At 44.7% G+C, this 138,473-nt stretch overlaps 1 protein-coding gene and 1 long non-coding RNA gene across 5 annotated transcripts; one reads left to right on the forward strand and one right to left on the reverse strand.

The window, feature by feature from the left end:
- Positions 1–27,682: 27,682 nt before the first annotated feature.
- On the reverse strand, positions 27,683–40,831 carry LOC104685610. Of its 2 annotated transcripts, none has more exons than XR_751147.4 (5): positions 40,609–40,831; positions 39,657–39,736; positions 30,423–34,667; positions 29,791–30,135; positions 27,683–28,723 (listed from the first exon to the last, which is right to left on the reverse strand). It is a non-coding gene; the product is annotated as an uncharacterized LOC104685610 (long non-coding RNA). The 2 variants fall into 2 exon arrangements; XR_005604233.1 differs by lacking the exon at positions 40,609–40,831 and adding an exon at positions 40,028–40,251.
- On the forward strand, positions 40,259–89,323 carry SYNDIG1 (synapse differentiation inducing 1). 3 transcript variants are annotated; one of them, XM_039569492.1, is made up of 4 exons: positions 40,259–40,385; positions 49,818–50,383; positions 58,130–58,267; positions 87,546–89,323. In XM_039569492.1, the coding sequence occupies exons 2-4, from the start codon at positions 49,904–49,906 to the stop codon at positions 87,702–87,704; spliced, it is 777 nt and encodes a 258-aa protein (XP_039425426.1). In that variant the 5' UTR covers positions 40,259–40,385; positions 49,818–49,903; the 3' UTR covers positions 87,705–89,323. The 3 variants fall into 3 exon arrangements, with proteins under 3 accessions (XP_039425426.1, XP_010391860.1, XP_019138025.1); XM_010393558.4 differs by lacking the exon at positions 40,259–40,385 and adding an exon at positions 40,975–41,061; XM_019282480.3 differs by lacking the exon at positions 40,259–40,385 and adding an exon at positions 46,431–46,511.
- The last annotated feature ends 49,150 nt before the right edge of the window (positions 89,324–138,473 follow it).

The following is a 138,473-nucleotide window of genomic DNA, read 5'->3' on the forward strand; positions in this document are numbered from 1 at the left end:
GTGCAGCAGCTCTCGTGACTAATTTGTGCAGAATCACACATGGAAGGGGCTGCTTTCCCTGACTTGTGGCTACAGGGCAGCTAACCACCTGTCCGTGTGGGAGTCCAGCCCAACCTTGTAATCATCAAAGTTATTAATAATTAGAGAATATCCCAGAGGATGGAAAACTGCACAACCTGTTGCCAGAAAATTTACCTTCTGTGGAAAAAGCTGGAATGTTTTGAGGAAGGAGCCACTTACCTGTCTTTAATCATGGATTTCTTTGTCTGCAGCGGCATCTTGGATCTCTCCTGCCCTGTGAAAACTCCCAAACCAGAAAATTTAAGGAAAAAAAAACAAACCCCAAGCTGAAAACCAACAAGGCTCATAATTGAATGGAAAGAATTAGCAATAAGACCACTGTTGCTGCCAGTGGCAGCAGAGTAGGGAAGGTTCAGCAGCTCAGGGCTTGCTCTAGCGCCCTTCCCTGGTATTTCCTGCTGGCTCATTAGGTAGAACTCTCACAAAACAGCCAAAAACGGTTTTCCCTTAGAAAATCCGGTCAGCAAAATTATCCATCCACGAACAAATGTCAAGACAAATCTTTTCACCTTGCCCAGGTCATTCTGATAATGTCAAGCCAGTGCATTTCAGTCTTCCTGATGATTTGTTCCACTGACAAAATATCCTGCTTCACAGCTTTCTCTGTTAAATTCCATTTTGGCTTTACACAAACATATTAACATTCATTTTCATTTAAATGGACCTTGCAATTTGCAGCATTAGTGCTTTGGCTTCAACATTTTTAAAGCCAAATGTGTGCTGCCTACTTTGCTGTGGGTTGCTTTGGCATTACTGGATGGAAACAACTATCAGTATTATCACCAAGTTTATGAAACGTGTTTGTCCAGCACTGGGCTGTACTGGGAGTTTTTAAAAGAGGGATTTTGCAATAAAATCTCAACCTTCTTTACTGTTTGTTCCATTTACAAATTAAAGAGAGCTTGGAAACAACAGAACCTGCTGTGTGATGGAAGATCCTTCTTCATGTCCCTTCAGTTGCAAACACAGACACGTGGTTTGGCATTCAAAAGCCTTCAATCAATTAGGATATTGGTGCTAATTTAGCAAAGATTTTTGGCATGTCCCGGTTCTGCTGTCCAAGCCTTCCTTTGCCTCCCTCAGCCTGATCCCCTCCTGAGCTCACTGCTAAGGTGAGTACTGCTCCCAGAGCCACCTTACATCCCTCAGCTCCTTCAGTCTGGTGGGGTCACCTCCCTTCTTCCCAGCTCCCCAGATCCTGCCTTTCTCTGTATCTGTCTGCTGCCCAGCTGGAAAGTGGCACGTGGGAGATACATGGCTCATCTTGCTCCATGTCCTGGGTGGCAGGCAGTATCAGGGAATCCAGCTCACTGAGTCATTGAGGGGAGAGCATTTTCCCTTTCTTCTTTTTCTTCCCTTTCCCAAGCCCTGCACTGAGTCACCAGCTTGACATTGTAAGAAAAGACCCTCACAACCAAAGCATCAGAAGAGCTTTGCAGCTCTTCTGAAACAGCAGCTAAGGAGGTGTCACACAGCAGGTACAGAAGGAAATTTGCAATCCCACCCTTGGCCTTTTTCAGTCTCTGCACTACAAAGCATCTCATGTCCTTGTGGATGAGAGAATTTCATCCCATGTAGGCATTCCAATGTCTTGGAAAAAGACCTCCATCTTCTCTTTCCTGCACTCTCATGAAATCCCCACTCTCAGATGGGGAGGGGGCACAAGTCTGAATGCCTACAAATAACACCAGTGGAGGGGTATTCCTCCAAAAAGGAGGTCTACAGAGGCACAGCCCTCCACACGAATGAAGGGCCCTTTCCTCAAAACCAGTGCTCTGGGGAAGCAGAGGAAGTTAATGCCTGTGCTTCAGACAGGCTGAAACATTCATTTCTGGTAAGTACATGTGGGAAATATTAGATATCCATGCAAATTCTTTCTAGCAAGCAGCAATGTGGTCTTAATTAGCAAGATTTAACGCTGTAAAAATGAAGAAATTTATCTTCCCTGCTCATTACTTACTGCACAGCTGGCTGTGATAAGTTGCCTGCATTTTAAGACCAGCAAATTAACTTCTTTATGCAAGCCCCTCTTGTAAAGCACCTGTGCTGATGGCAGTGAGACCCTTATTTCTCATGAAAGCACCTGCTCCACTCCTTCTAAGGGATGGGTGTAGCGTTCCAAACAATTAAGTTATCTTTGCACTTTTCTGTGCACAAAAAAAAGTGTATCTCTGAACTTGAAGAGGTTCTCAGAAGGCAAAACTGTCTTTTGCCAACCCAAAACCCAGAGGCACGAGCTGGAAATGCAACCTTGAACTGCCTGTACTCTTGGTCAGCCCATCGGACTGGATTTGCCTCTTTCTGGCCAGAGGGGGACCATTTCTTTTGCTTCTTGGCCGGCTGGGACAGCAATAGAGTTGGAAATCCTATGGCAGTCACCCAGGTGCAAGGTGTGGCGTGAGGAGGGGAGCCATGTGAATCACATCCTTCCAGGAGTTGCAGATTTCCCCTTAAAAAGCAAGGGAAAGTAGGGATTTAGTTTATATCAAGACTTATCTCTGAGACTTGCAGCTTGGTGGGGACAGCCTTGGAGGTGAGTCAATCCCTGATTTGCTCCAGGCTATGATGAAAATTGCTATGCAAGCTCCAGGGCTTCCAGCTATTGCATGTTCCTCCCTGGAGAGCGCTGCCGGGTTTCTCGCTGGAACACGTCAGGGTTTGTCTTACACAAACCTTTCCTGCAGAGCTTAATGCAGAGTGGGGCTGGCTTGGTAATGCTGCTTCTGCTTTGGTAAGGCTTTCCTGAAGGTAAAAGGTTAGGTTAGTGAATATTTGAATATGTAAATGGTGAGATCTTAATTGAAAAACAATTTTCTCCTGCATTCACATAAATAAATATGTTTTCCTACATGGGTTCCTATTCATGTAGCAATACATTTCCCCCTGGAAAAAGTCAGTGCTGTCTTTATGAGACGTCCTTTTGTTAAGGACAAGCTGATTTTCCTCAATATTTGACTTGGTGGGCCTTTTAATGCAGATGCCCACTTAGAGTTTTCAGCCTTCTCTGTATGTTTGTTTTAAGAAATCTCAAATGAACAAATTTGTTGTGACATTCCCTATGCTCACAACAAACAGCACACCCACTGATGTAGAACTAAGTGAGCTGGCAGAGGAGCTTTTGTTTTGTTCTCAACAAAACCCAAAAGTTTGAACAAAAAAATGGAGCTTTGAGGGGAGAAAAAAATCTATTTATGAATTTACTTCAGCAGAAAATGTGGGAAAATATTTTAAGTCACGAAAACATTTTCATTTCACAGTATCATTTCAGCTGCATCAAATGCTGATCATTTCTGAATTGCATTTGTAGTTTAGAATTGTCTTTGAGGGAGAAAGAAAAAAGAAGAGAGAAGAAATGAGCTAGGCTGAAAAGCTGTTAAGTAAGCCCTCCCATCTGAGATCAAGCAAAATAAATTCAAGATAAGCTTAATTATTTCGTGCATCTTTTGTTTCAGACACTAAGCTGAATGTCTCTTATTCAGACAGGACAGCTTCTTTCCTCAATTAATCACAAGAAATAGGTCTGTACACAAGGTAGGGAATTTTTCCTTGCCTTTCATCTGATGTTCCCTGCAGGTGTATGTTGGAGTTAGACAGCAGGAGTGAGACACAGAGGTACAGCAGTCCTAAAAATCAGCTCTGGACAGGGGGACAAGTGTCTCCTGTCATCCTCAGGCAGGATGAGCTCTGCCTTACGTCCAGCTGAGTGCACAGGGGCTTCAGGCCATCTGCTGATGCTGCCCTGCTCTAGCTCTGCAGGGCTGGTGGAACTGCATGTGGAAGCACTCAGCCTCACATCCCAAAGCCTCCCCAAACATATCTACATGTGCCATCCCACGTGAGGCCAGCAATGCCAGAAGGGGGAGGGCTGTAATGCAAGGATGTGTTGGATGCACATTTAGTGATGTGACATGAAGGTCCCTGGCTCCGTCGTGCCATCTCTGGAGCCATATCCCAGAAATGCCTGAGAGACTCGGGCAGGGGGAAAAAGCAGCAGGAAGAGGCTGTACAATGTGCCGAGACTGCCCTGTGGAACATGATTCTGGGTGCTTCTGCTGCTCCAGCTGTGGTAGCTCTTGGTGAACTCAATGACAATGGGAAGACTGGTGAGGGCAGATCCAAGGGATGCAGCATGGCACCCCTCAGAAGGTTCTGGGAACGCAGGAAGAGCTTAGTGCTGGACCCAGGAGGTGAAGAAAGGGCTGCCAGCTCTTATTGCATGGGCATGGAGGTGAGGGAAGATTCACACTGAAAGTTATCCAGAGGGATGCAAGGTACAGAGCTCTGTCAAGAGCTGTCCACCTCCTTGTCTCCACATTCACACCTTCCAGAAGAAAGCTTTTCCTGATGGACACAACCACATTTGGGAATAAACCCCTGGGTCTTCCAGTAAAGTTTCCCCAAGAGAGGCCCCCATCTGGGCAGGGATTTCCCTGTGCAGGAGTATCCCTCAGATACAACGCCTTTGATCCCACACCTTCTGGGCTCTGCTTTGTCTCTCTCTGATTCTTGCTTCCCTCATGTACATATTCCATGTAAGAACATGAGGGACAATGGCAGCAGGATATGCAGGGATTTGAAGAATCCATTAACACTGATAACATTAATTACACTGCAAAACAAAGCATCCATGAAAACATATCCCACGGGATCTAAAGCAAAGATTCATTAGTTCAAGCCAAATAACTCTTCTACAATCTGCCTGCCAGAGAGAGCACTCTGTGAGTTGCAGCTGAAGAAAAATGAATTTATCCTGGCCATGAGGAGCCACGGCTCCTCTCAGAGTTTGTCACCAAAGAGGGGCAGAGAGATTGGAACTGCTCAAGTCATTAGCACTGCTGAAAGCATTAGGAAAGGTCCTGGAAATAGAAATCATCTTTGGTTTTGTATGAGGTACCTGTTTGATCAAATAGGGGCTTTAGCATAATGCCAGGTGATTAAGCAGCACGAGTCCCCAGGACATAGGTGATTGCAGCTGGAAATCAGTGCAGAGCATGAAACACTAATGAAAGCAGAATTGCTGGACAGGATTGAATAACTGCTTTCCTACTGGGAAGGCATAAACCCCCCTAGGAAACAGCAATCTGTCCAAAACAAAATTATTTCCTGACTTTCACCGGCTAGTAGATGCTGTGAGGCCGGGAGATGTGGATTCCTAATCTTTCCAAAGAGTTGTTATCTAAATTTTCTTTGCTGCAAATCAGCACTTTCTCCTTAGCCATAAAAGCAGCTAATGTGGGCTTGTCTCCTATTAAATTTTTGGCATTAATAGTATCTCCTAATGGCCAGTTTCAAAGGCTTCTTTGATGGGGGAGGGAGAGGGAAAAGGATGAAATTTCCAGTTTTTGTAAAACTGGGGCTGTTCTTTGTCTCGGACTGTCCAGTGACCAAAAAGATGAAAGTCTGGGTTGAGCTTCTATCAAAAGGTCTCCTAGAGCTCCGGAAAAGAACCTGCTCTGAACTCTTATGGCATTGAGGAGGTGTCTGCAGAAATCAGTCCCACAGGCAGGAGAAGCATCTCTGGGCCATACACCAGGAACACCTGGGTCAGGATGCAGCAGTGGGGAGAGTATACAGGGAAGAAGAAATCCAGGCTGCAGGTGTTTTCTCTGAGAGAAAAGCAAAAATCTCTGTCACAAAGTCCAAAGACAGGGCTCAGCCTGGGGCTGAAGTGAACCATTCTGGACTCAGGACTAGGTAGTTGGTTGGAGAAGTTAGTTCTTTCCATGGCTCTGTGGGCAACACAAGAAATGCAGGAACTTTATTTTTCCAAAGAAAGGAAGAACTTTCTTCTTCCAAAAGAAGCTTGGCATTAGATAATGCAGGATTTCTTTGGCCCAGGCAGAGAAGGCAGGAAAGCTGAAGGTGAAAAATGAACTAAAGCATGGAGTGGGCAGGAAGAGCTCTTCCATAGCTATTTTTACCCTTTTGGCACCCACCTTTTCTTGCTGTGAGTGTGGTTCTCTGTTCATCTTCCCTAGAGAAGGAAGCAGCACGAGGATCCTGGATGTTCACAAAAGGCTTGGAACAGCACCTCACGCCAAAAATACCCAAGAAGGGCCAGCTGAACAGCAGCCAGAGATACAAATTCCTTGGAAAGGGAGGCAATGGGGAGGAAAATGCTTGGTAATGTAATTTCTTTTTAAATAATTCAGTCTATTTTCCAGTCACCTGCTGGGATGGCTGTGGCTGAAGATCTTTAGATACGTGACAAACACATTATAACACAAACAGCTCAACAGCATAAGAGGATAAGTGAGGAGATGGATGAATAGGTGGATGGCAAAGACCGCTAATCTCAAATTAGTGCCGGTGTTTTATCCACTGAAACTTGTCCTCAGAGTGCCCCAAAAGCACTGGTTGGGAGTGTTAATGCGGAGTGCATAACTAGATATGAACCACAGAACAGGGCATGGACAGATTGAAGACATTTATTCATCACAGCTGAGTGGGTTTAGTGGCCAAGAAGTGACTTTAATCCACAACCCTGAACAGCAGCAAACCCACGGTGTGCTGCACCTCTGGCTGGGCAAAGCAGGAGGTCAGAATTTCCCTGTAGCAGGGAGGGGGCTGCCAGGCAGAGGATGCAGAGCATTGGTCTGTCAGCCCCTGGGTTTCATCTTGCCATTGAAATGGACAGCAGCTGGTCATCTTCCATCTTCCATCTTCCATCTTCCATCTGGATATCAGTCCAATTCCTTGCTCTGCCACTTGTGCAAAGCATGCTGCGAGGTCACCTGGCAGCCTGGACACAAAGGGTATAAACCCTGCGGTTGAGATGGGCCCCAATTCAGGACTGAAGAGACCACAAAACCTAAAATCCAAGCAAGCCCTTGTGCTTCTTATTACCTTGTGGTGTCCTGGAAACAGCCAGGAGGAAACAAAATGCCTGTCACACCAATGGAAATTGATGGCCTGAGTCTGGGCCATCCATAAGTCAAGGCTGTTTATGCTACTCCTTGAAAGAATTTCTGAAAGGAGATTTGTAGGAAGTTGGGAGCTTCTCTGGCACTTGGGGAAGATGTATAAATGCATGAGATTGCCAAAAATAGCCCAGAGTCTTTCCAAAACAAGCAGACGTCACTCAAGTGCACCGTGTCACCAGGAAAGCGGAATGGATTTTTCTGCAGATGGGTGTGCAGTTTATGAACTCGTTGGAAAGACAATGACTGCTGGCCTGTCCATCCAGGTCAGAGCCCCTCAATACAGCTGAGTGCACACTTAAACTGGCTTATTTCCAGGGGCATACACAGGGAAAAGAGGGCCTGCCTTCTCTCAGCTAAGAGTCAATTGCCTTGCAGTTTGGGTCTTAAGGCTTGGGGAAATTTGCCATGACACTGGGAATGATCCTGTAGGATAAATGCTGATGGGATCCTTAGATGGTCTGGGGAAATTCTCAGCAAATTGAGCCTCAGTTTCCCTAGTGTGAAGAGTTTCAAGCCTTGCTGGAGGCACTGTGGGAAGCAAAGTTGCATCTGTCCTTTGTGTCAGCAATTTACCGTGTCTGAATAAAGGTGCAGAGAAACCTGTTTGTCCAGCAAGCCTGAGCTGCTGTGGCAACAACTTACACAAATCAAGTTCTCTGACACAATTCTGAACAAGCACTTGGGATACATTATTCCTGCTTCCCTTACTCTGCAACAATGACTAATGTAAGGTTTAGGTGATCTTTAAAACAAGGCTTTCATACTGCTGTCCATGGCACTGAAACCACGGAGATTGATTGCAGATGCAGCAAGCAGCTTTGACAAATGAATGTTCCAAGTATAAACATTTGGAAAGTCAACAAAGGTAATAAATCTGTGCAGCGTATGGGAAAAAAATAGCTGAATAAAGGTTTTTGGGGATGTTTGGTCTGGACACTGCAGAGCTCTGACAGTTCTGGAAACAGCTATCATTATTACACATTGCTTTTGATTGCTTTATTTCATCACACAGACCCACAGGCAAAGCACGATGTGCTGCAGTGTGCATTTAACTGGGAGGTGGAAAAAAGTGTGCGGGGTTTTTTCCTCTTCTCCTGCTTGGTTTATCTAGGAGAGCCTGTAAGATTTTTGAAATGGGATATTAGATGACCAAATTCAATTTTTGAACTGATCTATGAACAAAGCTGAAAAGGTTTTGTAAATGTCTAAAGGTGCAGGTAGATCTGCATTCTTAGGCTTTTGGGGTGCCCAAAAGGATCAGAGGTACCAACTGGTATCTAATCTATGGGTGCCTTTTGGATATCTCAAAAGCTTTCCTGCGTCTTACAGCATTCTTAATGATCTGAACTCCAGCTGACCAGAGCCGTAGCTAATTCCTGAAATACAGGTTTGTCCATCTTCAGACCTGAAGATAAAGCTGCTCTGCAAACCAGGATTTCTGTGCAAGATGCAGAGGTTCAAAAATGCATATTTACAGTTCCAGATCCTTGCATAATTTCTCAGAAGTGCTCAGCTACACAGATCTCCCCAGCAGAGCCAAGGAAAAGTGAAGTTGCACTTGGTAGCAGACTCCATCCCAGAAATTTAATAACATTTATTCTTATGGGCATGTCAGAAATTATAGGCTCCAATCTGGTGCTCCTGAAGTCACTGGAGGGAGGACAATTAGCACTAAGCTGTCTCTGTGAGTCCAGTATTGCATTATTAAAGCCTTCTTTGCCTCTGGATTTAGGGACACTGCCTTGCAGTCATCTCAGTGATACAAAAATCTTCAATGACAAATGTCAACAAACGGCACAGAATTAGAGTACTTTGTTAGGGACTTGTTCCAGTTTTTATTTTGCTTCTCCTTGTTCCTCCCTTGTCATCCCCCAGCCCCAACCCCCTGCATGAGTTTCCATAGAAACAGGATGAACAGGTTCCTCTGCATCCTCCAGTGGGATTCAGGCAGCAGCAGAGATTCTCTGCGTGTTTGTTGTAAACAAAAAAAACACCTTTGTCAAAATCAGTGTGTTTCACCTGAGAAAAACACCAGCAAGATGCCACCCTGTTCATGAAAGAGTTTGTGTTTTCTTCCCCAGCTCAAGAGGCGCTTTCTCCTGTGAAAACAGGGAATGTGGGTGCACAGAGTTACCTACCCACACCCTCCTGTCCGTGTGTGCCAGGATGCACAGACCGGTGTGAAACAGCTGTGGCCTGGCACAGAGCACAGACATTCCCTGCAGGAGCCAGGAGCCAGCTCAGACAAGACAAACACTGGCAGGGTTCTACTGTAGAAACTCACCAGAGCTGCAGATGAAACAGTCCCGTTTCCCTACAAATCCACGCAGGGACACAACTGGTGTTGCAGTGCCTTCAAGATTTCACCTCCCATCTCTTCATACAGCTCTTCACTGGCACATTTCTGGGTACTTTGAGAAAAAGCACCAACTTTTATTTTTATTTAAATTATGATAATTGCATTTGAGCTGGCATCTTAACCGAGGAACACCTGTATTGTTTTAAGTTTTTGTGGAGCACTTTAAAAAATAACTTAATAATAAGATTGTTCTTATTCTCTTGTCAAGAAACAAGCTTTATGTTTAATATACACATGGCCAAAGATTTGAGGTCAGTAGGTACTCTCACAAATTCTTTGCTGCCACTTTTCAAAGCCAATGGGGCCTATACAGTGATTTTTAAAAGGAGTCTTGATCAAGTTCAGTTAATTCTGCTGCTTTCTGATAGCTATTCTAAGTAACTCACACTTCCACTTCTTCCACTCCTTCCACCCCCATTTTCCTTAAACAGAAATTTCTTTCTTTTAAGAACACCAGTTAATTGCAGTGCACTACCACATCAACCTCTGCAGACTTGAAGGCACCAGCAATACCTGCAAAGCACAAAGGATTCCACTAAACAAAATTAATCATGACATCCTGCCAATTATAGTCCCTTCAAAGCTGAAAACTCCAGTTTTCTGGGCAATGCCAGGAATCCTTACAGGGATTGGACTCCTCACGACTTATCAGATACTACAGTTTTCCTATTTTTCACTTGGTGCTGAAATAAGCCTTGTGTCTTAACTGAAGATTTACATACATGATAAATGGAAAGGGAAGGAGGAAATGAATTAATTCTGATTTGTGACTCTACCTGGAGGTCATGAGCTTGCCAAAGCCATCTAACAGCATCACATAAAAAAATATAAACAACTCTTAAAATGCACTCTGCCCAGAGTCCTGACCCCACCTTTTGATTTTATTTTCTGAAATCCAATATATCCATTTGCTATTGACAGTCATTCTCTCAGAGAATGACCCTGTTATTTCAGGGAAGCCCTGGACATAAGAAATTCCAGGAGACAGAGCCAGGTTACCCACTAGAGCTCTATGGTTTCTTTGCAGAAGGATGAATAGTTCTCTCACAGAGCCACATTTCCCACTCTGTCTCTCTGCCGCTATCTCCAGCTGCCTCCAGCTACCTCCAGGTTTCTCCACAGCACCCTCCCAGGCCTGATAAAGTAATCCAGCTGTAAAAATCTCATGACTCACTGATGGAGTGCTGCAACTGCCTTCAGCCATGGCTCCATGATGGGAGCTGCTCCCTCTCCTCTAAGGGTAGAAACCCAAATGCTCTGGATTGCTCAGAATCCAGGCAAGGCTGCTGCTCAGAATTTTTTTTCCATTTTCCCCCAGTGCTGTGTCTAGATGTAGACTGCTGCTCCTTCCCTAGACAATCTGCTATGTGGAGATCTCAATTTTGTAAACTATTTGTGCTGTGTTTGTAAAGTGCAGGTAATTTTTGTTACTCTCTCCATGAAGATTTTAATATTAAGATGCCAACATTTCAGTCTGGATTGACTGCTAAAAACTATTTTGATCTGTTTTGCTGAAAAACCATCTGCAGATGAGAGATCTGTTCTGCATTTCCATCTTCTGTGTGCCTGCCTGGTGACCTCCTTTGTATGACAAATGGTTCATTGCAGCTCCAAGATGTGCATAACATCCCTTTTGCTCACAGATCCCATTCTGCCTGTGACCCTTCAGCCATTGTGCCTTGCTTTCCACAATTCTTTCACTTGTTAAGGTTTTATCTCTTGATTATCCAGTCTAATTTCAAATTTAATCTGCTGCAAATTTTCCAGGACAGCTCATCCCCTTATAACATAATGATCTGGTAAAGCTGTGACAGGCATATTTATCCAGAAGAAGCATCTGATTCCCAGGAAAGTTAATGAGCACTTCCACTTTTACCACAGCAGCATAATGAAAAGCACACATCCCACTGTTAAATGAGCTGAAATATCGCCATCCTGGTAAGAGCACATTACATTGGTGTTCAGTTTTCCTCAGTAAAATCATAGCTAATGATTCAGTTCTTTATATGGCTGCATTGATATGGGAGCATCCAAGACATCACCATTTTTATTTACTGGAAACTGGACTCTCCTCCATCCTTTGCCAGGGGATTTGCATTTCAGTGACAGCTCTGAGATCAAGCACATCCTTTATTCCCTATAACTGCTGCTGTTGGCTGGTGAATATCATGATTAAAGACCAGGAATACCTTGTTACAGTGCTTTGTGGATGGAAAGCCATAAGCTTTTATGTTACTGAGAACACAGAATGCCAAACTTCCCAACTAAGTTACCTACTCTCATTTCCTGTTCAAATGACAGAAACCAGCTCAGCATTTGCAGAGCTCTCAGCTTTGCCTCTGCCTTCTCCATGCTGAAGGGACTGCTGTGGTCTTCCCTGCTCATATCCCAGGCCATAATCCCAAATGCCACCATCACCAGACCTCAAGCACATGTCACACTCTGTTCTCCGGGGTTGCCCCATTCCAGGTGCCTCACATCATTATCACTGCCTCGGATACCTGTGTGGTCTTAGCACGCTTTTGACGTGCCAAGTCATGATTTTGCACCCCCAACTGCACCACAGTTGGATTGTCTTTTGTTCCCATGCCATCTCTTTCACTGGATTTCCTTTAAGGATGACTGCTCTGCTTTGCAAGGAAGTTCAGCAGCATCATCCATCCAGCATTTCCTCCCCACGCCGAGATTGTTCCTCTCTCTCATCAATAATAGATAAAAATTTCTTTCTTTCTTTCTTTCTTTTTTTGGAAAAATCTGTTTATATTGTGGGCAGATTCAGGGTTTTTTTGTTTTTTTTTTTTTTTTTTTAAAATCAGTACTACTTTCTGGCCCAAATCGAGAACTTCGGGCTGGTGCTTGCACTTTCTGGAGAACAGACACCAGCATTTGGCTGTGTGTTTAATGAAACAAAGACCTCAAGATGCATCTTGGCATCAACAAATCCATGTCCGTTTTCCCTCTTTAAGTAATGCCCAAGCTTCAGTCTAAGATACACTGCTGGGTTACAGCTTGCAGAAAGCCTGCCTTTGGTTTGAACCAACCTGTCACACTCATCACTTTTAAAACACTCTCAAAACTATTCTGCTTCCCAGGCTAGCACAACAGCTTGTTCACAGCACCTTGGGGTTTAGTTTCAACCAGGATTCCTTAAAATTAATTCAAGCAAATTTCATTATTCATGTTCCTCTTTGGATTGTCACTACTGATAGTTTATACTCTGTTCATGAGCAATAAAAGATAGCTCTCTAGCTCCAGCAGTTTAGGCAGTCCTCACTCCTATCTATTTACTCTCTACCATGATTACCATTTCTTGTAACTTCATTAAAGCACAGGAGGTTTGTGGGGGTGCTTTATTTTCTGCTATGATGGTGTTAAAATCTCTTCCAGAAACATTGTGTCAGAAAAGTGGGGTTTTTTTCTGGTGATTTAGTTGATGGATTTTTTTGCTTGCTTGCTTGCTTGCTTTTTTTTACCCCTTTATCTTTAATCTGCTATAGAAGTTCTCCCAGCTCCAGGTGAAATTTCTTAACTCTCTCCCAGCAGTGCTGCTGGCACACAATTAAATCTTCCTTAGCCAATGTGCTTCAGGGCTTCTAGAGGTCAAATATAAAAAAAGATGTTCTGTCATTCTCTTCTAAACTGATTGCATTTCCTCTCTCAGATAACAGAGAACTTTTTATTTTTTTAAATAGTCCCTATTTGCTTTCACTGCTTGCTGACAGCTTTCCTGGAACTGTAGTGTCTATGCTAAGTTAATTTCTTGGATAGCTCAAATCACAGCAGTTCACTCCTCTCCCCTGCTACCCTATTACATTGTTCAATTTTTGCTACGGTCTAACAGCCCCAAAAGGCTTGTCTGGAGCCATTGCTGGAATATCTTCCAGGAACCACCCATTTTCTTGCACACTTTTTCCCTCTCCTGGGAGGTGAGCCCTATTCCAGCAGACAACACCCAACGATGTCATTATATTCCAAACTGCTGTAGTTTTACTGAGGCTCTATCTCAGGCCCCCTTGAGCCTGGCTCCTGGCCCACAAATGGTTTCTGCATATTTACTCACCCTGAAAGGATTTCTCTTTCATTCACTTCCTATTTCCCTTGAAACCAGGCAAGCACGTGGCTTTCACAACATTCTGCAGCTTGAGCTTCACCAACCCAGAACATGTTGGATGGGGCTTATGTCCTGATAGTTTTTGCATCTACCTTCTTTTGGCTTCATGTGTTGCTTCTTTAGCAATTTGAAAATTAAGGGAAATTCAGGCAATCCCTACCCTCATTTCCATGACCTGCCAGTCATCTTTCCCTCTCTCTTCCCTCTTCCCCAGCCACCAAATCTCACACTCTGCTCCAAAACCTCCAGAGCCTGTAGTCTTACTGCTATTTCAGGAGAAAAAGCAAAGGAGCAAGCCCCTGATGTACAGGTGAACACCCCTTCAAAGGATGAGCCAGTGGAAAATCATGAGTGTGTGTCCTGTTTAATACAGATGGGAGGTGCCAAGTGCTGTGGACAGTCCAAAGAGTGAGGACAGTTGTGAATCACAGTGGGTATGCCCAGTTATGCCCATTTATATGTAGAAAGTTATGCCTAGGGGTCAGGGAGAAGGACGAGGGAACACTGAGGAGCAGAAAAAGGTCTGTGAAGTGTGGGACAGGGAAAGAGAAGGAACATCAGACAAAACAGCAAATGTAATGGAAAGCTAGAAAACTGGAGGAAATTCCTGGTGCCAGCACCACCTTCTCTGTTACAAAAGGACCTGAACAAAAGGGAAAAGAACTTTTACCTTGGACTGACTTGCAGCATTTGTGGTACTTCATGGACTGCAGAGGGACTTAATTGTACCAAATACCTTGAAGTCACGGACTGCCAATTCTCAAAGCTATCAAGCCATCCCCTTTAGGATGAATCTAAGAACAGAGATTTCCACTCCTCTGGGAAAAAGCTATTAGATACTCTTTATTGAGGAGAATTTGACAGCTGGAGTAAAACAATTTCAGTGATGACCTTTCCCACCCGACTCCTCCTGGGATTTTCTTTCGGAACTCTCCACCCCCCTGCCCCCTCACATCAGTAATACACCAGTCCCACACTGCCAGGCAGGGTGTCATCCTGCTAAACTTGCCAGAATCCTCAGCCAAGGACACAGCAGCTTTTTGACTTTCCATTCATGGTCCCTCCTGCAGGTATTCTCAGGACACAAATATAACCTCTCCATCAAAGCCATGCAAACCCAACAGCACTCTGCCAGGGAAGGTGTGTTTGTGGAGCATCCTCCCATCTTGTCTGCAGCATCACAGAACCCAGGGGTGTGCAAGGAAGGACAGTGTGACTTGGAAACATCATCAGATTGCATTTATCTGCTGACAGGGAACCAGAGTGGTGGCATCATTCACATTTATGCCATGTCTACTTCTCATTCTGGGAAGCAGAGCAAACAAATTAATTGAATTTCACTGCATCACCAGTATGTAATAAACTCATCTGATAGTCTCTCTCACAAAGACCCAGTCCCTACAGTCAAGATATGACAGAGCTAAGCCTTGGGAATCAGGCACGAAAAGGAGGTTTCTTGGATGCCACAAATCCAGAAGACACAGAAAAGACCTCACCTTTTCTAGGTATTTCTTTTTCAATCCAAATCTGGTTAAATTAACCTCTTGAATCAAGACCTTTGGAGTCAGGATCTCAGGAAATATCCCAGAAAGTACTGTGTACTACAACTCTGTCTTGCTCTTTATTCTCTCTCCCAAAAGAGAGACTGATAAATGTATGCAGGGAATCCCTCACAGACAAAAAAAGGAATGAGCGTGAGGTCAAATTGCAGCATGCACTGGTCACCACAGATCCCACAGTCCTAGGCCAAAATAATCTGGATTTTTTTCACTTAGTGAAATGTTTTTCATTAGCTTTTTAAAAAAAGAACAGATATTCTTTAAGAAAACATAAAAGAAAAAAGAATGGGGCAGTAGGAGCAGATCACACCTTTTGGGAGGCTGTTGGGGCTCCCCAGTCATAAACTGTGCTGAGCCAAGCTCTGAAGGACAAGGAGGTAGATTCAAATCAGCCAGGGTTGTAAAGATGGGCTGGGGCTGGGGCAAGAGTCATGGATTTCCTCCACAGCACCAAAGAGAAGAGGGTAGTAAAAAAACCCAGAAAAAACCCCAAAACAGCAAACTGAATCTGATGTCTCATATTAATAGCATCACTATATTTGGGTGTTAAATAGAAGGGGAAATTCCTGCAAGTACACCATCTTATTGTTTCAAAGAGTTCTTAAACGAGAGCCAGAAGTAATGGAGGAGATGTTGTTCCATTTTCAACCAGACCTTTCTAAAAATTAGCAGTTCTTAAAATAAAGGCAGTAATTCTCAGCATGGCTGATTTACATTAGTACAAGATGGGACAAAGTTTGGCTTTTTTAATCAAACTTGCTAGCTAAAGCTGCAACCCCACTTCAGCAAAGGGAGGGGGGTGAAGAGCAGGATCTGCTCACATCCAAAAGCTACATTTGAAAGGATGTGAGAGTTCACAGCAGGACCTGAATTGTCCGTGTGTTTGCTTATCCACTGGCCTGCTAGAGGGACTGGGCCAGAAAGTGAATCTATCTGTTTACTCAGGGGTATCAGCAGAGAACCTGGAATTATTTATCTAGCAAGCTGGCTTATGGAGGTCTGCAGAGATCAGTACTGAACCTGAAATTGCCTGTCAGCCCATCTGCGCATCACCAGCACAAAGACCCAGAGGGATCAGTACCAAATTCAGAATTATTTGTCTATTCACTCTTCAGCCTGTTTACTTTCCCAGCTCTGAGGCAGGAAGCAGACCAGCAGAAACACAAAGCACATCTCAGGTCGGGTCAGCCTGCTCCTGAGCGGTGTAAAAATTGTCAGAGTTGTAGTTGTCGGAGCCTTCAAAATTTACAGTGGAATTGCCAAAATACACTGGTTTAATGATGTGCAGGACCACAGTGCCTTAAAAGAAGGTACCACATGGGCCCATTTCCTCAACTATTTAAAGTACTTGTCCATTTATACCCAGCCAGTCACTCCATCTGATCCCATCACCATTTCGTCGTGTGCCTCCCTGCGCTGAGGGAGTGGTGAGGAAAGGGTGTGGGGTCTAGTGGTGAGTTTTTTATTGTGAATAAGAGATCCTCTTTCCCTATGGGATATTAGTGGCCTGTTTCTTGGGCTTCTCAAATAAAACCACAGCACCTCCCTTGTTTGTTTTTTTGGAAAGGAAGACTGGAGCGTGAGGCCACATCCCTGCAAGGGATGCAACGAACCGCTGTCAGTCTGTGGTTTTCTTGTCACCTCCTTTGTGTGAGGGGCACTTATGGGTGCTCAGTGTCACAAAATGTCACATTTGCCTGGTGCCTGACGATTGCAATTTGTCTGGCAGGTGAGGAGGATGGATCAGGAGGATTTGTGAGCTGCTCACACAGGACGTCCACCTCTGTCTCTCATTTTGTTGCCTTGGTTTCACTGCATGTCTGACATGGAGGGACATCTCTCTTTGAGGAGAACTGAGGCTTATTGTAGTCACCCTCTATCAATCACATCCAGAAAATAAAGTGGCATTTTTCTTGCCAAGTACTTATCAATGCCTACTTTCAACAATCTCAAGGAAAATGATGCTATTCCTGCTCCTGTAAGTGTTAAAGCAGCAGAACTGCTTGGCAGTAAGCAGGGAATTTGCTCTCCTGACAAGGCTCCACAGGCACTGAGGTGTGTAAGCAGCTCTTTCATGCCATCCAAAAAAGTTTTGGCTAGTCAATGTTGAAAACAAAAGCCATAATAATGTGGTTTCTTTCCTGACAACTCTCTGCTCTCTTTTGGATCTCTGTGACAACATCCTGCTCCTCTGGATCCAGCCACTAAAAATGTGGAATTATGCACATGCAGGAATATCACTGAGATTGGAGCCAGAAAGGAGTGCAGGGCTTTGAGACACTTTTCTGTGTGGAAAAAACTCTAATTCTGAGAAATGGTCAAGCATCAAGCAGCTGCTTCAGGGGAAATTCAAATGCAATTTAAGGAGAATAGAAATGACTTCAGAACGGTTCCGCTTTTGTAAGAGTCCCAGTGAATCACATCTTCGACAGCAGACAGATGCAACATCTATTGATCAATGTTTTGAGCAAAAAAAATGGAAAGCCATACCTGTATCAATTGACCATTTGTCATTTGAGATGTGTTTTAAAGACAGTGGAGGAGGCAAGCAGAGCCTTTGCATTCCTGCATGAGAGACGGACTCTTGTTTCCCTGATGAACCCCGGTGCCTGCAGGCAGAACGATGGGCGAGCACAGCCAGCTGTGCCAACAGCTGGGCAGAGCTCTTCATCTACATCTTTTGAATGTAACATTTTGATTCCTCCTGCCACCCCCAAAAAGCTTCCAAAAACTTCCCTGACCCAGGCATCCCCCTGCTCCCTTCTCCCCATCCCATGTGTGCTGCACATCTCTGAGAGATTCCCTCCTGCCCCTTCTGCAGAGGGGACAAGAGGGTGCAGCAGGGGACCTGCGGCCACGGCAGGAAAGAGAAGCATAGGGCACGTTTCCAAGTAGAATCACTTTTGTTACTAACCAAAACATTGCAATTTTCAGCTGAACTGTTATCAGTATTCAAATCTGCACCCTTTATTTCCCTCCTTCTTGCTCCAGACTCCCATGCAGGACAACACCAATGAAACATTTAGAAATGAGAGCAAGAGGTGTGGAAAACAACAGGGTGAGTGTGGAAAAGCAATGCTATTATTTTTGTTTAATATTAATATACCACTGAAACCTGGGACAGACGAAACGTAAATGACTTTTATGTCACGAAGCAGCTCCCAGCAGCATGCAGAAGCCTTACCCTAGTGGAAGGGAATACATGCATATTCAAAGCCTTTTACCAAAGTGGTGAAGAAAAGAGAAGCAATACTTTCCTTTGACTTAGAATTCCCACTTCTGTTCAGCTGGGAATAGAATAATTAATCAAAGTACTTATTTAAGTTTCTTTCTGCCTTAATCAGAGCTGTGCAAATAAATCACTTTTCCAGTTCAGTAGCTAAACCAAAATAATAATTGTAGAAATATTTTTAAGATTTCTGAAATGAAATATCGGGCTCCTTCAAATACTTTCAGTGAGCAGAGATATTTGATTTAACTGAAATGAGGTGTTGACTCCTCACTTTAAGTGCTCTTCATTTATTTTAAACACACAGAGATATATTTGTCCCTAAAAGTTTGTTTTGAAAGGAAAAAAAATCAAAACAAATCTCTTGAAGGAAGTATTCAAATCAACAGCTCTGGCCTAATGAAGAGAAACAGATCCTTCCAGACAGGCTGGCTTAAACCTGAGCCTCCTTCTGCCATTGATCTGTGGGAAGAGCCAAGGGATGCTCTGCACTTCATTCACCTGTGCCCAGTGGCTAAATCCCTGAAGTGACAGTGGGATGGATCCAGCGGTGGGTATTAAAATCTGTGGTTCAAAAGGACCACGTTTGGAAATGAGACCCTCTGCACATGCTGTTGGCAGTGCAGGGCTAACCCGCAGCCCCCCAGGGGCTACTCACCCTCACCAAAACCTCACAAACCCAAAAATCACAGAGCAGCTCTGTGCGCCAGGAAAAGTTCCCGGTATGGCTGCCAATTCTCTATCACCATGGGAATTCTGCCTGCTTTATTTGGGTGGCACAAAGTCAATTTAAGCATAGTACATTTTATTAAAGCAGTGTGAAACAAGCTGATTTTCAGGCACACACACCTCTATCTTTGGGTCTAGGTTATACATGCAAGCTGCAGCCCTAAATACAAACTGAGAATCACTGCTCAATTTAATTTTAGGCTTTAATTTGATTCATTAACTTGGCGACACCTTGGGTGAGGAAAAGCATTTGGTACCAGTAAGTGGAGGAGGAACATTTTTAGCATGAGGAGAAGTAAAAAAGTCATTCAGTCCTCTGGGAAAGACAGGGAGAGAGAAAATGAGAGCGGCAGGTAATTTATTGCTGGTTTAACAAGAAGCTGTAAGCTGAGAGGAGGGGATAAGAATTATAAAGTGCTGTAAAAACAGTATCTCTATCGAGGCCCTGATGTTCAGTGTCCAGAGTTTTAAATTTCAGTTCCCTGGCTTGTTTCTTGCTGCTCCTATTTCACACATGAAGAAGGACCTGGGAGCTCTAAAACCCTTGTCCCTTTTATTCACCTCTGTGAATTGCTCCCATAAAAAAAAAAATTACCTTTCCTGACAAGTCTTGCCTCCAGAATGTCCTCAGAGCCTGGCTACTCCCAGCACAGCAGAGCAGATCTCAGGGCTTGGTTCTGCAGTCACTGCAGCCTGCCACAGGTGGGATCAGGGAGGTGGTGGCCTGTGGGCTTTGCACACACATTTAGAAAGGATCTGGCAAATCACATGGAGATGTTGCTCTACATTTCAAAAAAATTCATTTTTTCCCGGAAGCTGCAACTTCCCACGGACCTTGTGTTAAGGATCCACTAAAGACTGTTGGGCATGGGGCAGGGATCCTGGAGAAAAGTCACTGCCTCCTATTCCCTGAAAGAGCTTTAGGACTCCAGACATCTTGACTGATCTTCCCAGTCACTGATTTGGAGTTGAAATGTTTTGGGGCTCTTCTGCCCAGCCTCAGATTTGACAATACCCCCACGCATCCTTAAGAAAATGAAGATGTTAGGGAATTAAATTCTTAGCTCTCACAAGTGTCCTCTGACACCTCTGGGGACACAACGGGTCTGATTCTCATTCACATGAGGGGCTTTTTATGCTGCTGCACTAAAAAAAATTGCTATCTAGGCTTTGCTGTAAATCCAAATTAGGCCCCTAATGCTGCTGCTGGGGAGAGGATTAAATTTATCACAAGCAGTTGGTATGTAATATTTTGTATTCCTCAAGCAAATCCTTCCAGAGCACAATGAAAGACCATACATTGTGTATGTAATCCAAATGGAAGGACTTTTTTTCTTCAGGTTAGACAAACTACAAAAAACCCAAAACCTGACTCCTTTACAATTTTCCTGTATTGACAGATGTTTTATAATTTATTTTCCTGCTGAAAAGATGCCAAAAGAAAACAAACAAAAACTAGTAAAAATAATTCCCAAGGCTTCCCATGGATCCAGAGCCTGATTTATTCATTACAGCGACAAATGACCCTGAGATTGGCTCAGTTGGTCAGAGCAGGGTACTAATAATGCCAAGGTCATGGCTTCAGTCCCATATGGGCCATTCACTTAAGAGGTGGGCTTGAAGATCCTTCTCTGTCCCTTCCAAGGTGCTCTTCACCGAGCCCTCAGCCCCTCTGTACCCGTGCAGAGCTCACAGCCCAGCCTGGCTCCCTCCCTCCCTCCCTCCTCTTGCATGTAAGCAAGTAAAAATAACTTGTCAGCAGTCCAATTGCTTTCCGCTGCTTAATATTTATTCATGCTGATTTGTGAACCAGACACAATAAATACGCCCACCTTCAGCTCTGAATGCCCCCTCCTAGGATGTAGAGCACACTGTAATCAGTAAATATGCAGAACCTGCTGCTTCCCCTGGCAGAGGCTTGGAAAATCCACATTCACTTCCTCCAATTCCTACTTCAGTCCTACTTTGGTTCATTTCTTTTTTAAAACAGCCAGGCTATTTGGAGGGAGGTATGCTCGAAGGCACTACTACCCAAAAGATAGTCTCAACCTTCTCCATTTTGCTTCTGGGTTTGATCCTGAACATACTGAAGTCACAGCAAAAACACTGCCAGAGGTGAAGAGCAGCTCTGAGGGTCAAGGGTGAAAACCACACTCCAGAACCTAGTCCATGCTCCAGTTTTGGGAAGCCATATTGAGGGCAGTAGTCCAAAGAGTTCTTAGCTATCTTAATAGAAAAAAAATCAGAAAGCAAAGCAAAACCCAAACAAATAGCAAACAAAACACACAAGCAGAAAAGGGAAAGCCCACCAGAAGAGTTTCTTCTTTTCAAAAACTGACACTGCAATTGCAGAGTTGTTCCCAACCACGTTGCTGGATTTATGCTCTGGAAATACTGAGCAGTTTAGCTGGTTTCACCCCCAAGCTGAGGAAAAACCAGACTCAAGCCCAGGACTAGGAGTTACACAGCTAAAGGCACTGAGAGAAGCACTGTTCCTTGCCTCTGCAAAGTCAGGAGCTGAGAAATTCTCCATCTGTTTCAGGTAGACTGTACTCAGCTTCTGTTGGCTATCGAGAGCCCCGTGGGTGCTAGAAATTAATTTATATCATCACTGTAAGAGGCACCAGTGCTTGGACAAACACTTCCTCTTCTGTTCTTGCAGAAGCCGATTCTGGGATAAGGCAAAAGCATTTATACGTAGTCCAAGGGGCTTCTAGGTTTAAAGCTCTGGTCACTGGAGAGATCTAAAGATCTGCAGGGTTTCATTCATTTGTAGCATAGTTGTGGTTGCCTCTAAAAGCCAAGGATCAGAACGAGCTCTGGGTGTGGGAGCTTTCAGAAATGTCAAAGGAGGTTTCATCGTCAGAAAGAATTATCTTTACAAACGTCTAGCAGAGAACAAAGCGAGCAAAATGAGAACCCTGCCTCAAACATGTGAATCACAGATTCCTTGATCATTTCTATCTGCCCATTCATCCATTCCCTCCCCAGGGAGTTTTGTACTGCAATATGAGCCCTCAGATGTGCCAGGAATACCAGGTGACAGCTTTAATATGCTCCCTTATCACCAAACTAATTGCAGGAGCTTGGAGGGAGCAAAGTTTTCAGCCTTTCTGTGTGCAGAACAATGCTCAGCCACACTTATTCACACCATGAGTAATTCACATGCAGACAATACTGCTTCGCACAGCTTCTTCAGCACAGAGCATTCCAGGCTGGAAACTTCCATCTGCCTGCACATAATTGTTAATGGTATTCTTAAAACTCCATGGTGTTGTTTGTCAGATGAAGACAGGTCATTCATCCCACTGCTGACAGCTTCCAGCGCCAACACTGTCCCGGGGCAACACTGAGAAGAAAATGAAGGGAAGGCGTATCATACCCCCAAAACCTCCTTTAGCTCAGCTCTTTCCCAAAGCTGTTGGGGACTTCCAAGTCAAGAGGTGCCCACTGCAATGAACTTGGGAGAGATTGTCTCAAATGCTGAAACAAAGGCTGTCTTCCGAGTCTCACAGTCTTCATGCTCCTGGCAGCCCCTAGCACTAGGTAAATAAGCAGGGGCCATGTCCAAAAGGTAAATGACAGTGCCCTGATCCCACTAAATTCTCTTTTCATCCCTCATGCTGCTGCTTGGAAATATGAGCCATGGTAGGGGGAAGTGTTAATGCTGATAAGCAGTGTACAGAGCTTGAGCCTTCCTCCCAGCCTTACTTATTTACATTTAACACGTAACTCCACCCATCAGGCTGGACTTCCCTTCCCAGCCAGAGCAGAGGAGCCAAGCTGCACGTTCAGTCTCCTAAATTCAAGCCTGTTACTTTACTTTTGAATCTGCTATTGATAAAAACAGTGTTAGCAAGGTACCAGGTGTACCCCACACCTACAGCCTATCTGGTGAGAAGGAACATGGAAAACAGGCTGGCAGGAGGATAGGGTAGCCCTTCTGCTCTTCCTGCTTCTGCTTTGGTTCCTCCTCTTCCTCCTGTTCATTATTTTGGTGTTTCCTCCTCCAGCCCTGTTCCCCAAATACCTCCTCTGCCACTGCAACCTTCACAGACCTTCAGAAATGTTTTCTGTAAAATTCATATAACATTATAAAAATATGATAAAATTTATTTATACAAATGTGATATAAAGTACATAAAATTATTTAGATATAGTTTTATATTAAATTAATATACTTTAAAAAAAAAGTGGGAGGCAGGATGGAGAGCTTGGTGTTTTCTGTTTACCCTCTACCGTTGGTCATTGTCGTGCCCCGTGGAGGAGCACCCGGAGGTTGAATTTCCTCAGTCAGCTTCTTCCCTGCCTCCGTACAGCCTCTCTGCTAGGCACACTAATATGGGAACCTATAGAAATGGGCATCCAGCAGCTTGGGGGCACAGATGTAAGGACACTTATTCTGCCCCAGGATTGCTTCAATAGAAAAACAAAGCAGTTTAAGAGCTTTGGTCCAAATTGATAGCGTTAAAAAGCAGGGAAAGCTACCTCAGAAAACCTTTGCCTTTCTTTATGGTTGGGATCCTAGAGCTCTGCCTTGTAGTGAAAAGTTTTCTAATTCCCTGCCTCCATCCAGAGCAGGGTCTGTTCCATCCATACCTGCAGTGCTCCTTGCTCCAAGAAGCCTTCATCTCATGTGGGGACTGAACAATTAGTGGCTGCCTACAGAGCACCAAAACCTGGCCCCGGTAATGAAATGAAAGTGAAAATGGTAATTAAGCTTTCCTAACGAGAAAAAAGACAGACTCAAAGGAACTGAACATAAAAAGAAAATAACAAAGGTGTTATCAAAATGTACTACGCTATTTTTAGCATGTCTTTATTTTCTGGGGACAATAACTTTGCATTAACATAGTGTCTTCCATATATTGATCAATTAAGGGTTCCACTACCAGCCAGGAATATTATCATCATCCTAAAGATGTGAAGAGTGCTGTCTTGGCCAGAGAATACCTCCTGAACTAGGGACAGAGCCCAGTTTTTGAAAATTCCACATCCTTAAATTCCCTCACCATGGTGTCCCTCCCTTTCTTCCATCCCTATTCAAAGAAATATTATAATGCATGACAATAAACTCAAACAGCTTTAATGCAATAACCTCCCAGAACTATTACCAGGGCAAAGGAGAGACTGGGGACCTTCCTGAATGTCCATTATCATAGAATCACAGACTCACAGAATTGTTTAGGGTGGAAAAGAGTCTTAAGACTTCCTTGGCCTGCTCATAGGTGGGTGATATGTTGCAGAAGGAGGATGAAGCTGGGATGTGAGGAGGCATGGAGGGACCAAATTCCTGCTATCCAGGACCAGGAGATCCTGCTCTGGTGAGCGCATCTCTGAGAACCATGGAGCTCTCACCTGCACTTCTGTCCTCCAGCTCCCACACTGAGAAATCACAGAATCATGGTATAAAATGGTCTGGGCTGGAAGGGACTTTAAGGAGCATCTGGTTCCACCCCCCTCCTATGCTCCCTCCTATTTCACAATTTATTATTGGTCCTGTAGGTCTGCCCTGGGTGCCAGCCCAATGTTACACTACCATCCAAAGCTCCAAACCTTGCTCCTCTATGCCACAGTGGCCAACCCAAACTTCTATGAAATGGCTCAGTATAGAGCCAATCCCCTACATGAATAAAGGAGAAAGGAAACAATGCAAGGGAAGTGTCATGGGGATTCACCTGCTGTGGCTCCAATGCCATTACTAAAAGTAGCTGGAAAGTGAGGTGTTGAGGAAGAAATAATGCACAATAGTCAGCTCTGTGGGCTGGTTTAAAATCCAGCTGAGAAATTAGACCCACTCAAGCTGCTCCCCTTTCCCCCCTGCTTCTTCCCATAATAGAGGAACACTGCGAGAAATTATAGGTTGGAACCCAAATTCACTGAAAAACCACAATAACCACAACATTATTAATAAAAGAGTGTGCAAAAGAGAGAGTTTTACCCACAAAAGGTGGGTATTCACCACCAAACAAATAAAAACGCTTCTGAAGAGAGTGCATGGTATAGAATAGACAGGGCTAAAAGCTCTACCCCCTTGCCTCTATACCCAGGACACTCTGTCAAAAAAATAGAGGGAAAACATATTGCATTTAATAGTAGCTTTCCAATGGCTAAAAATGAATATTTTAAAGGAAGAGCAGGGATACTCACAGGAGTGATTTCATTATTATTTTGAACAACACTAGAGCTTTCTCTTTTTGTCAGGGATTGTCTGTTATTTGTACAGTGCCTAAAGCTGCTTCTCTCCTCTGGCCTGAGCCATTATGGTAATAATGAGAGGAACAACAGCAGCAGCCGTGCTCTGTATGTTAATGGCTGTGTGCTGAGGTGAGAGTGGGTTACAGAGAGCTGGGAAAGATGAAACAAAAAACCAACAAGGTTAAGATATGACAGGAACATTTAATGATAACTGTATAAACAGTGGGGAACAGACAGGACAAAACTTTGGCGAAGAAGCATCATCCTGCTGCAGGGATACATTAGAAAGACAACAAATGCAGCACACAGTGATGGAACTGTTGGAAAAGGAGAATGCCATAAGGAGAATTTGTAGGTTTTCTCCCTTTCTTTTTTCTTTGGTTCTTAAGAAGAAGGTGGAAAACAAAGCATCCTTTCTCAAAGAAAGGATGAAGAGGGTTTTCTATCGGTACTGCAAGAAACAGGCTGTGATCATGAAATTCTTTAGGACAAAGATGATGAGCAGACTGTGAGATTATGTGAGCAGGCCATACTAATAAAACTGATGTATTCAGGACACACTGCACTGGAAATAAAAGAGAAGCTGTAGGACCACGTGTAAATTAAATGAAAATGAAAGGCAACCTGTAAGATGGGATGTTTAATTCCACACTGGTCAGGAGGTGTATACAAGAATCCCACATAAAAGAAAGGTTTTGATAAAAGGCAGGATGCTGCTTACCCCTGGTCTTTTCTTTGCCTTTTGAATAACCTGTTCAATGGGGCACACAGGATTGTAAGAAAAAATGGCCAAATCTTAAAAATTTTAGCAGATGCAAAGATGTTCATACAGGCAAGAGGACAGTGTCAGGAATTTTGTGCTAGGGATTCAGAACACATGCAGATTGGAATTTGGCTTTATTGTCAGACCACAGGTGTTTCAAAATACAAGACTGACTGGCAGGGAGGATGCCTGATGTTGAGGAAGGTGGTAGCACTGTCAGTGCTGCTCTCCAGACTAACTCTAAATCTGCATTGTGAGTGTTAACAGTAATGCACAATTTGTGTATTGTAAGGTTTATTTTCCATGATACAGTTTCTTTCCATTTGACACGGGATTTCCTTTGCCACTTTGCAGACAACTTACTCTGGAAACCTTTTTCCCCAATCTTCACTGAATCCCCATCACCATCCTAGGTAATTCTGTATCATCTGCAGTCTTGGCAATTCCACTGCTCAAGTTTTTCCTCATGTCCATGTGAATATGATGGGTAGCACAGGTCAATGAGAAGGGAAGGCATCTTCAATGATCTTGCTCTTTGAAAACAGACCCTTACTCCCCACTGATTGTGAATATGTGAAGTGCTTGCCCCAGTTTAGCCTTGATGGATATTATGAGGGATCTTTGTAGAGGGACTTTGTTTACTACATTTCCAAAAAAATATAGATCGAGTAAAGCTGCCAATTACCCAGAGGCCTCCCAAGAACATTAATTTATGATGTTTTGTTGATTTTTCTCTGACATATCCCACTTGCCCTTGTGTTTACTACTTCTGCTCCACAATACAGTAAACCTCTTTTGCCCCTTCCATTCCTCTGGGATGAGTCTGGTTCATGCAATCAGGCTACTTTTCCTGGCATATCTATTGCCTAAAATATGAAAAAAAAAATTAAAAAGTAAATTGCCCCTTCATGCCCAATGGAAATAGCTCCCATCAGCCTCACCCAGCAGCTCTGCAGTCACAGCACCCTCTCGAGCTCTCCTGGCCGCTCCTGTCAGTCAGAAGCTCTTGCTCCAGGCGTCTACCTGGGGCAGATGCTGCTGGAGGCAATGCCAGCCAGGTCCTGCAGCTAAGTACAAATCCTGCTGTCTTAGTGGGAAGCATGCAAAAGGCATTCTTTGGAGATGTTTTTATTCCAGATGCTTGCTTTCGTGTGAATAGCTTTTCAAACCCCCTCAACACAAAAATCCAATGGTGTATGTCTAAAAACAATGAATGTGAAGGGAACAGTTATTATGAAGCTAATAGCTTGTCCTCATTTCTCCTCCAAGTCACTCCAGGGGGTAGGAGGACCAGGAGCTGGAGAAGAGCTGGTACTGAGGGACCCCAGCCACACCCACCTTGGTGCACCTGGAAGATAATCCACAGCAGGTTTTGGGCTGTGCAGCGGTTGCTATCCCCATGCCTGCAGGGCCTGAAAAGATATCCTGGTTCCTGTTCAGTGGACTACGACACAGAGATGGACATAGCCAGAGCTCTAACGTGGTCCCTGGAGAGCAGAAGGCATCACCTCATCCAGTCAGTACAACTCAGATGTTTTAAGTATTAATTCTTTTTACGCTGGGGTTCCTGTTGCTTTTAAGCAATGCTTTTTTTGCATGGGATTAATCACCTTCAGGAGAAGTGCTGAAGACTCTGCTATCCCTTGACCCTCATCCACGAGCTGGGGATCAAGAGAGCTGAAAGAATGAGCCCCCCCGAGAGCAAATGTTAGAAAGAACTAATTTGGAAATAAATTGACTGAAAATCTTTATTGCCCAATACAGCATATGAAGTAAAAATAAAAGAGTAACACAAATGGGGTGGGAAAATTTTCATCTTGTCAAAAAATGACTTTTCTGCCTACTAAAATGTTTCAACAGATACATTTAGCCTCATACTGAGACAACTCAGAAAATACTTCCTGACATGGATAAGACTCCCCCCAATGCTCCTTATTTAGTTTCTTCTTTATAACCAGATTTATAACACCAGTCCCATGAAGATAGCCCTTAACATGATGATTAGGGCAGATTTATTATTCCAGCCTAGCCCATCTTCTCCCCTTTTTCCAGAGATTTGGTGGCATACAGAGCTGAGATTGATGGTCTGCTTAAGTATGCAGCTAGCACCAGTCTCAATTACTGAAATGAGCTACTGAGAAAAGTTTAAGAAGCCTCCCCATCCTTCTCATCATCTCCTAAACAGTCAAAACTGTCTCACCAAGAGGCAGAGTTGGCCCTTCCTTGTCTCCCTGATGGTAGTGCCATCAGATTGCAGCTGCCCAGTCAGGTTCCCCTTAGAGATAACAGCCAATTAGAAATTTAAAGTGTGCCAGGGAGCTTCAAACTCCAGCACAGCACACATTAATGGAATCTCACACCACCAGCTGGAAACAGTTGTTCTTTGAAGTTTTTCTTCCCAGGGTACAAACAGACCAGTAATGACAAAATGTGGATGGGCGGGTCAAGAGCAAAACTTCCACTGCCCGCAGCAGCTCCAGGTTTCTCCATAGCTCTGATGGGATCTGTGACTAGAAACCTAAAAGAAATGCACAGAGGGTGATGTAGGCTGCTGCAGGGGCTGGGAAAGCTCTGTTGTTTCCTCCTTGCAGCTGTGCAAAGGGCTGAGGGCTGCCAAAGTCTCTGTCTGGCCAGGGCACTTCTGGCAGTGTGCTGGGAAGAGCAAGCAGCTGTACCCCAAGGGCTGACTGACAGACTCTGTCATCCATTGCAGCTGAGATGCTGGCCCATGCTGCTGGCTGTAATGGCTGGTCCTTCACCTTTTGATTGGACTGTGAAAAAGTGCAATGAAAAGTACATTATTTTACGGAAAAAATAAGCTTTTCCCATCTCACACATCAAAGCTGCTGTTTTGCAACTCAGCCATGTTTGCTATTGCCATCCTTTCTCCTCTCTGAGACTCCTCAGAAGCTCTTTCTGAAAATCTGGCAAGACAACAGCTCATCTCACCAGGGTTGCATAGTTTTGTCTCTCTCCTTCCCTGTTATTGTAGATAATTAGGCAAATCTTAAACCAACAAAGCTCTGTGGTATTGACAAGGGATCTTTGGAGGTTTTCTCTCCACCTGGCCTTTTTTTCCCTACTGAACATCATTTTGAGTACACACAGGCTTGAAACACTCTTCATCACATGTGAAGGTGATTTTAGCGAATCCTGCAGCAGCAGGTCTCTGCAGTCCCAAGAGGAGTCCTGCACTGCTTTTTCTCACCCAGTCCTAGTGCAGTGGAGTACCTGCCACTTGAAAAGCAAACCAGCAGCAGCTCCCTGAAGTGGGGAAACACCCAAGAAGATATTAAGAGGTCACAAACACAAGTATGGACACACAGATGTCCCTTGTTCGAGCCGGCCTTGCAGGGGAAGGACGGCAGCTGAGCAGCTGAGGCTTGGCCACTGTGCACCTCACTGCTGGGGACAGTGGCACTGCCATGCCACAGTGGGGGTGGAGGGCAGAGCTGGCAGCCAAGCAGTGCTGCAGTTTTAAATGCAGGCTCTTCAGCTGTTGCCAGCACATGAGGGGTTTACAGGCCCCAGCATCAGGAACAAACACGTCCAATCTTACATAACCCGTCCTGAGGGGCGTTGCCAAGTAAGCACAGTTTAAAATCAATCAGGCAACAGCATAAAATATTTAGCACTTGGCTGAGTGTTTCCACTTGCCCCTGCTCAGCATCCATCCTGGGACAGACACAGGACCTGTGGGAAGGGCGAGGAAGAGAAAGCAGCTGCCTTGGCACAGCCTCCCATTCTTGGCCAGGGCAGTCCCAACTCCAGGGAACAACTGGAGCCTCAACGTCAGCTTTCAGCTTAACTTCACCCAGCAGTGAGAACAAGTCCATACCTCTGACAAAATGCTGTGACTGTGGTTACAGTGCTGTAGCTGCTGCTTCTCTGAGGCCCTGCATTTCTTGCTGGGCCCAGATATAGGGTCAGCTGGGAGCTACAGCTCTCGGTGTCCCAGTGGAAACCATCTCCCAGCCTGGAGAGGGCTGGTGCCAGCATCCTACAGTCTGCTCAGGGGCCAGATTAATTCCTGGAGCAATGCCTTTAGATCTGATGTCCACCAGCAGCATCTCAGCTGGCCTGGAGGCTCCTCCAAAGCCTCTCCAGACACATCAAGCCTGTGCTTTCACTGAAGTGATTTTTGCTCTTCCTTAGGAACTATAAAGCTCTGAAGAAATCTGCCCTAAAAGAAGAGAGATTCTGATTAGGTATAACAAAGAAATTTTTTATGGTGCGGGTGTTGAACCACTGGAACAGGTTGCTCAGAGAAAACTTTTGAGGTCAGGCTGGATGGGGCTCTGAGCAACCTGGTCCAGTGGAAGATGTCTCTGCTTATTGCAGGGGGTTGGACTAGATGGCCTTTAAAGGTCCCTTTGGAGACCAACTATTGTGTGATTCTATGATTCTCTGAAATTCTGACTTCAGCCAAGGCCTGGAAATACTGAAACATACAGTTGAAAATTAACTTACCTCCCTTGGTGAAGTTTGCTTTAACACTGAAATGCCAGAGGACCAACTGGGTAAGGCTGGAGACGAACACAATAGTCTTCCCCAATGAGTACATTTGGAACAAAACTATGCTCAAGGGTCATTGGAGCAAACTGCAGACCCTCAAGTCCAAGGGAATTAGAGAAACTCATGATCCTTCAATGGGAGAAGTACTGTGTCCTACCCAGGCAGGAGTGTTAGGGAGTGACTTTAGGAGAATACTCCAGCTGATACTTCAGACACTTGGAAAATCTGTGTTTGAAGAAGCCAAGGCATAACACTCTCCAGCAGCAAAGCAGTGGTGGGAGGAGAAAGGCCAAGGCACACACGCCATCAAAGTGCCTCAGCATTCTTTAAATTTGCCTTTGCAGTAAACATTTTCCTTGGAGGTTCAGATTTCAGGGATGGAAGACAACAATTTCCTCAGGATCTTTCCAAGATGCTTGAATACTTTCTCATCCCACCTGTTTAACTGGCCCTAAAAATGAGACATTTGGGTTTCAGTGCATCCCAGACAATTATTCCACTGAACTTCCTTAGCTTCCTCCACAAAAATATGAAGCAATGATAATGATGAGAGAAGATATGTTCAGACAGAGAAGAAAGATGGACCAAGCTTAAACCATTACTAAAATACCTGAAATCAGTCTCTGCAGTCTGCATCCAAGTCTTTTGGCATATGAAAAAATGAGAATATGGGCACACTTCTGTTTTCGTTAAGTGTAACAGTAGGCTTAATGTTCATATGTTTTAAACTTTTCAAAAAGTAGAGTTAGGATAGGATCATGGGTCATAGGATCCTTAGGGTTTCTTTCTGATGAAAAGCAGTCTAATCACATCAGCCATGCCAATTCACCCCAGCTGAAGCTGTTTTACATAAAATGCGAATGTCTTCTTCCTTGCCTTCTCTGTAGGTGTGTTGTAGTTGGAAATTCCAATAGTTTGAGGTGATAGGAGTATCACACAAAGCTTTGACTGACCACCTCTGAGGTTAGAATGTGCTGGACATAACAATTTGGATCCAGTAGCTTTGCCTTGTCAACTGTCTTAAGCAGCCTGGACTCATTTCTGCATTTTATATGCTCAGCATAATTTGCTCTAAGTTTTCCTCTTGGTGATCAGGAGAAAATTTCCCTATGGGACCCTGTGCTGCATTTCCCTGGAGGAAAGGAGATTTTTGGACTGAAAAAAGAGGGAAAAGCCACCTTTTCAGTATCATTATCATTCATTAATTATGAAGCAGTGACTGCTGTAAATCCCAAAGCTTAGATTCTCTCTGCCTCCCCTGTAAGCATTACACAGAAATGTAAGAAAGAGGAGGGTTTCTGTCCCAGTGATTCCAGTAATTTATAGAATAGGTAGATTACAAGAGGTGGATAAAGCTGGCAGACTAATTGCTTGCAGGTAAGAGGCATTTAAAATGGAGACAAGGCATTGTGAAAGAGAGAATCTGTACTAACCAAGCAAAGAAAAATTTCCAAGACACCAATAAAAACTGGTGTAACATAGTGTCATTTTGTCAGTAGGAGAAGAAAGAAGAAGATTGGCAATGATCTAGTACCAAAAATACAGATATTTGGACTTCAAAAGTATTGGGTTATTCATCCAAAGTATCTTTAACTGGATAGCTCCATGTGGAATGTGGAAAGAGCTGTGAAATATGGAGGGTTCTTAATCAGAAGTTGTGATATTTCTTCCAAAAATATGCCCCAAAACAATATATGCCCTTACACACTGCAGTTTTCCATAAATGAAAAAGTGAGGAGTTGCAACACCTAAACATTGAGGAGAAAGGTCAAATTTTCATTTTGGAAGCCAAAGTTCTCAATGAGAACAAACACCTGCTGAAAACAAAGAGAGAACAAAACCACAACCCCCCCCAAAACCTCAAAGAATTTCTGCTGAAAAGCAATTTTAATGGAAAAATTTGCCATTTTTAATTCAGGGCCAGATGGTGCCTGCAAAACTCAGCCTTGACTAAAGAAGGGTATAAAACTCTACCTAAGAAATGAAAAAAAAAAAAAAAAAAAAAGGCAAAACCAGTTCATCTGGAAGAGATGGCTGTAGAACATGCACACATTTTTTGCAACCACACAATAAGATGATGTATGTCTAGTACCTCTGGCAGTTTGGGATGCCACAGAAGCTTAAGAACTTGGGTCAGACTGAAGGAATGTATCCAAATGTGGCCAGGAAGGCAAAAAGCTGGAGGGCTTGAAAGGGGAGGAAAGGGTGATGAACTCTAAATCAGCTCTTTTCCTACCCAATTAATTTCTGTCAAAACAGATCTGTGAGTATTTCTGGTAGGTTTGGGTATAAAAGGAATAGCATACAGGGTGTATCCATTTGGAAGAAATCACTAGCATGTTACTAAATATTTAACCTTCCAAATTTAATCTGTTAAATCTGCTGGGAACAGATTGTTTGCAGTGTGCTCTGGGAGCGGTTCCAGGTGAGCAGTGACTTTAGCCCTGCTTGCTTACCCTCACTCTGGGGGAGAAGGGACAACATGAAGTGATGAAGGGTTCGAGTTCTTTTTCAGCTCTCCCTTTTTAGAATAAATGGCTCTGTTTCCCAACTGGTTGTAAAACCAAGTCACTGCAGTGTAGCTGTTCTGATTTACACCAGCTGAAGGCCTGGCCTCCAGTTCTGAGGAAATGGGCTGCCAGTTTAATTACTTCATCCCTGGTATGGTATTAATAACCTGGGAATAAATTTAATGCTGCTAAGTAACAGCAACGCTGAAGATTTTGTCACATGCATGACAATTAATGTATGGTGCATGGTATTTCTGCTCCTCCTGAGTTCCTTTTTAAATGATGCTCCCTGTGATTTGAATTTCAAGGAGTACTTCTCCTAGTATTTCTCGTTATTGATGGTGACTGCTCGAAGGAGCAGCTCAGTGCTGCTTTGTTGGCTCACCAGTTTTGATTCCATGCCCAGATGCTAAGGACAGAAGCATGCAATTAATTTGGAAGCACAACTCTTCGCTGATTTCAGCTGGGAGACTTTTCTTGAACACCAGAGCCCCGACATGTCCCTGTCTACCTTTAACATTGTCTTTACATGGAAAATATCTTCCTTTTCCACTATAGATCTCCTTTCTGAGAAGGGATCTCAAAATTCTGCTATATATACACAAATATATATTGTAATATGCAAAGAGACCAGCAGAGAACAAGCTGTAGGTGATCCCCTCATTGTTGTAAGGAAAAAGAGGTCTGGTTTTTTGGGACACTGATGAGTAAGGTGAAAAGGAAAAGGAGTTTGGCATCCAGACCTCTTCCCATGAACAGGAAGGCAAGAGACAAGAATCTGCTTTTTTTACCAAGATCATGCCTTTTTTCCCCCCTGGAATCATAGGGGTCTTTGAGGCTTCTGAGGAACTTTCCTGTACAGATCCCGGTGCTCTGAGCCTGGAAGTTCTGGCTAAGTTATGACAAGTGGAGCATGTCTGCCTCAAAACATCTCCATAGTCAGAGCAGGATGCCATCTTGGGAGCTAAGGCACTAGGAACACAAGCTCCTAGGCTTTCTGCATCACACAGGACATGCAGAGAATCTCCAGAGTACCTCTAGGGTTATTTGTTAGGACATCTGCTTTGGGTAAAACCTGTCCTCTCTCTTTAACAGGTACTCCATGTGAAAAGAACCCTCACTCATCATATATAAAAGACAGGTAAGCAAAGGGAAATTAATAAGAAAGATAAATTTATGTTCCCCTCTGCAATTCAATCAGTTAATTCAATGAGGATTCCTGGCAGCTAGGTATTTTTCAGCCAGATGGATTAATTCTTTTAGTGGATCTAGTGCAATGTTGTGCAGTATTTGAGCCATTTCTCCTCAGCTACACTGCTTACAAACCACCATGTCCTATCCTTCTCACCTGTCTCCTCACCTTTGCCCTTCCACAAGCTTTCATATCAGTAGCTTTCTCCTCCCCACCAGGGAAATCTGATTGTTTCTCATGGAGCTATCTCCAATTTTCACCAGCTTCTCATTCTTGCTCTCTCTCATGTTCAGGACCTTCTCCTGTCGTGTCCAGCCATTTTCCATGGTCTGTCTGGGTAGACAACACTGAGGGCAGGTCCTGTCAGTGCCTCCATGCCTTAACAGGTCTGCAGGCTCTTGTCAGGCATCCTGAGGAGCAGTAGGTTTGTGTCCTTAGCATGGGAGGTGCAGCAGGAGACTGGAACTGGAAATCTGAACTCCTCTTTATTTTCACAGCCTGTTAGTGCAGAAAGAAAAAGGCATTTTCTTTTGGTTTTGCCAATACCAAAGCATTTTTCTAATGTTACAGGACAGGCACTGGCTCGTTTAAATCTGAAGGATGATGGAGAATTTGGAACCCATCATGTCCTTTGTGCACAGCTGCTATTGAGGCTTCTAAGCTATGGGGCTTCACCCACACTGTGTAGGCTGCAGGCAGCAAGAAAAGAGTCTGGCATTCTCCTTAAATCATAATTGCCAAGGTGGGAATCAGACACGGAAGGCTCAGCTCAGCATCCTCCTGCTTCCAGACACTGCTCCCAAGAGTTGTACCTCCCCCAGATGACTTGTGTTGAGTCCTTTGACACTGCCTGGGTGATCCAGGGCTTCTTCACGTGCCCAAAAATCTTTAAGGGAGTGAACCAGCTCAATGGGACAATCTGCAATCAATTTAATTTAACTTTATCTATCAGCAATTAATTTAACCCATTAGCATGCCCAGATATAAATCCAGGTCTGAGATCCCCTACAGGACTAGGTGCCTCCAACCCCGCTTTTACTGTCCTGGCTACCTGAAGTACCAGATTTTTGGAGAAAGGACCATGCTTATATACAGGTCCCTACATCCTGGGTGCCTGAGCAATCCACAATGGGTCGAATTTCATGGCACTCAGCTCCAGAGAAGTGTCTGATTTCAACAAAGCAGTTTCACAGTGGATGAAAAGGCACTTAAAGTGAGGTGCTAGATAGCTCAGGAGATCCTTAATCACATCCAAGAGGAACCTTTATCATCTCAGATATTTGTCGGACTCCATTCAAGGTCTGTAGCACCTAAATACTTCACCAGTGGCTGGTTCTGTCCTGTATAAAAAAGTCACAAGGTGGCCTTGGCATGTTTTCTGTCTGACAGATGGCCACATCTCAATTAGCACTAACCTGTGCCTTTCCTTCTACCTCTAAAGGCCAGTGCAAGGCAGCACAAAAATGACACAGTTCCCTCTCCCTTGGAGGTGCCCATAGTGGTCAAGAAGCCACCTTTTGGACAGGAAAGCACTGGTGCCAGAACTTGCTGTAAGGCTTCCTGGAAGAATCCCCAAAAGTTCAAACACAAGAGCTGTATGCAGTGAGGCAAGGCACAGATGGCAAAATAAAAGCAGTGCAGGTTTTTTCTGAGCTTCTGAGTCTCTCAGCTCCTGGACATATGAGAAACGGGGCCACTTTGGCTGAATTCAAACAACTTGTCTAAGGCAAAGGAGATACAGACCCCTTCTGGAGACTGGAATCTATAAAATGTTAGTCCTGTCCCACTTTTCCTAACAGGTCCCTCCAAATTAATTTAGCACCAGATGCAAAGACCTCTTTCATCCTCCTGGCAGATAATATCTAGCAGCCACTCCTGGTTTAATTAGGCAGTGATTGTGCTTAGATTTTCCCTCTGTTGCAAGTAAGTATGCATATCCAGTTTATAAAGAAGAGTTCAGAGCAATGAAACATTTGATCTTGAGCTAAGCTACATCATTCACTCAGCCAAAAAATTGTATCTTTTGCTTGTCGATTTGCTGTGAATACAGAATGAGAAAAAAACGTGCTCAGCTTGGCTTAATCCAAACTCTCATTTTTATTCTGGTTTCAGAACCACCAGCAAACAAATCAACACAAACTTCAGCACCCACACAGCTCAGCCACTCCAGTTAACCAATTTTTCTTTCTCGGAAAGTTAAAAGCACTCCTGGCTATGCCTTTGGGGTTGGATCCAATTACATGGAAAGATTCATTTTGCCTTTAGCAAGAAGAAATTACAGATTTTGGGCTATTTCCTGATTGCTCTGTTCCATCACTCTGAATTATAATCAAGCTACATATGGTTCATACCATACCAATAATTCTGGTGCCAGGATTTTTGACTGACAGAACCCACAAGACAAAAGCCCTGCACAACGTGGAGCACAGGGTCCTTGGGCCTAGTTGTGCCCTCTGAGTGATGAACAATTCTTTGGGTATTGTAGACCTGAAGGTTATTATTTTTATTCTGGTTCATTATCACTGTAAATACCAGCTCTCAGCTCTTCTCCTCCAAAACCTTCACCTTTCCATCCCTCCCACCTCCTTCTGCTGGCTTTGCACCACAGGAAGGTTTAGCAGAAGGAATGCAGTGAAAGATTTAAACTGGGTGGGTTCTTCTGCTAGAAAAAGGAGGTTTCTCTGTGGTGATCTAGAAAATCTGGGTTCCAGTCTTGTACCGAGAACAGGCAGGAGGAGTAGCACTTTGTCTATCCTCTCTCTTTCCCTCTGCGGTGATAGGTGGTGCTGCTGCTCTTCCTACAGACCAGGAATGCACTTGCAAGGCACTGTATTTCCATTTGCTTACTCGTGGTGTCCTGAGCATGCATCATATCCTAGATTCTGACTTTGGACAGCTGAGGACCGCAGCGTAACGTGACACTCCCACAAGCATTTCAGCACATCAGCAGATGTACCAGCTAAAGATTCTCCTGAAATCCTCCTGGCTACCACAAAGCTATGTTCTTGCAGCATTGGATGTGTGGCTTCCAGACCAGGACTCTCCTGCTCTCACATTGCAATGGTTCCCACATGGTTTGGCCCTGAGGCTTTCACAGCAGTTCTGTCTCCAAGGACTCTCCCAGACAGACTGCTGAGGTGGTGCAGAGCACCCAGGGGAGCAAAGATCAGGACTGTGTGACTCCCCATCCAGGTGCTTTTCCTCAGGGTGCTTCCACTGAAGGCAGTGGCCAATTGCTGGGTCAGCATCAGCCCTGTGACAGCCCTGGTCAGAGCGATTCGTGGTGAAGTGATTTCCCTGAAGCTATAGTGACATGTGCCTGCAAAGTCTCATCCCTTCCTTGACTCCTGCAAACCTCCATTTTGTAAGAAGAGCTGTTTGTACATCTCTGGTCATTTCTGCTGCCAGGCAGCATTTCCTTTTTACATCCTGCCTTGGTGGCTCCCAAATCCCTAACTCCTCACAGACAGAAACTGAAGGACCTTGGAGGCTCCCAAGCCATCATGGGCTGCCCTGCTCCAACAGCCATCAGACCCAAGGGAGGGGGACTTTTCTTCCTCCCCAGCTTTGCCCCTTTCAAATATCATTTCGTGTTGCTCCCTGTCAGTGCCGCGCTTTGTGCTTCCGTTTGCACAGAAGCTTTCCTGCTGAGGTGCATCTCCATCAGCTGTGGAGGAAAGCACCTTTAGAAACAAAAAGAAAGGGTTAGTTACCACTGCTAGACACATAGCATGAACCCCCCAATTTCTTCCCACAAGACACTGTGAAATGTGCTGGCCCCATGCATCAAGGATGCATTGCACAACCTGGTATTGAAGAGGACTGACAGTGATGCTGCTGCACCTGAAGAGAAACCACCAAATCACAAAGGAGCCTGCTGCAGCTCACCTGCCTCACCACAAGCCCCTTTCTATTGCTATTTGAAGAACTTTCTCCAAAAATCAGCAGGGTACCAGTGAGCCGCAAATATCAAAATCAAATCAGGCACAGTCATCGGCTTCCCAGCAAAAGCAACAGGACAATTTATGGCAAATGTAGTGCAATAGGGAAGTGGCATAATTAACACTAGTTAATTATGAGTTAATTAGAGCATTGGTAGATTCTTTGGTGGTTTTGGGCAAGAGAAGAGGCTGATTACAAAAACCAGCAAAATATGCCCTGGTCTGTAGCAATGGTTACAACCCCTGTCATTGTTGGTTTGTGATTGCTCCTCTACTTAGATTTTCTTGGTTCTGCTGCAAAATTCAAGTAAACCAAATGGCTCCTGATTTCCTCATGGGCACAGGGTCCCGTGGTCTTCCCAGACTGAAGGAAGGATGTGCTTAGTTTGGTGTGGGGAGAATGGTAAAGGTAGAGGAAGAGAAAATTCTTACTTCCCTGGTGTCACTGAACCTCACTTTGATAGCATCATGGAAAAAAGCACATTTTGGAAGTGTCAGAAGGAAACAAAACTGCCTGGAAGCAAGAAAATTTGACTTGATGATTCAGAAATCCCTTCCCCAGTCCATTCTGTATAAATGAATTTTTTTTCTTTAAAAAAAATATCCTAACAAATCTTTTTGGATTTCCCCCTATTTCACAAATACATTTGGTCACTAAAAACCTGTATTTCAGCCAGAATTCACCATCCATCCAAACTAGCTGGTATCTCCAATCGGTAGCAGTGATGACTGATGAATTTGCACTGTAGGAGCTGAAACAGCTTTTGTTGCAAGCCAACCCCCCTAAAGTTAAGTCCCTGCACAAGCAGAATGGAAAGACCTAGAAAGTGTTACTTGGTAAAGGTATAATGAATATGAGTTAGAGACTGCTGTTCTCAAGAAAGTATAGGTGAAAAACACTCTGGAGAATCAGGGTGATCATAATTTGGGGTTATTTCTTTCTGCTAATTATGTATGAATTGTCTCCCAGTGCCTATTACATTAAGGAAGAAACTCTTTTCTCTAAGATACAAACCCTCCCTGCAGTCCAGATCAACTCAGGAATTAACGATGGACCAGATATTTAGAAGGAGACAAAAATGTTCTGTGAATACCACTAGGATATACTAAAACAAAGTGAGTTTGGAAGGCCAATAAAATGTTGTGGAAGAGCAGAAAACAGGGCTGGAGAAAAACCCTAATATGGGCTCAAGTTAGTTAATGTGTGTTTTAAATCTTGAACGTTCTCCTTAAGCAAAGATTTTGGCACAGCTTATTTTGGGAGTATGAATAACAAATGATAAGCAAGCAGCGAGAGGAAAAAAAGCCTTAACCCAGAGAGGTGGAGGCAACAAAAATGCACCAGGGCTTTATGTCCTCGTGTCTCTCTCCCTGTAAAGGCAAAGGAAAGCGGTGATCTAAACGGGACATGTGATTTCCCAACAGCATTTTGAGCCGTGGATGCTGAAGCATCTAGAAAGAAGTGGTGACAGAGACGCTTTTAGGCAAATGACTTGGCTAGCAGGCCTGTTGGGAATGGAAAGAGGAGTGAATGAACACTGCTTACCCCTATTACGCAGGATTATTAGGAAAGCAGGGAACACCCCTCAATGCCGTGGGATGCAGCCCAGTGTGCTCGTCATTACGCTGAAAAATAAACCACACGAACAATTAAAGTTCTGCAGACCTGCCGGAGCTTCCCCATCGCCTTGGGGAGCTGTGCCCGGCTCCGTGCTGGCAGTCCCTTGTGGCCGGGGGAGCAGTCCCGGGGGAGGGCAGGGTGTGGGGCAGCCGGGCTGGGGCGAGAGAAGCGGTGCCCGCGGAGGTTCGCTGAGCTCCGGTGTGCGGGGGGAACAGAGGAGACTTGGCTGGGAGGAAGGCCTAGAGAGGAGGAGGAGGAGAGGGGGGTCAGAGAGGGGAGGGTTTTGCCATACTCACCCGGGGCGGGGGTTACACACCGAGGGACGGGAGGCTGTTCCTGCTGCGCCGCAGAAGGAAAGTTGGCCGCGCTGCCGCGCAGGGCTCGTTCTCCTGCCTCTCTCCCTCCGCCTGCCTCTCTCTCTCTCTCTCTCCCCCTCCCTCCCTCATCTTTTTCCTCCTCCTCCTCCCGAGCCCACAGTGCCGCCGAGGCGGTGCAGGAGCGCAGCCCCGTCGCCGCCCGCGCTGTGCAGCCCCGGGCCCGGTCCCCGCCGCCGCCCCCGCCGCGGGGATGCTGCCGGGCGGAGCGCCCGGGCGCTGAGCCGCCCCTCCGGCCGCGCCAGCGGGAGCACCGCGCCGCGGGTCACCTTGCAGGGAGGTGAGTGACCCCCCAGCCCACCCTGTCCCATCCCCTCCGGGCAGCGATGCACCAAATACCCGCTCCGCCGCATCCTCCGGAGCGCGGAGCGGAGGCGGGGGCACCGCGGCTCCCGCAGCCGCCGCGCCGGAGGGACTCCGGGGGGAGCGCAGGGAAGCGCGGGGGCTGAGCGGGGCCGCCCGCAGAGGTGCTTCCCCGATGCCCTGCGGAGAGCCCAAATTACCGTGCCCGGTGTTGCCCTGCGGGGTCTGGGGGGAGAAGAGGCTTTTCCAGTGCCGTGGCGAGATTGGGAGCATCGGAAGGGAAAGTGCGCGCGGGGTTCTGTTTTTCCCTTCCCTCCTCTTCCCCATGAGGAATCCCATTTAGCGCACTGTGGCGGAGCAGCTTTCCTCCCAGCTCCCGTCCGCCCTGCCAGCCCAGGGAAGGGGAAGAGGGGTTGTGCAGGGGTATGTGGGGGCAGAGCCCGAGCCGGGGGCAGGCGGAGGAGATGCTGAGCTCCTGGCAGCCGCACATACCCGTTCCCCTCTCTGTCCTGCTCCGGAGAGGCGCCGGACTGAATTTCTTTTCCTTCCTATCCTCTAGTGTGAGAGCAGTGAGAGCTAAGTTGGACAAAGGGATGGTTGAGGCAAGGAGACAGCAGTGGTCCCTGCTGTCAGTGGCAGAGGGGTGACATTGGGTAAGTCCCCATACCTGCCACGTCCTTCTGGGTGGGGTATCCGGGTGTCACTAAAGCATCCCGCAAGGGGTCAGTTCTTCAGTAGGAAGAGGCTGGCAATGCACTGAGACCCTTCTGGAATTGTCACTCCAGGAGTACAAGCCTTCCTGGAATAGGATCGGTAGCACTCCCTGGTCAGGAGTGTGCTGTAGGGGGAGAGGTGCAAGGGTCTGTGTGGGAGTGGCGGTGGTGGTGGGGTTTAAACCCCCTCGGATAGAGCATGGAGCAGGGGTGGCAGGAGTTGCTCCAGAGAGCAATCTGTTGAACTGTGCCTTCAAAATCACTGGAGGGAGGCTGTAGCCTCCGTGTGTAATGAAAGAGAAAGAAGCAAAAAAAAAATCTAAACTTTCCGATAGATTAAATATTCAAATTGAAATTAATTAGACATTAATAGGGTGTAAACAGAGCATTAGCAACAATTAAAAGATGCTTTGATGGTGTTAAACTCAAGATGATGCATTAATTGGCACATAGAGGGGGATTTTTGTGTATTCTAAAAGGCAGTCAGAACAGAGAATACACTTTTCTACATTCATGTATTTAAATTACTTAGTCTTAATTATGGTTAATTAACTGTCATCTTTAAAGTAGTTGCATGTAGATGGTCTGTATTAATTTCAAATTACCTCGCTCCTAAGACAAAGACTGATTTTACTGGACAAGGTGACATTTTATTGGCAGTTCTGGTAACTACAGGTCATGCCAGGATGTGTGTAGGATAAATTCATTTGCGGGAATTAAATGAAGTCTCCTCTCATTAAGCGGGCAGGCAGATGTCTCACAGCACTGGTGCCACACACTCTGGAATAAATCTCACACACAGAGGAGGGCTCTTCCTTATACAAATGCAGATGTAATGCAGTACTGGGGTACACAGGCACCACCACAACACATTTAACTTGAGGAAGGATGCTCTCAGGATTTAAAATGCTTTTGCTTCTGAGGAGAGTATTAGAGAAAATGAGCAACATGGTTGGATAAGGTTTTTTTGTCTTTCTTTCTACTGCAAATTCATATCTGCAGACAGCTGTAAATGCTTCCAGGAGAGTTTTTTAATACTGCCTGTGTGGTTATTAAGATTGCAGATTACATGTGTGGTTTTTAAGAGTCCAAATTTTGTCATCTTCACTTTGAAGACTCAAATTTTTACAGGTTATTGTTTGTATGGTGCAATTGGGGGGAAAAAGAAAATAACTGCAGAGGTGCGCACAGGAGAAAAATACTCTGTGTGTTCATAGGCTTTGCTTTGACAAGCATGAATAGTGGCTATGTGTAAGTGTCTGAATACACATCCTCCAGCTATCATGTCAATTGTTTCTGAGTACCCTTTCTGGGGCAAAAGCTGGAAACTACTTTGAGTCATGGGATCACAGCAAAATGCTTCTCTACAGATGTAGATGCCTGTGACCCTGAGGATTCACATGGAGCTGGTCTAACCTGTAGCACCTAAGAATCAAAGATTCTGTGGTTTAAATTTGGTGCTACAACATCAGAAGAGTGACAAACTGGTTGTTTTCACTGCACAAGCAAAGACTGCATTTTGAAGCGGTGGTGCAGTGCACGAGTGGTGTGAGTCCATGCATGCCTTTAGCAGTGCCAGTTTTACACCTGGCATCCCTAGGGATGTGCATTTGTATGTGTGTCTCTATAAAACCTGAATGTGCACAGTTCCCTCATTTACCAAATCTGTGCTGTATTTCTGTCCTTACGCTTCGAGGCTTCACTGAGGCACGAGAAGAATGAACTGATGCTTCACACCAAGTTGGCATAATTCTACCAGAGGTTTGATGGGGTTTGTGTGCTTTGGTTGAGTGCTCAGACACCTCAAAAATCCCCAGGGAGAACAAAGAACTCTGAAATGGTGTTTGCAAAACAACAGAATCATAGAATGGTTTGGGCTTGAAGGGACATTAAGATCAGGTAGTTCCAAACCCGCTGCCATGGACAGGGATGCATTCCACTAGCTCGGGTTGCTCAGGGCCCATCCAACCTGAAAACTTCCAGGAATGGGGCATAATCAAATAGTTCAGCTTCTTGAAAAGGGACCCAGGAAAAGCATCCAGCCTGGTGTCAGGTCCTGCAGGACAGCTGTGCTCAGTGTGCTGCTTCGGGGCATCTCCCACCTGCAGTGACTCTCCCAGCGGGTGGTGTCCCCATGTCACCCACCCAGCTTACAGCTCCTATCCTTGTGCTCTTTGCAACAGAACAATCTCCCTTCTTCCAGCTGCATGTGGCTCACAAGATCATGGAGGCAAGGTTGTGTTGTGGATGTGCTGCCAGCCCAAAGCCTGTGCAGCCTCTCCCATATAGAAATCCCTGAGGTCCTATATTCCTTCTCCTCCCAGAGGAAAGAGGGGATAGGATTTTTCTTCATGTTCAGACAATGCCCTGAGTCTAATGGGCATTAGCACTATTCTTTTCCATTCTTGTTCCTGCAGGGAGGGGTGAGTGAAGGGTTAAGAAAGGTCTGTAGAGGTCAAGCTATGCCCCACTGATGCTACTGCTTCATTTTTCCCTGCCTGCTGTGTCTGCCTCCAGCTACCACTCTCGCCATGGCTAAACCACTTACTCTGTAAAGCTTTTGTCCCACAGTGTATTCCTGGCTCTGCAATTTTTCTAGAGTCTTATGGAGCACAGATGATTTTATGGCCCCAGAAGCGGCTGTTTGTTCTAATCATCCTTGCCCAGATGAACTGACTCTGGTAATTTTACAGTGTTCTTCTGGCAAAGTGACTTACAGCCCTGGGGTGCTTCGCTTGGGGCAGGAGGTACAGAAACTTCCATTTTGCACCAAGTTTGCACCACCAGGCTGTCTTCCTGTTCTGGCATCTCTTTGTTTTCCATTTGTGCTTCAGGAATACCTCAGGTCCAGCCTGGAGCACAGCACTGGGGGTTTACATGCAGAGCAAGTGTGAGGCTTTGCTTCCTGCATGCAGTGTGGGAAAGCAAGCAGAGCCAGATGAGGAGGCTGTGTGTGAGAACTGGGCTCTCTGGGGGCTTGGCTGCCCATCAGGAATGAGACTGGAGTTAATAGGGCCACTCCTGGATCTGCATTTGGGTGTTCCTGTCTGTGGGCCAGCCTGGTCACAAACATAGTTAAACAGGGATTTTAGGTCCAAGGGGAGGCACAGGATTCAGCCAGCAGGCAGACCAAGAGGGCTTGATGATGTTGCTGTTCCTGGGGGAGACTCTCAGGGTTCTTTTGGAAGCTCTTAAAGTAAGAATCGCTCCTCAATGTCTCAATCTCCCCATTTTGAAATGGATGTGGGGAGCTCACAGGTGATGCTGGATACATTTGGGGTTCTATGATGGTCCTGGTCTGCTGTACTGGGGAGCCTCTGGAAAACACAGCAGAAAAAACAGGGTCAGACTTCCTGACTGCTTTCACTCTGCAGAGTAATAGCCAGAAGTGGTACAGGTGTCAAGGTGCTTTTACACTGGTGCTTTCCACAACAGCCAGGGTTATTTACACCACAGCAAGATGCTGTATGTCAGGCCAGTTATTTATTATCTGAAAAGTGCAGTGAATGAAAAAAGTTGTGAGTTCAGACTGAACCCCACTAAGAATTAAGGGTGAAAAATTTAAGTTGTGAAGGAGGATTGCTACAAAAGTCTGAATGTGTCTTTTTTTTTTTCTTGGAGGCAACTTGAGGCAGAGTGAATTAAAGCCAGCTTGTTCAATTAAAAATAAATAAATGAAACATAACATTTCATTTTAGCTCAGGCAAAGTGCTTCCATCTGCTCAAAAGGAAATACTTTGTTGCAGGAATAACATTATTATGTTTTAGGTCAATGCAAGGTAATTCCTCCTTTCTTCCCCTCTCTGTTCTTTGGTTCAGATACTGAATTAAGCAATCACTTATTCAGGCAGATATGCAGATGGTAATTGTTTTAACATATATCTCTGCACAGGTAATCAGGAGACCTGGATTTTATTTCCAGCTTTGTCTTGACATGACCTTGGGCACTTCAGCATACTCCAAGTTCCCTGTTTTTAGGAGGACAGATCACATCTCACAGTGGATTTGCTGCACATTGGCAATACTAAAATAGCATGGAGGTCTTTTTAATTCCACTGTTAGCAATGAAACATTTAGCTATCACTAATGCATGCATTCCTAATTTTCCCAGTGCGAGTTAGTTGCACTGCCTTATGAAACTCCCTGTAGTTTACTTAATAGGGCAAAAGGAATTTCAGCTGCTGAAATACAGCATTCCCTTAAAACAAAACCTACTTTAATAAGCCCAGCTAAATCAAAGAAGAAAAACACAAGTGGGAAAGGGGTTTTTTCCTTCATTTTGCTGAATGTTTCACTTTGTAATCAGCATTCCAGATTCATACATTGCCTGTGATTTCTCTCATGCAAAAGGTCCGTATTACGTGTTGCAGTTTCTAAATGTCTGGGGTACCTCAAACCGTGCTGAAGCCTATTGCATTGTCCTTTAGAAACTCCCTCTTACCTGAAAGCTCATGCCAGGAAATCTGCAACTTCCTTTCTTGATGGAGGGCTTGACTGCTCTTCAAGAGATCTTTCTCCCCTCTGCTTTCTCAGTGCTGGCAGAGGGGAAACCAGCGTCAAACCCAGGGCCAGTCTGATAATCCTGAGGTTGAATCAGTGTGCTGGTGGCACAAAGGGTCACTACTGTCCCTTCTTGCCATTCTGGTGATTCAGAATGACTGAGTGGTTGGCTGAGGGATTTCGGAGCACTACGTGTCTTTTGGGGAGCATGGGAGACAGGTGGGAATCTGTAAGGATCAGAGGATTAGAATCATAGGATAATCAAGATGAAGGAATCTTAGGAGGTCTCCAGTTCTATTTCATGCTCCAAGAAAGGTCAACTGTGGGATCACACCATGTTCCTCAGAACTTCATTCAGTTGGGTATTCAAAACCTGCAAGGATGGAGACTGCAAAACCTCCCTGGGCAGCTTTTTCCTCTGCTTGACTGTATTAATGGGGAAGAGATTTCTGCTGGTATCTAGTACCCCCATGCAGAAGTACACGAGTTTTTGAGCCATTTTTCCTGGCTGATGACCTGCCAGATCTGCAAAGCCTTAGGCTTTGACAGCAGATGGGGACTCTGCCTTCAGCCTCACTTGCCTCCAAGTGTTCTTGCCAATAAACCAGTCTGCTGGGCTGGTGATGCTTTGTCTGTGTGGATGAGTGTCCTTCTGCTCTGCTGTGAGGACACGGTCGGGGCTTTTCAGCCATAGCCCAATGTTTCAACTGTATGGTTTGTTCAGAATTCAGGGGTTTTGAATTCAGAGTTTCCCAACTGCTCATTCACACAGGACTTTGGGTGCCTGGCAAGGGTCTCAGAAGGCTGAAGAACCCTTAAGCTGTGTAAAGTCCCATGGAGAGAGGAGGAAGACAGCATCCTGCCAGGATGAGCGAAGGAGTTTTGGGATGGTGAGCAGTAACAGAGCTGGCTTCTGCTCCTTGTCTGCTGGAGGCTGGGGCACAGCATTTAGCTGTTCTTTCCTTGCCCTCCCTACAGCTGGCATTTCTCTGTCTCACACCCTCTGCTTAATTAGTTTGTCAGGCACTGTCATCGTAGCAGGAGGCTGCAGAACACCCAGCAGAGCGTAGCTCTCATTGCAGCTCCTCATTGTAGCTGGGCTCTGCTGTAACACGAGTGATAGCTTAATAAACCACAGCATTGCAGACTAAAGATCTTGGCACTGCTTGCAGCTTCTTATTAAAATAAGAAAGGGGGAGGGGGGAATGCAAGAAATTGGAGAGAGTGAAGGTTAAAATAATTAATGGACTCACTTTTTATAGTAGACTGGGGTAAAAATGTCTAACCCCAAGGTAAACATTAGATTGAAGGTTGATATATTGATTAGATATATCTATCTGTTAATAACTTGAACTTGGCTTTTCCTTGTGGTTCCAGTCTCAAGTGTGAAAATGCAGAATTATTTCTGGTTGGCCTCAGTACCAGTCAGTGATTTGTGGGACAATTAAAACTGTGCAAAGACAGAAGAAACCTGAATCCAACCAATTAAAATTAACTCTGCATCTTGAAGCAGACTGAAAAGCTTTCTTATTTCAAGAGCTCTGATGGATTTCATTTTCCTGTCAACATCATTCTGAAACCTCACTGTGGTCATAGGCAATGAGAGCTTTTTTCTGCTTTGAATGTTGGCTCTCTGCAGAGAAGGCACCCTCCAGTTTCCTCAGGTGGTCTGTCAGAGGTTACCTGCCCTGCCACTGCCGTCCGGGGATTCTGGGTTGCAGGGAACCTGGAAACTGGAGCACTCTTAATTTTAGGACTGTCTGTGAGTCACAGACATGTGAGCCTGGCTCAGGCCATGTCCATGAAAGCCCCTAGTGAAAGTGGAGTGACTGGATCCATGTCCAAGGGGTACCTGCAGGCAGGACACAGGCTCTGAGCCCCTGCAGAAGCACAGCTGCCTTTTGCCCCCAAGCATCACTTGTGACCAGGTGCCACTCTCTGTCACACCTCCATCTCAGCCTGGGGGATTCCATTCCAGGGAGTAATACTAATGCAATTATTTCTTTCTCCCCTTTTTTCCTGTTAATATATCATACCGGAAAGGCCTGAATCTCATCAGCCTCTTCCCATTGAGCAATACTCTTGCAGGGCCAAGAACATTGGGTCAGGCTCTGGTAAGGCAGGCAGCCAGCTACAGATTAAAATGCACCTAGGGTTAAACCATTTTCCTTGATTGCATGCTGCCATCCACATCTCCCTGCTGACCTTCCCTGAGGCATGCTGGCTGCACGGCTGTGTGGGACTCCAGGGAGGATGTCCTGAGCAATGGATTATCCCTATTATCAGAGGAGCTCTGTGAGAGAAGGATGCTCCATGTCTTGTCCTTGCCTCATTTTGGATGTTTTCTTCCACTTTTTGCCCGTTACCAAGGGAAAAGTGTCACTCAGAATCTGCAATATTGGTTTACCAGACTGGTTTAAATGCACAGAAGGTAAGCACCTGCCATATAGATGTTTAGATCCATGGTAGGACTGAGCAACAATGCAGCTCTAAGGCATGCAATAAAACTGCCCTAAAATGGCATTTTCCTGAGCGCTACTTAAGCCAGACTTTGTTGGAAGGATGTGACCACAGGGAGCTGCAAGGCCTGACCCAAGTTTTCCAGCCATTGATGCAGTGACAAATTGTTGACCTCTTCATGTATTTCTCTGGGAGGGCACTTGTTTGATTTGTGAATCTTCCTCCAATTTCTGCTACACATCTGTGGCATATTCCTCCTGACCACTTCAGTTTGCTTGACAGGTGGCAGGGATAAGAGTGTTTGCAAGAGGGTTTGTGGTTTTTGGGAGAAGTCTCTCTGGCTTCAGCAGGGTTGATGGCTGATGTCACACATCGGAGGAGTTCTGCATTTTCCAAGCCAGCTCAGGAAAAACTGAGCAAAGCCTGAGAAATTACTCTTTAGTTGATGAGTGTTTCTCATCTTCTGCCTGTGGGGATTCATTTACTTTCTTTGGGGGAGGTGGGAGGTTGTTGGGAGCAGGAGGTAGAAGTGGAAGGTTTGTGGTCAAGCAGCTGGAGGCCCAGCAGAATGCTCCTGCTCTCTGGATTGCACGTGTAACTTCCATGGGATCTCACTGTAGTGGGTTTTCTCTTCTGTAGCTTTCCTGCTGGTTCACTTTAGAGAAGCACTGAACTACTTGACAACGCGATAAAATGGGGCTTTTGCATGTTAAACCAAGAGCTGTGAATGTAAACACATCAGCACACTGGGTCAGGCTCTCTTGCATGTGAAACAAGTTTCTTGCTTAATTGGTGGTGCTCTCGGCAGTGGTTTCAATACCTCCTGCATCCAAAAGAGAGACTGACGGTATTTGAAGTCTGGAGTTAAGAGGAAATAACATTGGGCTTTTGCTGGACATTGCTCTGTTAGAGGTTGTCTGACATAAAAGAGAACTAGAGAGAAAGCACTGAGTAAAATAATTACATATATTTATGTGTTTGTGTATGTCATTCTTGGTTTCCAGACAACACAATGGGGACAGGTAATCCTACATTAATAATTTGGCCTTAGAGGATCTGGTATGAAGAACTTTGAAGCTAGTAGCATGTCTGTAATTTCTATGCTCTTGCCCAGAAACAAACCCCTGAATTTAGTGTTGCTATAGCCAATGCATCAGTATTTCAAAAGGCATTTTCCTTTGGCTACACCTGAGAAAAATGAGCAGCCTGATGAGGAAGTGGTTGGGCTGGAAAAAATGGGTTTTCAAGGGGTAGTAAAGCACTTGCCAAGGGCAAAGGCTGCAGACACCAACAGGTGAACACAGCGCCTGCCCATTTTTTGCAATTGCAGATTTCTGAGAGCTGAAAATGGTTCTTTTAGGATCTTTTGTTGTTGTTGTTTTTGTCTTTTTTGGTTTTTTCCCCATCTCTTATCAAAGTGTTTGGAGGAAAGGGACGTTGTCCCCAGGATGACAGTTGTGTACCCGTAGGAGGCTGGGAGCAGGCAGCAAAGCCATTCTCTGGTGGGGTCCATCACTATCAAGACATTTCACCTCATCTGCTTCTCTACACCCCGTGGATGTGGGGCAGGCTTTTTTTGCCTCTCTGGGTGGGGATATATTTGGAGAACTAAGTGAGAGTGTGCACATATGTGGGGCTCTGTTTCCTATTGAGATGATACGGAAAACAAACTAACTGGAGTCCCTCAATTAATTGCCTTTTTCTTCACCTTCATTTCTGTTTCCTTTCTTCATCAGGAAAATGGGAGCCACTCACCCAGCGTGAACTCTAAGGCACAGCAAAGTAACGGCCACTGGTCCCACTGCCTCGGACACCTCCCAGTATGGATGGGTTGGTTGAGCAGAACACCGTGCTGATGCACAGTAAGATCAGTGAGGCTGGGAAAAGGAATGGTTTAATTAACACAAGGAACTTAGTGGCAGAGAGCCGCGATGGTCTGGTCTCTGTGTACCCCACCCCTCAGTACCAGAGCCACAGAGCAGGCAGCCTGTCCTCTCCGAGACGCCCAGAGAACGGCAGGAGTGACCCCGTGCAGCAGCTCCTGGACCCCAACATGCTGCAGCAGACAGTGGAGTCTCACTACAGGCCCAACATCATCCTCTACTCCGAGAACGTGCTGCGCTCGTGGGGCGAGAGCCTGGGCTCGGAGTGCTGTGAGACGACCTTCATCGAGGAGCGCTCGCCCACCAAAGACAGCCTGGAGTACCCTGACAGCAAATTCATCGACCTCTCTGCAGACGACATCAAGATCCACACCCTCTCCTATGAGGTGGAGGAAGAGGAGGATTTCCAGGAACTAGAGGTCAGATGTCACTTGGGATATGTGGGGAAGGCTGGGAGGAGGAGGGCAGGTTTGAAATTAAGGGTACAGCCTCCTAGAGCTTAATGGCAGGGGGTCAGCTGCTTTTCATATCAGCTGTATCACTTTCTCCTCCAAGTAGGACAATGAATGATCACTCATCTTTATTTGTTGGGTAAAGTCCCAGATCTGTGGATATCAGTGGCAATATTCCCACTGGCCCTAATGGAGATCAGCATTTCCCTTCTGCCTCTGAAGGGGCTGGTCAGAAACAGGCGAAGAACCACGTGCTTAAATGCTGTGTAAGGCTGGGACTGGGAGCATCTGCCTACCCACATGGAGCCTGTCTTACTCAGCAGGCCAACATCATTTCTTGCCTTCACCTTACTTGAGCAGAATGTTTTAAATTACTGGCTCAGACACAAAACATTTCTGTCTCTGAGTGAACGCAGAAACAGAAGTCTTTCAGTTTCAAGCTGCAGTGAATCCATGCCTCTGAAATAAATGACTTTTTTCTGATGGAGCGAAACACTTCTTTAGACCCAAATACAATGTTTTCTTCTGGAGTCCCGTGCTTCATTGATTGCTCACTGTAAAGCAACAGGGAAGACTATGGAAATGAACTTCATTCATTCTAAAATGATGCATTTTTTTATTTTAACCAGAGGCCCAAGTGTGGCAGGGATTTGTGTTTGCCAGTGTTTGTGGGAATGGAGGGTGAACATAATGCTGCTGATCTGAGGGTGAAACATAATGCTGTTTCTCCAACATTGGTCAGAGACTCCTAACCTAGCAAAGACCCTCTGGCTGTCTAGAGCAAAGCCATACCTTCAAACATGAATGTCCCAGCTGAGATAGGGACACTGCTCATGCTTCTCTGTTGCTGTGATTTTTTCGGTTAGGACCAAGACCTAACAAGCTCTAAAATGTCTATTTTCACCTCCTGTAATACCAGTGTCTCACCCTGTGATCAGCACACAGGAAATCCAGCAAGAGCCTGATTTCCCTTTTATTCTCTTTTCTCTCTGTATTGATAAGGTGGGAAGAGGGAAGTGTTTTTCCCAGTGCGCGCCACTAATGCAGTATTCAGTGCCTCCACAGGGAGACAGAAAGCTTCTCTCTGAAGCATGTGAGAGTATTAGCTCAAATCACCCCCTTCCACAGAATTTCCAAATTGACCGTGGGAAGTATAATTTCCTTAATCAAAACAAAATTCCTGGTTGCTGTCTTTTTGCCCCGGTTTCTCTTGTGCTGTAGTGACACAAGTGACTGCAGCACACATGGTGTTGTTGACACATCTGGCCTGACATTCAGGCAGCAAATAAAAAGTGTCCCTCTTGGCAATTCAAGTCAAGAAGACATTCTTAAGCCAACTTTTGGAGAACGAGATAAAAAAAGGCTGGGAAAATGAGCAGCATAAGGAAAAAAACCTCTTCAAAATTGTACTGGAGGAACTTGATCAGCTTTTCACAGAGAACATTTCTGTCTTAAAAACCAGCTGTAGAACTTCATCCTTCCCTGATTTTAAGGGGAGAAATGAGGCAGTAAATGTTGGTAACATGCTCTGACAGTGTGTGCATCCTTTTCCCTGGCTTCTTCTTCTTTCTGACCTGTTTCTCAGGACTGTAGCCTCCTGAGGTCAAATGTGGCAGTTCTTAAATGGGTATAGTGCATCTGGAATCACAGATTCCCAGTCTCAATTGACCCTTTGGAGTGATGCTGTGCTAACAAACACAGAGGTGCATGGACAACCACCTTGAGCTATGTGTACAAAGTACTCAGAATAAGAAGACATTCACAAAGTACACACCACCCATGGATTGTCCTCTCCATCAAAATGTCTCCTCCACTAGGAGAGTGGAGCAGGGGAGGAGAAAACAAGGCAAGGTTTGGATAAGGACCTGGTTAGCTGGAAACGCTTTCCTGGAAGCCTCTGCTTTGAGCCCAGGATCTGTCTCCATTGCTGTGCCTCCTGACCAACACTGTGCAGCACTGTGATTTTCACACTTTTCCATGAACTTTTCCATGATCCCAAACGATCAACCTGCTAAGCAGCTGTTTTCAGCAGGAGGTAGCTCAGCATGGCAAAAAACTTCCTTTCTAGGAAGGTCTAAATTCTGCAGATGCAGCTGGTCATGAAGAAGGATGGGTAGGAGAGGAGAAATTAATTTGACAGCACCAGACCAGAAAAAAATGTGGCTGCTGTGTTGTGCTCTTTAGGGTTCCCATGTGGACAGAGGCTGTGTCTGTGTGGCCAGATGCCTGAGGGCCTCCTGGGCTTGGCTAGAACACAACTTCATTAGAGACCTAACTTCATGTGCAGAGACTCTGGGAATGGAAGAAAACGATTGAAGGACAAGCAGTCACTGAGTAGGTGAATGAACCATGCCAGATTGTTAGCTACACAAAAACAGCACCTGAATCACACAACACAAGTGTGTCCCACTAGAAGGAGTTTTTTCCCTGCCAGTTACTGACAAGAAGCAGATGCTTTTTTCAGGTTACTAATAGGTGGGATGGAAAGAGTGAGTACCAGGACTGGGAGCAGAAGCTGGAAGGAGAACAGTGGAAGAGGGTGACACAACAGAGGTGCAAATTTTGCTTCCCCGCTGTGAGAGGCCTAAAGGGTTTGAGTCTGCCACTGAGGGTGGCACAGGACATTGCTGTGTATCTTGTCACCTTGACTATTGAGCCATGGCTTGTCAAGGCATGGAAGCTGTAGAGTGTCAGAGCAGATCAGGGCTCAGTTCTTGTTTATTATTGTAACATGTCTGCTTTGGCACTTCTTTCTGGGAGAAAACTCTAAAAAATTAGCCCCTTTTTGGAAACATTGGCAAAGAGGGGAGCTTTGTGCAGAAGAGTTCTTTTCTGTTGAAAACTGAGGGTTTCCTCCTGTTCTCCACGTGTCAGTGCAAGGCAAGTGGAGTCCCAGCTTCTCTGTAAAATGCCTTCTGGAAGACACATCAGCCATGTCAGTCATTGCTCTTCCCCCATGTCTCCCTGGCACTGCCTGCCTTGTACCAGAATGGCTGCCTAGGGTTTTTCAGGATGGGTACTTAATTTCCTAGAAATGCCAAAAAATCGATCTCATCCCTTTGCAGTGTGTCCCCCCCCATGTCAATGCAATACTTTCAGCAGGGACACATGCAGAAGATGGTTTTATTGCAGGTCAGACTGTTTCTGACATGATTTTCATTTTGAAAAGGGTTGGGCTCTTGATAGCCAGAAAGGTTGCTGTTCTCTGGCAGAAAACTTTGCAGTAGAGAAAGGTTCTGACAAAACACTGCTATTTTGATTGATTTGGTTTTGATTTTGAAGAATTGACCAAGCCAAGCTGCAGGGTTTGCTTCTCTGTTCGCTGTCATCCTCCTCAGGATGGGTCTATCCAGCTCTAGGACAAGTTGCTGGGAAGGAGACACCTTCTTACCTTCCCAAGCCTGGGGACTCTGAGGAACATGGGAGATGCAGCAGAGGAGCAGGAGACATCCTAATCATGGGTCGTACCCTGCAGCAATGTTTAACCAACTTACTTGTTGGGATTTTTTACTGGCAGTGCTTCTCAGGTCCTGGTGGAGGGTTGTTCAGTCTGCCTAAGAAAATCATAACTGTCTGGAGGGAGAAACATCTCAGAAACAGCTCTCATTAGCATATAGAGCCCTGCTTTTCTCCAGCAATTACCAGGCATGAAAACAGAAGGCTGCACATTCTGCCAGGGCTTTAAACTTCTCTCTTCCATGCCCATCCCTGAAATCAAATGATTCCCTATTTAGGTATCTCTGGAAAATTTATAAATATCTTATGAGTTCTTTACGCCACAACTAATAGACAGACAACTTGTCAAATGTGGCGGCAGTGAAATATGAAATGAGTTACAAGATGAAATACTCTCCTGTTAGAGTTCATGTGCCATCTTTTATCCAAAAATAGCATTTGTCATATTATACTCCTGCTCGTTTCCCTCCTAGCCACTAGGTAGATTGCTTATTTAGAGAAACCCAAGCTATTCATGGCAGCGAATTAAATTATTCATATACGTCGCATAAAAGAATACCTTGGAGCTCTCTCTTAAAATCCTCTTACTTTTTCTCAGCATCCAGCAATGTCTGAAACAATCTCTAAATGCAAAATAAATATGTTCTGGGAGAGAAAGAAGAAAAGAAATGTAGTGCTTTCAAGGTATACATTTCTTCTTTTTTTCCCCCTAGAAATTGCTGGATGCTGTTGTGAAAACTCATCCTTTTGGACCTGAGCATGAAATTGTAGAGATAAAATTTGGATCCCGTTCCACCCAATCACTCTTCTCAACATTCCCAAGCGCCTCCTGGCACATTTTTTCTGCAACATGAAGAGAAGGCCCTGAGGAGATTTATGCCCATCAAGCCCCATGACACCACTCATGCTTTCTGTCAATACTTCCAGCCTGTGGTCCTGCACTGGGCTGTGTCCTCAGCCTTCCCTGGGAGTAGATATCCAGAAAGCAGATTTGAACACCCCTTGGGGAGCTGAATATGGCAGAGTTCCCTCTTCAGAGAGCTGTGCAACGTGGGCAAAGACTTTTGCAGCCTGGTTTTACTCACAAATTCACTGGCCATCACAGCTCTCCTCTGCAGTGGGTGTACAGTATATTTCTGTTCTGCACCTGGGCAACGGAAGAAAACAGCACCATAAATACCTTGCCCAAGCTCATCTAGGGCTGTGCTGAGAATTTGGGAATGTAATTTTTGGTGTTTTTGTCCTGTGGCCTATGCTCCGAAGAGCACAGAGTGTGCGGTCAGAGGTGTGGTGCCCAGGTATGAGCTCCTAAGAGGTGTGGCACTCAGGTATGCAGTCATGGCACTGAGTCATCTCACCCATAGGACACACTTTATATCTCTGAGGTCCTTCAAAGGCACATTATTAAAAGATTACGAGAGTGATTACACTTTGCATTTGATTTCTTTTTCTCCTTTGAAGGAGAAGCCACTCAAGTCTGGAGATACTGAGCGCTGCCAAGGGATATTAACCTCTATTAGCCAGCTCCAGATGAAGGGAACATGGCTGGGAAGTCACCTTCAGCAGTGTCCAAGTGCCCTCCTATGAATCTTGTTAATAGTAGCCAGGGCCTGTGACAATTGCCTTTCTCATCATCACTCCCCTGGGTTCTCCGGCTGCAGCTCTGCAGTGATGTCTCTGGGGTCCAGCCTGTGAGTGGCAGGAGCTCTGGATGAGCTGCATGCTCTCATTTGTAGAGGGTGGATATTTGGCACACTTCTTTGAGGACTGCTGTGTCAGCTCAGAAGCAGAAAGGGGACAATCATGAAGGGTCACACCACTTACCCCAGCTTGTTTTAGTGTGATCCATTCATTGCTGTCTGCAGTGATCCCATTCCAGTGGCAATGTGCTGGATGCAAGTTCCTGAGGAGCTACTGGCAGGCTGGCTGTGGGTGTCTAGAAAACCTCACAAGGGAGATGATCAAAATCCAGGGCTCAAGAAGGAATAGGCTTGGACAAATACACCCAGGGTTTTTTTTCCCCTGTTGTGTTTTGGTGATGCAAAGTTACATGTGAAAAGTTTTCCAAGCAAGGAGAGACCTCTGTGAGCCCATTCTGCAAGGCTGTCTGCCTGACTGACAGGGCAATTTTTAGATTGGGAGTTGGGGAAACGAGAGGAGCTGCAGCAGGTCAGTGTTAGGGGATTATGGATCTTTTAAATGCCTTTAAAACTGAAGAGAATCAACTGCAAAACTCAAAGTTGTAAAAAGAAATAAATAGACAGGCAAAATTAAATAAATAACAGGCTTTAGAGATACCATCTCTTAAAAATCATAGCGAGATGCTGCTCAGGGATGAGTAAGTGTGTGGAGGCAGAGCAGTGATAAACTACAGCCTTTGGTGGGAGAGTCCCCATCCAGCTGCTGCCTTCAGCGTCTGCTGCATGGAGGTGAACTCAAAACACTTGCAGAAGAGCAGAAGGATGCAGAGTGCTGGTCAGAACAGGTCATCATGTTTAACTACATTACTGGAACAGGCATTGTGTGGAGGGAAACAGAGCACATATTAACTTAGAGCAGCATTGTGTTGGTCTTTGTCAAAACCAGACCACTGGACCATCTGGATTTGAGGGCAGATCCCACAGGGCCATGTGAGGAATTAGTTTTGTATGCAGTGTGTGCGTGTTACTGAATTGGTTGCTTTGAAGGAAAAAAGCAAAAGGGCTGTTTCCTGAATATCTATCAGAGGTTGCTGGCAGCTGTAGTTCAGAGCAGACCCTGTTGTCTGACATCTCCAGTGTGCTTGGCAGGCTGTTTGCAGAGCAATTGTAATGTCTCGGTTGAGGTAAAGCACATAGCTTTTAGGGGTAGCCAGCCTTGATTTAAGAAAAGGCTTTTTTTAATAGAAAATCCATTACAACTGCAGGAAAGTGTTCATCACCATCTCTGTTAAAAATCTGCGCCTTGTGTCTGCTCTTCATCTATTCTTCTTTCACTCACTTCAGCTTTTCTACCAAATGAAAGAGCTGCCTCTGATCAGAAATTATCTACTCAGGCATTTACAGTCTGTGATGAAACTGCATCTTAAATGCATCTTACAAGTGGAGTTGGCTTCTCTTCTTTCTTCCTGTGTAGATGTTTTTCTGTGGCATTCTGCCTTCCAATGCCTGATTTCTCCAACAAACTTGAGAAACAGTGCCCAAGAACTGACAAGGGAAGGGAAGGGAAGGGAAGGGAAGGGAAGGGAAGGGAAGGGAAGGGAAGGGAAGGGAAGGGAAGGGAAGGGAAGGGAAGGGAAGGGAACTCTTAACTGATGAATGTAATTCTGACTTCTCAACAACAGTAAATGCCCAGCCTCTTCAGTGTCAGGGTGCAACTCTTGCACATCCAGGAATAAATGAAGACAGAGAGCTAGGTAGCCAAATTATCAATTATTCCAGTGTCAGGGGGGGTTCCGAATAGACAAGATTTCTTGGTAAGCGCAGGATCAGGTATCCTGTTGTAAGAGAGAATCTTAGGAAGGAAGGTTTGCTGGGAGACAGGAGTGTTTGGCTGGAAGAGTTAAGAGGTACCATTTGCTGTTGGATTTCTTTCTGTGGTTTTTGACTTTTTTTCACCCTTCTGGTTCATAGTTGGTCTGCATGGTCAGGACTTCATGATTAGAATTATTCTCTCACTCTGGTAACTCATGGGCAGGTCAGCCTGGCCTTTGGGAGGCAGCATAACTGATAATTTTCTGGTTCAGCATGTGGCCAAAGTTACCTGAGGAATCTTTTCCCCATTTCATCTTTATGTGAAAGAAAAGGCAATTTGAAATATCAGAGGGGTGGTCTCCACAGATCCTATGCCAGTACACAACTCAGCCAAAATCCTGAAAATCAAAAGCATTTTTTGATTTTGTATCTCACCTGTTCAAGTGAGTGCACAATTTCAAGGGATGGTTTCAGCAATACTGTGGTTTTTCTCCCTCTCCTTCTCCTCCTTTATTTTTGAAAGGAAATATTGACCCTGGTTCACCTGACTAGAGAGCTCCTTCCTTTCATGGGCCCTTTTCAGCTGCCCGCAGTGATATCCTACACTTGTCTTTTCTTGCTTTCAAGCTCATGCAACAGTGATGGAGTCTGTGACACAGTGGGTGAGGAGGAGGAAGAGACCTGCTGGCCACTGCTGGGGTGGAGTAGAGAAATGGGCAAATGATCAGGGAACTGGCTCATGGCAGAGGAAAAGCAATCGTGTCATTAACCAGCACATCTACGTTTCTCTCTTTTGCTGTTCCAGAGCGATTACTCAAGTGACACTGAGAGTGAAGACAACTTCCTGATGATGCCACCAAGGGATCATCTTGGCCTCACTGTGTTCTCCATGCTCTGCTGCTTCTGGCCACTGGGAATTGCTGCCTTCTACCTGTCCCATGAGGTAATGTTAGAACATCTGCCAGACATTCTGGAGGATGGTGGAAGGTAGTTCAAGGGCAAGGTGTCTTCCCCGCCTGGATATGTCTCTGTGGTAGTGGTGGTTGCCCTTTGAGATACTTTGCTGAGGGAGGTGTCTACAAAATATTTTAGCTTTTAGTTGGCAATGGTCACGTTCCATGTCAGGTTATGTGTCCAGCTAAGAATCCTCAGTGGGCATGGCTTTTGAATAGGAAACACCCTTGATAGCTCAAATGCTTGGTTTTCCCATTGGGAAAACAGATCTACTTGTCCCAAGATGAAAACTTCGAATATCCTTCCAGGAGTATAATTTCCATTCTGCAGATGGGAATTTGCTTTCCAGAAACCATTTCCTTTCCCACGGAAAAATTGCTCAGTCAGTTCTTCTTCTCAAATTTTAATATGCAAATATCTTTTTACCAAAGAAGCGACTGTGTTTTGGGTTGTTTCCTTCACGAGACAGTCTTAACATTGCTTAACTTGCAATCAACTCGTGCCCATCATTTGTTTCGACAAGTATGTCCTCATAAGTGTCTGCAGTGTAATTACTGAGTCTCCCAGCATGGCAGATAATGTGAGGTGACAGAGAAGGAGTCACACTGGCAGCCTCATCAGAGACTGCAAGGAAACATTTGATTATATTTCTCTCTAGTGCCTATTGCAAACTACAGTCTCTGCTCCACAGCACCCTTCACATTCACCCTCTCAGCTGTCTTCCTAATCTGCCTGCACTAAACATCTACCAGCCCTGCTGATTTGTCACACCAGAGCAGGCTCTTCAGATCTGAAGAATCCTACACTTCAAGATCAAAAAAAAAAAAAAAGACAGAGAACTACTATTTTTTACTTCAAATGAACAATCTGTCTTTGCACTGGGAAGCCTCTGAGACAATTAGTGTTTGTCTAGTGGAAAATAACAAGTTCTGGTTGTTTGAGTTTTGACTGTTTGTGAGCTAGTTTCATCTGAGTGAAGAAAGCACAGCACAGTCCAATAAATACAAAAAACCCCAATGTAATTAATACTAACAAGCAATATGGCTGAGAAGCTAAATGTGTGGAGAACCAGTGTACAAAGGCCAAGGCATACAGCTGTGAACTGCTCCCAAGGGCCAGCATGAATCTCTAGGAACCTCTGACTTCCATGGGAGAATACAGAAGGTGGAAAAGGCATGAATACAGGGAAAAATTATGGTACTATGCTGAAGGACTTGGGCATTTGAAAATGAAAACTTGGGTGTTTTTGTTTAGCATACTGATGGAGAATAGCTGAATGTGGCTGCCTAAACCTAGAAGCTGTCAGCAGGAAAGTCAGGCAGGTGCTCTACTTTTAGTGAGTTCAGAGGCTGTAAATGAGCCTTTGTTAGCTGATCCAATGGATGCATCCAGGCAAGTTGTGGCTAAATCCATCCAGGGAGAAGTACTGTGTTTCTGAGGAATTTCAACTCCTGCATTGGAGATAGAAATACTGTCATCTCTCCCTACGAAAAAAAATCATAATACTTCCAACCTCTGTATGCTTCTCTCCTCGAGTCTTGATTCTCTGACCACAACTACTGAATAACCTAAGAACTGAATTTTCAAATCTCTTGTAGGAGGATGGTCCAGGATGTTCCAGGCCAGCAGAGACATATCTCTCTGTCCACTCCCTGAGTTCGCAGGGAGCTCCTTTCTCTCCCTACCTTCCCATTCAGCAGGTCCATCACAGCCCTGAGAAAACATGTGGTAAAAGCAGTTCTTTTGCAAAACCCCACATCCAACAAACTGGCGTTTTCCAGGAGAAAAATGAAACCAACATTAAGGCCCAAACCTCCTGTGACTGAGAACTTGCTGAGGTAGCTGGTACAATCCATCAAAACCCTGCACCTTGCTAAGCTAATATTGACCGTGCTATCAACTCATACTCCGACACATAAACCATATATGTGATTTCTATTTGTACAGGTCGTTCAACCTAAACTCCTGGATAACATCTGAGATCACTTGTTAATTCAAAAGGGTAGTCTAACATTTCCTCTTCTTTACCAAAAGTCAGAAGTATAGCTAAAGATCAACTCTTGCTACTCATGTTCAAACCTTTTTTTTTGCAGTTGCTTGAGCTCTTGAAAATCTTGTGTTTTCTAAAGTCTCCTGAGCAGTTCTACCAAAAAGGCCGTCTGGGAATAAACTGTAGCACATAGGAAATGCAGAGATGGGAGATGGATTCTTTGATGCAGTATGCAGCGCTGGCAGTGAATTTTTTTTTTTTAAATCTGGTCTGCTCTAGGTGTGGGACGCATTTGAAGATGAAGCCTTTGTTTGCAGAAGATGTATCTGCAGTACAGCTCATTCCAAAGGCATAGGTGCTCTGTTTATTCCTGCATCACCTGCCAGCACATTTATGATGCATTTGCCTGTGTCATGCTGCAAAACAGTTACGCAAGGTTGGATGCTGTAAGACAGCAGAGGTGCTCTTTACCAGCATAATGATTGAATTTTGAGGGGTTTGGGCTCCATGAAAGCAAAGTTTCTCCTGCAGATGATGATTCTGCTCTGTGTGGGACTTACTGTGTCCACCAAGGCTCTTGCCAAGGTGCTGCTGACTTGGGGCTTCTTGAAGAGCCTCTGTATCGAGGGTGCAGCTGTGCAGGGTCTGCCTCTGTGGTGGAAATGAAGATGTGCATCCACATGCTGGTGAGCCAGCAGGGAGGAGCAGTGGATTCAGAAATGCACTTTATGAAAGCCCAAAACGTTTTTTTCCCGTTGGGATATCCAGTTTTCCAAGAAGGATGTCACCTGGTGATCTTATCCCAAGCAATGCTGAGACTTGTTGCTTTTCATTTTCCCTCAGAAAAACAGAGGGCCTTGAGGCCATCACTGTGCTGTCTACTTATTCACTTATTTCCTTCTGGTTTTGTTTGTGTTTTCCTTCCCACAAGAGACTTGTCCCAACTTCCTGTAGCTTCCCAGTCCTGTGCTCCTCTCAGCTCCACTCTCAGGGTGGGGCCCTGTGTCCCACCTTCTATCACACTTGCTTCTTCAGAGTGAGGCATGTGAGTTTTTAGGCTTGCCATGTTTTGGATTGTCTCATTACCCAACAGCTGAATTGCTCAATCAAAGGAGTTTTTGTGCATTTTGCAAGGAAACCTTTGGAAAGAGGGAAGTAAATTATGCCTTTCACCAAAATCTCTCCTCCACAAACAATGTATGATCAAAAAAAAACCCCTCATTATGTTTATTTTTTCATAAATCTCCACCCTCTGGAGTCTTGCGGGTTCCTCAGTTTTTATTTCCAAAGATATTTTTAGCATTGTAGATTGTAGGCAAGTGCGAAGCCTCATAAATCAAAGAAAGAACTTTAAAAATATATCTTTTTTGTCATGTCAGATTTACCACTGAACTTGTCAGATGATTTCTCAGGGGCTGTCAGGCTTTCTGGTTGGGCTGGGGGGTGGTGGTAAAAATCTTGAAAGGCCTTTTTGCATGAATCCTCTTTTTCTCCCTGCTTTTATTTTTAGGAAAGAGAGCAATACCATGTCACACATTTCCCTCCCTACTGTAAACAGAAATTCATTATGAGAGAGCTGAGCCTTTGATGGAATGAATGAGCTTCACTTTGTATCTGCTCCCTTACAGAAACAAGAGCATGCACAACACCTCCACCCAGCTCCCATGAACCTTCCAAGGACCTGTGTCACTGACCTAGACACACACCTGAAAAACCCCTCTGCACCCTTCTCCACATGCTTGGGCTCTCACATAGCCTCCACATCCTCCCTCCTCCCCAGCAGCAGGTGAGACCTGCCAGGCAACAGAGTGCACTGCGAGCACAAGGGAGCAATCACTTCCCGTCTGCTGCACTGACTCCCTGCTGTAATTACTTCCCTCACAGGGGGATGCAGGGATGCAAAGCTTTGTAATTATTTGCTCGCATTGTCTCACTGGGTAAAGGATTTTCTACAGTTTTCGCACAGAAACAAGGTGTATGTGACCAGGAAAAAAGAGTAGCTTGTCCTTCTTCATGGTAACTTCTGAAATATTTGGTTACTTTTCATCCAGTTTTCAGAGACGGAAGGTTTGGAAAAAAATCTGTATTTTGACATATTTCAGTAGTCACTGGGGAGAAGAAGGAAATAATATCCATGTTCCCACTGGAAGGTAGCAGTCAATGTGAGTTCTAACTTTTATCAGAGTTTCAGTGTTCAGTATACATGTGTGGATTTCACTGTCTGTGCTTTTCTGGCATAATGTTTTGACACCTAGTCCCATTTAAAAGAAAAGGACAGAGAAATAGCAGCCAGATGTTATCTGCTGTTGGTTCATTAGAAAGGTGGCTCATAGTCCCCATATCAATCAGGAGCACATGAGTACAGCAGTGTGATACACCACACTTCACCAGACTGGCTGGTGATGCCATGCTCTTATCTGTCCACCCTGCTTTTTTTCCTGTCTGTCCCACTTTACTCCATCAAAAAAATGAATATGGTCTATTATAAAGAGCTTGACACACAGCCAGGAGCGTGTGTTTGTACAGGAGATGCTGCAGCCTCTTATATCAAAGATGAAAAGGCAAAAGAAAAACAAAAGTGTGGTATTTTTCTTTACTTGGCAGTGACATGCCAAGATCTATACTTGCAGGATATGCTGGTCAGCATTGCTGAAGCAGTGCTGGCAAAGCAGACAGGAGGCTTTTGCATTTTTAAGAGTTTTTTCAACACTGCATTATTTCTTGGTCGAAGTAATGCTTGGACAAAAGAACTGTCTAAAGATGATGAGCTTTAATGGAAATAAAAGGCCTTTGTTTTGCTGTCTTGGACCAGATACCAAGTCACACAATTCTTTAGCTTAAGCAGGGTGCTTTGAGTCACACAGACTGGGTATAGGGCACTGGTGTATTCTGGGGCCCAGTCTCTGCTGATTGTCACACAAAGGTTTGAGCTCTCTGTGCTGGTGACTCAGAAAGCAAATCCCTGAGTTCTTTATCCAGCTCTGTGCATGTGAGTACAGGCACATCCAGGTGCCCTTCTACCCTTCTGAAGTGCTGTAGTTTTTCTGCTGCAAAAGGTGATGTGTAGAACAATTGAACCCGTTTGTGCTAGGAATGAGTGAAAATAGGTTAAAATGAGTACCTCCTCACAAGGAGCTGTAAAGGTCTTTTGAGGCAGAAGTTGTCCTAGAAGAACTCTGTGCCATTGTCTTGCTGAGATGGCACAGGGCTGATGGTGTGTCCTGAAAGGAGAGCACTAGTCCTGGGAGGTCACCAGGCTGTGGACTTCTTGCAGAAGGTCACTGCTGGCTGCCAGCCCACACTGCTCCCCTTACTCCCATCAGGCAGGTGACAGATTTGCCAGGCAGAGGAGAATGAACTAGCAAGGCTTCTGTTCCCAGCCATGACACAGAGAGAAGCTGCCTGCTGAAGTAGCCAGCTGCACGTCACTGTGTGAGAGTGCTGGCTTTCCTGTGCTTGGAAAAGAAGCTCAGAAATAGATGACCCTGGCCCCTGATTAGGGGCATTTGGATGGCAGCCTTTGCCTCTGCAAAAAGCTTATGGCGCGGTTTAAAACATTCAAGAAGTTTGCAACTTCTGCTCCTTTGAGAGAAGAGAGGAAAGCTTCGTCCTGGATTGGGTAAAAGAGGATCTCATGGCCCTCTTCCCCCAGGCAATTCCACAGACATAGATAGCTGCTCTGAAGTGGGGCTGATGAATTACCAGCATCTCCAGTTCTCATCTTTCCAAGCGGGAGCTGGCTGCCAGCCAGTGCTTTGCGTGTGCATAGACGTAGCTCCTGCCAACTTCTCCCTTTGGGTAGATGTCTCTGGAGAAATGTTTGTCTGCACAAGAAAATGGCCATTTAGAGTGTGTTGTGTACCAGCAGAGACTCTGCATCCTCGCTGAGGTCATGGGCCAGGGAACTTTATAAGTGTCTTGTATAATTTCCTCTTCATTCCTCTTTGTCCTTTTGATCTTGTAGTTTTATTTCCAAGTCACGAAGTACAGCTACAAAAAGGAATTAAATTAATGAATGACCTGATTGCTTTAGCCCTTAAGCTAATTTTAAATAATTGAAAAAGTAGCTGGCAAATAACATTCCCTGGAGAGTTTAATTCATTATGCAGGTGTTTAATTACAAGGAAGTTTTGAGACAGAAGAGAGACCAACTTGAAGTGTTAGAGAAGATGAGGTACCTTTTTTTATTTTCAAGCGCATCCTGCACAACAGCAAGTATTGTACATGAATTTTTCTTTGCCAGTTATTTATGCCTCACACATTTTGCTGAGCCAGACACAGCCCCAGAGACATGTCAATATAGTCATACTGCAAGGGTATAAAATATCCTGATGCCAGAAGGGCACCCTCTTCATACTGCAGTTACTTTTTGTTACTTTGCTATTGACTTGTTGTGTCACAGTTTTATGAGAATGTGAGGGTTGTTTCAGCCCACAGCTGCCACTAAACTGGAAGTGTCTATAGTGTTCACAAATTCACTCAGAGGCCTGTCTGGTGGAGACATCTGAAGAGTAGGGCAATAAATCTTCCACAGAGTTGGTCGGGGTTCAGTCTCCCTGACATTTAGGCAATTCTGACTAAGTTTAGAGAACTTTTTAGCTCTTTAAACAGTGGGTTTTTAGTGTTTTGCTTTTTTTAAATTTTAGAGAGCAGGGATGCTGTTAGTAGGATTATGGAAATAGACTTGTTGGCAGGAATATGGAGGGGCTCTTGTTAGTAATCATCACTCGTCTCAGCTAAATACTTCAACTTTTGCATCTGCAAAGGTAGATTTTCCAGGAAGAATGATATTTCAGGAGAGGAAACGGAAGGAGCATGTTCACAGTCTGAGGGCAGAAACAGGGCACATTATTTTGCACCTCCTGAAAGAGGTTTTGCCCTGCTGAAAGAAGCATGAGAAAAAGAGAAGAGACCTCTTTGCATGTCTGGGAATGGAAGATGGTCCCTTCCTTCTGGCCATCCCAATGTCTGCTTCCATTGTCAGAAAGACCAGAAGGTTTTGGATGCTCTGTGATATGCTGAAGGTTTTCACATGCAAGGTGGTGAATGATCTCCTTCGAAGTCTGCTGTGGCAAGGAGAACGGTGTTCATCCAGAGTAGTTCATTGGGTGCTGTTTATAGAATAGACCTTTCTTTCATGTCATGCTGTGGCAGCACCCTTTAAAAAACAAGATTAGTGAAAGGAGGCCCTCTCACTTGAAGTTCGAAGCATGCAGCAGTAAAGGATGAGAATGTTTCTGAGGCTTAAGGTTAACGTTTTATCAGTGTGCAACATACTCAGAGTTTTTATATTCTTATCAAAGATTAACATCATGTACCAGAGACTCAGGGCTGTATTCTAATCTTGAATATACAGCTTGCTGTCTCTTAGCATCTCTTTTGGTGAGGGCTTCTGAATTACTACTTTGTTTAAATGCAAGCAAAGGAAATTGATCACTTCTGATTTCAATCTACACATCTCTTTCAAACAAGCTGCAGAGTAACACTCTGAAGATTTGAATCTAGTGAGCTAGGCACCCAAAGATGCCTCCCAGACAATGGTAATTCTTTATTGAATTGACTGACTTCCCAGCAGTAGGAAAGAGATCAAGTTTTTATATATTTATTTTGGCACAAAGTACAAGAACCAGCTAAAAGGAAATGGGCTAGGATCTACCTTCATCTGTGCAGTTTGCATCTAACACATTCAAATATACCTATCAAGACATTTTCATCATGGTGGTAAGAAAACTGTTACTCTTGGTAATAAAACCAGTCTACAATTTTATCTTGGGGTGAAAAAACCATCAATTTTTTCAAGTGAAAATCTTCCCGCCATGCCAGTTTGGTATTAAATACACTCATTATGGGTTGTGATGAGCAAGGAGTTACCAATGACATTTCCAAATGTTGCATTATAGCCATTTCTTGCATTATTTCTAAGTAGTGTGGAAGAGTCAGGGTTGCTCCTGTGAATGCCTGTCCAGACGTCTGCAGGAGGACTCAGCTTCCTCCAAGACGATGGGCAGGACCAGAGGCAGAAGAAGAGGTCTTACAGCATCCTCTGGGAAAGATGGGCTTGACAAATCCCTGCTTGACTCCTTTCCTTATCCTGCCATCATCATGATATCCAGGAGAAAGGATGCAATTCAAGCCAGCTGTTACTCAGAATTTCCATTCCCAGTGGTGGCCAGTGGATGTTTCTGTCTGTCCCAGCATTATGAGGTGTATCACCATGAAGGATCTTTATGTACAGCTACTGTCTCTAGCAAGAGACATAGAAATGTGGTGGTGGGAGCAAGAAAGGCAATTTTTCTTCCCAGTTCTGTTCGGAGAGCCTTGTCTGGCTTGGATTTTGGACTTTCTGTGGCTCATTCATCTGATGGGGAATCTGTGGAAGGAATTGTGGAGAATTCATTCTCCACAGATCTGAACCAGACAGCTTCTCCCTGCACTCTCTCATCCTTTGCTCTGACAAGGATGTGCTGCAAAAGCTGGTAGTGGTCCTTGGGCTGATAATGGCAGAGAGCACACTCCAAATCCTCGCAGGTGTGATAACCCAGGAAATGGGCTTTGGTCCCGAGTCACACGGGACTTTGTACTAATTTAAACAGTAACTGTCCCAGCCTGAGATTTCTGAATTTAATTCAAGACACCACACTCAGTCATTGTTCCAAAAGTGTCCTCATTCCTTGACCTTGTTGCACAGATGGCATTGTTCTGAGCAGGTTTCTACAGGCTGTAATTAATTAAGCAATTAATTAGGAGCCCTGGTTTACACAGAAGCTATTGTAAAGCAAGAACTTGTGTGACCTCATGGGACCTTGTCACAGTGTTGGTCCCAAGACTGTCCAAGTAATCTGTGCTGGGGATTCAGCATGTTCACCCAGTCTCAGTTTGACTGACCTGAGCGTCACCTGGGCCTGTCCTGATGTGTCTTCAGGATGTCACACATATTTGCAAGGTTCACTTTGTTAAATGTGGCGCAGACCACGCTGTCCTGTGACATTCAGTGGCTCGCTCTATATAGTTGAGATTTCTTGTTTCCCAGCACATTCAGTATCCCCCACAGTCAAAATCCATATTTAAATCCCAAAGTCATTGGCTCTTATTCTTACCATATCTGACTTCGTTCTGTCAAAACTTGAGCAATTTTTCCTCAATCAACCTTGTTTCAAAGCTTCAGATATTGTGATTCTAATTGTGTCAAGTAAGATTGTTCCTCCTAGCAATTTGCAACCAGAGGATCAATGGCAAAATATAGAAATACTACCATTTGTAAACTCTGGCAATGTGACTTTCTATTTATTCTTTTCACCACTGCACAGCAGAATCGTGGAGTCTGTTTTAGGAGAGAAGAGGGGAGAAAAATCAAAAGTGGAAAAAGGAGAGACCTGCTGGGAGGCAGCTTGAACCTTGTCTGTGTAACCCTCCCAAATCATAGGAAGTCCTTTAATCAGCTCAAGGCGCCTTTGGTGTCTCCTGTAAAACTGTGTCACTGTGAGTTACGACGTGTCAAGGAAAATCCTGACTTCTTGCCTTAAAAAGAAACAAGCCAGAGACAGCAGTGCTCTGAAAGGCATAGACAGCTATGCCAAGGGAATCTCAACAGGGCATTTCAGCCAGCCCAGACAGAAGGGATGCTCAGTTAAGCAGCCAGAACAAGAACTGCTGCTAAAGATGGCAGTTAAGTATTTTAGTTGGTGTTTGGATGTAGCTGTGGTGGAGACATTGCTGATTTGGTTTTGATGGTGAAAGTTCTCTAAGTTGCTGAAAGACCACATTGTTCTGCTTTGCATATGCAGGAGAAAGCCTCTCACTTTTCTCTAGTGAGTTGATTTAAGAGGGAGGGGACACGTATTTTGTAGAAAGCAAATTAAAGGGGTTTTTGTTAATGATAAATGGCTGAGCTTAATTTAATTTACTACTGATTCCAAGGAAAGGAAAGAGAACCATGATGTCATGTCTTTTTAGCTACATTCAAATGTTTCATCACCTCTTTTTCGGACTGAAATGACTCATGAAATCATAGACACTACACATGGCAAAGACTTTTAAGTTCATCTTGTCCATCTGTCTGTCACCACCATGTTCTTATTCAGAATGGTAAACAAGAAAACTACTTTAGAGACAGACACTCTTTAAGAGTCGGACATACTAAAAAATTCTTTACTCATTTTTGTACATCACCCTGGGTCTGAAAGCAGAGCCCATGAAGTCAATGTGATTGAATTCAATGCCACATAGCACCGACTAAGGCTTACATCACTTCTTACAACTGCTCTGTCATGTGTTGTTTGCTGATTTCCTTTTACATGTAGTGGGTTACTTTTCAGAGCTAATGGCTTTCATGACTCACTGTGAACAATAAAGCCCTAGAGAATCCCTAATGGGTGACATCTCTGGCTGGGCACATCAGGTTGAAGGGTAAAAAATACAGCTGCTGGAAAGAAAGATCTGCTGGAAATCCAGAGCATGAAAGGCAGGCTGTAAAACAAAAGCTGGTGGAAGAGAAAGGGTCTGTTATCACACCCTTTTACAGAACCTGGCATACTCCAACCGTGATACCGCTAAGGAAAGGCTGAGGGACACACATCAGTGACTTCTCAGGAGCTGCAGTCACATACAAGCCAGCCATCCTCTCTGCCTCTCCTTGCACATTCATTACTGCTGTTGTGACGTCTCTGCTGTCACTGCTGACTGAAAACCCTGCGTGCTCTGGCTGTCCTGAGAGCACTTCTGTCAGAGCTGGCAGTGTGGCTTTGCATGAGCAAACACCAGCACCTACGCTGCTGGACAGCTACTTTTTCAACTTGTTTTATGGCACACGTGTTCTCTAGCATCGTGAGAACCCACTGGAAATCGTTATCCACAGGGCAACACGTGAAAACCCAATCCATCTCCGGTGCCACGTGCCTGCTCAGCTCCCAGGAGCACTTTCACTGTGGCCTCAGCAGCTTGTGGGCATGGGCTAATCCTCCCCGCTGGAGTAGAAGGGACTGGGACAGCTGCTTCCCCTCCACATGGATTCCCTGACTTCCCTGATTAGCTGTCTGTGACAGGGATCTCTGGGAGAGCTCGCTGCCTCTGAGCCCCTGCAAGGAAGGATCATTAGCATGCAGCCTGTCTACCTGTGCAAAATGATATCTCTATACCTGCCAGCAATGGATAACCATATCAACACCCAGTTGGACTCCATTTATATGGCTCTCAGGAGGCAAATCTCTCTTGAGATGAAGTTATGTGCCGCTGATCATTTCAGCTGCCAGGGCTGCTCATTAGTTCACAAAATAGTTTTTTTTCCCTAGTGAAACATCTTCAAACAGCATCTTTCACAGCCATTGAATCTGCTTCCTTGAGTGTCAGGATATATGTGGAAGGGGCATTTTTGTACAGTTAGGAGCAGGGATCTCATTTCTGGTGCAAAATCCCAGCTAGGAATAAAGGTCTTGAGGTATTAAACCCATTTTGTCATGGCCTCATTCTCACCCTTATCCTGACACTTCCTTTGGTCAACTAAAATTTCTTGAGTAAGTCTCCTTATATTTGGGATATATTGGTCTTGTATTGGGAATGCCCAGTACCCTTGGTCCCTTCCATTTGCTGTGCCCCCTCTTCATTCTTCTCTTATCTCTGCAAACAGAGACATGCCACCAAAAGCAATTATGGCCCCCCCCCCCCCCCGGCTTTGACAGGGCTGATGGTGCTGGATCCCATGAGGGAGTATTACGTGGCTTTATGTTTGTGATTTATACAGACTGCACTGTATGGGTTTGCAGCCTCATCTGTGCACTTGCTGCTCTGCTGGGAGCTGTAAAGAAGAAAATCATGTAATAAAAAGCCTTCTGGTCCTGACGTAAAATTCAGCACAATACATCTCTGCCTGTGCCAAGTCTTCCTTCTTTCTCTTGCCTACACTTCTATTGTGTGGCACAGTTACCAGGCTCATTAAATTCAATGTCTGAAGGGCAGCTAAGGCTCCTCAGTGCTGCAGAGCAGAGCTGGGAAAAAGGCTGGAGAAGAGCTGAACAGGGGGAAATTCAGGAATGCTCTCCAAGCATGGGAAAGGCAGGGAGTATTTATATTCTTCTCCACACACACTTCAGGATGACTAAAACACCCTCAGTCCAGCGAGATGGGTTTGATTTCAGAAAAAGCTTTTGAGAAGTACAGAGGGTGAAATGCAATATCACTTTTCCTGGGCAGGGATGGACAAAAGGCTTCAATGAACAGCCAGGAATGGCTTTGCAGCTTTATAGACACAGATGAAGATCTCTACAAGCTTTTAATTACTTTTCCTTATGCCTGTTTGCTATGCACCAGAACTGATTTATTAACATGCCTCTTCTCTGTGACTAATTTCAGTGGGAAAAAAAAGCATAGTAATTTTTAATTTCGCACAGCAGCAATCAATCTCCTTCTTAAATTAGTTTACTGGCTACTTTGATATCTGGTGCATTTGCAGTCTTTTCCCAATGATCTTATTTACAGATCTTTGGGTTGGTGAGTACTGTCCTGTCCATGTCTCCTAGCCAGCTTTATTAGAAAACGTAATGCCAGCGTTCTTCCAAGTCACAGAGGTAGGCAAATAGGCCTGAAAAGGAGCTCATTTCTTCAAAGACAAGAGAAGTGTTGGCAGCAAATACCTGGTGCCTCTTTTCTCCCACCATTAATTTCTCCTCCGGAGAAAAACAACAACAACTCATTTTTCAATCTAAGAAGTCGTTCCAAACTTCAGAAAGTTTCCTTAGGACCAAATTCCAGTTCTGACATTTCCGTGCTTTTCATGAAGAAATGGGAAAGAAGTGGGACTGATGATTAGAAATCACTTTGCAGCTCTGGAAACCCTGCATTATGAGATAAGAGGTCTCCATTTCCCATAAACGGGTGCATTTAAGGCTCTAGGATTTAATTTTCTACTTAAGGTCTATACTTTGTTTCTGAGTAATGGGACAGATCAAGACTCCAGGCTGGTTCCTTCTGAATTATTCTTGATATGCATGAAACATTGTATGCTTTCTTTGCTTTCAGGTATAATGTTCATTTTGCATGGTTTCTCACTTCTTCATGCAACCTTTGTGTCCTTCAACTGGTGAAGTGACATGAGATCTCTGTCACATTTGTATTGTGTTTGTGTTCACTTGGTCTGATGTCATGTTTCTCATATAATATTTTGGTGAATTTCCTAGATGGTGACCCTACTGCTTTTTTAGGATTGCAGAGATAAAGACTATTTTTAGAATGATATTTACTTATTTTGTGCTTTATTTATCCTATAATCTGAAAATAATAAGTAGTCTCCTCCCTCAGGAAGAAGACTTCCAAGGGTTTCTTAATACTCAGTAAACCTGAAATGAATATCTAAGAATAGTTACAAATCCATACTGAGAGGCTGTGCTGATACATTTCCAGCCATCAAAAAGGGTTTGACAGCTGGGCCAAAAGCAGAATGTTTCCTTTTTTTCCCCCCTCCTTGCAAGAAGAGAACTTAAACCCAGCAAACAACACCTTAATGAGAACACACAAGTCAGAGCAAAACAAAAGGAAACCCAAGTTTGCAGCTAAAGGACTCCATGTCTCCATACAGAATTGCTACCCTGGTTTTTATTTGTGTTCTTTAGTGGTGGTAGGAGTCTCTGCAGGAGCATCCTGGAGCTTCCTGGCCGTGGAGCATCCTGGTGGAGCTGCCTTTGAGCCACACTACAACAGAGAACTGGAACCAAAATATTTCCCTTTCCTCAGAACAGTTTTACACATCCTCAAGAAAATTTTTACAGGGAGCTGTCCTGTTCTGTCAAATGTCATAATACAGGCAAACAAACATAAAACACATGGAGAAAAAATTCCCAGCCAGGCCCTGCCAGTTGTTTCTGTAAATCTCAGGTTCTGCCTTGCAGGTTTACTGGTGAAGAAAGGGCTGTGAAAAATTCCCCCTGGGTTCTGTATTCCTGGGATGCTGGGGCTCTGTGTCTGTCAGCTGACAGCTATTTCCTTCATTGAAACTTACCCACTTAGAGCAGGAGCACTTTTAGTCCATGCTCTGCCAGCAGTCACAGCTATTTTAATCACCCTCTTTTGCCAATTCTGGATCCTGCACATCATTTTGACATCCTCTTCAACCAGATCATGCAAGCAAACAGCTGCTTTCGGAGCACCCTGATCTGGAAGGTTGCTCCAAATTACAGAAGGCAGATCTGTATATTAATATTTAAGATCTGTCACTGACTGTGTCAGCCAGCCTGATGGTTCTGCTGAGATCTTCACTGCACAAAGGAATGAACAAAGTAACAAAACAAACAAAAGGGAACTGAGATCTCTAAATCGTTCTTTTTCCATGGCAACCTTCCTTGAAGACTAGAAGTCTGTTTAGGGGAAATAGCTTCGTGTACTTTCCCAGCCTTTTTACACTTCCCAGGGTATGTTTCCCACTGATGAAGACTTCAAGTGTCCATTCTTTGATGTTATGCTAGCTCATTTTTCCAGCCTCAGACCTGCTGAGGAACAGCAGCACTGCCGGCAGTGATCTCCAGCTTTTTTGGATCCCAAAGAGTGGTCTCTCCTCCAAGCCTGGCAGCATTAGAGATGAGATTTCCAAGGATTCATAGCAAGATATATGTAGTGAGAATACTGTAGTCAATGCCTACTTTGGTACCAACAAAGCAGTGTGAACACTGGATTTTGTTTCATAAAATGGAGCCACAGAAACAAACATGTCTGGAGGTATTCTGTCCTTGGACCACCTCAGGTCTGTCCCACCGAGGTCTGTAACATCAGCTACAAATGCGAAGTCTGTCTTCCTGTCCTCTTCCTCAAACTTCTTGCTATTTTTTTGTTATCCCTCAAGGATATCCTACTTTTGCAGTCCCTCAGAAGGGACCACAATGGCGAATTCTAGGATTTTTTTTGAGCCATACTTTTCCAGACCTCTTAAAAGAGTTGGTGCACATTGGTCCTGCCTCTCCCTTTATGTGCTGTGGGAGGATGTCCTCATGTCTGTGTTCATGCGAGGAACTTGGGAAACTGTGTATGCCACTGCACACTAAGGGCATGGACAAACTCCAGTGCAGGTTAGGCTGGTGCTTTACCACATCTGTATCCTCTCCCAGCTGTAGTTATGCTTCATCCCCAAGTGTCCTTGTTCTGAAGAGCTTCATTTGCGCTCATTCCTGGTGAAATCCCAACCACAGGAAGAGCAGGTCACCCAGGATCAAGGCTGGGTCTGGGGGGACCCAAAGCTGTCCTTGGCCCTGCTGTGTCACCTGAGATCTTGCTTTGCCCCTGAGCTTGCACTCTCCTATGATGGATGCAAAGGGCTGATCACATTCTTTGAAGCAAGACCCCTGACAAGGTGTGAAAGTGTTCTTGCAGTTGCTGAGTGGCAGGTGGGGAGGAGAGCTGGTGCAGGCACTGCGAGGTGCCTCGGATCTGGCTGCTGCTGCTACCTGTGTGTCTTTCTAGCAGAACAGCGTTGCTAAGTTCCCCATGCAGCCCTGGGAGCGTGTCATTCTCTGTGTGAGTGGGTGTAAAAAAGCTGTTGCAGAAAGTTTCAGAAGAAGCTTAGCAGTGAGAAGAGCTGCAGCTCAGGCCCGTTTGCAAAACACGAGAGCCACCTCCGCTCCGCACGGGGATCAGCTGACACTGGCAGGAACAGTGCCACTTCTTCAAGTACTCTTGCAATTTTTTCAGTTCTTCACAAAAATTATTTGGCTCAAAACACAGGTCAATTAATCAGGATCAAGGCAAGGGCAGGATAGTACACCTGCCAGTGGCCCCTGGTGCTGCTGAGAAAGGCTCCGTGCTGGAATTCTCATGGGTTTGGGAAGGCTGCTGTAGAGCAGGGTGGAAGTCCGAGCTGACCAAGTTCTCAATGCTTTTCTGAATCAAAGCCCCCTTACCAGCCCACTCTGTGTTATGAAGACCTTCCCATTCTGATGGATTTCCCAAGAGATTTTTGAGTAAAACATACAAATGACAATAAATTTCAAATTCCAGAGAAGTTAAAGGCTGCTAAAGATTGCTGTTTGAGTTCTCCAACTATTTATTCTTGACTCTTCATTGCAGCAGAGCCTCTTATCTTTCTCCTTATCATCCGTTTTCCTGTTCCCAGTGCTCTTTGGCATGTTGCCTAGTACTGAGCTGGAGAAGGAAGTTTCAATCTGCAGTCCTGGAGAGACAGCACAGAGAAGAGAGGAAGCACCACATCCAGCCCGCTCTGGAGCCCCGCACAGAACTTTGGTGCACACCGCTGGCAATCTGTCCTGCTGCCCAGGGCTGCCAAAGTCACCAACAGTTGTGGCTGTTCCACACCACCTCCCAGAGATTCCAGGAGGCCTTCTGGCTTCAAAACCTCCTGTTTCCTGGAACTCCACTCCTTCCTCATCATCCAAATGTCTCTGGACATTTGAAGGCCCTCTTTCTGGCTGGTGCTTGCCTGTGGGACATATTTGCTGACACTCCCTGAAAGGGTATCATCAAGTGGATACTTTTCTTCAGCCCCCAGCATGCAGATACCACAGAGCACGTCTTAAATCTGTCTCAGCAGCAGGTTTTAAATGTCACAGAGACATTTGCTGAAGGAGTCAGGCACAAAGCCCTGCAGTACCACTGCCATCGGAAGTGGTGGAGCTGTGCCCTGGGAGAGTGATCTCCTATCTCTGCACATTTTACTTATGATGTTGCTGATGGCACGAAGAACCACGAGGTTACTCTGAATGAGCAGGAATAACTCTACTTATACAACAAGGAAATACCTCCTCCAGCAGCAGACAGCTTTTCTGTAGAGGGAGATAGAAATATAAGTACAAGTGTAGTATAGCTTGACCTTAGAGTGTTTTTGGGGTTGGCATCCTTGCCACTCAGAGAACCTCCTCTCTGAACTGAAAGGCAACAGAGGGCCTCAGAGCACACTGTAATAACATTTTCATCCTGTCCCAAAAAGTATTGGGGCCTTCTGCTGTTTTCCAGTGGAAAAGAGAAGTGTGGACAGCTAACTTTGTGTCACTAGGATGCTCTTGATAATGTCTGTATCTCTTTTACTGCCACCAGCACTTGTCCAGGAAAAGGGTCCCTATTTTCCTAGGAGCTCTACAAATCAAAGACTTTGGAAATACTAAGAAAAATGCTTGAGCCCCTCCCTGAGGATAAGTGAGACACAGAGAGGGAGAAGAAGGTGACAATGGGAAAGTGCTGGTCACCAAGGCAGACAGTTGTTTTAGGCCTCTGGCAGAGTAGCTGCCATGAAGTCATTAAGCACTGAGCAAATAATTAAAACTGTTGTTCATGAATATTTCAGTGGAATATTTTTGGAGAGGATGAATTTCAGTCATGAAACATGTATTAGCCCAGTGAGGTGGAGACATGACAGGGAAAGACAGAGAAAAGGTGAAGGAGAAGTGAACAAGCAAACTCTGAAACAATTAATTATCAAATCCTTTTCTACTTGCATGACTTCCTGCTGAAATCTCCTGATGGAGAAATGCAACAGTTACATCAGATCAAGACAGGTTTTGGACCTCACTGAGTAACTCTCCTTTTGTAGCTCCATTGTGGAATATACTTAAGCATCCACACTGTTTATATCTTCGCATCCAGACTCTCACCTTGCTTGACTTGCTACCACCTGTGGATGGAGCCCACCATATTCTGTAGCCTTTTGTGTAAAACTGCAACTGAGTTAATCAGATGGGTGAGGTTAGAATGGCTCTGAACAACTTCTGAGAAATTGGTCCACAGAGGCAGACCAGATTTTCCTTCACTACTCGGCTCTTACTTAGGAACCCACACAGGAGGCAGATTTTAAAACCAGCTTGGCATTGACTGCCCCTTCCATCTGTTCCCGGCTAGCTGAGGTCTTGGGAAAACCCTGGCACAAGCAAATCCAAATATGTATCCTGTGAGCTGTCAGATGCCAAGGCACAGTGGTGCCTAACCTTCCCCAGGCTGAGGTGAAGCCCATGAGTTGTATACTTTCAGCGTCTCAGCTGATAGACAGAATTTTGCTGTGGTGGTGTGGCATGTGATTCCTGTCAGGAAAAGTGACATCCTGTATTTAATAGGGAACAAGAGTCTTCATCTGGGTTTCTCAGGGAAAGCAAAAGCAAACTTGCAGCACTCCTCTTCCTGCCTGTATGTGGTGGAGTGGTCTTGGACATGAGACAGTCCAAATAAAGGGACTTACATGTGGCAGGAGATTTCCTTCCCAGATGCTGCCATAGTGCCAGATGCCCAGGGTAGTACACCCTGCTCCCCATACCTTAAAAGAGAGGGACTGGATAGCAAGAAGCAAAGTCCTTTCAGTATGAGGAGGGGGGCCTGCCCTGATTCCTGAGGTTTGCATTTGACAGGATGAGTCCTCTGTTCAACCAGGCCATCCTGCTGAGGCTTGTATCCCTCTTCACACAGCGCACCATATGGATCGGCTGCTCCCGCAGGGAATGTGTTTGTGCAGACAGGGACACAGACAAACAGCCTTTCACACAGGGAGCTGCAGCATCTGCTGCTCAGGCTTGACCCACCTGCTGCTAGACAAGCCAACGGGCTGGAGAGCAGAGCTTTTGATTCCTGTGATTCACTTCTTTTGGCATAAATAGCCAGGCCAGTTAAACCACAGATGAGGAGACACTTCCTCTATGTACACAAAAGAAAGAGAGGGAAAGAGAAAAGAAACAGACTTCATGTTTTTGTTTGTATACACTGGAAACATTTTATATTAAAAAACTTGAGCAGGTTGTTGATGACTACTGAGAGGCATGAAGAAACATCCTTGTTAGCAATCTCTGCTCTCCCTGTTGGGCAATGAGGACTTATGTTTGTGTGCTAATGGGTTTCCACCGAGGAAAAACCCTGCTTCTGTGGAGCATTTTGTTAAAAGGAGAAGAGGCCCTTGGGATGGCCTCTTTCTTCCACCAGCTATTATCAAAGCAGCAAATATTCTGACTTGGGGCCCTGGGGAGCAAAAATGAAGTGGTCCCAGAATGCCAACATAGGAAGTGCTGCAGCACTATTTCATCCTACTCCTTTCTCTTAGTGCAGCAATAGGAGATTCAGGGAGCAAGGCTGCCTCGTGAAAACAGTATCATGAGGTGGTTATTGCTGAGATGCTGGACAAAAAAAGCATCAGTTAGAGAATCCTTGGAGATCCATGCCTCAAGGCAGTTTACTTTTTTCCTGAGGTCAAGAATAGAAGCTGACTCAGTCATGATGGAGGCACATTAACAGGATGTTCTTGAAATTACGGAACTTAAACAGGCAGCTGAGTGCTACAAGACCTGCAGGGCTCCCTCATTTACTCTTTTTCTTGTTGCCCTGCAGTTGTGGGGTCTTGCTGGTCTCCCTGTGGTACAGGCAGACAGACTGTTGGGAGAAAGCTGTTCTTTGTACTTGGGCAGGTGACTTCACTGTTCAGCAGCATCGTTTCTGGAGAACTGCCCTGATTTATCACCAGCTTTCTGCCCTGCTCACTGTGCAGTGGAAGGATGGGCAAAGCCTTTCTGGCTGCCTCTTGGTGCTGCTGGGCTCCTTGCAGCTGCACCCCTGACTGTCTTCTGCACACCTACAACTCAGCTCTTCCATGGGGGAAGAGATAAATCTCCTTGAATGACACCCACACACGTGCAAACCCTGCCCGCTGAAACCCAGCAGCGCTTGGCTCTAAGGGCTGCAGTTGCAGGAGGGAGGGCTTTTGTTTACAAGAGATTAGGGGCTGGTATCTGCTGACTGCACTGGGATGTGTTTCTGCTGGAGAACATGGAGTTCTTGTCTTGCAGTTGCTGAGTCATAGAAAAGGCAGAGCAGTAATTTCAGGGTGCTAACAGCTTAACACAAGGTTAGACCTTCCATTTCCATGCCAACGGGGGTGGTGACGCATAGCAATTAATTGCTCCAGGTCAGCTGGTGAACTTTTCCCATTGTGAAAAATGGGATCTTGTTGAGTCTTCCTATACCAAGCACAGAGTTGAATCCAGAGATTCCAGAACATGTGCTCCAGTTTCTTCAGCCGGTGCTACTGGCACTGGTAGATGCTAATGGGTGTCTGGGTAGGATGCATGTCTTACAGAGCATTTTTTTTCTCCCAATTCTTTCTTTTCTCATCCAGTGATGGTTTTGGAGACTAGGCAGGAAGGATGCCAGATATTTTCTTTGTACTGCAGTGATCACACTAAGTAATGCAATTACGAGGTCTGCCCCACAGAATGAGCATCCTGGCCAGGAATAATTTCCTTAGTGTCTCCCTTCTCAGCTCTGTGTTTTCCAAAGTACATCCTCAAGTCTGGAGTCAGCAGCAGAGACAAAATACCCCCTAGGCCCAGAACATCTCTTCCCAGGAGTTTATTCACATAAACCTCCCAGCCTCAACCAGAGGAGTTGATTCCTCAGTAGGATCACATTTATGCGGAAGAAACATGGGTTGACTACTGAAAAGCAATTAAAAATTGAATGCTTAATGACCCAAATAGGAATTTATGCACCAAACTTTTGTTGATTTTTTAAGATTTTGTGTGCATATATATACATATATAATTTCAGAAAAGAGTTTATTTGAGAAATTTATTGTATCAGAAGGTGTTCAAAAGTGTTTTGGAAATATTTTGTCATCCCGTATCAATACATTTTCAAGCAGAACAAAACAAATGCCTTTTTTCAACTGGAAAGAAGCTTTCCGCCTGCAAGGTTTAGTTAATGTATATATATACATAAAAACACACAGAAAAGCTCAAAAGCAGCAAGAAATAGTTCAAAATTATATATTAAAACTGCTAAAATAATTTCCATAATTAAAAAATAATTCTGATGGCATACATTTGTGTTCAACGTATTTTTTACAGTGTTTTCTGCTCTTGGTCAGAAAGAAGGGAAAATTTTCATCTCAGTCCTTTGCCTTTATCTCTGATTAATCTTCAATAGAGTTAGATTTAAAAAAAAATATTAAAAGATCTCCCCCTTCTTCTTTTCTTCTCCTCTAGAACTTTTAAAACTTTCCTTCTGTGTTTTTACCTTCTGGAATGTCACAGTTGTATTTTTAATGCAATTAAATTAATTGGCAAAATCCAGACATTTTGTTTTATTTGGGAAGGAGGTGTTAATCATTTTAATCAGGAGAGAAAGGGAACACATTAAATTTTTGAAATAAAAAAAAGCAAACACCGAAGTGCCTGCAAGAAAGAGCTAATTTTGTCCAAGGTTGTTTTCTGTCACTGCTCAGAGGGAATCCCAGAGCTTTGAGACACCTGAAACACAGATTTCCTGACACTCAGCTGGGTTTGCTGCTGTTGTCTGGCTGGGAGCCAAAGTCAGGAGGCAGGAAAATGCTGACTCTGAGAGCAGGCAGATGCTGCTCCTGTCGTGGAATGGCTGTGGATATGGAGAGAAGGAACTGAAGCTCCTGGCGTTCTGCTTATTTTTGTGGACTGGGCTTTGTGGTGCCAAGCTTGGCCCTTCCTACTTGCCCTGGGGACTTCAGACCACCAGGAGTTTTCTGGAGTTGAGTTTAGGGCTTCCTGCTATTTATCTGTCTCCTCTCTACCATCATCTATCTTCAGTGTTTCCTACTGTGTCAAATGTATCCTTCTAACACCAGATCCAGATTAACTGAGTCACTTTCTTCTTGACACACATCAGCAAACCTCCTTGCGCCTTTTCAAAACCAAAGTCTTTCCTTGCAGGGAAGAAGAGCCTTGTTCATACCCTGCAAGGTGATGTATTGCAGAGCTGACTTATTTGAAAAGCTCAGTGCAAACTGATTTGCATCTTGAAGTGATGCAATTAAACTGGTAAATATTCTGTATAGACACTTTCTGTATCCTAGTGACCCTGTGATCTAGCTAGATTTCCTTCTGATTGATGTTAAAATAAAAGTTTAGTGGAATCCAAATACCTTGCAGAAGCCTGAGTTTGCTGAAGCCTCTGCCTTTCCCTGCAGGATTTTTTGGGTGAGAAGTGTGTAAAAGACACAGATCTCTCTCTAGAGGATCTTGCAGGCTCAGAAACAATGATTTTGAGCCCCATTCTGTAGCCACTTTGAAAAAATCATGAATTCTTCCATTGTATTCAAAGGAGATTTTGGTCTCAGACCTTTGGAGAAAGTTTCCAGCTTTTCCTGGTGGTGTGATCCAGTGGGTGAGAGATGCCCCTGCTCGAGTTAATGTGCAAGTAAGACCATATGCCAAAGTCAATAATACAGATTTTAATTAATAGTAAATGTGAGGTAGAGAGATAGAAAGAAATAGATAGATAGATAGATAGATAGATAGATAGATAGATAGATAGATAGATAGATAGAAAGAAAGAAATGATGAGGGGGTGAGAGAGATCAAGCAGAAGATAATCACCACCTGTCAATCCAGAAGCATCCCGTTGATCCTTCTTCACCCTTCTTGGTGGTGGGGGGGCCCCAGAGAGTTGTTTTTCTGGGGGTTCCACCTTTATACAGTTCAAGTTCTGTGTATCTATGGAGCACAGATGCCATTCCCAGAATTTCAGGTGATAAGTGTATCAGCAGTTGCTTCTTTTCCAACATCATGCCACAGTAGGAACTTCTGTCTTAACCAGATACGTCCTCAGGCCTGGAATTAGCACCTTTCTGTGATAAATTTCTGTGCTTATTTCAAGTTGCCACTGTGGTGACTTACCTTATGGCAAGTTCCTTCTGTGGCCTTGACAGCGTTTGGAGACAGGGAACTGTATTATGTCCTTACACCTGGCCGCAGGAAAATCGAAGGCAACCTGCTAATGTTAATTCAGACAGGACTCTAAGTGGGATATATCCCTGCTGAAGTTGTTTGCCTGGCAAGAGTGCTGCAGGATCATCAGGCTCGTAATTATCCGGTGTTCTCTCCGGTTATAAAGCAAATTGACTGAACATTCTGGCCTAGTGAAGAGATGGTTAAAACACTCACAGCCTGTGGCCCTCCTTGCCCTTAGCATTTTTTTCTGATGGATTAAATGCGCTGGGACCCCAGGAACAACTTTTTCTCAGTCTTTGTTTGTCAGGCATTTTTCTCATATCCCACTCAACACAATCCATGGAGTATGACTATTATTCCCTGTTAATCCCCCCTCTGGTCTTGAAGCTCCTTGTGCCTGCCTGCTAAAGCCAGTTATGCTCTGTCTCCAGGAGAGAGGGAGAAGAAAGGATTAAGTTTTAAAGAAAACAAAAATGTAATGCAAGAAAAAAATAAAGATCGGGGGGGGGTTTTTTCCCCATTGTTGGGGTTTTTTTGTGGGCTTTGAGAAAGTAGAGGGATGGAAAAGGGAAAAAGGCTTTCCTATGAAGGAGATAATCTTCATCATTCGATCTTTGGTGACTGTTTTGAAAAGCTAACTTCATTCAAGGTAAACAGAAAGGGAGGTGATTAAGTTACCTCACATTCACTGTCAGGTGCTGCAGAGTCCACAGTGCCTGGTAACTTCTTACCCTGTTAGTTAACATACCAAATCACAAAATGTTTCTCAGGAAATAGCTCAGGCCGTGTCTCCTTCCTAGAAAAATGAAACCACATCGGTGGGGACCAGAGGAATTGCAGACTTTGCAGGCTGGTCTGGCCAATGGTACTCCCAGGAACAACCCTCCAGGGACAGTTCCATATAAGTGGCGTGGTACTCACCACTTATGTTGGGAAGAAAACAAACTCTCCTAAGGAAACCAGGTTCTGCCAATAACAGGTCAGAAAGTACTGTTCTGAAAGTTCTCAACACATGAAATTGGGAGTAAATAAGCAGTGTGACACAGATTACACTTTGGGAAATCATGGGTGGTTGCAACACCAAAAAAAGTAGCTGGAAAAGCTATTGTGATCAACAAATGAGTGAATCTTACTTCGAGTTCTTAGTCTTGTCTCCAAAGTCATTAATATAGTAGGGGACTCTATAATTCCCAGAGTTCTAGTTTCAGCTCAGGAGGGACCCCTGTGGTTGAGAAAATTGATGAACTAATTCTCTGATCAAATCTCTTCCTGTCAGGAGGAGAAACCAGAGATGCTTTTAAAACTGCGCCTGTTGTCTTTACCTTGTTCTTCCCCAAAATGTGGCTCAGAAGGGAGAAACCCCCATCATTCTTGTCTGTTCCAAGGGTGGGAGGTGAGGATTGAGGACTGAAATCTTCTCTGGCAGCACTGAGCAGCATCCTCCACCCTTTCCCTGTGCTGTGTGACTCATGCTGGAGGGAAGAGACATTGTTATGAATGTAAAGTACACACTGACATGGTCTTCCTCTCATCACAAATGAGGAAGAGGACCAGACACAGATAGAAGGAACCACAGAAAAAAAAAAAAAAAGACAGGGCTGGTTCCCTCTCATTTGGTACTGTGGACAGTGTGCAGAGAGGAGCAGTAGGTTTGGATTTGGACAAAGAATCTGCTCTCTACACCAACCTTATACAGCAAGTTAGAGGTAGAAAGAGATGAATGCAGCTTTTCCCAGAGCCTCCCTCTGGCAGTGCCTTCAACAGAGCCCTAACAAAGTCATTGCAGGATACTAAAAGCCCTGCTTTTCCTTGTGAAACGGAGAGGAGAATTTCTCCAGGCATATTTGTGTATAAGCAGATTGTGAATAACACCTTGCACAACTTCATTCAACAGTAAGGACTTGTAAGTCTCTGAATTTGTATGTGTAAACCAGGCTTCCCCACCTGTCATCTTTCCCAAATTTTCTTCTCCTTCATCACAAAACATCTGCTTGAGGTCTAGAAGCAAAGTGGAAGGGCAAAATCATCTTCTTTACCATAAACATCCAAATTCCTGTATATGCCAGGAAAAGAGAAATGCCTTTGTATCTCAGGCTGAGGTCTCATTCTCTCCAGTGCAATCAAATGAACAGCTGTTGCTGTGGAGCTTGTCTAAAAACAACTCTCTGCATTCTGCTCATTCAGGTCTTTTATGCCTGCTGTTCCCAGTATTGTGCTCTTTTTCCAAGTGTTGAATTTTCACTCGGACATTTATAGTTTTATCTCTACTCAAAGACACAATCAAAGGCCACAGGCAACGCCAGCCAGGGGCTGAATCATGTCTTTGCCTATGCCATATTTTCAAATTCCAGCAGAATACTTTGATACCAAAATGATCCAATGGCTGAAACCCTGGTTTTACGAAAGTTGAACGTGCAAAAGAGAGAGACTCCTGCTGGTCTTCATTTACACCCTCATCTTCCCATTCACACTCTCTTCTCTTGAACCTTTCATGGATTTCCAGGGGTAAATATCATTCCCGGTATATCTCCTTCTACCAACACAGCATCATTTAATTTGGTGGCAGTAGAAGTACCATTTCTCAGGCCACTGCTTTTCACCTGCTGCATCACTGTTCAGGAGCTTGGCAGGAAATTGTAAAGGCTGGAAGTTAACATGATATTGCAGGGGAAAGAAGGGGATGCTCACAATGCAGGAAATGCCACTTGAAAGGCTGGATGAAGAAAGGTCAGATTAAACTACAGAGGGACTTAAACTGTTTGGACCTGTTTGGAAGTACATGCATTTCAGGTGACACCTGCTCCCCATTGTTTCCTCGGTAACTTCCAGACAGAGAATGTCTGTTTGAGACTCATGTCCATTCCCTGGGCCATCCTTCCAGCAGAAATTACAGAAACATCTGGAAGAGCTCTTTACCACCACATTATGGCCACTTTCTATTGTACCGTGGGCATAATGGAATTTTCAAATGCCTGTCAGAGCAAAGAACATTTTGCCCTTTATTTAGTTCATCATTTTTGCCTGTGGAGCTGTTTGGCCAGACTGCATAGTCCCTTTGATGTTCTTCTCATGACTGAAAACTATTCTGCCATGTCCCAATGCCTGTGCTGGGTGTCTGTCAGCCCTATGCTTTCTCCAGCTGACTGGCAGCTCCCTGCTGTCATTGTCAAGGTCCAGAGCCAGATCCTGACTTCACCCTTTACCCATCCATGTCTTTAGCAAAGACACTGGAGTCTTTCCTCACCATCAGTGGAAATAAGTGGTGTAAGCCTGAAGATGGAATTATTGCCCAAAAACTGGAGATCAGCAGACGTACAAGTTAAGCAAGCTCAAAAGAGGAGACAGATTTTGACTAGAGGAAAGATAGAAGATACAGGAGCAGAAGCATTGTCTTTATGAGCTACTCCTCATTCTGTGGCCTTTTTTTTTGCATGTCACTCGAAGAACCAAAACTCAGGATCTGGCCAGTGGCTGCAAGGAACCTGTGCATCCTGGAGTTTCTGGCTGTTCTCACAAAGTGAAAAGAAATCCTTTCATCACTTGACCAAAGGGGTCAGGATAATCTCTTCTCCTCCTGCATGGAGCCAATCCTGCTCTCCAGCCTTGGGGAGATGAGGCAGGATTAATAATTGTGATCAATGTGTTTCTTGTTTCCAGATACTGTGTACCAGAAGGTATTTTGAGAGTATGATATATGAGTCACTGTGGGATGCAGCAGAACGTTTTAGCCTTGCAGCTTGGAGGTACATTATTCATCTTCTCTCGGCCTATGAAACATGCAGCCCAGAGACACCCTGAACATGGTCTGCAGAAGCTCAACTTGAACCTCCAGGGAAGTTCCTTGAAAGTGTTTCTAGAAAAGATATTCATTTTTTTTAGTTAAACAAAAGGAGATAATCCTTCCAGATCTCCTTACCCTTTCTTCCCCTACCCTTCCTGAATTTTCTGGCTTACTTCCAAAGCCTCTAAGGAGAAGATTGATTGGCGGCTGGTATTTGCTAAAATCCCTGTTTTCAGCCTCGTAGCACCCAGCCTTCATCACAGCCTGTGCCCCCTGCTCCATCCAAAGGCTGCATTAAATTGTTGTATCCATCATCTGGCTGCCAGCCACAGCCTTGCCAGGGAAGGGAAGAAGTGAGTGGACAGAAGTATTATAAAACTCCACAGATAACACAGTTTTGGTCAGGAAGAACACTAACTTCTGCAGCAACTTTCAGGCACATTAGAAAAGATTGAGATACTTGTTCTTGAGACAAGTAGCTTGAGCTCTTGTTAGTAGGGCATTTGGATCTTCATTCTTGCACCAGTCCTGGCTGCCCTATCCTCTGAAACAGATGTTGCTGAAAAATCTATGGAAAAGCTGGTGTATCGGGGTGTGATTTGGCTCTCTGATCTACACAAGACATTTCTTGGCCTCATGGATTTTGCCAGAGCACAGACATCTCTCATGGAAAACTCAGCAGGATGTCATTTCTTCATGTCAGGTATGAAATGGACTGCGTCGAGTAGTTGGATTGGTCCCAAAACCAAGGGACTTTCTCAAGGTGATCAAAACTACCAAAGAGCCTGGTCCCTGTCAAAGACAAGAAAATCAAGAAAAACTGTTTATTATTTGTTAGATGCTAAACTATTACATTTGGCCTCAATTGCATTTTGTTTGGTAAGTATTTTCAGATCCTTTTAGCTTAAACCTGCAGAAATGCTGTAATTTTCATATGATGTTGAGTAATAATGTGAGGGTTTTGCTAATTAGGAAATAGCATCAAAGAATTTTCCTATTACTAAGCAAATTCTTTCAGACTACTCTTTCAGGGATGAAAGCTGGTTTCAGTGTGGATGTTCCTCCATCTCAGTGGAAATCTTTCTGACTGGAGTAAAGGAGAACTGTAAGATTGTCCTTCGCATGTGCCTGTTCCAATGCAGTCTACAGTTAAAATTCCATATTGGAGGGATTTAATTTTCCTAAATCACAAAATATGCCTTAAGTTAAGAAGAGAAAATGCACTCAGATTAGGTAACTTGTTGGAAACTAGAATTTCTGTGAAGGCATGGGTGTGTTCCCCAAGCAAAATCACTCTATATTGTAATGTCTGGAGCTGCATAATTCAAAAACTTCATGGCAGCACATGACTAATACAAGACATCTGGTTTTGTCTGGGTGAACATTTTAACAGCTGGATTTTCACCATAGGTCCAATCCTTTCACAAAGGTCAGGGCTGTCCTCAAAGAGTTCATCAAGGAAAAAAAGCCTGTTCTTTTTGAGCAGGTTTGTTGCTGCACTGAAGATCCTATCAGGAAAAAGGCTACTTGTATTTGAAAAATCAGCCTTCTGAATCCTTTTGTGTCTTTCATCTCATTATTTTTGGTAAATCCAACCTCTTCTATTGAAGCAATCAAGATATACTGTCAAGTTTTCAGATTATTTGACATTTTGACTAATGGTTTCTTTTCCCTCTGACTTCCCATCTATTTTTAGGTGAAGAAATGCTGGTTTAAAACTCTACAAAGTTTCACTTAAAAGAGGTCAACCCAAATGTTGCAGATTTTTCCATTGCATAAAGTGACATTTGAGAAATGCCAGTTTGAAAATGTTCTATAATTTTTAAACTTTCACTCTGTTTTGGCAGGTTGAACCTGTCTGCCTCAGTTTATCCAAAAGCTCTGTTATCTTCACTGCTGTTCATTTACCTCAGTCCAATTTCAGTAAAAAGGAGCCTTCCAGATCAAGACTGTTTCTGTGCTGGGCAGCAGGTGCACGAGGAAAGTCTTTGAGGGGAGCTGAAGGACCAGCTCTTTCTAAAGCTTTCTCTGCTTTCCTTGCCAACATTTTTTAAGAGGCCCTAACATGATCCCCAAAGGCCCTGGCATTTTTTTGAAAAGGGATCTTCTTTTGAGTCTTTGGAGGCTCCAGACAAGAAGATCATGAGATCTTTGGTTACCCTGCTGAGAGGCTTTGCAAAGTGAGTAGGATGCCTTGCTCACCTAACCCAAAGGACATGACAGCAGGTGTGTAAACCTGTGTTGTTTCTATCTTGCTGTTTTGAAACAGTTCCCTCCAGCCTGCAGCCTTTCCTGTATTGTTTGGTATTGCTTCTGCCTGAAATATTCATAAAGCATTATGCTTAAAAAATTAGGTTGATGAATAAGAAGGGACAGTTCTCCTAATAAAGTCATTGACAGAAAGGCCAAAGCTTTTTTTTTTTTTTTTTAATCTCTGTGCAAGCTTGTCATTTGGCTGCTACAAATTTGTCTGAGTAGGGGAAAAAGAAAAAAAAAAAAAGAGTAGTAGATGGCACTGAAGAAGAAAGTGTCCCAGCAAATCGATCATTTGTGCAGACATACAATTAAAGCATTGAGGATTCCTCACTCGTTGTAGTGAGGGAACAAAGACTGTCTCAGAACTTAGGGAGCTCATTTGCTTGTACAAGACCTGTACGTCTGACTGCCTGCGGGGTGTCCCTGCTTCACCTCATTTGACAGAAAAAGTGTCTGATTGCCAACCAGTTTAACCTGTCATGTCGCAGGACCCTGTTGCAGCCAAGAAATTAGCATCACATCTTTATTTCCAGGTGAAACAAATAAATATATGGCATTGTTGTTGTTGTATCTCTTGCAGACAAACAAAGCAGTAGCCAAGGGGGATTTCCACCACGCAAGCTCCAGCTCCCGGCGAGCTCTCTTCCTGGCTGTCCTGTCCATCACAATTGGAACTGGCATCTACGTTGGGGTAGCCGTGGCTCTTATTGCCTACTTGTCAAAAAACAACCATCTATGAGCCTCAGGAAAGGGGGAAGAACCAGCCAACCCGGCTCCTGCACTGCAGAAGTCCCCAGCACATCAGACTGCGTGGTTTTCCAAAAAGAGACAAACACTTTCTGGGGGCAGGTACAGGATGAGATGGGCTTGTGCATTGTTGTAGGGTGGGAAGTTGGCAGGGCTGGGGGAAGTTCCACCATTTGTGATGCACAAGTCTTGCTTATCTTCATCAACCCCTGTACAAAAAAGGGAAAGAAAGAGCAAAAGAGAGACAAAGAATGAAAAAAAGAAAAAAATACAAGGAAGGAAGATGGGGGATGTGTGGAGAAGGGTGTTTTGCCTTTGCCTTCTTTTCAATATGGTGTTTACAAGCATCTGGCAAACTGAGCTGTTCTCTTAATACCTTCTTGGTCACCTGAACTTTGCAGCCAGCATGAGCTTGTGCTTAATTTGCTTGTTAAGCACGGCACTGAGATCTGGGGAAGCATGGACAGTGACTGGTTCTCTGAAAGAGCAATATAAAAACAAGAGGAAGAACATGGCTTTTTTTGTCTTTGAAACGCAGGACTCATTTGCCTGAGAGTGAATCAGACACCTCAGCATAGAGTGGTAATGCCTACTCTTCTTGTTGGGGGTAGGTTTCCATGGAAGGAGAAAAGGAAATTAAAAACATTTTTCCTTCTTTTCCTTGTTTTTGCATTAAGGTGTGCCCCACAGGCCCACTCAGTGAAGAACAGCTGAGGTTACAACTGCATGACTCGGCTCCGCAGACAGAGTGCAATTTCGAAGTAACATGAGACCCGTTGTAAAATTAAATCCTCCATCCAGTCACATTGTGATAACAGCACTTTACTGTGGCATTATTGCTCATCTGGGCTGCTCCACCTTGCCGTGGAGACCTGCACAGCAGTCAGTGCAAGAAACCTGGGGAAAAATGCAAACTGAAATACTAATAAGTTTTTAATTAAAAAATCACGGTAAAGCATGGGAATTAACCAGAGAAAGGAATGCTTCATACATTTCTGGGGTCCTGCTCATACACAGACCAGTGAAGACCACTCAGATCAGAAGCTCACAGCTCAGCTGTGCATCAGGGACACAGCATAGCCATGGAGAGACAAAGCTGTTCCCCAATAAGCAGAGCAGTGGTAAATTGTAGGGGAATTGAGCCTTGTCCTTACTTCACTGACTGAAATGATACATTTATTTTCTCCTTTACTTGCTCCCCACACTAAACTCTTTTTTTGTCTATCAGATTTCCCTGCACTCAACTATTTTTTTGTCTTACCATTTTGTCCCGTCCCAGGGTGTATCAGCATAGACATATATATGTAGCTACATATATATATATATACACACAGAGGAGAAAACCAGTCAAATCAATGACCACTTTATTATTCAACTGCCTCATGTTTTACAAACGTGGTTTCTTTGAACAAGGATGTCATCAAAGACCTTTATTCCCAACTCTGTATTGTGTGTCATCTTTGCTCTGGGACAGTTTTTTCTCTTGTTTTGGATTTCCATTACTTTGGTTTGAATTTGAATTCATTTGTTTTAGGGGGGGGGAGAACAAACACATGCAATCCTATTTTTTTGGTAGCCATATCGTTTATTAAAACACATGGTATACAGCTACTGGTGCTTTGTGTGACACTTTTTTTGGGGGTGGATGTGAAGCATTAGACTGAGTGAAACTTGCCTCAGTACACCCAGTCCAGCTACCTCGAGAGGTGCTTGTATGGACCATCTCATGCTGTCCCTGGACCCAAAAGCCCGTTGCATTCACTGACGGGTTTTTTGGCATTGAAGTCATAGAACCAGAGAATTATTTCAGTGGGAAGGGAGCTTAAAAATCATTTAGATTTAACTCACCTGCCACAGACATGGATTCTATCCACATTGGCAAATTGTTGGGCTTCGAGCTAAGCCTGAAGACTGGCAGTGTACTCCTAGTCCCTTCTGCGTATTTATTATGCATTATTTGTGGGATATAGTCTTTCTCATAAAGCCTGAGCTGTGGAGTACATGATATTGAATAAAAAACCTCTAAATATTAATTTAAAGGGAAAGAAACTAGTATTTCCTAGGCTTAATTTGAAGTTAACCTGGAGTTCAAATAAATTGGAAAGCAAATACAGATATTGTAAGGTCATTAAGCAAGCCTAACAACAATGATAGTAATGTAATTTTAAAACCAGTCTTATGCTTGAGGACTCTGCCTTATGAACTTTGGTGATTGTGCTGGCTGAATATTGACCTGAGAGGCAAAAGCCAGCTCTGGAGCTAGAAGAAACTTTCCCACAAAGGCTGCCTTAAAATTACCATAGAGGCCCTTGCACCCAGCTTTAAAAGTAGCATCCCAAGCCTGAGGAGGTCAGCTTTCCATGTCCCCAGGAGTCCTCAGTGAACAGCAAACAGGAGCAGCAGCACTGTGTGAAAGACCTGCATAGCAGGAGCACTCCTGGAAGCATCACATGGCTGAAAGTTGATGCTCTTGTGCTTCACTCCTGAAGCAACCCACAGCATGACATGGAGCTGGCACGTGGAACGGCAGTCCAGGGTGAAGAGCAAGGAGGCTAAAGGGGGCTTGCATGCTGGGGGGGTGGACCTGGGCCTCACTGCAGATGAGAGTGGGGATAAAGCTCTCAGGGATTGTTTTTGTGCCTTAGTAGGGGTCCAGTTTGCTGATTGTCTGAGCTGTAGGTCACTGAGGAGCTGAACAGGGAGCTGTGTCTTCCTAAGAAAAGTGATGTTGTCATGGCCTGCTGCAACATCTCTGGTTGGCAGAGCAGACACAATCGGCTAAACATCTAAAATCCTCTAACTTTGTGGCATGAAGACTAGAAACTGCCACTACCACCTGCTGTCCTTGAGACAGCACCAGGTTATCCCACATGGTCCTTCTCTCCTCGTCCTTGGGGAGGAGCAAGAAGGTCCATACTCGGTGAGCTCATGTGTTTGGATACAGGGACATCTTCTTTAGCTTACAATAGATCTCTGCCATCCCAGAGAGAGAGGAGAGAAGCCTTTCTGAGGTGAGACCTTTTTGCCATATTGGCTCAGTGAGGAGGTGTTGAAGAAATGGCACTGGTATCTTTAACCAGATGACAAGCTGCTGTGATACCTAAAATCCCAAACTGTAAAGTCCAGGGTCAGAAAGCTCCAACTTAATTGTGTAATGTAGGATGTCATTGTGGATTAACCTCAAAAGATACATGGGGAGTGCTGGAGACTCACTGAGAGGGAAGAAAAAACCCTTCTGTGAAATTCTCACAGTTCAAGGGAACAGAGACACTCAGCAAATAATGTGCTGGGTCAGAGACTAATACTGCATCTGTCATCTGACAGGATTTCATAACTCCCTGGTACCTCCATTGATTTTTTTGTGCCTTCATTTGGGAATCTCCCAGCCTTAAGCATTTTTGTAGCTCAGTTTGAAATTAATTTCTCCCGACATCCAGGCAATTCCCACCATACAGCCAGCTTGCAAGAGCTCCCTGCTGAGGAAACAAGAGGGCATAGCTTGGGAGCATCACTGTACACCAAGGCTGGAACAGCAGTGGCAGTGACAACCACCTTCTCTGGGCTGGCTGCCACACATCTTTCACATTTTGGGAAATGCCACCTGCTGACTTGCAGAGGAAATTCAAAGGCAGCCAAAAATGTGATGCAGTTTATGTGATGCCTATGAACTTATCTGTAAGGGAGATATGAGAAAGGGCACAAAGAGAGACTGCCCTGTGTTTTAGATGTCAAAGAACACACACTCAAACTGCTGAAAGCCCCAGCCAGTGGTGGAACCTCAGTCAGAGGGCACAATAAGCCACGCCTGTGGAGAAACAGGCTTCATTAATCTCAGAGATCATTACACTTGTCTGAGCAAGGCAAGACCACAGGATGAGAATCTGCAGGAGGGCTGCACCTGAGAGATTTCTTCAGGTCAAGATGCAATCCAAATCTCTATCCTTGACTTAGACAGCTTCAAATCCAAGATAGGGGGCAGAGGTGGAGATGGGCAACAAGAGCAGTGTCAGTTTTCTCGATTAAACCAACACAACCCTCTTCAGCACCCTGCACAAATATCTCTCAGTATCAGCCAGCACAAAGGATGCTTTTTGCTGGCTGCATGGCTTTGCTCACAGATGCTGCTGCAGTAACACACTCAGCAAAGTATGGGCAGGCAATTGGGACAGCAGAGCACATGGTCCTGCTTCCCTTGGGCACAAAAAACTAACATTGGGGTTTGCTCCAGACTTTGTGGCATGACTCAGTGCTGCAGACATCAGGATCAAAGCAGTGCCAAAGGAATGAGAGCAGAAGCTGCCAACACTTACAAGCTTAAGGTTGTGTGGTGAGCACAACATATGTCTGCTGTTTACTAATCATGAGGCAGCTCTGGAGAACCTGTTCCAAGCAATTGTCAGAAGGTGGGTGGTGCTCCTTCGTGCCATCGCATTTCCCTCTTTGGACGTGTCCAAGTGTACTTACAACCAGGGGATGTACATTTCAGGGTCTGCAGGAGGAAGAAGAGGGGAGGAAAAGGCTCTGTGAGAGAGATGTTGTGAGGTGGGAGGTAGGAGAGAATCTGTAATTTGCTACATCCAATCTATGACTGCACACAGCCAGAGTGCCATGTGGCTGGGAGGAAAGCCACCTTCTCTTGGCTGATAACTCAGTGTTGCTTTGGTCAAAACCCTCCCTCTGAAGAATTTCCTTGCAAGTAACAGACTGAGCTTGAGCAGAGGAAAAGTGATGCACCAGATGGGTTACAGTAGCCCTCCCTTCCCAAAACAAGGTCAGGTGTTTGCATACAAATCCAATTTGTCCTTCCAGAACACTTAGTGGTGTTTCAGACTCTTCTTTCAGACTCCTGCTTTCTTAGTGCTCTATAGGTACAGATAGATATTCATACATTTATATACATATATACAGGTACCTGTACACATATATATCCATACTCACATACAGCCATATCTGAAATGCTGAAAGAGAAAGGGAAATCAATTTTGTTCTCAATCAAGGAGAAGGCTGCGATTTTGGCAATAAAAATAACAACAATGCTGCTCAATAATCGCCTGCAGAGGGGACAGCAGGCTGTGAGAGCTGCACTTTGCTGCTTCCCTGCTGTATTTTTGAGTCAGCTGCTTGCTGCTTCTTTTCTCCCTTCTACCTTTCCCCAGTGCATCTTTTGCTGGCACCGAGTGGGGCCAAACTGGTGGCTGTGCATGGAGGTGGTAGTGGCACATCCTCAGCAGCATCCCCTCATTGTTTTACAACAGAAAGGACACAACCCTAGGAAGGCAGGCCTTGATCCATCATGGCCATGGATTTAATCTCTGTCTTTTGATAGGCCTTCAGAGCTCGTCTAAATTGTCTACCACCTCTCTGCAGTCATCCTGCCATCTGGAATCTCTGGGATTAAAGATGGTGTTCCATGTATAGGACCTTAGAGTATCTGGGGCTACATTTCTTTGTTCTGTCCTAGAACTGGTTTATCCACCATGTTTTTACAAGACCTGCCATTGTCCTGGTGTATTCATTATTTTCCACTCATTTGAGACATATTCAAGAGGCAAGACTGATCACAACAAATAAACAAATGCTCAAACGAGCCAATATAGGCTAAGTAGTATAGATTTTCTTTCAAAAACAGCTGAATGAAGCAACAGCTTGTACTATTACTAAATTGTTGGCAAATTGTTCACAAAACTGAATCATGAATAAGTAACCCAAAACATCTAATTGAAGGCTGAACATGCTTACATACAAGAGGAAGACTTTTAAGATAATGCCTAGCAGTGGCACTTCTGAAAACAGTCTGAAATGTGAGCTCTCATCAGTAACTTTCAAGTAGCCAGTGGCTTGTTAAAGCATCAAATAAAAAAAAAAAGCCCAATCAACCACTTGTTGAGTCAAGCACACAGAAACTTGGGATAAAATAAACCTTCTCGGTGGCACTCAGAGCTCTGAGGGGCTGGCTGCAGCTGGACCTTATTTCCATTCATTACCAATTCAGCAAGAGTTTGGTCATGTTCAACAAGAACTTTCATGATGACAGATTCATGAACAATGTGTTTACTGATGCCATAGGTCTGGCTGAATTCAGTAAGAACATCCAGAATCCAGATTCACAAATAGTGTGGTTTATTGAAGCAAAGGGAAAGCAGTCCAAGGTTGTTGGTGATAAATACACTAACTACAGAGTGTGTCTGGACAGAAGGTATAGTAACAGAGATTTATTAGCTATATACATTAAAATATTTCTGGGTCTGTTCCAATGCAGTTGGAGGAAAATATGTCACTTATAAGTATCCCTTTGTAAGAGGAAGAGAGAAAAAGTCCATCGACAGAGCCTGAGCTAGCAGAGGTGTTTTTCTCCTGTTTTATTCTTCCTTTCTTTCTCTTCTCTTTGTCTTCGCTGTGATACCCCCTCTTTTTTATACAATAATTTTTAGTCCTTCCCAAAGAGAACAACAATTGTATGTCATAGGCTGGGTGTTGGTGACTGAGATCATGCATGTAAAGCATGTCCTCTTTTCTCTTCATTTGCATTCTAAGGGCTGTGAGAGTTAATATGCAAATAACACTTAATGAGGGTATTGGTTACTCTTGATCAGCATTTATGGTTGATACAAAAAGTAAAATGATCACTTTGGTTCACCCCAAACATCATTCTGTCGTTAGCCTTTGCTCAAGACAGGAGCAGGATCAGCAGGAAGCCTTGTTTAGGTTTTTCTTGATTCATCACTAACTTCAACCAACTCTGTAGCAAGTGTGACCATTTACCACACCTCTCTTTTCCTGCTGCCCTCGAAGAAAGGAATCTGTTGGCATTGACTTGGCACAGAGCAGCAATTGTTTTATATTTGCTAAGAACATTTTTCATCACAAAATAACATTTAAACACAGAGAAGTTTGGCTGCAGGAAAATGTTTGTTTCAAGGATATTTTATAATTGAGAAAATAAAAAGTGAAACCCTTTCACAATCACAGAATATTTCACACTGACCTTTTTGAGATGCAACGCTGGGTACTTTCTTTTAAAATTATTTGTCTCTGAAATATTTGATACTGATCCAAGTGCAGTTTGGCTGGCAAGAGCACATGTTGAATTTTCTAACTGACTTTGTTTGACAGATCCAAATTGAAATCGTTTAAAACATTTTGTTTATTTTTTGAGAGAACAGGCAAAGCACAATAATTTACTGGTTTGAGCCAGGAAGAACTGTTCAGATTGCAGAATTAACCTCTCAGATAGGAAGTCCCATTCACAGATTTTTATATTTCATTTTTCTGTAGATTAATCCTCCATGGCCCTCTGTTAGTTGTCCTAAGCCCCCTTTCAGTTGCCTGGAAATTAGTGGGAGCAACTCACTAGGAACCCATTCCTAAATTCCCAGGCCAAGGCACCACTGGCATTTTGAGGAAGACACTGACATGCCATCATCACTTGTCATCTCCAAGAAATTTTCAGCTGGGAGGCAGCTGAGGAACGTTCTGTTGGCTGAAGGTGCCATGTGTCTGCTTCTGGACTGGCCCTTCTTTTAGTCTACCACCAAAACATCGTAAGGGGCATTTGGGAGGGACTCAGGGCAAGGTGTGGGAGGTCAGAGTGGAATGTTTTCTAACAGCTGAGCTGCAGGCTTAAGGCCATGGCCCAGAGCATCTTTTAAGGTTGCATTCTTGTTTTCTTTGGCAGGGGATTTATCTTGAAAATGGATTTCCCATTATTTTCAGTTCCTCCCTTATCTATAAACACAAATTATGTTTTCTTCCTTCTTTCTTGGCTTACCTCACCACAGACACTGTTGGTCACCTTATTCATCTGGAATCTGGCATTTGCTAACTGATCTGATTAGAGTTAATTACTAATTATTTGTATTACAACAACCCTGATGTTATACGCACCATGGGAGTATAATTTAATTATGGAATAATATCAATCAGATGCATAAATTAAAATGTTCTTATATTAATATGAACCAATCTTCTACTTTCAGCTGTATGATCTGCTAGTCTTGGAGGAGAAAAAAAGCTCTTTCTCCAGCTTTTGGAGAATGTGGAATTCTCCAAAATCAGGTGGAGGGGCTCACAGTTGAATGAATGGGACTCACGGTTCCCTGGTGTGTAAGAAGAATTCTTTCTGGAAGGATTTTTAACAAGAAAAGCTGTGACTGAACACCATTTTAAGCTCTACAGCTCTCTCCACGAGGATAATTCTGGGCAGGACGAGGTGCAGGATTTACTTCCACTTTCCAGCCTTGCACAAGGCTGCCTGTCCCCTCAGTGATTTTTGGGGCTGATGTGGGCTCGGGTGCTAGGTCAGGGGTGAGATGAATGTAAGGAGATGTTCCTCCTGGCAAAGCATCCTGCAGAAACTCAGAGCAGGTGCTCCCCGGCTCTGTTGGCTTACATGTTACTCCTGCTGCTCTTGACTTGGGAAAAGCCAAATGTGCATCCAACAGCTTGTTTGCCTCACCCCTATCACCAGTCCACCAGAAGTTACCTTACATGATCTTCTGCCATGCAGTCAAAGTGGAGCTGTGGCCACACATCACCCTTGGAACACCTGAAAACAGCCACCCCACAAATCATGCATACACCTTCCAGCCAGAAGTGGCCAGGGGCAGAAGTCTTCTCCCACAGTTCCTCACATGTGGTTCACAAGCTCACTGCTTTGGTGCTCCTACAGAAGATGTTGTTTTGCAAAAGTTTTCGATTATCAAACTCAAGGCAGTTCTTTATAAGCTCCAAATGTCCTCTGGCAATCCTTTTTCTCTGAGGTCCTAGACTAAATTCTCCCAAGGTTTAGGTGTTCTTTCCCATTGTAAAGCAGCTGTGGGGGAAGCTGGCCCAGCAGCCATCACTCACGGGTGAATGGGACAGTTCCGTGCTTCCCTTTCTAACCATAGTGTTTTGGACAAAGCAACAACTAAAGCCTATTTCCAGCTTCTCCTGGGAGTGGAACAGCCTTTGCCACACTCTGGCCCCATCTGCATCCAGTCAGCTGAGAAATGGTGAAACTCACCCTTTCCAAAGGACTTCTAGCAAATGCTGAGGCACTTATCAACTCTGTATAACCCTATGGATGCCAATTTACTGTTATTGTACACTGTCTATTGATGAAAGCAGCTGTGGAACAACACCAGGTAATGAATACATTGGAGGGAGCAGAAGATACATCTTGAATGTGTAACTAGATCCTGCTTTGACTTCAATTTTTCTGCTCACTCGTGGGTGTGCTGTATGCATTCACCACATACAATAGAACTAAACCCAAGAACTGTCTGTTTGCAACACTTTCTACCTCTGGAGAATTCAAAAATTGAGTGAAAGGAAACGTACTTCTGTTTGTAGAATGTCAGCTGAGTGCTTATGAATTTCAAACACTTAGCTAAAGGCAGGAACCGAAATACCAGCATCTCCTGCCTCTTTCTATACCTTACTCCTTTCTTCACAATTCATTTTTTTCCTTCTCCCTTTGTTCCTTTGATTTTCTCCACTGTTGCTGATGTGGCTTGCATCAACAAAAAAGCTTTGAATGCCACCAGCATAAGAAAGCTTTGAATATGCCAATGTGGAGCTTGGATAGCCAAACCAGGATACAAGTCCCTGATGAGAACAAGTTTTAACCATGATACCTTTTGTCCTTTGGTTTTCTCTTTTGGGGTTTGTTTGGCTTTTGGGGTTTTTAAAATAAGGCTTTAGTCCTTTGGAAAAAAATTGGTCCCTCTGTTACGATAACAGAATAGTCCATGAGCAGTTGTCACTTAGCTGGAAAGGCATTTACCACTGAGCAGTGTCTGTCCTGCTCATCCAGAGAGCTCGTGGCTTAGATTTCTTCTGCTGTCCCTGGATTCCATGAGCCACTCAACCACAGCAGAACAGAAAAGGATCCATTGCCACCAGCTCTCGTTGACCCCTGGGTGGAGGATAAGCAGGGTCTGTTTGCTGAGCCTTCCCTCCTCTGAGAAGGAGGTGGGGAGAAGCTGATTTGTGTGAGCAACACGTGCCAATATGACAGAAACAAGAAACATCAATTTGCCTGTGGGCTTGGATCTTTTCAGCCATCAGGTCTCTGTGGAAAACTGCAGGGAGCTTCTGAGCATCCTTTTATGCTGCAAATTCCAAAATTAAAACACACTTGCAGACAGCTTTGAGATATTTATTTCCATTCACTTGTGTTAACTGTTTTAAGACAGTGGCTACTCATCCCAACATTATTTTGTGAAAATCCATTCACAGGAGTCAATCTTCTTATCTCCTAGAATGCATAAGTTGTATTGGAATATAAGGCTACAGAGAAATTAACTTATTTTCTTGAAATGGTCACACTTCCTGTGTATCTATAGACAGATACATGTATGTATTTTTAGCAAATGAAACAATAACTACAATTTAAAACTTCAGCTAACAGAATTAAATGGTTTTACAGAGAAACAGAGTTTTACAGCTCCTGCTAATTAGTATATGACTCTGATGGAGCAGCTGAAAAGCTAGCCCAAAAAAGTTGCTTTAAATTTTCTTACAATTTCAAACTACGAACTGGACTTCTTTTGTTAGTTTTTAATTTTATGTTTCATTGCTAAAGGAATATTAAGGACTCACGTTTTCCAAAATTTGTGGCTGCAAAACTTACCAAGACAAGGAGGTTTGGTTTCATCTTGATTGTGTCATGCTTCTCTTCTTAAAGGTAAGAAAAAGAAAAAGAAAAAAAAAGACACAGGGAAATGAAGTTATTGAGGATAAAGCTTGAAGTGAAGATGAATGGACAGTAGACACCAAATGAAATAAGCAGAGAATGTCAAAGGAATGGTCAAGTTACCTTCTACAGAGGGTTTAATTTTTTTTAAAAAAAGAAGTTTTTTCATTCTTATCTATTTCTTCTCACACCACACACAATTACACCTCTGTCACAATTCCTGTGATGAAGAACAACAAGCTCTGCTTGCTGTGGGGATTTACTGTTGCAGTTCCCTTCTGAGTGGTTTTTTTTTAGCACTGAGGGTCATAAGAAGTCCTTCAAGAACCTATCTGGAATAGGTGCTTTGCTGGGCTGCAATCATTGCAGACACTTCCAGAAGTTTGTAACGACCCTGTTTGACGCTTAGACACGCTGAGGTTCCACTCTTCAGTCTCAGAAACCTGGAAAGTGGAGACTCCAGAGCCGCTCAGTCTGTGCTGTGAAACCTCTCATCGTTTTCCTCCTCTGCTTTACTGCTCCTATGCAACACGTAAGCAAATGTGTCATGAAAATTTCCTGTCAAACCCATTCCGCTGTAAAAACCCCCACAATACATTCAACTGTTAATGCCTTCATGTTCTCCAACCTTCCTTTGACTTTGAGGCCACCTGTAGAAGGCCAAGCCTCTCCTTCTTGTGTGTTCCCACCTCTGTAACTTGGCTGGACCTCAGCACTCAGGTCTGACGCAGCCCACCCGATCCAGCCACACGTGAACAGCAAAAGCATTTGAGCCCAGCATGAGCAGCAGCCGCAGCCTCCAGCACAGCACTGCTGCAAGATGTTGCCCTCCAGTGTCCCCTCTGCTCCGAGCCTTCCTCCCTCCCTAGGCTGTGTACGTGGAAATTCTGGTAGCCCAACAGCAATGAGAAAGACCATTCCGTTAATTAAGCTGGGTAAAAACTGACTTTCTTTTGGAAAAAAGACAAACTGTCTTTTTGAAGTGACACAGAGTATGAAGTCATATTTAAAGCCTTGGTTCCCATCAAAGTGAGCATCTTCCTCTGGATTTTTCCAGTTCACCCAGTCCAGGAGACTAAGGAAAGCTATAAACTGTCCCTCTTTGAGGGATGAAGAGAACAAGTATTTCCTGATCTGCTTCCTGATTCCTAGTGGCTTGGTTGGAGGTGTCCTGTGGATTATCAGCATCAGGATGGCTCATTCTTGCAGCTGGGGGATGCTGTCCTTCAAGACCTGTCACCTTTACCTAAGCCACTTTGCCCTTCAAACTGCTTCCCATGTGATCCCTTGCTCCCCTGCTCTGAGGCACAGCTGGGTCTGTGGTTCCTGAGAAATTCCTGCTTTTGTCTTCCCAGAGCAGCAGAGCCCAGCACAGCATAGTACAGTACAGGCTAGTAACAATTTGACAAAACTGTAAAACCACAAGCAAAGTGAAAGGGATAAATAACATCAATCCAGGACAACGCTGTAGAAATCTCCATACAGGATCTATTCTCTGAGGAATTAAAGGGAATACAAAGCAAATCAATCGGTTTTCATGGAAAATAGGCCTTGTCAAACAAACCTGATTTCACTCTGTGATGAGATTACAAATTTTGTTGATAAAGGGAACTGTCCAGATGTAATAGGCTTAGATCATCAGAGCGCTTTTGACTTAGTATGAAATGATATTTGGGTTTAAAATGTTGTACTATGTAGCATCAATAAAGCATGAAATAAACAGGTTAAGAACTGCCTGCCTGACAAATATCAAGAAAAAAACAGTCAAGGGAAACCAGCACAGCCCTGGTGAGGGGGCATGAGGAGCAGGACTATGCCCAGAACTCTTTGCTGCTTTCAGCCATGCTCAGGGACTTGATGCAGATAAAATTGGTAAATGAAGCAAATACCAGCAGCTCAGCAGAGACTGGTAAAATGAGGCTGTGATACCAAGACATCTGGGTCACTGAGGGCGGGGGGGGTCAGAACTGGCTTGAATATACACAGTTATGTGTCTAGAAAGGAAAAAGTCCTAGAACAGGGACTGCAACCCAAAGTGGGAGTTGCAACAGCCATAGGTCTGAATGTGGCCTCACAGAACGAGGACTGGCAGAGAGACAAAAATCCATGTCTATCGACTGCACGTGGCTGACTTTTCATGCTGTGATGAGGACACGAGTCCTCGGATAAAATGCACTCTTCTGGCATCTGGAGGTCAAGAAAGCATGGAATTGTCAAAGACAGAGAGGAAAAATGCTACATGAACTATCCAGACCACACCCAGCCTCTCACACACAGCTCCTTGCTGCAGGTGGGGAAGATTGGAAAGGATATTCAAGCCTTAGCAGTGCACTCTGACACACAAATAGGCCTGGGAATAATGGGCTGTGCTACTTCTAATTTACAGCTTCCTAGACACTGTAATTTGCAATTTTTCCCAAATGAGACATTTGCATGTCAATTGTCTGCTACCAATTGCAAGGTGGGCAGTACATGTCCTGAAAAATAGCATCAGCCCCTTTTGGGAGCATTAAAAGACAGCGTTGCAATCTCACCTGGGCATTTTAGGGCTTAACCAACCAAAAATGGCAGTTATGTTGGTTTTTTTAAGAAAAGCAGCAAGAAGCTGCCAAGTGTGTCTTTTAACCATGTGGAGCTTGCCAAGGTGAGTTCAGCAGTGCTGTCTTGAGACAGCTAGACAGCATTATTTTGAAAATTTTGTTGTTTCTTTGCTTTTGTGGGGTTTTTTTTAAGGAAAAGGGGGGAAAATGGAGAAAAGAAGAAATACAGGAAGGAAAGAGAAGGAAAATTGCAACCTAAAGTCCTTCACTAAGAGACCTGCATCTCCATGATAAAAAATGTAGGCAGGAGCTTTCTGGAGGATACAAGACAGCTCATCTCATACAAGTCCTAGAACATATGTCATTCCTCCAGGCCAGCTGGTCCCCCAAGGACCTGCAGGCCACCATGGCAATAACACTGCAGTTCTTCTTTCAGCAACAAATGCAACACAGGTGCAGCAAACAGAGCTGAATGAGCTCTCCAGCAGCACTAGCAACTACTGCTGCCAACTGCCCCCAGCTCCCAAAATGGCTTGGAGCAGCCCAAAGGAGGCTGGAATAAAACCAGTGCACATGAAAGGAAAAAGAGGCACCATATAGGCAAGCAGCTTCTTCAAATATTTGAGAATTAACCTTCTTGTCCTAGAGCTGGACAAGAGAAGTGGTGAAAGAGCAGAAGGAGTTTAGTACTGAGAAGACCATGCCCAGTTTATGTCAGCTCTTTTAACGTCACAACCAGGGCCAAGGGAGATTTCTTGTTTGGGCTTTTCTCATCAGCTTGGCATCAAGCTGTCTCCCATCCATACCTTTGTCTCATTTCCCTCTCCAGCACCCACACTGCAGTCAACATGTCTTTATGCAGGCCGTGTTTTCCAGTAGACACTGACAAGAGTTTCCATCTCAGGGACGGCTAAATTGCAGTGGGATGTGCACAAACAATGTTCCCTGCCCCCACAGTCAGTATCAGGCATCACCTCTTCATTACAGTCATTTCTGGTGAATAACAGCAGCTCACCACACTGGGGGCATGTGTAGGAATTCTCTCTTGGTTACGTGGGAGATGAAGTAAGAGGTTTTATTAAAAAGTGTTAGAAAGGGCCCTAAAGGTCTTATACCAGTCCACATGTCTCCCAGACTGGCATGCAACTGGGTCATCTTTTACCTGCCCAAGGACAGCAAAACCTGTCCTAGTACCTAAGTTATGGAAGATTCAGGAAAGAATTTCATCAGGACTGGGAAGGTAACAGGGCTGTTCACCAGGGACATGCCAGAAAATGAAACCTAAATCACATGGTGGGGAAAAGTTGTCCAGGATGTTTTTCCTGGGGCTAGCAGGGTTGACATGGCAGCTGAATAGTGGGATTTCAAAAGCTAAACCTGCATGCTTTTAACCTGAAGCATCCCTGGATTGAAAGCTTAGTTTTCTTTTCCCACACTTGCCATGAGAACAAACAGCTGCCCTACAGCCAACCCCTTGCAGTTCTAAAACACATGGCACAGATCATCCCTCAGAAACCTGAAATGTACTGCTCACAACACTAAAGCTAGATGTTGTCCTCTGCTTTCAAAATGCTGATTAAAAATTCATCACAATGTTTACAGTAGAAATTTTGTACATAATTATCACTGTAACCCAGGTCTCTTCTTATTTTAATAATTTCTTGCTCAGTTTAAATACCTAAAAGGTTTGCTGTACTTAAAAGGGAGCAACAGTAGACTCTCATACAGGCTGGAATCATTTTTTCAGGTTTCAAAAAAGAAAAAACAAACCTGAAAACATGATAAATACCTCCGAATTCAAACAGCTTTTTAATGTACACTTCTCTTGCAAGCAATTGCATCCACGAAACATGAAAAAATGCACACATCAAAAAAATGCACACTTCAGTTATAGAGACTGAGCTTGAAGACTTGTGAAAAGACCCCTCAAATCTTCCCTGGGTGTTTGTCAGTCTGCTGGCCTGTGAGTCAGCCCAAAGTTTCAGCATGAAATTGGTTTATAGGATTCTCATAGAAACTAAAGAAAGTAGAGTGCTAATTAAGTGTTTTTATCCCTCTGAATATCAGGTACAACTCAAAGCAGCTGCACTGCAGAGTTTTCCCTGCAATGGCCCAATTACACCTCCTGAAGGCTCCAGATTGATCCAGGCTGGAAAATATACTTCTGCCTTTTGTGTTCTTAGCTGGCTGAGGTGGCAGGGGCTGTGCAGAACTGTGGAGTGCATAAAACTGACTGATGCTCACCTGCAAACACAAAGAGCTGCAATTGCTCCTAAGCCACCACAGACAGATTTCCTCTGCCAGAAAAAAGCAGGATCCCCATAGGTCAGAACTGTTATTAATAATGTGGAGAAGTCTCATTGCACACTGTAAGTGCTCATTTGACCATGATAAAGACAGTGATGAGAGGAAGCACAGAGACTTCTCAGCTCAGTGTGAGTGCTGCACCTTAAATCACAGAACAAATTAAATTCTGAGAGAAAAATGCTATAAGGCACATGGCCAGGGTGCCGGAGCTGGAGAGTTATTTACAGTTTCTGTCTTTCAACAGCAAGTTTTCTGAGTGAAGCTAAAGCAAATATTCATTGGGGAATCTAATTTATAATAGACATTGAATGCTAAAAAAAATGGAAGGCAGAGGAGAGGAGATCAGACATGCTAGAAGGAGATAGCTTCATCCACATTTAAATTATTGACCCACAGACTTCTAAATAAGTTCTCAATAAAAATGTATAACTGTTCAAAGTAAGAAATTTGGACATGCAGGATGCATTCCCCCTTGTAATAGTCTATCCCCAGCCAACACACTGCATTAGTGGAACTGAAGATTAATTCCGTCAAAACTGTTCTCTCCCTGTTAAAACTTAGGATAAGTCCAGATGAATTTGAATTTTACCATCAAAGCAAAATTGAGTCAAAATGCCATTTAAAAATGGCATAAATTACTCTCCACAAACAGGACTGCCATCTCATGACCAAATCTGTATTTCCCAGGCTTTTCTTTTTTGAGGTTTTTTTCAAAGTCCACTAACTCCAAGATAACAATTTTCTGTTCTAGGTAAGCACCTAACTTCCATTTGGAATATGAAATATGAAAAGTTTGACCTGGAGGACTAAAAAAAAAGGAAGAAATATTAGAAATGCAAACTTTTATGGATGGAAACTGTTTCAGCTGAGGGGAAATGTGGGCCTGCTGCTGAATGGGGTGGGTAGCCTGGCAGTACAGGGCATGCAAAAAAGTGAGGTATTGAATGAATGCCTTCTTAACTTCAGTCTTTATTAGTAAGATCAGTTTCAAATATTCCAGACCCTGGAGACCAACAGGAAAGTCTGGAGCAAGGTGGAAGAGGATCTGGTAAGAAAATGCTTTAAAAACTGGACACACATAAAACCATGCGCCCTGGTGGGGTGCACTCATTAGTGCAAAGAGAGCTGGCTGATATATGCCAATCTACATCCTAAAGGTTCCCTCTGTTCCACTGTTTGAGACAGCTTTGGTTCAGGGCACAGAGCATTGAGCATCTTGGTAGTTTTATCAGCTGGCAGCAAGGCCCCACTACGTATTTTACCTGTTTTTTGTTAAATTGATCTTCATTGGTTTGCTTTGGAACTTGGACAAAAAGAAGTTTAAACTTAAAAATGTTGAGCCAATTGCTTGAGTGAATCCAGCAAACACGAGAGCCAGTCTCAGAATGAAAACATACAAGCATGTTAAAATAGCAGCAGGGCCTCGGATGACTCATATTCATTGAATTTTAGAACAATTTACATTGGAGTGGACCTCCAGAGGTCAGTTAGCCCATCCATCTGCTCAAAACATGTCTAATCAGATCAAGGGATGCTTGTCAACTCCTCGAGCATTACAGTCTACATTTTCTAAAGCCTCTTCCAACCCTCTCAGTACATTACCAAGGAGAAGACAGATACTACTCCTATTATCTACAAGAGGGAACTGGAAGAGTTTGTCTGATCAGAGCTGTAAATGAAACGTGAACTCTCCCCATGAGTTTTTGAGTCATTTTAATATCAGGCTGTTCTGCATCAGCCTTCCAGCGTGAGCACAAGATGGAGCTCAGTATGGAGCAGATACAGTGGCACTGGAGATGCTCTCCAGCCCTACATCCACTTGCTCACCATCAGGCCACAACACGGCCCCCAACACAAGGCCAAACACTCCTGATGACCAGGGAAGACAATCTCTGAATGGAAATCCAGACATAAGACCTTTATCTGATCAGAACACCTCTCTTAGGTGCTGTTCTCCACTAAGTGGGATTCCAGGGCATAAAGGAATGAAGAACAACTAGCACTGTGATCACACATAGCAATTCAATCTCCATCTACTCCAGAAGAACCCAGGGCCATTATCCTGTGTTGTCAAAGCTGTTAATGAGATATTTGGCTTCATTGGTAACATGCCAGTCCACCTCAAAGACAGATAGCAAAATGAATGGATCAGGACAGGGAAAACAATGACCCAGATATGTCTTGCAAACCGTGACAAAAAGAAGATAGAGAAGAGCAAAGAGCTCATAAAGAATATTTCTGATTCGCAGAACTCAGCAAAAAAATTGGCCACCCTCAGTTGAATTTTTGACTACAGAAGAGAATAAATAAATTCAAATTTAAAAAATAAATAACGAAAAAAAGTCTTGTACTAGTCCTGGCATAAGGAACATCAGAAAGGAACAAAGCAGTGGTTTTAGACTGCACCTATGTTTCAAGAGGTTAGAGAAGGTTCTGGAAAGACCAAAAAAGCCCTTCAGAGTTCTGGAACAGGTGTCTTATAGAGAAAAACATAGTCCAAATCTCTTACCTGTATTAAATTATATTAATGTTGGTTATAAAAGTTACTGAGAAGTGTGAATTCTTCCATCTCAAAAAAACCCCAAACCAAACCAAACCAAACCAAAATACAGTTCAACACTGAAAGCTGAACATATCTAAAAGGGATACAAATCAATCACTCAGGAACCTCCCTCCATACACGGCAGAATCACTGTCACTGTAAGTCTACAGGCAGCTGGGTAAAGGATCCATCCTAACTAAATCAGGAGCTGGGTGCCAGAGAGAGAAATCCCTGGGTAAAGTTTCAAGGCTTGAATTTATTATACAAGGGGATGATAGAGAGCCATAATGAGCTGATCCAGCTTTAAGATCTACGAATGATGGAGTCCTGCTTTTGTTTTGGCAGCAGACAACCTCAGATGCAAGTCCTCAGAACTCCACTGCACACACTATGTCTGAGCTAAGTAAGTGGGAATACCAGCTGAGGGTACAGCTTATGGGATGGAAATTTACAGAAATGAAACTAATTAGCAGCTTCCCAAGCTCAGCAGTATTCCTCTGACTCTGCTGCACTGAGTGTGCTGAGAACACTCTGGCTGTAATTATGCAGCCCTGTTCATTGCTCCACTGCCCAGACCAAGGTTTATAGAGAGACAGGATATTTTGGTTGTTAACCCTGGCTGTTAGTTACTGCTTTTACTTCATCTTACCCCAGTCACAACTGATGTTTATGTTTCCTACATGCTTTATGAGGGTTTCCATCTGGCAGCATTGCAAGAGAGCCATTGTCCTTCTTGCTTGGTAGGAGTCTTCTTCTCAAAGACAGATTCAGAACTGCAGGTTGGGGAGGTCAGCTCAGATTCCCCATTCCTCACACCAGCCTTGCTGGGCAAGCCAAGGCAGTTCAGTTTCTTTCACATATTCCAGTGTAAATGACATTTCCTTTGGATCCAACACAGGTACCTTTTCCTTTCACCCAGCAGTTTTACAAGGTGATCTTCTAGGCATTCAGAGCTGCTTCATCACTGCTTTGTAAAAGGACACTTATCTTTTATTATCATGTGCTGATTGTATTGCAAACAGGCATTACCCTCACATTATCAGCTGCCTCTGATATATCACCAGATTTATTATAGGTCCATAATGGGGTCAGATTTATGGTTTCATCTACTTTTATGTCTTAAAGAGACCAGCACAGGTTACATTTATCATCTTTCCTGATATTTAACTGAAAGGCACTTCTTTGCTGCTTTCTATCCAGAGTTCTCTTTCAAACAATCAAAATCTCCTTCACTACACAGACACAAACACTGCAACTAACTCCTTCAAACAAAATTTTGACTTTACTCACTGCAGTATATGCCACAGAAATGGTGCTTTTCTACACTGAGCAAGTACTTTTGACAAGGGACAAAAAGAGGAAAAAGAGTCAGAGAAGGAAATCTCCCAGTCACTACCATCCCACAGCCTTCTTAATTAAACAGTCTTAATAACATTAATACCTCTAAATCAGCAACTACTTTTTCACACAGAAATCCTTAAACCTCTAAATGTGACAAGTGAAACCCGGCATTGAGTCAGGTAGGGTTTTCACAGCACATCTTAATTTATCATCTCATGTAGCTCCTGGGCATGTACTGCACCAGGAACCTCTGTCTGCTCTGCTATCCCCAGAGTATCACCTGTTATCAGCTAGGAATGAAAAAGGAAGCACAAAGCAGCAGAGACACAAGCCCTTTCCTGGATGAAGCAGAGCTCTGTCAGGAAAAGAATATCTGACTGCTGCAACTAAGAACTCTGTGCAATATCAGTTCAGGTATAGGCAGCAAAGTTATCCATCTCACACCACTGCAGAAAAACTCACTGTTCTTGGTAACACAGGCCATGGCTAATAGAGTCCTCTTCATTAAAGTATTGGAAATCTGGCCACGTTGCACTTCCAAAATGGAGAATGCCTTGATTTAAGCTTTTCTCTGGTTACAAACACTTCAGCATATATTTTCAAGTAGTTTTCTCCCCATTTCCCTAGAGACTTCTCACTTGAGAAACATTAAATTCCTCCTCATTCTGCTTCCTATTTCATCTGAATCTTTTTTATATTACCATGGTTTCAAACTAAGAGCATAGAATTAGAGTAGATATAAGAAAGTTTTTTACAATGACAGCGGTGAAACTCTAGAACCCCAATGAAGTGTAAATGCCCAGACATCACTGGAAATATTCACGGTCACATTGGACAGGGCTCTGAGCGACCTGGTCTAGTTGGAGATGTCCTTGCTCACTGCTAAGCAGTTGGAATGATGACATTTAAAAGGTCCAGTCTACCTCAAACTGGTCTACAATTCTGTAATTCAACATTTCTCCCATTTGCTAGATGAGTTCCAAGTCAAAAGGAATCAAAAGGCTCACAGCCTGCTAGAGAATGGAGCACATTTGAGTTTTTTGAGAAGCACCAGGGCAGCAGCAGCACTGGGACCCTGATTTAGCCCAGGATCCTGCTTGGCCTAGGTGCTGTACACACTGCCCACCTGCATGTTATGGTCCAATGATAAGAGATGCCTCTGCCCAAATTAAGGTGCAAAAGAGACCTCATGCCAAAGTCAATAGTATGGATTTTATTTAACAGTAAATGTGAGGTGGAGAGATAGAAAGATATAAGAGGAAGGGGGTGGGGAGGGAAGAGAGAGAGAGAGAGAGAGAGAGAAAGATTAAGAAGAAAGATATCACCACCACATGGGTCCCTGCAGAGTCCTGCTGATCCTTCTTCACCCTGGTCTTTGGTGGTGGGGGTCCCTGAGTTGTTCTTTGGGGGTACCACTTTTATACAGTCCAAGTCCTGGGTAGCACAGGGCATAGATGCTGCTCCCACAACTTGGGCTGGCATGTGTGTCACTTCTCACAGCTTGCCACTGTGTGAATGTTAGGCCTGGAATTAATGCCTTTCTGTTTTGCCACCTGTGCTTACCTCAGGTTCCTGTGGTGGTGGCTTATCTTATGAGAACTTCCTTTCTTAGCAGTGTTCTGAGATGTGCAACTGCATCCTTTAAATCCTCACACTGCACTATTAGATGGGGACACTGGACACCTCCCCTGAGCTCCCCAGTCCATGTAGATTTGTGTGCACCCATGGCTGCTGAGCAGTGAGAGAAGGCAGCAACAGGTTTGGCTTGTTCCTGGGCACCAGAAGAATACAGCAACAAGAGATGTTTTGATTTATGCCAGGCAATGCCTGACCACAAAAACTGCTTTTAACACAGAAAGCCCCTTAAAATTCAATGCTGTTTTTGCTTGGCAGTGCTCCAGGACCCACGATCACTGTGATGAAATCCACTATCCTCTAGCACAGCAAGGCTCACCTCTGCTGCAGGCTCACTGCTGATACCCAGGGAGTTTGGAAAACCCATTTACACAGGCCCCAGACTGGCCACAAACCTCACCTCTGTGGCAGGGCAGGTTCTTAGCAGAACAGACACGTTTTGAACACACAAAAGCTCCTTGCCACTGCAAGGGAGTGCTAGACCACTGTCACAGTGTGGTTCATACCACCCACTACCACACAAACTCATACAACCAACCCCAGGTGGACACTCCAGCCAGAGCAATCAGGACAACCTTTCTGGTTCAGCTGGCAGTGGCCCCAGCCATTTACAACACCATGGCAAAACTCTAAGAACAGAGGCCCTTCTCCTTCCCTGGGAGCAAAGGGTCTCCCTCATCTTCATCTTTAGGACTATCTCTGGGAGCATCTCTAGGAACTGAGGTTTTCTCCTTTCCCATTTGGAGCAAAAGTCCTCATCGCTTCCATCTCTCCCTGTTCAAACTTCTCATGAAATTACAGCTGCTTCAGCATCTGCCTATCTCAGCGCAGGTGCTTTTGCTCACAAGTACAAGTTGAACACTCCACCCCCCATGCCTTCATGAAATTACAATGGGTACTCTGATATATCATAGCTTCACAACAGAATTTCAGCTTTAAGCATCTTCTCTTTCGCTTCCCTCAGGTTTTCAGCTCTTCACAGCACTAAAAGGGTTAATCTCACCTAGGCCTTGCAGCTGGAATGTCGCTTATCGCTGTTGGTCACATAACCTCTGCCGGACAGCGGGGCAGCTTTGGCTGAATCTTGGCCGCAGTGGAGAGCGGGAGGGGAGCTGAGCCGCTCTGGCTGCCCACAGCAAGGCAGTGGGGGGGGGGGGTGGTTCCGCAGGTGGAACAGGGCCCATCGGCTCCAGGATGGCCGTGGCCTGGCCCAGCCTGGCCCAAGCAGGGCCTGGGCCGGGCGCGCTGGCCCCCACACGGGGCCCGCAGCCACCTGTCCCAGCGCCGGAAACGAGAGAGAGAGACTCTGCCTCAGGGTTTCCTATTCTTAAGTGTGGATCACAGAGGCAGTCACAACTTTAAGTGGCTTAAAGAATTGTCCATATTCAAACTGGCCACCTGATAGGTTCTGTCAGGTCACAGAGGAAGCTGTAAGCACCCCTCAGCAAGAACATCATTTCCAGGACTATGCTTGCTAACCCATGACATCATGGCTTTGAATATTCTAATGTTATGGGAAGTTCTGGAACTACCACATCTGCCTTCTTTTTATTTACCCCTTATCTTATAGCTCTTGGTTTACATTAACACAAAAATAAGTCTTTGTGAGTAATAGTCACAGTAAATATAAAATATCCATTCTGTTAGCATTTCCTGCAGGGTCAGCCATGCCTACCCCAGTCTCCGGCTGCACACACCACAGCCAACAGAGTCAGCACCCAAAGGCAGAGGAAGGACACCAAGACAGCTTTGACCCCAGGGCTGGGGGAAAGAGATGGAGCCCGATAAGATTTGGGGGACTGGGGTGCATGGCTGGACAGTTGTTGCTAAAAGCCTCCGTTCAGCACTTGGGCAGCAGGAAAGTGTCAATGCCAGCAACTTTCACTGGCTAATTCCCTGTCACCAGCCAATAAGAGAATTAAAATTCAACAGCAGATCTCAGCTCTGCCTTTCTCTGTTCACTTTGTTCACTGTTTAACAGCTGGTGACAGAGGCTGAGAAAGCCTCAGTGTGGTCCAAAGTGCAGCATGGAGGCAGCAGGGGGAAATCAGAGGAAGCAAAAAAAAAAAGGGCAGGTAATGATCAAGGAGAGCAGGAGCTGGAGAGGAACTGACTGTGCTCCTGGGCATTATCTTGCCTGACATCCAGACTATGCTGTGTCAAACCCAGAGGGGCGAGATTCGATGAGAAAAGGGAGTCTGAAGCCCAGACTGACAGACAGATGTAGAACATTGATCCCCAGCTCACCCCAGGCCTAAAGAGCACCCTGCTTTCCTGAGACCACTCCTGTGAGGATCCCTCGTCTCTAAATGCCTTAGAAACAGCAGGAACTACCAATAGGGAGGAGAATGGTACAAAATCCAAGGCACTGCAGGATTATTAATGAAGCACAGCTGATGGGAAAGGGCAGGAGAGCCCACCAGGCCAAAGGGAAACACTGCTGGGCTGTGAAGAGGGCTGGAAGTGTATCTGCCCCCACTTGCTGGGACCCACTACTGAAAGAGGGTGAAGAACTTTCATCTTCTCCTCCCTTTCCTACTTGAAAAATCTTGCCCCAGGTAATGGCTGATTAAACACTGCAAACTGCATTATTTAAGACACTGTAGCTGTGATACAAAGCTAACTTCTTTCAGAGCCAATACCTGACAAATACAAGCATACAGAGATGCCTAGAGCTCCTAGAGATGGAACCAAAATTGGTTGGGAAGAGCCTCTGAAAAACAAAAAAAATCAATGACAAAGTCCATTTCAAAAAGCAACCCCATGGAGAACTATGTTTGTCCTCACATGACCAGCCCCATTGACCTAAAACACACTGAAATAAGTTTTGTTGTTGGTAAGAAAACTAACTCAGCAAAGCCCCTTCGCTTATTATCTGTGTTTTCTATAACTATCTTGAAATATTGGAGGACACCCAAAAAGGGGAAATATATATATATACACATCTATATATATATATATATAATTTGTTGTTTACTCTGTCTGTTTCAGACAGTACTTTGCCAGTACTTTATGAAAAAATGACATAATAATCTTTTATGTACCAGATGCTTCAAGGCGAACCAACTAAAGAAGCTGCAAAGATTGCTGCAGGATTTATGATCCAAAATCCTTGTGGCCATTGCTGGGTCTGAAGGACAAATTCTTCCTTGATGTTAGGACAGGTCTATTTACTCCTGTGTGACCAGCTGTCCTTTCCTTCCCCACAAGTTAAGAAAACACACTAGACTATTTAAATCGTAAGTTTTCTTTGGGTAGTGGCTGTCCCATCTTGAGTATGCACAACACTTACGACCCAGCTGCTAATTGCTAGTTTTGATTTGGGTCCAATAGAGAGGGTTTGGGGAAAAAAGGGGTATTAAGGGCACAGTCCCAATAAATTAGCTAGGCCAGACTCTGAGAAGGGCTTGTAGCTCTCTCTGCATGGGTAATCTTTCTAACCTGGGCCCTCTCCCCTCTCTCTTCTCTCTTTAACAGTTTTATTTTTTGAAGCGACAAGATTTTTTTTTTCCTGCTGAGTGCTGGGTTAGCAAATGCAGGAAGCATATATTAGCAGTATTCTTTGGAGACCACCTACAGCAGCGAGATGAACAATGGGCCCTGAACCGTGACTAATTTGTAGCCCAGAAATACAGTGTATTTTTTAAATGTAAAAACATTACTCACACTTAATAGTTTATTTGAACTAAAACCATGTTATTATCCCCTCATTATTTTACCTGGTATATTTTAGACAACTTATCTCAGGGTTGCCATAGCTACCTGCTGAGTGCCTTTGACTGGAGTGTTTGCAGTAATCAAAATTAAAGGCTTCTTATAAAAAGAAGTATGCTCTGACTAAAGAGGAATCTGGGCAAAATTGCCCGTAATTGTATTCTTTTGCTCAGTGCTGCTTCTGTTGGGTGAGCTTGTGTGGTGGTTTGAAGCACAGCTGGAAAATTAAACCCACTCAAGCTGCTCCCTTTTCCCTGCCTCTTCCAATAAAGGGGAACACTAGAAGATTGAGAGTTGGAATAACAATTTACTGAAAATGGCAATAGCCACAATAATATTAATAACAAAGAGTGTGCAAAAGAGAGAAAGGGTTTTACCCACAGGAGTGTATTCACCACCAAACAAACAAAACCAAAACCTCTTCAGTTTTAACTACAATCCTTAGTCTCCCCCATAAAAATCACATGAAAATAGAAGTTTGACAAGGACTCTGGAAGGCTGTAGTCTAACCTGCAGCTCAGGGTGGGTCTAGCCAGGATTAGGAACTTGTCCAGACAGGTGTGGAGATTTCCAAGGACAGATGGGGTGTAAAGAAGCCAGTGCCAGACACTTCTCAGTGGCATCCAGTGTAAGCACAAGAGGCAGTGGTCACAAACTGAAACACAGGAGATTATGTTTGAACACAGCAAGCACTTAGGAGTGACCAAGCCCTGGCAGAGGTTGTGGAGTCTCCAGCCTTGGGGATATTCAAAAGGCAGCTGTGCAACCAGGTCTAGGTGACCTTACATGAGTGAGAAGGTTGCATAGCTCCAGTGGTCCCATTTAACCCCAAACACTGTGAAATTCACCATCAAGGATGCAATCCCACAAACCCTTGAAAGGCAGACAGGACAGACCCAGTGAGACCTTCAGTTTAAAGTACAAATGCAATCAAAGGCATGGGGAGTCCCCCCTGAGCTTCTTACCAGCACCTCCTCCAACAGCTCTCTCCAAAACTGAATGCCCCACCATACCAAAGCTGGCCTAAGCCACAATGCCAAACCCTCAGGAAGAGGGTGATGCATTCAAGCTCTGCCACTGCACCTCTGGGTGACACAAGTGTCTTGGTTTGAGACAAATTTAGGGGGAAACGCCCTGGAGGGGACGTCTCCTCCACAGAAGGCAGGTTTCAGCACTCCCTCCCCCACCAATATGAAAGGAATTTCTTGGATGAAAGTGAAAAAACCTATTTATTTAACAAGCAGAGTGCTGGCAGGGCACAGAAAAAATGAGTAATGTCAGATGATAAACCTCCTCTCTGGGGAGAAAGCTGGTGGATTCAGAGCTCCCTCTGTAGCTGGCTCGGCCCCTCCCGAGGCCTGAGGCCGGGATGCGGTGTCCCCACAACCTCCCTGCCTGTCCACGGGGTCCGATGATGTGGTTCTCGGATCACAGCTAGGCCCAACAGCTCCAGAAGAGGAAGAAGTTCCAAGAGATTTCGGTATGCTGATATGGGAAAATTCCTTGCCTCAGATAACAGGCTGGCTAAAAGCAAGCAGGTGCTCCCCCAGCTCTGTAGTGGTTGAGAACGCGGGGGAGTGTGCGTGAGTCCTTGAACTGAAGAATTCACCTGGTTTCTCTCCCCCCTCTCCTGGACCCAGCTTAAAGCTGCAGGACCCATTTCTGGGCAATAAGCAGACAATAGGGGAATACAGTATTATCATATAATCACCCCAAGACAACAAGGTAGGTCCTGGCCCTTCCCTGTTTCTCTATTCCCCCTCTGGGTAGCGGACGAGACACATCCCTGAGCTCTGATCAGGTGGCAAGGACTTGTGGGCACAGGGACCAACTGCCCCAAGTCCCCCAAGGCAGTGACACGTGAAGTAGCTCAGCTCTCCACAGCAGTGTTTCAGGATACCACAGTATGCATCTAAATACTTCCTTTACTTTTGAATAGAAGTGAGAACAATTAACTTAATACTGTTGGAAGGAAACCATTTTTAATTAAAGCTAGCGGGCCCTATTGGAATCATCCAAATGAACTGCAGGCAGTTAGACAATTAAAGTGAAGGTCACTAGAAGTACATACTGAACAGCCAGCCTGATGGAGTATTTAAGTACAGAAGAGCTGGATAGTGCAGTTAAAACAGTTTGCACAAACACAGCTCTGTTGGATTAGGGACAGACTTCTCGAAACCCTATAGGAACAAATCAACAAGGCAACTGCTTGCATTCAGGAGACAGACTCCTTTCCCACTGTGGCTAAAAGCAGCTCTAGGATCGAGTGGATCTGCGTGTTAGCAGCTTGTCTCCCTTTCTACACCACATAGTGACAAGCATCCCTGTATAAGACTCACCTTAGGGAGTTGTGGCCTCTACAGAGGAGAAAGCAGGCTCCAGAAACCTACCTTAATCCAGAGCAGGAGACATGAAAACTTTCCTTTATTTTACCAGATAAATCATTCCTGCAAACCATAACAGCAGCCAGCTGGCAACGTAGGCACGCAGGAAGAAGTGAGTGGGGAGCTTGAAGTACTCAACAGGTCCTTTGGCAGAGAACTGGACCCAGGACTAGACAGCCTACCTCTGCCTCCTTCTGGAAGGTGTGTAGAAAGGAGCCATTTGTCCTTTACCTCCATTCATTCAGCTTTCTGGAAACAAGAAACAAACAAACAGTCAAAAAACACAAACCCAAACCTCTGCAGATTGTGCTGTTATGGGGCCTGACACATTAATAAGGCAGGAAAACAATTTCTGCTCTAAAAAAAAAAGAGTATATTTGCCTCACACCCACATAACAACCCACATACCTGAAGCAAACCAGCTCCAAGAAGTCATTCCCTCTATGCAGAGTTTAGCAACCCCAGCCACCTCTCCAGAACTGCAATCCCCTGCTGTCCTGGTCTCCAGACTTCCTGAATTTCCATTCTCCTCAGGCTTCTTAGATTACTTGCTCTAAAATTAATCTGAAGTGAATTACTCCTTGGAATGAACTTTTTTAGGAAAGTTAAATGTCAGCCTTTTCTAGTATCCACTTCAGCACAGATTTTAGAAGGAATGATTGGCTCCCAGTGCTGAAGTAAAAAGCTAATAATGCTCATTAGGTTATCCACTGCCATGTTTGAGGGATTGTCCCAGTGAGGAAACCCTGGCACGTTGCCCAGGTGTTCTAGAGATCCATGTCCAAGGTGCATTTTGATCCTGATAGCTGGACACAAGCCACCCCCTGGCTGCCATACAAGCAGAAACCAAGTGTGAAATCCAAGGTAGGCTTTTCTGTGCCCTCACACTCTCCTTGAGCTGGGTGACCAATGCACAAGAAGACTTAACCATGCACACTCACAGCTTTACTAAGGGGACCCACAGACCTGTTTCGTAATTTTGCAGCTTTTTTGCAAAAAGATGGTTTACCCCTTGCACAGAGGATAAGAGGAATCATTCATGGATCTTTCTGCTCCCCACTTGCTCAAAAAGCCCAGGGCCAGTCACTCATGAATTTGTGCTCTGCAAAGTCATGTCTACAATTACAAACCAACCCTACTTTATCTGTGACACACCAAGTTCAGTGGTGCCCAGCTTGACAGAGAGCTCAGCTCGTGCCCTTCAAGACATTAGGAACTTGCACTTTTATCCTGTGACCAATCCCTACCCTCTAATTGACCCCACTGAATGGGGGACAGATAGAAACTCCCGCTGAGCCTCCCAACAGTGCTGCTATAAACCATCCCTCTCTGTACCATAACAGTGATTCCATGATTACCAAAGGAACCTGGGATGTATTCTGGTCCAGGACATTTCAACAACAGAAGTAAGGGCACAGGAATCATAGCCAGCTGCTGCTTGTTTGTGATCCCTGAACATCCCCAAGCCCTTTCTGCATTCCTGTGCTAATCCATGCACTGCTGCAAAACACAAGGAGCCAGAAAACCTTTTTCACTGTGCTGCCTGCTCTTCCCAAATGATACCAAGAGTAAGCCTTCAAACACTGCCTGCCAATCCAGCCCAGGATACAGCAATGCTAGAGGTGTCTTCTTAACTCACTCCTCCATGAAAGCAAGGTGCTGTCCCAAGCATGAGGCTAAGACAGAAAGGTCTCTCTACTCATCTTGCCCAAAATCGTGTTGCTTTGCTTACTCACTGGGAAGAGCACAGCCCACTTGCCTGACATAATGGAATTATGTCCAAAGACCGACAAAGCTGCAGGAGATGGGCTTTCAGCACAAGCTCAGAGACACAATTTGTCCCATCAAGATCAGAAGCTGCACTGCCACAGCTCTCACCCACACCACTGACACCATGCAAAATCCAATCAGCCTTGGCAGGAAGCTGACTGCTACAGGCACTTAAAGGGATTCATCCTCAGAAGGGGGATGAGTGAAGAAGTCCTGAGAACCCATTTGGCAGCTGAAAGGTACCTAATGAGTGTCTGGTGCCACCATGACAAAGGTAGGTTGGACTGCCTTGTTTAACCTTGTGTACCAGGTTCATGGCTCATTCAGCTGATGGACCAAAGTTCGCTCCACGCAGAAGCTGCAGTGGCTCCCAACAGTTGTGGGGTATGGGATAGAAAGGGTAGATGGGTAGAAAACAACCCCATTTCTATCCCACGCCTACACCTCCCTAGAATACTGGAGCCACTGCTAAGGGACCAGGAAAGCAACATCTCAAAGAAACTGCTGTCTGTCACTGTGGGATGGTAGGAAGAACGTAATTCCACAGCTCCCACCAACTCCTGTGCCCTGTGCTGTCCACCTGAGCTGGACTTGCCCAAATGGCTGGAAAAAATTAGGTCGTTCATCTTCACCACCCGAATACATGGAAAAGGAAATAACTCTCAGACCCAAAAGCAACAGAGGTGACCAGTGCAACAAGTCCTGCAGGAGGAGAGAGAGCAACGCTAGATGATTGCTGAAGGAGCAGAATTAGCAAAGTACTGAAGGTCTTAAAGCAAGAGGCTTGGAAGGGAAAATTGCCTAGCACAACCTCTATGAGCCACACTTGGCAGCAACAGACTGGTGGAGAGTAATTTTGGGAGGTTTTGTCCATGCTGTTCTGAAACCAGTCTTGCTCATGCCGACATCTTTGCTTTGAGGGCTGCAGTTCTGCCCTTTCACACTCATGTATACCCCACTCTCAGCTAAGCTCTGGACAGCCTCTAGGAGATGGGCTGCTTGGCTTTGCTTGTGTTATCTCATATTTACAGCCGCTGTTCTTTTCAGCATCTCTTCCTACACCAAACCTTCACCTTCTGCTCCAGACCCATAAATGTGTCTCAACAGAAAAATTCAGCACTGGCAGCCTGTTCTCCAGCATCCCTGTGCTGCTCTTCACCTCTCTTTAAAAGGCTTTTTGTACTGTACAAGTGAAGTTTGAAAAAAGGAGCTTTCCCAACAGAACCTTTTCATCCAAGCTTTCTCGGAGAAACACAAAGTATACCTCATGTTCCTGTGTGTGAACATGAAAATTGCTGCACTAGGTTTTAAGTCTTTTCAACACAGCGGGTTTTCCAGCATGGACTGTAAAATGAATATTAGTATAAAAGCAGGTATATTAAAAAGTTGTCTTCGATGTCTTTGTGTCAAAAAAAATCTGCAATTTTTCCACTTTTCCCACCCCAAGGTGCATTTCAGGCACCTTCTAAATTTGCTTTTTGTGGTGTAGTCTTCTTTGGAGGCCTGTGGTCACTGGAAGAAAGCGCAGTGTAAGGTAATTTTCTTACAGCTTTGATAACACACTATGCAGCCAAATACTGAGCTGCAGAAGAGAATAACAGAATAAAAATCAATGCATTAATTGAACCCCACATAAAATTCAGTTGAGTGTTCTGTACAGGAACATAAAAGTAAATGAAACAGTGGGGAAAAGAGATTTGCTCCTCTCACAAAAATATATACCTTAGATTCACAAAGAAAAGTTCTCTTCACAGTTCAGAGATCACCAAGGTTAGCCCTAAGCACTGAGAACACAACTCAAGTTTTCTCTGTTCCCAGGGCACACGCTCTTGGAACAGTTCTATCTGGTGGTTAACACATGAAGCAACCTTGTACATTTTTCTCAGGGCACCATCACAAGTACAGAAAAAATGCTTTGGAGTGAAACAGACTGCAACTGAAATAAGGAAAGAACTGACTTTGGTAAGCTGCCAAGTGGCATCACTGTCACACTGATCTTTAGAACATTTGTTTCCAGCTGCACCACAACTGTAACCCCATCACCTTTCATTCCAACTCTTGGCTTTCAAGAACAGCCACCCATCAAAGTAACCAACACACATGGTGATGGAGGAAGAAAGATTAAGCTACAAAGAGATGCTAGACGAGCATATTTTCCTGGGATATTTTTCTGGGAGCTGAGGCTGCTCAGCTCAATACAATTTGACCCAGTAAGACCATGATCTGCAGTTCATAAACCATGCAAATGAGTTTCACAGCCTTGCTCATCCATTCCAAATCTGCCTCTTGTGCCACATTGGCTCCTAGTCTGTCCTTGTCCCTTTGACCTCACACAAACACAGCTTTGTGTCAGGCACCACGGAAATGGGCCCCTTCTTACCCCCAACACAGCAAAGCAGCCCCTCCCTGGGCTCCATGGGTGGCCATCGCTTCAAACTTTTTATTGTAGATAAACCATTCTGTACCTGTCACAGGCAAACAGGAGAACAGAAGTTCAGGGGGAAAAAAATTAGTCTTCAGTGAGCAACAATTTGAATTAGCTAAATATTGTGACAGACAATCTGCATATACACAAAGTGTTTTGTGTGTATTCAAGCATCAGCTGTTGAAAAACAGCAAAGTTTTATTTTCCACACAGAAGGAAGAACAGATAAACTTCTGCAGTTTGTTAAGTACCTCCATTATAGCATGAAAACAGCATAGCAAGTGTGAGTGTTTGTTTAAAACAGCTTAACTGCAACACAACACCCAAATCTTCTTAGTTGATAATGGAAATGGTTTGGGTATGATTATCCATTTTAAACATATTTATGTCATACTTCAGAGAAAAGCAAAACTAATGTTAGACCAAAAGAGTATTTCAGTGTACAATTATCTTGACTCTTGGAGCAAAGAACACTCCTATTAAGTTTACCACCTGGGGTTTAAGTTTCACATTTTCTTCACAATTTTATTTTTTAAACAACGTACCTCACAGGTATTGGGGGCTGCACCAAAAAGATCTTATAGCTCCTAGCTGTAATGCTCAGTAGCTGTTTTTCTTACAGTAACCCACCAAGCCTGATTTTCTGGGGGTTCACAAGTGATGTATCCAAGAACCATATGGAAGTTTTGGGGGTTTTTGGTCTGATTAGCCTGCTAGTCCCATTGCCATATTTCTCTCAGTTTAGCTCACATCACTCCTCTTTCAAACATTTCCCAATGGCCAGTGGGAAGGGAGTAGAATTTAAAAAATGACTGACCAATCTCATGACAGCAACAGCCACACAGAAAAGTTGTAATTTTCCTACACTCTGGAGCCTGCAATTTCCCCTCCTCATTTTCACAAGCTTCCCAAGCCTTTGTTGACATCCTTACAGTGATCCAATGCTCTCTGTGAGCAGATGGCATCAAGCTCGGAAATCTTACACTTGTACTGTTACATCAAGCCCTGTCTGACCCAAAGCAATTCCCAGTGATATCATTGGCTTTCCTGGAATAAGCAGCAAACCCATCTTCAGAGATTTTAGGCTCTTCTATAGCCTGTAGTGTTGTTTAGGCAAGAACGAGGAAATGCATAAGCCAGATTTTCTTGGATGTTGTTGACAGGGTGTATCTCAACATCTTATTTCCGAGAGAAAACAGTTTATTTGCTAATTCCAAGCCTACTGTTAAATTCCTCTGCCCTGAGAGTACAAGTTGCCTTTCTCCTCTCATTATTGCCAGAAGGATACATTTTCCCTGTCCTCTACTTCCTTCCCAAGTTCTGTCCTCTCTCCTTCCTCTCTCCAAAACACAGAGAACATCATGATCTGCTCCATCCATAGGCCCCACGCTTTCTTCCAGCCTGGCCCTTGGATAGCAGCCTTCATACATACAGGCATCACTGTGCAGGAAAGAATTTCATGTCTCCTTCAGCTGCTGAGTGTGAAAAGTATCCCCAGGACATGTCAGGAACAACAAGGTACATGTTTGCACATGGAAGAAAACTGTACTGGTCATGACCCAGCACAGCAGAGATATCTCTAAAACAAGCTCAACTGGAAGCTGAATTACTTCAGCATACCCCAGCCAGGAATGAGCTTGTAGATATATCAGGGAAGTCCCTTCTTTGTTACCGCAGCTTTGGATGGGACTGCAACTTTCCCCATCAAATACCAGCTCAGGCTGTGCATTTGCCTACATTTTTCCACAGAAGTCATCAAATGTTATGACTTTTAGTCCAGGCAGAAGAAAAATACTGCAGTCCACTGCCTTACCAGTGAAGCAGCTACAACCACACTTTGTTTGACCTGATGAGCTCTGACTAAAGTTTCGCATGCCAGATAAATGCCTGGGCCTGGGCTTTTATTGGCTGCACTGAAAAGGAAGGGATGAGACAGTGGTGAAACTCCATACAGAGGGACCTAGGAGGAGGAAGAAACTCTGCATTGCAGGGGTAACATTTCAGTCTTCCTTCTGCTCCATGTTTCCTGTGCCCCTGAACTCCTGAATAAGAAAAGCTTTTCCTCTCTGCCACCCAAGTTTGCACTTTGTGACACAGAATCAAAAACTGGGCTGCGCCGCTCTAGCAGAAGGTGCAAACTGATGCAGCATTTTGCAAAGAAGAGCAGAGAGAGGGAATCCAGAAATTCTGCTGGGGACAGTGTGTGTGTGCTTAGCACTGCTGGTGATGCAGCAGTCCAGCAGCAGCTGCCCCAACACAGGCTGAGCTCCTCTGGGAGGCTGGAGCAGGGGAAGGGGTCTTCCTGCCCGAAGGAAGTTGTTGGAGAAGTGCAGGAGGAGATGGGAAGTCTGCACAGCAACAGATGTTATAGAAAAGAGAATAGGATCTTCTGCAGGACTCTGAACACTCACTGACACAGCAGGAAGAAAATTCAGAGCCTGTACTCAGTGCGTTGGGGAAAAAAGACTCCTGTGATGGAAAAGGCTGTAAGTGGATGACTTCAGGCACCAGGAGGAAGGTTGCTGCTCCACTTTCAGATCAGCAGCTATAGAATAGATTTAGTGCCATGATGTCAGATGAGGGGCCGGAGCTGTTTTCTGAGCAGCGTTGGAGGCAAGTGAGCCTAAATCATAGGGTGGCACGAGAAGAGAGAGTGAAGGGAGTGCTGAGTAACAGCAATGGGTGTCTCCTGCTGGGCAGAAAGCTCTCACATATTCTTCTTTTAAATGGATGTGTCTCTGAAGTGCTTGAGCACTAATTCATGCAGCATGGGGAACAAACAGGAGGAATTAGGAGTCTGTGTGCATTCCAGGGTTATGAACTCATTTGGATCATTGTCGCATGCTGCCTGCAGGCCCATGTGCCTTGAGGGCTTTGATGGATGGATACAGTTCTTCAGGCAGAACTAGCCAGAAGAGCAAGGATGATTAACAGTTGGATACAGTGATCTTAAAGGTCTTTTCCAAACTGAACAATTCTATAATTCCACAATAGGAGATTCCTTTAATATGAGAGCGAAGAGGAATGTACAAAGCTTTATCTTCAGGTGGATGATGAGTCAGCTGAGAGCTATGGGGTCATGCCCTGAGCGCCCCATGGTTTACACTGCTTTGGGACTTGGGACAGTCTTCAGAGATGCACATTTGTCTAGCACAAAGGCCCTAAGCAGAAAACACAGCTTCACCCCAAATACAGCAAATGTGAGTTTTAATCTCCCTTTCTCCCCTTGTTCATAGGATTTTTCACTTATTTGACTCCTCTCTGCTCAGAAAGGAAGAAAATTAAAGCTGAAAGGGAGGACTCCAGGGGACTCATTAACTATCCAAGCCTAGACACAGAGTTCTGCAAATGACGGACAGTAGATGTTAAATTACTCTCAGCATGTTCCTACACAATTCGAAGGTGAGGCAGAGCATGTCGCCCTTAACAACCATACCGTGTTCAAACAATACTGTCCATTAATTACACAAATCACACACAGGCCTACAATTTTACAAAGGCTTTCAGAGGTCATTTTTTGGTGGGATTTTCTGAGATCTCTCTGAGTGTCTCTTTTACCTACCAGGTGTCATCGTGTGGCTAATGGGCCATAAGAGTTATTTGAAGGTTGTTCTTTGCTGTTTTAGGCTTCTCTTTTACGTGTAGAGTGTGTACATTGTGCAGGAAGCACATTACAGTAAAGCTAACTCTCCTCATCTAGAATGAAGCAGAGGAGTCAGCTAACAAATCCAGAGATGTTCAAGTAAATATCTTCAAATTAATGTCCTTTGGACAAAATAGGCCAAATAACCCAATACAGACAAATGGTAGAAATTTTGCACACTTTGGCAGGGAATCTGCCCTTGAAGAAATGAATCAAGATGGACAGATGGCCTTTGAATCCATGAGAGGCAGGGAAGGGGAGCTAATCAGAGGTATTTGGCACACAAATGTCTACAACACTCACTACCCTGAGAGAAGATAGGCTCGTACATCTGTACCTTCAGGTTCAACAGGTCCTACCTTAAAGTGCCAGAGGCTGGAAAGGACTTTCAAAGAGGAATAACTGTGCACCTTATTTCTTCTGGACACTTTCTTGTCGGAAAGACAAGACCTGATCCTCAAGAACTCCCTTTTTCCCTTTTTAACAAAGACAGTCCAATAGAACCTGAATGAGAAGGACAGAGCACATCCAGTGAGAGCAACCACAGACAGCAGTCATCACTGAACACTTCTGTGCTGATGAGAAAGGTTCAAGGTCAAGCAGGGAAAATGAGGTCAGTATCAGCAGGTACAGGACCAGACATCAGCCTACGTAAAGCACAGCTCAAGAAAAGACCAAGAGAAAGAGTCTGAGCTTAAGGCACCTTTAGGACAAAGATTTTTCCCAATGCCATGATCCCAGGTTACAACTGCATCATATGGGAGCCACTCCTGAGAACAGCCATGGTCCCAGGACGGGGGGCAGAGTGTGCAGAGCCCATTTTGTTTGCTCAGGTCCTGGCAGCACCAGAAGAAAAAGAAAGTAATGATTCGGATGGTGTTATCTATTGAACAGGTAGGAGTCAGAATGACTTAGCAGAGCTTAAGAGTGAACCAAGATCTCCTGAATCCTTATTCTGTGTCTGGCCCAGGAACTCTGCCATGACACTCAGTCGCCTTATACCTATTAGAAAAAAAAAAGGGTTCTTAAGTTCAGGGAAAGGATTCATTTGTCTTGTCCCACCTCTTCCCAGATGGATGAAGTTATCCTTCTTCAAATAGGGAAAATGATACTTTGAGAGTGCTTTGATGTTCCTTTCATTAATAATGGAGTGGAAAAAAAAGATGTGTGAGAACTGCAGGGAGAGAAGTCTGCAGGGCTGAAAGGACTAATTGGAGACAGATGGTCAGATACAGGATCTTAGAAGCATGAAGATCAGCTAAGAACATCTGAAAATCACTTGAAATTCTGAAAGAGGAAAAGCACGTATTTTAATTCTGTGAATCCAGCTGCAGTCTTCAGTAATAGAACCCAGTGTAGCTCAGTAAACATGAATGTGGTCACAACTGACATAAGAGCACAGACTTTACGCTGACCTACCTGTAGAGGTTCTCAGCAAGAAACCTGTGAGAGATTCAGCTCCTGTTGTTATTCACAGCTTCACCCCACCACTGCCATCTTTGACTGTGTGTTTATAATATCTGCCTTAACCTTCCTTCACTTTTCCTCTCATGAACTCTGCTATCCCTGCCTATGGCCACCACCCCCACTGCCTGATTCAAAGGGTCTGCCTGACATATACACGTCTGCTCATTGGAGAAGGACTGACAGCAGGCCAGTGTTGACTCCCCATCCAACAAGCACATGAAGCATTCCCCAAGTGGGTTGAGACTTGACTTCATAGGCAGTGTGTGTGTAGGCTTTGACAGACCCAGTCAGTGACCCCATATCCTCCCTGTCACCCTTTTGGTCTCAAGAACAAGCAGAAGTGCTGGATTGAGGCAACCCCATGGTCTGGGACAGATGACACGGATGGGACAGATGACTTATGCCTCCAGAGGAAGGTCTGATCTGCCCTCTCATCAGCCAGCCGTGCTGCTGCTCCACACAGACAACACCCGTGCGGGAATGACATTGAACAGCTTCCTACAAGGGATCTCAAAATGAACGATCCTCACTTGCACTCAGTCTCTGAGCCACTGCAGGGGAGGGCTGCAAGTGTTCCAGCAGGCAATGTGGGAGGCATGGGGATGCCCATGTCCCCAGTGTGATGCCCAGATACAGGGGAGCAGCCTCTCCACCAGCTCTGCCTCCCTGGCAATTGCCTGACATGCCCCTGTCAGCAGGAACCCCAGGGAGCTCAGACCTTCACTGGTGCAAACAGCACTGATCTTTCATGCTGCAAATGGGGCCATCAATCTCTGGCTAATGCAGCTTGTTAAAACAGCAGCCATCACTTTGATGAAGCAGCACAGTGAGAATGTCGTTTCCTGGCTGCCACTTATAGGGAGATAAGCCCAGAGATCTCAGATAACTAAGATGTTACAGGAAATTTAAAACGCAGTGGACAAACCTCACCTCACTATCTCTGTCCACTCCCAAGGGGTTTTTTCCTCTTCCTTATATTCCTTTGGATGTTCTCTACACATGCTATAGTCACTCCTTCTTTCTCCCATGTTTAGTACAGGGGGCTTTTACTCCATCTACTCAGAAACAGCATCTGTTATGTTCCTAAGTCAAATTCATCCCAGTGGAATTGTAAGTCTTTGTGGCACATAAAACACACTGTGTGAAGTCCCAAATATGAGAAAGACTGCTTCAGGGAAATAGTACCACAGCACAGGCAAGGGTAAGTCAGAGCAAAAGATATTTGGACACAGAGATAGAGCTGCTCTTTCTTTATAGGGGCATTGTGCCTGCCTGTTCGATGCTAATGCCTCTCCCATCCAACATATCTCTCCCCTATCTCTCCATCTTCAATGCTTCCCTTTTGTTTGAGACTCCCTGCCATCAGGTTTCCAATACTATGAATTTCTTCCCAAACACTGGTTCTTTTTGAAGCTGCTGATGTGACACAGCTCTAAGGTTTTTCCTTTTGGGGTGGGGGTTAATCATTGAAATTCAGATCTTTGCTATTAAAATCCATCAGACAACAAATGAATCAAGGTAATGAGACAAGACTGTCACTTTGTGGGAAATCAATGTCATGGTGTTTTAGGAGCAAACTCCACTTTACAGTCACATTACAAGAATGAATCTATCTAGGCCGCTCATTTCACTGTTGATTCTGAGACATGCTCCATCAAACACCAGCTATGCAGCTCGTGCAGAATATGAATACGAGCACACGTCTTATGTTTGGAAGATATGGTACTAGACTGAACTTCCCCAGACTTTTGGATGAAGGCTTCCTATTTTTCATAGTTTACCAGTCCCATTCAAGGTTTTCAGCAGAAATAAGTGGTCAGTGTTCAATGTGGTTACACAGGTCAGTACTGTTATCTTGTCCCATAACTACAGCAAGATGCTGAATCCCTCTTGGAAATGCCTGTCCTGCAGAAATCTGCAGTTCTTGTAAGAAATCCCCCAGGAAAGCCATTATGGTACCCTAAAACAGTCCCCTGGTGAGGAACACTGTTTTCCAAAGCTCATTCTAGGAAGCATCCTGTGAGCAGAAGTGCGATCCCGTGGGCTTGAAGACCCAAGGGATTTTTCCTCACCAGCCTCTTTGCCAGGTTTCCAGCTCCTGGGTGTCTCCACACAGCAAAGCCTGTATCTCAGAGATACAGATGCACACAAAACACAGAACAACACGAGCAAAGAACAGTGCCTTCACTGGCCCCCACACAGCCACCAGCAGCACTCACATGAACAAAATCAGCAGCCCCACCTAATTGCAGTCTACCTTGGTAGCACAGAGTTCCTTCCTCCTTTGCTACAGAAGCAAGCACAAAGATCCTTTAGAAGTCCAGAACAGAGGGGCAGGTCTTCTTTTGGGTTTATTGTTGTTGCTGTAGTTGCTTTGCTTGTTTTGTTTTTCCAAGCCAAATATTCATTAAGAGATCTCCTTTGTCTCAGAGTGTGTTTTTTGCAAGTCACCTTTAAAGTGAAGACTTTAGAGGTGGGTGTCTGCTCTTTACCCACCTGGAAACCTGCAGCCAGGCTCATCAGATGGGCTGCAAAAAAACCCACAAAAGCTGTGCTGATGATTAGCCATGGGGACTCCTGTTATGGGGTCTAGCAGCTTGGGTCAGGAATGGTAACAGTGCCAAGCATGGGGCTGCCCATTCCCTGCAGGGAATCTGCAACAAGGGAATCTGGGTCTTCAGGCTCTGACAGGGACAAAATACCTGGAGCTTCCTGTTAAAGAAGCTTTGCTTTAGCAGCTCTTGGAAAAGACCCTGCTGATTTGTTTGGCTGTGAACTGCAGTCATCAGCCCAAAGATGACAAAACATTCAGAAGGACTGGAGGGCGAACAGTTCTTGTACATCAACTGATTGATTTAGTGTAAGCACTGAGAAATACAGCTACCCCTCTGCAGTGAGATTTTGGACCCATGCTTTGAATTCATCTCTTTGGAGAATGCACAGAATCATTAAAAAAAACAGACTCAAACCCCATTGCAAGAGTTCAGTATCATTTCAGGAAAAGCAAGGATCCATTGCAGGATCAGGACCGCTCTGCACAGCAAGACGAGCTATTTCAGGGAGTAGATCCAGAGCAGAGTGGTGACCATCTGTGTCACAGTTTGAGGACCCAGAGACAGAACATCCTCTCTGTTCCAGCAAATTTCTCTCAATGCCAACAGTCTGAAGTCCAGCCCAACCCCGTGCACCTTCTTAACTCTGAATGATGCAGGTTATTTTCCTAGCACACATTCACAGGCTTCACACTTCCTTCACAAGGGGCTTTGCACCACAGATGAATTTAAATCAGCCTGCCGTGGCCAATGAGTCACATTAAACACTGCTGTCCCCCTGGATTTCCCTGCTGTCAGCCTACTGGCTGACGTGGGAGCCTCTTTGGGCCAGATGCTGATGTTTTTATTCACAGCCATTTCCTCAACCCACGGCTTGCTACTGGCACAGTGTGATCCCCCCCCCTTCGCACCTGCACTTGCCATGGCATCTGAGTTGCTTGCAGACTCAGAATTGAAAACCCGGTGCAGGAAAGTCCCCAGAAATAAGGGTGAAACCCCACAGGGGCTCATTACAAGCAAAGCACCATTCTCCTGTCAGGTAAACAGAGCAGAATTTGACTCGCTGTGTGAAACAGCGTGTCCCCGGGCTGGATCTGCCCGTGCCTCGCCTGCCGGCGCTGTGTCGGCGTGCCCTCTGTCGTCAGAAGCTGCAGGTTTGTCACCTACCCACGCAGAGCCACCGAGCTGCTAATGGCAGCAATTCCTGCTTTCCTGATGCTGCTCTTCCTGCAGCCGCTTGCAGCCCAATGCTCTGGCGAAACAGTGCTCCTTTCCTGGCTGCCCAAACAGAGCAGCACGCACTGATAAACCCCCAGGTGTTTCCCTAAATTTGATTAGTGGAGAGCAGTGACCCAGAGCTGCTTGCTGAGCTGAAGGTCTGCATCCCTCTCCTTCACAGGCTACTCTGTTTGCAGTGTCTCCATGCTCATCTCTGGAAAACCCCTGTCCATCCTCTTCCATGCTCCTCTGAGGTGTGGTCTGCATGCAGCCCAGCATGTGTTTTACCTCAGGAATGTTCAAATTAATAGCTCTGTGTCACTTACGCCTCACCAGCCTGACTTCCAAATTCAAAGTGAAAGCGGGAGGCGCTTAAGACGTGAGTCAGGAGGCTGTTTTCCTCTTCCATGCTCTTTCCAGGGAGAGAAAGGCAGGCGCCTTTCAAGAACAAGCCACAGGGAAGGTATGACTAAGGAGGCATCTCTGCTCTCCCTTCTATCGGGCTGCTCAGGGCAAGACTTTACAAATAAGCACCAGAACAAGTCTGGGTTTAGCATTTTAGCACCAGGAATATCCCTGGGGTTATGGCCCCATTCTGTTCCAGGAAATAAGTGTCTTTTCAGACCTACTGTACTAATGAGATAGAGTTGTATGAGAACCCATTTTCTCAGCCAGTGGAAACAGCACTTTACCCTTGTTATAAAGCTCATTTATGGCCCAAGTGAGCTGGAAGAGAGTTTATATTCTCCTCTCTTGACGAAGCACTCTTCTTGAAAAGCTGGGTTCACTGCTTATGAGCAGCATAGGACTTAAATAGGACTTCCTCACATTTCACACTTTCTGGCTTCCTGAACCCTACAGGAATCTTTCTTGTCTGCGGCAGACACCACACACAGAACACAGTGCATGGACAGACACACACAATCCCACAGCTAGTGCTGTCCCCACGCTTTGGCATGGGACAAGTGACAGTCCCAGACAGCCCAGCACGTGGAACTTGCAAGATCCTGTGTGTCCCTCCGCAGGATCCCTCTGCAGGGGAACAGAGAGATGGGGGCTGGCGGGGACATGATTTGCAAATAAACGCCTCCCTGAATTTCAGTGACCCAAATATGTACCTAACCACTGGCATTTTACCAGGCATTGTATAATTAGTGAGGGAGAATAACTTTAGGTCTATTACCATGAAAATGGGAAGGGACTTTACTGCCTGGTAATTAAAATCTTATCCCTTTTGGTAGCATACGGAATCAAGAAACAGGCTTTTTTGCTTAGGGTATAGAACCAAATTGCACTAGCAGTAACTGTGTTTTATCTCTTGGTAATGCTCTAACTTTATAAAAGGCAGCAGTAATCAAAAGCCAGCACAGACTCATATCAAATATTTCAAAGATGCTAATATTTATTGACCTTCTTTTGTGTCTCTCTTTTTTTTTTTCTAAGATGTTTTACTTATTTTAATGATCTGATGGTAAAATGGAGATGAAACTGTAAACGAAAATTACCCAGAGTTTCTCTTGAAGTTTGCTCAATGTGGCTACCAAAAAGATCTGTGTGTACCACGTGCATGTGGGTCAGAGTGAGTTTGGGGGGTTCATTATTCCCAAGGTGGACAGATCAAAATATGAAAAAGAAAACTGCAAAAGGGAAGGGAAAATTACAACAACAGTGTTCCCAGAGCTGCGCCCAGTTTGAATCAGGAAACCACACCAGTAATATCCCATTCCAAAGGCCCCAACACCATGCAACAATTCCCACAGCGTTGAACGAGGAGGGGAAGGTCTGGCTGGGTTGGACCCACTGTTTGTCAACAAGGCTGAAACAGCCCCTGCACTTGGCCTTCCAGGATCCAAGTGTCATTCCATCTGTGCTTTTCAAGGCACGGAGTGCTGCCATTTAGTTGAGACCACCAACATAACAAGGACACAGAATTGTTGGAGTGAGTCTGGAGGAGGCCCAGAGATGTCCAGAGGAGTGGAGCACCTCTCCTGTGAAGACAGGCTGAGGGAACTGGCATTGTTCTGCCTGGAGAAGGCTCCAGGAAGACCTTCTAGCAGCCTTCCAGTACTGAAAGGGGGCCTGCAAAAGATCTGAAGCACTTTTGACAAGGGGCATGTAGTGACAGGAGGAATAGCTTTAAATGAGAATAAAGTAGATTTAGATAAAATGTTGGGAAGAAATACTTTACAGCGAGGGTGGTGAGACACTGGCACATGTTGCCAGGGCAGCTGGGATGTCCCATCCCTGGAAGTGTCAAGGCCAGGCTGGATGGGGTTTTGAGCAACCTGGACTAGTGGAATATATCCTGCCCATGCCAGAGGGGTTAGAACTAGTTGACCTTTAATGTCCCTTCCAACCCATTCTATGATTCCACAATTCCATGATAACAACAGTTCTTTGCAACCACCTAATTTAAACCTTCTCAAATGCATTTTTACTTTCATTAAGCAAAGCTTTTCACACTGATGGAAGGAGTCCAGAGCCTGCATTCATAAAGCTAAGTTATTGCTACCAATAAAAATAAATAGATGGCAATTACTAAGGAATTACATTTAGACCAAAACCGAGTGAATTTATTACCCCTCTGAATATGTGCAGCATAATATGCAGCAAAACAGAACTTTAAGGAGAAGGGGTGGGCAAAGAAACTTCTCTTTCTCTTTAATGATGCAGCCAAGAGGCAGCCAAGCTCATACAATATCTGAAACCTGAAGCTGTAAGTGAAGAGGGCCTCTAGGTACAGCACTTGTGCAGATAACAGCAAGTGGTTCAGCAAGGGGTATAATGCAAAAAGAGCAGAGACAACTCTGCATTAAATGACAACACCAGGACGGGAGAAATCCTATTAGAGAGATGCCTTCTGTTAAACTTTATCCTCTACAACCAAAAGGTTTTAATCCAAATCCATTGATGCTCTTTCCACTGATGCACCCAAGCTCTGGCTACCAAGCCTTGCTTCAGGTCAGAGCCCTTTGCTTTGCCTGTGGAGTGTAATTCATGTGAAATACACTTGAAAAGTGGACAAGGTTATCAAGCCCAAAAGTACCTCCAAGGTTATATATGTGCCTCCACTTCAGGAGGCAAAAATCAAGTTCCCTGTGTAAAAGCATGACTGCAGCTTTTATCAGCTTTTCTGCCTGTGGGCACTGTGCTGTAATGGGAATGTGAGGCAAGCAGAGGATGATCCCACACAGTACAGCCCAGACCATTCCCAGATTAACAATGCCAGCTTCCAACACACATTCTTTTAATACAATGTCGCTAAAATAGAAACTACTTTTCTTAAAAGAGCATCTAAAAGCTGGGAAATTTTAAATGATAGTTCCCACAAGTTATGTCTGACTGTACTCTCAGAAAACCGCATCTAACTACTGTGGAAATATGAGGTACATTTTTCTCTAAAACGATAATAGTTTCCTGGTTAGGAAGTGGCAGTGCAATAGCTTACAAAAGATGTTCTGAAACAGCTTCCATATTATGTCCTTGGAAAATGAAGAACTGTCCAAAACCAAAATTTGCACAGATTGTCTTACATATGCTGACAGTCTCAAGAGTAGTGATCCTTGCTCCCACCCAACTCACCCAGGGATGCAGCCCTGGGGGAGACTGGTGTGCAGGGCTTTGGTTTATTTGTGAAATGCCTGGTGCTCAGCTTTCTCACCTCCTTAGTTCTGTTCATCCTTTCGCTTCCAGATATATTCAGCCAGAGATGGCCTCTGTCCTAGAAGCATCACTGAGGAGATGCAGCACTTGCCACACACACAGAGACTGATTGCTTGGTCCCCCTGTATCTAATATCCGTGCATGAAGTCCCAGAATTCTCTTGCCATTGTGCTGGCAGGCTGTTAAAGACCTCTCCCTTTAATTTAAAGGCTCACATTGATGGAGAACTCAGTCCCTTGGCAATCAGGCTGATTGCTCTCTCTCTTGAAAATCTACATTGTATTTCTACGTTGATACTCACTGACTTCAATTTCCAGTCACTGGGTATTACATCCTTTCCTATTAAGAAGCCCTCTAACACCTCTTCTCCCTGGCCAGTCATTTCATCAGGTTCTTTGTGACACACTAAATAGGCTGGCAGCTTTATTTAGGCACCACAATACAACGGGTCCCAGTCCTGACCCTGCTCCTCCTGCTCTGGAGTTCTTTAATTTCAGGATAATATCTGGCTCCCAATTTGTCAAAGACTAGAGCAAAAAGAGGCATCACCACTGTTGCAATGGGAACAGAGTGGGATGGCCAGGAAGTCCCCCACTAGCCTTCTTGTGAAGATTCCAGGCTTTTCTGGTTTTTTTTTTTTTGTTTGCTTGTTCGGGCTGGGTTTTTTTAAGAGAGAGAGAGACTCAGGTCTATTGTGAACACAGATCTATTTAGCTGATAGAGAGGCAGGTGAGAACTCTGGTTTCCATGAGGGCAACCTGCGAATGCTGCTGTAGGTGCTTGCGTAGTCCAGAACTCTCCCTCTAATCCCCAGGGAAGAACTACACTCCTCATCTTGCCACAGACAAGAAGAGTGCATTTGGGATCATCACTATTGTTCTTCTGACCACAATGCCACTGATATCCTGGGACCATTTTCTGATGTTGTGTATGAAGCCAAAGTCTTGAAGAAAGGCTTCCTGCAGGAAGCTCTGGAACTGGAAATTCATATACTGAATGGAAAGCCTGTATTTGGCTCACGCTGCCTAAATGCCAGCTTAACCAGCTCTCCCCAAAAGTGCGTCAAGACATCTCTATTTGTTCCTGAACTCATCAGCTTGAGGCTCTGTTCCCAGCACTCCCCATCATGCTGTGCTGGAGTGGGGTTTGGGGCCAGGGTCTGCAGCAGCAGGATCAGGATGTTCTTACAGGCATGACCAGCTTGCTAAGAACACCGTGTCCCCTTGTTACAATCTGCAGTGGTACAGCAGGCTCCAGATTTCTTTCCCTGTGGGCTTATCTGCATTCACTTTATCCACATTCAACCTCTCTGACGTTCCAAAAACTGTCAGAATGACCTCTTGACCAAGGTATGCTCCAATTCTTCCTCCAGCAGTGACATCCTCTCTGCCCCATGGAACCAACCTCTGACTTCTCTAAATCAGCGTGTTCCCTCATTCCAACTCACAGCTTCATTCAGATTCTCTCAGGGTTATTTTGCACCTGGGCTTTGTGCAGTCTGACCCTCTGTGTGCAAAACTCCCTGAATGCAAAACCTTCCCTGCTCCTGCTGCAGCAGCACAGCACACACCCTGCTCACTGAAGGACCAAAACACTTCAAAAGAGGGTGAGCTGGAGAGAGAGTGAGCTGGAGAGACTTCATATGAGGAGAAAGAGCAGGCAGGGCATGGGAAACATTCATCCTTCATGCTCAGAGCCCTGGTGCAGGCATTCTCCCAGACACAGCTGGTCCTGGCTTGGTTTCCCAGCTGAGTGTGGAGAAAGGTCTTTCCTCCTCGTTTTTCCAATGGTCAGACCACACGGACAGTACTTGCTGTTTGTCAGAGCATGGATCCCAGTGCCTAGTCAGTTCCCTTTTTCCAGGGACAGTCTACACCCAACAGGTTTATCATTCTTCCTAACTGGAGCCAGTGTTTGCCCAGTCTCTGTCTTTCTCTGTGTCCCTTTTTTTCCTTCTTTGGCCCTTGCTGGTGGCAGTGACCTGCAGCACCCCCTTCCCTGACTCAAGAGGGCAGGCTGTCATTATTCCAGCTGAAATGGGGAAGGCTTGGCTTCACTGGTTCTGGATGAGCTGAGTCAGAGGTCGGTGTTACTGCCATCTCCCAGCACACATTTACAGCCCCTGACACAGTCACACACACATTTATAGATGGCCTAGATACTGCCTGGGGGAAGGTTTTCATGCCTAATCCAATGTCAGTACAACCAGCAGTGGTTGTTGATGTGTCCATACCTTCTGCAACTGCTAATAACAGATCCCAGGCCTTTGGACAGATCTGCTTGTGACAGGACTGCCGCACAAGACATCCCAGCAGTTTGACAGCTGGCTACTCACTTCCTAAAAGCTCCTCATTAGTAGATGGTGTTTATGCACAACAAAATGAAACAAGTCCAAATCAAATGAAAAGATGGTTTTGTCATACATATATGCAAGAGCCTTGCATGAACTCACCTTCAGAACTCTTTTGCTTATCCCATTTAAACTGATCTACAGATGACAGAAAATGAAAAAGAATCAAATAGGACCTGAGTTATGAGTTACAGGCCCTGTAAATCAAGAGAAAGCCCTCTTTTTTACTGACTCTGGCTTTCTTGCAGGTCTGCAGAGTTTAGCAGTGTGGTCCCAGAGCTGGGATAGAGTTGGGCAGGCACATCAAGCTACTGGATATGATTTACCATTTGACATTAATTCCATCTAAGGGAAGCGCTAGGATGGAAACTGCATTTACATCAGCTGGAGTTCATGTTCAGCTCAGCTCTGAGTGCTTTTCTGAAAGATAAAGTTCCCATTCCACACCTGGGAGGCCAGAGGAGGAAAATTAACTCCTTTGCTTTGGAATGAATCCTGAAAATGTCACACCTTCTGTGCCAATCTCTGCCTCCTCCAAGGTCCTGTCCAAGGTCTCCTGGCCACTTTTATCAACCTCAAGAGGAATGCCTTTCCACAGTGCACAGGACACACAGTGTCCTGGAATCTCAGCCCAGCTCAGAGCAGAGGTGTAGCTTACAGGCTCTGAGTTCATCTCAACTCCACCTTTTACTTAGTACCCTGCTGGTTTACATAGAAGTACATATTCCCACAGGAAAGAAAAGATAAATGTTCCCACCTCTTCAGTGACACAGCTGCCTCCCTAAGTTTTCATACAAATGGTTCTTTGGCTTTCTGGATGATGCCTTCATACAAGTAAGCAGGCCTAGACAAGAGGGTGTGTATCCCAAGTTATTTGGTGTGAGTGGAAGTGTCCCAAGGCTGCCATTCCCCTCTCCCCTGGCTCATTAGCGTGCTCGCGTGATGATGCTGGGCTACCCAGCAAGAAGGAGGAGAAGAGCAACCTCCCTGAGTGTCCAGGGAATTTTTCTCACACCTCAGTGTTCACTTGAAATTCTCCCAGCTCCTTCCATCTCACACAGAAAATCTGCAGGGCCTCAGTCTCACTTTACCCCGCTGCATTACTCATCCTGGTGATGGGTCTTCCCAGGCAGCTTGTGACAAAGCAACTTTATTCTGTGGAGGAAAGCTCTTTCTGACTGAGAGAGCTGCTCACTGATCTCTGCTCAAACTCTAAACCTGACGTCCCACTGTCTCAGAGAGGTCAGCAGTCTGAAGAATCAGAAATCAAAGGGAAGACCTGATCACTGTGGCTGTTTGGGAGGTTGGACAGGGTCAGCTTCAAGGTGGTCTGTTCCCCTCCTGCATCTCTGCTCCAATTGCCAGCGATAACTCCTTACTTTTCAGCTTTCACCCTCAGGCACAGCCCAGAAAAGTCAATTTGAAGGACTGCAGGGCAACACCACTGACACACAGCTTCCCACTCTACCGGTCTTACACAGGGCGTACATCTTTGAGGCAGAGGAAGAACTCTGGTCATGGGCCCAGGGGGAACTGTTGGAGCTTGGCTGCACCTAGGACACATACTGCAAAATGAGGAACCTAAATGTGCTGGAAAACCAAGACAGCCCCGGAGGGAGATCAAAGTTAACACACAGCTTGACCCTTTTCCATACCCTGCACACAGCATGTGTTACAACAGCTCCCCTGACACACTGCAGCAGCCCTGTTTAATGGCAGCACAATCCAAAGCACTCTGACTTGCTCTGCCTATGTATTTCTCATGGAAAACAGAAAAATAAAATAAATCTAAGGTACCTGAAAGAGCTCATTTCACAGCAATATATTTTGACATTGCAAAAAAAAATCTTCTGCAAAAAAATCCCGAGCAGTGTCTCTAGCATGGCTAAATTAATTCTGCCAGTCTACAACAGCCAGCTGCACTTGTTCCTTCCAAGAAAAGTGCAGAAATCTCACAGGACCTCGAGACAAAGTGAAAAGGCATCCCATTGTTCCCTGACCACCACTGCACAGCTCACACAGTGCTCTGAAGCAGGGAGGCTTAGTGGCATTTCTGGATCCTTTTATAAAACTTAAGCACAGCTCTTCCATCCTTGGTAACTACTTGGTTTTCTTCATAGCCACTGACAAAGCAGGGGCTGTTCATAAGTGCCCTCTCAGGTGGAGCTGTTTTTGAGAAGTCCCTTTTGTCTGCAGACAAGGGCTTTGAAGCTTTCACTTTGTGCCTATGATCAAAACCTTCCTCAGCCTTACAGCAGGGGTGGAAGGACAGGGATTCCAATCACTGAGAAACAGCCGTTATTGCAGTCACGGAAAAATCATTAAGCCCTGATTGATTCTTCACTTTTTTCTCTATAGAACCACATTTTTCAGCGATGGATTTCAGCAGATAACAATTATGTGGCTGTTCAGCCTCTGCCCAAACTACAGGGAGAAGCAGAATGGCTGGGAATGGAGGAGGGATTTCATTTGCTACCCTCAGCGTGGGCACCACATGTGCCTAAAGTAACAAGTCAAGCACAAAGTTCTGCTTGATTTAAATTTTATTTAGCACCTGACTTTCGCTCTCTATGGGACACCATTCTCCAACACCATCCTCATAGCCCAGGGAGCATTTTGCACATGCTGGTGTTGCCACCCATGTATGAAAGCACATCTCAGCCCTCCTTCAGCTGGTGGTTGTTCCTTGTGGATGTGAAGAGCCAGGGAAGAGCTGGCAGTGCTGGTGAAAGGGAGCACAGCCCAGCAGAAGCAGACTGGGGCTGTCAGATCCAAGTCTCTCCAGCAGTGAATCGCTGGGTACCTGCCAGGCAGAGGAGCTCCATGGAGTTGTGGAAGGGATTTTCAAACACAGCTAGAGAGCACAGATTTGTCTGCCCTCACACTGGGAGACCTGCAGCATGCACTTCATTGCAGGCAGAGGCCTGCACTGCTGTGCCAGTGTCTCACTGTGTCTTCCACTTGCTTTTTCATGGCTTGTGTTAGGACTGATCCTGAATACTGAAAACACAGCGTTCATCTGATCCTTGACTGCTGCCAGCTTGAGGCGATCTCTCACTGCTACCCCTACTTTGGCCACCTGGATGGGTTTTTAGCAGCTCTAACCCTCTGCCGCTTCCCTAAGGGTCACTTTCCAATGTGATAAGACCCATTTAATGAGGTTGGTCTCCAAAGAGGACCCCAGCCAGCTGACTGAGCCAATACTTCCAGGCACCTGGGCTTTTCAGTTGGAGAGGGAAGGGTTGGGAGGTTTGTCCATGTCAAAATTAATAAAACAGCAACGAAGTAAAACATGGAGGGGTCTTCACATACATCACAGCACCCTGCAGTGCAATCCATAAGCCATCTCTGCACAGCAGCTGACAGTGCTGCTGGCAGATAAACTAAATAATGACACTGTTGTGCCCCCTACCCCTGCCTCAGCCAAGTTATTTCTTCTTCACGTCTCTCCTCTAGAAATGTATGGTAACCAGATTATCCTCAGGTCTTCCAGACTGCTTTCATATTGGATGGAAATTCAGAAGTTATTGCAGGGAGGATAAAAAAAAAAAGCAGATGCAACTACATGAGCCTCAATCCCCTTGAAACATCAGTTCCTTATGCAGTGGAGGCACAGCGGAGTGTGGGTGAGCTACTGAGCACCTGGCAGGAAAGGAAAGTAGAAAAATTCTCTGGTTGGAGGTCAACCCACTAATTTCTCTCATGCATCCCATTGTTTCTGAGTACATAGACACGTATTCCCAAGTGTGGCCACCACTGCTGACTGAATGCTCCTTCCCCTTGTACCTCACCAAACTTCTTCAGCCACACCCCTGCTCAGAAGGGTAGCAAGTATCCTGTGGCTTGTCCAGGTGGTTTTCCACTTACAGAAGCTGGGCTGGCAAGGTCTTCCTGCTGTAAGAAGGCAGAGGAGCAGCTGAGTCCTCAACTGAATTCTTTATCCTGGTTCTTCTTCCTTGAACTATCCTTTCTCTGCACCTCAATATATTTTGCCCTTGCAAAGTGCAGATCTCCAGTATGGAAGAAGACATCAAATCCAGCTCTTTCACCTTCAAGGCTGTTGCCACTCTACCAAAATAACACATTTTCTCATGTACTTGTCTACCAAAAGCTGATTTGTGGTGATTTCCTTATTCCAGCTGAGTACCAGAAAAGAATCCTCTTTCTCAGAACCTTCATTAAAGCCACACCAACTAAATTAGCTGCCCTGGAGATCTGATGAAAGCCTGGAAGATGTTAAAAAGATTTAAAGGGGAAAAAACCCTACTACTGACAGTGGTAAATGTGTCTTAATTAAAACCTTGGAATGCACAATTCAAACACACTCCAGCCATCCTCCATCTCCCTTCAAAAGTTAATGAGATTAGTTTTTCTTACAGTCCCTCATGGATCCATGAATTACAAAAAGGGAGTCAGAACTGAAAATTAAATATTGTGGGTGCAGGGCTAGATGCTGATTGCATTTACAGGAGTATAACTCCAACAGGATCCCTTGCAGATCCTGGTGGAATTGTTCCAGGAAGCATGGTAGC

This window comes from Corvus cornix, chromosome 3, assembly GCF_000738735.6.
Source record: "Corvus cornix cornix isolate S_Up_H32 chromosome 3, ASM73873v5, whole genome shotgun sequence".
NCBI lineage: Eukaryota > Metazoa > Chordata > Aves > Passeriformes > Corvidae > Corvus > Corvus cornix.

Coding starts and splice junctions, on each gene's coding strand:
- SYNDIG1 (XM_039569492.1), top strand. CDS start 49,904: ATGGATGGGTTGGTTGAGCAGAACACCGTGCTGATGCACAGTAAGATC. Junction 50,384..58,129: donor AGGATTTCCAGGAACTAGAG/GTCAGATGTCAC, acceptor TTGCTGTTCCAG/AGCGATTACTCAAGTGACAC. Junction 58,268..87,545: donor CCTTCTACCTGTCCCATGAG/GTAATGTTAGAA, acceptor TATCTCTTGCAG/ACAAACAAAGCAGTAGCCAA.